This window comes from Vipera berus (genome assembly GCF_964194415.1).
Source record: "Vipera berus genome assembly, contig: HAP1_SCAFFOLD_98, whole genome shotgun sequence".
In the NCBI taxonomy this organism is placed as follows: domain Eukaryota; kingdom Metazoa; phylum Chordata; class Lepidosauria; order Squamata; family Viperidae; genus Vipera; species Vipera berus.
This window is the reverse complement of record NW_027673605.1, coordinates 1-116,326: the sequence shown is the minus strand read 5'-3', so window position 1 is coordinate 116,326 and position 116,326 is coordinate 1. Positions and strand designations below refer to the sequence as shown.

The following is a 116,326-nucleotide window of genomic DNA, read 5'->3' as shown; positions in this document are numbered from 1 at the left end:
AAAGAAGAGCAACCTGTTTGCACAGCTGGTTTGTGAGTTGAGGCTTCCCCCAAATTTCTCATCCTACCTGATCACTCATCGCAATGCCGTACCGCAACTCCATGACAAAATGTTCACAGTTGTGGCTGGTCAGGTTGTAGGGCATCTCTTTGCCCACCAGCTCTTCCGCCCGCTCGAGGGTCTTGGTTAGGGGCAGGGGGGGATGTGTGTGATCGTGTTTGTTGTTGACTCGGTATTGGTCATTCCGCACCACCACTTCCAGCCAGTCTTTCTTGACGTACGCGCGATCAGACAAGACCGCCAGTACACTGGCAGCCCCATTTGCTAGATGGTCACCTGCAGGGAGGGAGGGAGGGAGGGAGGGAGGGAGGGAGGGAGGAAGGAAGGAAGGAAGGAAGGAAGGAAGGAAGGAAGGAAGGAAGGAAGGAAGGAAGGAAGGAAGGAAGGAAGGAAGGAAGGAAAGAGAGAGGGAGGGAGGGAAGGAAGGAAGGAAGGAAGGAAGGAAGGAAGGAAGGAAGGAAGGAAGGAAGGAAGGAAGGAAGGAGAGAGGGAGGGAGGGAGGGAGGGAGAAAGGAAGGAAGGAAGGAGAGAGAGGGAGGAAGGAAAGGAAAGGAAAGGAGAAAGGGAGGGAGGGAGGGAGGGAGGGAGGAAGCAAGGAGGGAGGGAGGGAGGAAGGAAAAAGGGAAGGAGGAAGGAAAGGAAAGGAAAGGAGAAAGGGAGGGAGGGAGGGAGGGAGGGAGGAAGCAAGGAGGGAGGGAGGGAGGGAGGAAAAAGGGAGGGAGGGAGAGAGAAAAGAGAGGAGAGGAGGAAAAAAGGAAGGAAGGGAAGGAAGGTTGAATTCACACAGTGTGCTGAACTCCCCATTCACAATACACAGTTGCTGCATTCACATGGACTTGCAATGCCCCACCAGATAGACCAGTGCTGCTCAACATTGGCTGTTTTGAGAATGCTGGGAGTCCACACATCTTAAAAGAGAATATTTGTAGCTCGGGTTTGAAATTTGGGGTTAAAGGAGCTGATTCCACATTCACTGCATTATTAACCACAGAGGCGGAATATTCCTTTCATTTATTCATTCATTCATTTATTCAATGTACAGGCTGCCCATCTCTGCTGCCACTCCTCTGGGCGGCTTACAATCCGATAAAACATTATTACGAAAGGTTAAAGCAGAAAGACAACAAACAGGACAATTTAAAAATACAACAAGGTACAGAGACGCGTTGGACTGCAAGCTATCCAAACCTCATTTCATCTAGGCTAATATAGTGCGAAGTAACCAGGCTGAGTTGCAAACAAGGCCGGGCAAAATTATACGGGGGGAAGTGAATTAAACGTGAAGGAGAAACAGTCCTTCGGCTGCAAGCAGCACACTTTAATTTGGTTAGTGGATTAACCCATTTTCCCTGCTTTCACAATACGTTGAAATGGAGACTAAGCAGCCCTGGCGCCGAGCAATCTCCCTTGGTGAAAAGGAAGTCACTGGGTCTCTAACTAACCTAGTTAAAGCCTGTTGGGCCAACTCCACCCCTGAGCGCTCGGCCCCTGCGCCTCAGCGAGTGTCCCACTGAGATAATCATGGTTATTTATTGTTTGATCTGCGGTAGAGTCCCAAACACCCTCATGCTGGGCCTGTTGGTTTCCATGGAAACTCACATTCAGGGGCTAAGTGGACAACCTTGCCCTCTCCGACGTAGATACCCCAGTGTTGATAGCAAGAACGGAATATCTCTATCAGGTCTCCCGGTTTGATTTCTTCCTGTAAGAGGGAAAAATGAAACAGAGGAGTAGAACATAGAGCCAACGGGCTGGATGGGACCTTGGAGGTCTTCTAAACCAACCCCCTGCTCAAGGCTGGAGACCTTATACCACCCCAGTCAAATGGTCGTCTATTTTTTTTGAAAGCCTCCAGTGATGGAGCACCCACCATTTCCAGAGGCAAGCCTTCCACTGGTTAATTGTTCTCACTGTCAGGAAATCTCTCCTAACTTCTGGGTTGGGTCTCTCTGTGAATACCTTCCATCCGTTACTTCTTCTCCTGCCCTCTGGTGCTTTGGAGAATAGGTAGACCCCTTCTTCTCCGTGGCAACCCTTCAAGTACTAGAAGACAGCTAACATGTCCTCCCTTAGCCTTCTCTTTGCTCCATAAGGCACCAGATGCATCAAAAATGGTGGCCTTTGGACCACCTTCTAACCTTGTGGGTCAGAAACTAAGTTGAAGGTCAACCTTGAAAGGGTGATGTGTGTCTGCAACATCCTGGTCCACCTCTGGTCCAGGATCTGTTTACAAAGCTTTGTTCCATCCTTAGCTTTGCTTTCCTTCCCCCCCCCCCCATTTTCTTTGCAACTATTGTCAGCAGTATCTCCTCCCCAAAATATCCCCTTATTCGTTTTCCATGTGCATTCCCGTTCTGATGGGATTGACTCAGCAGTAAGTGCAAAAACCCACAATGCGCTTGTGAACGGAGCTCTTCAAAGCCCTGTTGAAAATCCTAGCTTGCATTCAACCCTTAACTCCCTTGGGTGTGGCCCAGAGAGACTGCCGTGATTTAATTTTTATTTTATTCATTCCATTTCTATAGCTGCCCCAACTCAATCAAGTGACTCACAATGCCAAAACTACTAAACCATAAAACGATCCAGAGAATAAACACATACAGCAGCCGAGATTGGCCACTGTACTGACACTTTGATGGGGAAAAATATTAAATACGTCTCCTGATGCTCCGTCGGGGGAAATGACAGAGAGGGGAGACCTGATATTGGGGTTCAGGCACATCAAAAGAAGTCATAGGGAAGGTGGGCAGGAATCTTCTGGGGAATTTGGACTAGAAATGGTGATTAGAAGTTGCAAAAATGCATAGGTTTTGTTTCAATGTAAGGGCAGTATTGATTTCCTGATGGAACACACTGCATTTATTAGAGGTAAGTGAATCCTGCAATCCTAGAATCTTCTAAGAAGAGGCTAGACAATCAACCCTCGTGGATCATTGACTTGGGTTTTCCTTCACAAAATGGAATTGTGGCTTGGGGTTGAATCCAGTCCCATAATTCTTTGACTCTATGGATGGAGAGTGATGTATTTTTGAAGCATGGACCATTGCATGACAATAGCAAGGCTAACTTTGGTCTCCAGTCTGGAACAGGATCTGTCTCTATCTTATGAGGTCCAAGCATGGATTCTGCGGCAAAAACATATCCAGAAGACCAGGTCTAACTTCTCCTAACTCCAAGTCACCAACTCAGATGCTGATGGTTCTGAGAAGATGGATGGCATCTCCAGTAAGTTGAGTCTGGTGGGCAAGATAATGAAATAGATGGTCCGAGAAAGGGCACGGCCCATTGGCTGGTGGGGATCTTGAGCACAATCCCTCCGCATTAACACATTTTGTTGCACTTCCCGCTGTGTCAGTATTGACTTAGCCAAGTACCTCTCAACAGGGAGCAAGCCTTTCTCTTTCTGCAGATATCACCACGGCAAAATCCTGTTATCTGCCTTTAAAATCAAATCAACGGCTTTTAAAAGGAGCATTCACAAATGCTTCTAACCCTGGGGATGTGGGGAGAGACAAGATCCTTTTCATCCACTTGGAAGGTCTCTTAAATTAGCCAAGGCAGGTTGTTTCAGCACCAGGAAGTGGAAAATAAGAAATGTTTGTTGTTTTGCCATCCAAATCTGAAAAATTCTTCCCAGCTTGGTTTAACAGAATAACAAGAGCTGGAAGTGACCTTGGAGATCTTCTGATCCAATCCCCTGCTTGAGGCAGGAGTTGTTATACCGTTTCAGACAAATGGTTGTCCAGTCTCTGCTTGAAAACCTCCAGTGATGGAGCACCCACAACTACTGGAGGAAATATCTCAGGGGCTGCCCCAAAGAAGAGGGAGTCAAGCTATTCTCCAAATCACCTGAAATCAGGACAAGAAGCAACGGATGGAAACTAGTCAAGGAGAGAAGCAACCTAGAACTAAGGAGAAACTTCCTGACAGTTAGAACAACTCACCAGTGGAACCACCTGCCTCCAGAGGTGGTGAATGCTCCAACACTGGAAGTTTTTAAGAAGAGACTGGCCAGCCATTTGTCCAAAATGGTATAGGATTTCCTGCCTGAGCAGGGGGTTGGACTAGATGACCTCCAAGGTCCCTTCCAACTTCTTCTTCTTCTTCTTCTTCTTCTTCTTCTTCTTATTATTATTATTATTATTATTATTATTATTATTATTATTATTATTATTATTATTATTATTATTATTATTATTATTATTATTATTATTATTATTATTATTATTGTCGTTCCACTGATTAATTGTTATAACTGTCAGGAAATTTCTCCTTAGTTCTACGTTCCCTTTTGCTTTGATGAATTTCCATCTGTTGCTTCTTGTCCTGCCTTCAGGCACTTTGGAGAATAGATTGACTGCCTCTTCTTTGGGGCAGCCCCTCAAATATTGGAAGGCTTCTATCATGTCACCCCTAGTCCTTCTTTTTTTTTTTTTATTCCATTTATATCCCGCCCTTCTCCGAAGACTCAGGGCGGCTTACAAGCTTAGCAGTAGACATACTTCATTAGACATACCCAATTCCAGCAACTGTTCTGCCCAGAGAGGTAAGCAACGGGAAGTGATTGAGGATACAGAATGATGGAGTTAGAAAGGGACCTTGGAGGTCTTCTATCCAACCCCCTGGTCAAGCAGGAGACCCTATACCATTTCAGACAAATGGCTGTCTAGTCACTTCTTAAAATCCTCCAGTGATGGAGCATTCACCGCTTCTGGAGGCAGGTTGTTCCACTGGTTAATTGTTCTCACTGTCAGGAAATTTCTCCTTAAGTTCCAAGGTTGCTTCTCTCCTTGATGAATTTCCATCCGTTGCTTCTTGTCCTGCCTTCAGGGGCTTTGGAGAACAATTTGACCCCCTCTTCTTTGTGGCCACCCCTGAGATATTGGAAGACTGCTATCATGTCACCCCTGGTCCTTCTTTTCATTAAACTAGACATACCCAATTCCAGCAACTGTTCTTTGTATGCTTTATCCTCCAGTCCCCTGATCATCTTTCTGGCTCTTTACATTGTTTCTACTGAAAGATCTTGAACTTCAAAAAGAAATCTTACAGATATTTAACCACGATTGCAAAAATCCTTCTGTTGCTGTTGTTGTCATTATTATTGTTTTCCTTTCATCTGATTTTGCGTTTTTGCTTTTTTTAACAGATACTTCCTTTTCGGCCATTAATGTTTGTGTTGCTCCGTAGATATTTTCCCAAGGTGTATTTCTAATGACGTTCTCTATTGATGATAGGTAATCCTCAGTTTACCACCATTGGTTTAATGAGTATTTAAAACCACAACGGCACTGAAAAAAGTGACTTATAGCCATGGTTCACACTTACAGCCGTTGCAGTACCCATTGGTCACGTGATCAAAATTCAGATGCTTTTGCAACTGATTCATATTTAGGACAGTCATGTGTTCCGGGATCACCTTTTGCGACCTTCTGACAAGCAAAATCAATGGGAAATCACTTAACAAGGGTGTTGCTAGCTTAACAACTGCAAACTGTGTCGACTGGCGGCCTTTGGAACCATCTACCGGTTGAGCTCCGGATGGCTCCCGACCTTCGCTCCTTCCGACGCAACCTAAAAACCTATTTGTTTGAACAAGCCGGCCTGGTCTGATGGGTTTAGGGGTATTTTATAGTTTTGTATTAATTTATTGAATAGGGCTATAGTATTTAATATTTTTATTTTTTGTATATTGTATTTTATTGCATTGCCCTGTACACCGCCCTGAGTCCTTCGGGAGAAGGGCGGTATATAAATTAAATTAATAAAATAAATAAATAAAATAAATAAACTGTGGCAAGAAAGCTTGTAAAGTGGGGCAAGACTGACAAGCGTCTTGATTAGCAACGAAAATTTGAGGCTATGTTGTGGTAGTAAGTTGAGAACTACCTGTATTTTTTTATTTCTGGGAACTGCTAGGTTGGCTGAAAGCTTTCTCTGAACTGTACAGGAGAATAAAACATGTTTATATATATATATATATATATATATATATATATATATATGTTTGTTTTCGTAGATTCTCGCGGGTGTCTGTATGTGTAGATCTAGAGTCTCGGGTTTCTTCCCGCGTTCCTTTCATCTTCAGAAAGTTGTGGCGACGTTTCGACGAAATCCCATCCGTCATCATCAGGCCGGAGTGTTTGCTCCTGGTAGCAGCAGGAGAAACACTCCGGCCTGATGATGACGGATGGGATTTCGTCGAAACGTCGCCACAACTTTCTGAAGATGAAAGGAACGCGGGAAGAAACCCGAGACTCTAGATCTACATATATATATATATATATATTTGATACTAAATAGCAATGTTTTGGCCCATTTGGGACATTCTCCAGCTTGGCTTCGGGCTGCAAATCAAATTCTAAATTTGCTTGCCTGATTACCGTCTTCTGAAACGCAAATGGACAGCATATTTCAAGAGGCAGGGGGGGAAAAACAGTCTCACCAATCTGGGCAATGTTTTTGGTCCTCAGCTTGCAGCAATTCGTTTAGTGACCGATCAAAGTTACAACAGCAGTGAAAAAAAGTGACTTAAGATCGTTTTTCAGAGTTACGACCTTTGAAGCAGCCCCATGGTCACGTGATCACACTTCAGACGCTTGGAGACTGACTCATACTTATGACCGTTGCTGGGTCCCAAGGTCGCGTGATCCTCTGACCAGCTAAGTCAAGGGGCACGCCAGATTCACTTCACAACTGGGTTACTCACTTATCAATTGCACTGATTCGCTTAACAACGGTGGCAAGAAAAGTCGTAAAATGGGGCAAAGGTCACTTGACAAATGCCTCGCTTAGCGACAGAAATCTTGGTCTCAACTGTGGCCGTAAGTCGAGGAGTACCTGTATGGCATTTTCTGCCCGCTTGGAAACAATTTGCCAAGAACGAACAACCTCACTGGCTCACAACAGTTTTTGACCAGTTGTTGGTTATATTTTTCAGTCGTAAGCATCTCTCCCTATAGACTTGGAGGCACAACGGTTAAATATTTCCTCCCTCTTATTAAAATGCATCAGCAAATGGATAACAGAAAGCAAAAAATTTTCCCCAATGCATGCTAGGCTGACCAGCGCATTAGATTCTTTAATTGGTACATGCATCATAAAAATTGATCCATCGATTAGCTTGTGATATTTCAGCACTCTTTGTAAATAAAAACAGCAATGTTGGTTTAATTTTAGATCTCTTTCCCAGGCTGGCATGGAAGCCTTCCTTTCTACCAAAACTGCTTGCTTAATGTGTGCTTGCTCCATTTTAGGGTGCCCTCCGAAATCTATCCAAGGAAAAAGTCCCATTACGCTCAGAGGTAATTACTTGCAAACAAGCCTCTATGAGATTGCATAGTTTAAGAGTAAAACTCATTGACTTAAATAGCAGGCCTTCATAAGTATGCAAGGGATTGCTCTGTCTTACATGTGTTCCCTGCAGGCAGTCCACAGCTTAAAACCATTCGCTTAGTGACTGATGCTGCAATGGCACTGAAAAATGGCCTACACTTGGTCCTCACATTTACGACCCTCGTAGAATCCCTTTCGGTGCTTAGCATGTATCTATGATGGTTTGCAGTTTCTGAGGGTTATGTGATCATCATTTGTGACTCAGCCAGCTAGCTTTCAACAAAGGGAAGGAAGGAAGGAAGGAAGGAAGGAAGGAAGGAAGGAAGGAAGGAAGGAAGGAAGGAAGGAAGGAAGGAAGGAAGGAAGGAAGGAAGGAAGGAAGGGGAATACACTCCACTGCCACGCAAGCCCCAAACTTACAAACCAGCATTGCCTGTTCCTTCCTGGCACAGCCTGACTCCCACCCTCCCAAGTGCTGGCTGGCCGGCCCAGAACCCCCACTCCAATTTCCTTCACTTCTGTACACACAACCTGGCTTCCCCCCCCCCCAATCATCTTTCATGGGCAAGGCTACACACCTGCTCACTCATTTCCGGTCCATAACGTAGCTCCATAACAAAATTTTCACAGTTTTGGCTGCTCAGGCTGTACGGCATCTCCTTCCCGACCAATTCCTCCGTCTGCCACAGGATCTTGGAGAGGGGTAGCGGTGGGTGAGTCTCGTCATGTTTATTATTCACTCGGTACCTGTCCTTCCGGACCACGTCTTCCAGCCAATCCTTCTTGACGCAAACTCTCTCGGATAAGATCACCAAGGGGTTGGGAGACCCATCAGCAAAATGTTCACCTGGAGAACAACAAGAAAAAACAACCCAATTTTGCACTGGCCATGCTCCAAAGCATAACATACTCCCTCTGTTACATTCAAGTGTATTCTTCGTTAACCCCAAACGATGGCGCCGTGCAGTGGCTTTGGCATAGATGTCACGGCATTCGACAACAATAGAGTATTACTGCTTAACCGAATTTCAGAGCTGGAAGGGACCTTGAAGGTCTTCTAGTCAAGCGAGAGACCCTACACCATTCCAGACAAAGGGCTGTCCAGTGAGGGAGCGCCCACAATTTCTGGTGGCAAGCCGTTCCACTGGTTAATTGTCCTCCTCACTGTCAGGAAGTTTCTCCTTAGTGCCAGGTTGCTTCTCTCCTTGTGTCTCCATCCGTCTCTTCTTGTCCAGCCTTTCAGGTGCTTTGGAGAACAGGTTGACCCCCTCTTCTCTGGGGCAGCCCCTCAACTATTGGGACTGTGTCGCCACTCATATGTCTTTTCAATAGATTAGACAGGCCCAATTCCTGCCACCGTTTTGTCCAGAGAAGTAAGGGGAAGGGGAAGCCATGCAGAACACAAAATAACAGAGTGGGAAGGGGCCTTGGCGGTCTTCTAGTCCAGCCCCCTGCTCAAGCAGGAGGATCTATACCAGGGGTAGGCAACCTTGGCTCTTTTATGACTCGTGGACTTCAACACCCAGAATTCCTGAGCCAGCCATGCTGAGGGAAAAGGGAGAGGTTTCCAAGCTGAGGCATGCGGGCTCAGGAATTCTGGGAGTTGAAGTCCACGAGTCATAAAAGAGCCAAGGTTGCCTACCCCTGATCTATACCATCTCAGGCAGGTCTCTTCTTAAAAATCTCCAGTGATGGAGGGCCCACAACTTCTGGAGGCAAGCCCTTCCACTGGCTAATTGTTCTTACTAACGGGGGAGTAAAGAACCATCAATGCATCCTCTTCCCCACCGCCCAGGCAGGGATTAGAATACTTACATTCAGTTACCAGATGGACTACTTGCTGTTCCCCTACATATAGGGCCCAATGTTGGCAAGAAGAACGGAATATCTCAATAACGTCTCCTGGTTTTAATTCCTCCTGGAAGACACAAAAGGTCCCAACTCAGTGGCCTATCACTACTCAGTCTGTCCTCTTCCTACAAGTCGACCAAGCCCGGCTTTGGTGAGATCAATCCAATGGCAATCCTTGACTTGCTACTCTCATTGGGACCAGACCAGACCCAAAGATGCTTTTCCAAAAGGCAACTGGAGTTTGTTTTTCCATGGCAGTTTTTCCTTAAGGAAAAACAAAGTCCGGGCTTAATGGACATCATACACATGCTCAGAGGAGTGAAATTGTGCTTTACTCTGTTCTCATCTGGCCAAATTCGTCTTCAGCATCAGCCTTGTAGCTCGGTGTCTCTTCTTCCAGCTGTTTGATGCCTACCTTCTCTGCATGCCAAACATTACTGCACATATGGGGTGCACCTTTCCCAACAAAGCTCGTTTCTTTGCAAAGACCGTTTTTAAAGAGACAAGGCGCCTTCCAAAAAATATAGGCCGAATTGGATCTTTTCTATGGTGCTGTAGCACCACCTGCTGGTTATTGGATTTACTGCAGGAGTGTGGGGGGGGGAAATCCCAAAGAGGGGAGGGAGTGGGGGGGGGGAAAGCTGTGGCTGAAATTTGGAGCCTGCCCTTCTAGCAAAAAAATTCCTCTCAATAATCCTGACAGGTAGACTATGCTGGGAGAGAGGGTTTGATCCCATGCCGTCACAATCACTCAGTGGCAAACTGGAAAGACACATAGAAGCGTCTCTTAAACCCAAGAATTGTAACAGAAGTTTTGAAGGTCTACAGACATAGAATAGAATAGAGCTGGAAGGGACCTTGGAGGTCATCTAGTCCAGCCCCACCCCCTACCCAACCCCGCTCAAGCAGGAGAACCTGAGACAAGTGACTGTCCAGTCTCTTCTGAAACTTTTCACTGTAACAGTAAATAATTTTTTTAAAAAAGCACAAAAGTTAATATATCACTAACTAAATCTATCATTACGTGGAGCACTCTTAGCTAACTGGTTTAAATACACGTTCACATGGACTTGAGGCAGAGGTCATCCTGACACAAGCTCAGCTTCCAGAGAGGATTGTCCTTGCGTACAGAAACCACACAGCTAACCACACAGTAGAACAGATAAGATAAGATAGATAAGATCATCTTTATTGTCTTTTTTATTTTACTGTGGGCACAACGGCACACATCAAAAATGAAATTTAGTTGCCCGCTCTCAAAGTGAAACACATACATGACACACACCTAAAACATACCACATACAACATATATGTATAGACCCACACCCCTACACATAAAGGTAAAGGTTCCCCCGCACATGCGTGCTAGTCGTTTCCGACTCTCAGGGCCGGTGCTCATCTCCGTTTCAAAGCCGAAGAGCCAGCACTTGTCCGAGGATGTCTCCGTGGTCATGTGGCCGGTATGACTAGACGCCAAAGGCACACGGAACGCTGTTACCTTCCCACCGTAGCGGTCCCTATTTTTCTACTTGCATTTTTACGTGCTTTCGAACTGCTAGGTTGGCAGAAGCTGGGACGAGTAACAGGCGCTCACTCTGCTACGCGGCGCTCGGGATTTGACCTGCCAAACAGCCGACCTTCTGATCGACAAGCTACACATACATAACAATAAAATATTAAAGACTGTCCATCTTGAATATATAAGGGAAGGCGGAAGCTTGAGAGTTCACAAGGTTAATGCTGTATGGAATGAAACTATGGCTTTATCTGGATGTTCTGCTACTGGATACCACGAAGCCCCCTCCTCCCAGAAGGGAACAAGGAAAACAGGTCGTGAAGAGGATGAGTAGCGTCCCGGATAATCTTACGGACCCTGTTCAAACAACGCTTCTGTGCTATGTCCTGGATGGGAGGGAGGGAACTGCCAATGATCTTTTCGGCCGTCCTCACCACTCTCTGCACCGCCTTCCTGTCTGAAGCAGGGATGCGGTGCCTGGTGCCCATTAATTTAATGATGTGTGCAGATAGTCCTCTTACAACTGTTGCAACTTTCAGCCATTTGACCACTTGAAGTTACGACGGCATTGAAAAGAAGGGACTTACGACATGTGTCAGGGTCACCTGGCTGCCACCTTCCTAGCTGGCTTCTGACGTGCAAAGTCAAGATGGGTTCACCGCGTGGCTGCCGGATTCATTGGACCGCGGCAGTGCTTCGCTTAGCAACCGTGGCAAAAGAGATGGTAAAATAAAGGCGCAGTTCACTTCACCGCCACCTTGCTTAGTGACAGAAATCCTGGTCCACATTGGCCAACTGTAAATTGAGGACGGCCTGTACTTCAACCAATATTTCTGTTCAAATGCCAGCCGCTAGCAATGCAGTAACCTCTGCTCAGCAGCTGGAAGGAAAAGGGGAATCGACCTGGCCCTTTTCTTAAAGTTTCCCTCTTTTAGAAGGGACGCAGTGGCTCAGTGGGTTAGGACGCTGAGCTTGTCGATCAAAAGGTCGGCAGTTTGGCAGGTCGAATCCCGAGTGCCGTGTAGCAGAGTGAGCGCCTGTTACTCGTCCCAGCTTCTGCCAACCTAGCAGTTCGAAAGCACGTAAAAACGCAAGTAGAAAAATAGGGACCGCTACGGTGGGAAGGTAACAGCGTTCCGTGCGCCTTTGGCGTCTAGTCATGCCGGCCACATGACCACGGAGACGTCCTCGGACAAGCGCTGGCTCTTCTTCGGCTTTGAAACGGAGATGAGCACCGGCCCCTAGAGTCGGAAACGACTAGCACGCATGTGCGGGGGAAACCTTTACGTTTTACCTTCCCTCTTTTGCCCCCCCCACACCCCCACTTCTCCCTGCCTTGTTCCCAGCCCCCATTTACCGGTTCGGCTGGATTTTTAACCTTGATTAAAAGGGCTGAGTGATTTTGCTCCTCCTCATTCATCTTGGCTAGGGTGTCCTTGTGTCTTCTCAGTGCCGACTTCCTATGAGCATATCTAGAAGAGAAAAAACATATATATAGAGAGAGAGGATAATTCCTGTTTCTTTGGCGAACTCTTCCCTGAAGCCCTTTAGCGCTACTGGGGTGGATCTGTGTTAGCCCCTTCTTGCTTCATTCCAGTTGCTTAGCATTTTTGGACAAAAATCTTTAAAGAGGAGGAGGAGGAGGGAGAGAGAAAAGGAAGGAGAAAGAGGAGAAGGAGAGGAGGAGGAGGAGGAGGAGGAAGGAGAAAAGGAAGAAAAGGAGAAGAAGAAGGAAGAGGAGGAGGAGGAGGAGGGGGAGGAAGGAGAAGAAGACATAAGGAGTTCTACTCCTGCCTTAGGCACGACAGCCAACTGTTCACTACCTTGAGATATTTAGATATTTATACAAATAATAAAAGCAGGATAAAAAAATAAGATGATGATGATGATGATGATGATGATGATGATGATGATGATGATGATGATGATTGGGGTGGGAATGCCCATGGAAACGGTGTGGCATAATGCTGGAGTGCCCAGGTAAAGATACCTCCCCTCTTATTTGGCACAATCCTCTCCCCACTCATCTGCAGCATCCCTGGCCTTTCCCCCACCCACCCACCCACCCCATTCAACCCCAAAGGGAGTCATTACAAAGAAAGACCTTCCAGGTTTTTCACAGCTACAATTCCCCCCACCCCACAGCAGCCAACCCCCCCCCCCCAAAGAGAAATCCAAAAGGACTTCTCCATCAACCTCTGCCTCTAAAGCAGAAAACCAGAAGCCTCATTCTCAGGGGAAGAAACCATTTGAGAAATGGGGGGGACCGTGAAAACCTGCTTCTCCCTCAACACTGGAGGACTCACAATTCAAGCAGGCAACCCAAACGTCCGAAGACTGGAAACTCTCAATGTGGACCAAAAGCCAAGTTTGTAGTTTAATCTCCACCACAGTGTTACCTCAGCCATGAAATCACTAAAAGGCTGTGGTTAAACCATTGTTTGCTCAGCCCCAGGTGCAGCGAGCAAGGACTAGCACTGGCCTACCCTATAGGGGTGTTGTTTTTAGCAGACCTGGATAAAGCTGTTCACAGCAGGCTCTTTCGGAGTCAGCCTTGCTATCCCGGTAGAATTTCCAAGCGGCACTGCCCAAAATTAGGGCAAATTAAATCCATTTATAGGATGTCTTATCACATTTTAACACAAAGCTTTAAAAGGTTTTGTTTGTTCCTTTTTTAAAAAAAAAAAAAGGAAATAGCAAATGAAGGGAAGTGTGAATTATGGCGTTTGTTTGCGAAAGCAATTTTTGCCAGCAAATTAAAAAGGCTCCCGTCAAGATCCCCTGATTTGCAAAACCATTTAAATTTAATCAGTTGGCACAAAATGATTAATCACCCCAATTAATATGCATTTTCCTCCCCAGATTAGTTTTCTCTCTCCTGGCTTCCCACTGCCTCTTTCTTCCACCGAAATTTAGATAAGGAAACCTCTTGGGGTCGAGACTGCTCTTTTTGCCTGGGCAAAGCTATAAAAGTTCATGAATAGAGATAGCAAGGCATCCCTTTCCTTCTCCCCCTGGCCTTATGTTCCCAGGAGAAAGAATTCCTGCTTGGGTGGAAGAATTAGGAACTTGGAAACTCTCTGCTCATCCTCCTGGCCCATCATTCTGGGCCACAGACAGTTTGGGACTGTTTCTTGGTAACTTTCAGATGGGTGGACTGCAATTCCCAGAATCCCCCAAGCCAGCATCCTTTAAGAACTGGAGAGGGAGGGAGGGAGGGAGGGAGGGAGGGAGGAAGGAAGGAAGGAAGGAGAAAAAAGGGACAGTGGGAGGAAGGGAATGAGGAAGGGAGGGAGGGAGGGAGGGAGGAAGGAAGGGAGGAGAGATGGGAGGGAGGGAACGAGGGAGGGGAGGGAGAGAGGGAGAGAGGAAGGAAGGAAGGAGAGATGGTAGGGAGGTAATGAGGGAGGGAGGGAGGAAAGAAGGGAGGGAGGGAGGGAGGGGAGGGAGGGAGGGAACGAGGAAGGGAGGGAGGAAGGAAGGAAGGGAGGGATGGGAGGGAGGGATGGGAGGGAGGGAGAGAGGGAGGAAGGAAGGAAGGAAGGGAGGGAGGGAGGGAGGGAGGGAGGAAGGAAGGGAGGAGAGATGGGAGGGAGGGAACGAGGGAGGGGAGGGAGAGAGGGAGAGAGGAAGGAAGGAAGGAGAGATGGTAGGGAGGTAATGAGGGAGGGAGGGAGGAAAGAAGGGAGGGAGGGAGGGAGGGGAGGGAGGGAGGGAACGAGGAAGGGAGGGAGGAAGGAAGGAAGGGAGGGATGGGAGGGAGGGATGGGAGGGAGGGAGAGAGGGAGGAAGGAAGGAAGGGAGGGAGGGAGGGAGGGAGGGAGGGAGGGAGGAAGGAAGGGAGCCACTGAAATTTGGCCATGTTGTCACTGAATCTCCAAAGCGACCAATTGGGGCTGGGGGTTTCTGACTTTTTTTTCTCATCAGAAGCCCAAATGAAGAGAGAGCAACTGGCCAAGAAGACCCCCAGGTGCACCCCACCTTGCTCTCCTGGCTGGCCCAGGTCTGATTCACCCCAACACCCAGCCTGGCTCAAGCAGAGTGGAAGGCAAAGCGGGGGGCACCCATCCGGCCAGCTTCCCTCCCACCCACTGCTGGTACCTGCAATGGGCGCTCACTTTTTTTCCTGTGGCGAATGAATTCACCTCCCATTTCCTGGCTGGTGCTTAGAGTGACATAATAGGACAGGTGCCACCTCACCTGTTACCAAGTAACCAAGAAAGACTCTGATGTCTGAGCAAGTGGATGGGTTGGCTAAGACGGGGGTGTGGGTTGAGGGGGTTTCTCAAGCCGCTCTCCCTGGCCCAAAGTTTCTCAAACTTTACATCTGTTGGAGACTTTTTTAAAAAATAAATAAATAAACCAGGTGGCTAATTTTATTATGTTATTATTCTGCAGATTATTCGGAGGTCCCTCGACGCAGCTCCCGAATACCAGGTACAGTTGCAAAATATAATTTCCTCCTTCCTGTTTTCCTTGCCACCCAACCTCCCCAACTAGAGCTGGTCCTCTACATACGACCACAGGCTTTAAGGTGGGTGGACTGCAATTGCCAGATTTCCACCCCCACCCACCCCGCCGCCACCCCCAGCCAGCATGCTTTAAGATGGGCCAGAATTTCCACTGCTGAGCAAGACGGTCGTTAAAGGAGTCACATTTGATGACCTTTTTGCCAGAGCTAAGCAAATCGCTGCAGTTGCTAAATGAATCACACAGTCATTAAGGAAGCTTGGCTTCCTCTACTGACTGATTGTTGCAAGCCAGCTGGGAGGGTCACAAATGGTGATCACATAAGCTCAGGATGTTTTACTTGGTTAATTTATTACGGAATTTATTTGCCCTCCCATCTCGTATCTTAAAAACTCTGGGCAGTTATCAACGTGGCGCAACCATTATAAACATAATTATATAAATATAATTGCCAGACCGTGGGGATGCTGCAGGGGTTAGAACCGCATTGATGTGTCGTAAGTCACTGTTTTCAGTTGTAACTCTGAACAGTCGCTAAATGAATGGTTGAAGGTCAAAGACTGCCTGCAGTAGATTGTGTGATTGTGACCAACAAGCACAGATTTCCCAAGGGCAGTTTTGATGATGGGGAGAGAGAAAGAGAAAGCCTCAAGGACTGGCAAGGAATCGCAGACAAACATTTTGGGAGACGCTGCCCTGGTGAATCAAGAGAACTGCTTTCTGATCGACATACAAACCAAGGGAAACACATTTGTGTAAAAATTCAGAATACAGCTGGAAGGGACCTTGGAGGTCTTCTAGTCCAACCCCCTGGTCAAGCAGGAGAGCCTATACCAATTCAGACAAATGGCTGTCCAGTTTCTTCTTAAAAACGTCCAGTGATGAAGCATTCATAACTTCTGCTGCAAGTTGCTCCACTGATTAATTGTTCTGAGTGTCAGGAAATTCCTCCTTAGTTCCAGGCTGCTTCTCTCCTTGGTTAGTTTCCACCCGTTGCTTCTTGTCCTGCCTTTTGGTCCTTTGGAAAATAGTTTGACCCCCTCTTCTTTGGGGCAGCCCCTGAAATACTGGAAGACCGCTATCATGTCACCCCTAGTCCTTCTCTTGGTTAGATTAAGGTAAAGGTAAAGGTTCCCCCGCACATGCGTGCTAGTCGTCTCCGACTCTAGGGGCCGGTGCTCATCTCCGTTTCAAAGCCGAAGAGCCAGTGCTTGTCCGAGGACGTCTCCGTGGTCATGTGGCCGGCATGACTGGACGCCAAAGGCGCACGGAGCGCTGTTACCTTCCCACCGGAGTGGTCCCTATTTTTCTACTTGCATTTTTACGTGCTTTCGAACTGCTAGGTTGGCAGAAGCTGGGACGAGTAACAGGCGCTCACTCTGTTACGCGACACTCGGGATTCGACCCGCCAAACTGCCGACCATTTGATCGACAAGCTCAGCGTCCCAACCCACTGAGCCACCGCGTCCCTTGTTAGATTAGAAGTACCCAATTCCTGCAACCAGTCTTTGTATGTTTTAGTCTCCAGCTCTCTAAACATCTTAGTGGCAATTCTCCGCATTTTTTTTTTCCCAGAGTGCTGTTTTTCTTGCTGGCACGGATTTGTGCCACACTTTTTCTCTGGATGTCTGTGGCCTCTGTAACAGACTTCTGCCTAGATGGTGATTTGTTCCCCAAATTAATCTCTTGCTAGCAATAAAGCCCAGTAAATAATGTCTTATTTATGGATTCATCTTTGCAGCCAGACACTTGAAAACAGCCTTGTCCTTTCCGTTCTCAAACAAAACCCTCCAGGCATCTTACAAAGTTAATTTTTAAAAATGAAAGGGAGCTACAAAGAGTGATAATGAACACACAAGCCCCATAATAACTTGGAGCGCACTGTATGAATCATATATCTGAACAAGATAATGTTTTATTTTAAAAAAAATAGTGACAAGCTGTAAGAGAGTGGAGAGGAAGCAACTTATTCCATCACGGAATTCGAATTTGGGGGCCACGACTGAGAAGATTGCCCCCCCTCAAACCACCATCTGCAATCCCCCTTTTGAGAACAGGCTCAAATACAATTTTCTCTCTTACCTACCTCGACGCCAGCTGTTGGCATATTAAAAGTTCCCATGGTTACATGGGCAAATAAAATTAAAATCACGTTTTAGTCACCTCATCTGCCATTTGTCTTCTTTTAATTCAGCAATCCAGTTTCACTGGGGTTTCAACTTTACCATAGCCAAGTTTTAAAATGTCATGATAGAGGGCAGCGTTTTTCAACCTGAGCAACTTTAAAAATGTGTAGATTTCAACTCCCAGAATTCCCCAGCCAGCTTGATTTAAGATGGGTGGACTTCAGCTCCCAGAATTCCCTGGCCAATATGCTTTCAGATGGGTGAATTTTAACTCCCAGAATTCCCCAGCTAGCTAGCCTGCAGAATTCTGGGAGTTGAAGTCTTATTTTATTTTAATTTTTTATTTTAATTCCATTTACATCCCGCCCTTCTCCGAAGACTCAGGGCGGCTTTACAAACTTAGCAGTACTTCAAAATTACACATACTTCAAAATTATCACGGTTGAGAAAGATTGACACAGAGGGAAAACGATGGAAAAAAGCACCAGGAATAAATTATCACTGAAAATTATCCATTTAAGCCAGAGAATAACAGAGACACTTACTAAGGTCTCCTGAGCTGGATTCAGGTTGCAAATAACAAAACCTCGAGAGGTTTTCCAAATCTTCCGTCGAAAAGAGAGATGGGCTCAGATATAAAATATCCAGACTGGAAAAAAGAATCTCTGCTTTCTTTATTCTGACTCCAGAGACAAGCAGCATTTTGAGGTGCAATTTGGATAGAGTCGTTCAAATGTGAAACCAGCTAATTGAAAACCTCTCCCCGCGGGTTTAAATGAGGGTTTATAATAAAGATGGTGGGATTTTGCGAGTGGGGGCACAGACCAAGACACACACTCCTCCTCAAGGGAAGGGAAATGTGGGCTTTCCTGATGTTGTTGATAAACTCCTGAGAAACCAGAGTAGGATTCCCATGCGCTGAATTTTCTTTCCCATCCGTAAATCCTTGCAGCTGGCACTGAACAAGAAATGATTTGATTCTCAATCAAACATGTTCTTGGCACAATACCCTGACCTTTTGCAAGATTTCTAGAGAATATTAGATTGGGAAATGTTGGAACAAGCTGGCAGAGAAGCAAGTATCGAAATACGCCCGCCTGGCACTTGGCTTTTAATTCCCACGACCTGCAATCAATGTTTTTTGTGTCTCAGAGGCTGGAGCAGAAAGCAGGCAGGCCAAGTCCACAGAACAAAATAAAAGGTTACGGAGGAGCCCGAGGACAAAATTAAGCCTTGTCCCGTTGTTATACAACAATGGGCTGTTGATAAAGAAAGCCATTGCAGCTGCAGAGAAGAGAAGAGACATTTACAGGTGCTCCTTGACTTATGACCAGGAAAAGACCTAGCTGCTTCAATAGGTTGCAGACAGGAAGAGACACAGCTGATTTAATAAGTTGCAGACAGGAAGAGACATAGCTGCTTCAATAAGTTGCAGACAGGAAGAGACACAGCTGATTTAATAAGTTGCAGAAAGGAAGAGACATAGATGCTTCAATAAGTTGCAGACAGGAAGAGACACAGCTGATTTAATAAGTTGCAGAAAGGAAGAGACATAGCTGCTTCAATAAGTTGCAGACAGGAAGAGACAGAGCTGATTTAATAAGTTGCAGACAGGAAGAGACACAGCTGATTTAATAAGTTGCAGACAGGAAGAGACAGCTGATTTAATAAGTTGCAGATAGGAAGAGACAGAGCTGCTTCAATAAGTTGCAGACAGGAAGAGACACAGCTGATTCAATAAGTTGCAGACAGGAAAACACACAGCTTTTTCAATAAGTTGCAGACAGAAAGAGACACAGCTGATTTAATAAGTTGCAGATAGGAAGAGACACAGCTGTTTCAATAAGTGCTAGAAGGGAGGAGGAGGAGGAGGAGGAGGACTGTGGGGTCCTTGGTGCTCTCTGAGCTGGGTGGTTTTCTTGCAGACCTTTCATGACCCAACTAGGTAACATCATCAGTGCTAGAAGGGAGGGGGAATTTGCTCATTCTAACGAGACTGTTGTTAAGTGAAGAACTTGCCCCATTGTATGACCTTGCTTGCTAACAGTTGTTAAGGGAATCACTGCAGTTATTAAGTTGGTAACACGTTTGTAAAGTGAATACGCCTTCCCCGTTGAGTTTGTTTGTCAGAAGGTCGCAAAAGGAGATCACGTGACCCCAGGACACTGCGACCGTCATAAATACGAGTCACTTGCCAAGCTTCTGAATTCAGATCACGTGACCGTGGGGCTCTGCAATAGTCATAAGCGTGAAAACAGACATAAGCCACTTTGTTCAGTGCCGCTGTAACTTCGAACGATCACTAAAGAAATGGTTACAGGTCGGGAACTACCTTCCAAAGCTGTTGTTAATGGATCAACTTTTTCATAAAACAAAAAATGAAAGATCAATCTCCAAGAGTCAGCCTATGGAGATGGTGTTGATGGCTGGGGTCATCTTGAAGACCTCTTTGGGAAGAATCCCTCACCTTTTGTCTTCTCGTGCAATGTCTAGTAGTTGCACTCTTGCAAAGTAAATGAAAGATGCAGTGGAAACGGCAGCCCTGCTGCACTGCAAATTAAACCCTGGTTCTTCGTTTTCCTTGCAAAGTGATCGAAAGTGGCTCCTTCAGACATCCCAGACTTAAGACCTGTGACTAAGAACTGCGTCAAATCCCCCAAAACCCCGCCATGAAGCCCCCGTAATAATTCACAGCTCCTTCAGAAAGCAACCAGGCTCAAAAACTCAAAGCTTTTATTTGCAAGTTTCCTCACGTCAAGTATAAAACATCTTTTAAAAGAGCAGTTTGTTTTTGGAATAAACAAATAAATAAAATCTTCCCCTCAACCATAAAAGAGGCAGATCTATTTTTTGCACGGAAATGGGATGCCTTGTTATGCTGTTGACGTGTGATTAGAGGGAAGTGGATATTTTTTTAATCCTGTATTTCTAGCTAGCAAATAAAAAGCGACTAACTCTGAAATGTTATTTGTTCAAGATTTTACCTCCCGTTGTCCTGCAGGGAACGACGGAATTGTCTGAAATGCAAAACGGAGAGGGATATATATCCATAAGTATTCTCACTTGAGCCACACTGGGGTGGAAAAACTCAAGACAAGCTTTATTTACTTACTAAATTCACGTAAAATAAATAGAATTTATTAAATTTATATTTAAATTTATTTTAAATGTGTACGTTAGTATCATGAGTAACCCTTCTCCGGGGCTAAATAGCTAATCGTGGTGGGAAAATAATTTAGCCACTAATCTCACTAGAAACATCACCCACCAGACTCTGTTTGCTACATGCGTTGGGGGGGGAAGAACGCTGCTAAAAGTTACGTACAAACAGTGGCAGTTAGATAGATTTTGCATGGCGAGAGCTTTGCCTCTTGATCAGAAATTCAAGGATATTTTTTTAAAAAATTAACTAGCAGCTTCTTCAGCCTGAAATGCATTTGTAATAACTTTGGAGGATATTCACGTCTCAAAGGATCTCTCTATACAGTACAGTTAGTCCCCGACTTACAAACAGAATTGAGCCCAAATTTTCCATGGGCAAGACGTTGGTTAAGTGAGTTTTGCCCCATTTTATGACCTTTCTTGCCAAAGTTGTTAAGCGAATCACTGCAGCTGTTGAATTAGTAACGCAGATGTCAAGTGACTTTCCCCCCCCCCCCCCGTTGACTTTGCTGGTCAGAAGGTCACAAAAAGAGATCACGCGAGCCCAGGACACTGCAGCCGTCATAAATACGAGTCAGTTGACAAACAGCTGAATTTTGATCGCGTGACCGTGGGGATGCTGCAACAGTTGTGTGAAAAATGGTCATGTCACTTTTTTCAATGGTGTTGTAACTCTGGGCACTAAACAAATTGTTGTAAATTGAGGACTATCTGTATCTACAGGGCTAAATCCAACACAGGAAGTTTTTAAGAAGAGACTGGACAGCCATTTGTCTGAAATGGTATAGGGTTTCCTGCCTGAGCAGCCTAGATGATCTCCAAGGTCCCTTCCAACTTTATTATTATTATCATCATTATTAAATCAAATTTAGCTATAATCCCGGCTCTGCCTAATTCCTTGACCTTCAATCCACTACCAACTCCACCATCTGTCTGAAGCTTAGCCAGGAATCAAGGGAGGCCAGATGCAAGCCTTAATCTGATGGAAGTTGGTTAATGTTAGCCTTTCCTGGAGGAAGGCAAAATCCATTCACCCTGGATTAAGGGAAGAGTTACTCAAACCCATCTGTGACGCAAAGAAAGCTACGGACGTTAAACTCCCGCCTGGCCGTCAAGGAGAAGATGGGATTTAGAGAAATGGCTGGAAATAACTTTGTTTTCAAACTGGAGATGGTCCAGTTGGTAGAAACTTAGCACACACACACACACACACACACACGCAGGCACACAAACACCAACGAGACGGAGAGCTGTGAGAGAATCTGCTTTTTCCTCATTGTTATTGGTTCTGCTGCTTTTTTCTCCTGACCATGGCCGTGCCGACGCCAACGAACAAGCCAGCCAGGCCCGCGATGGTCGCCCCCACAAAAAAATCCCTGACCTGCCAGACAAAAAGAAAGATGAGGTGCAAAGATTTGCCTTCCCTGCAAAGAAAAGATCATACGTGTTCCGTTAAATCCACCCCACCCGCCGTGTTCCTGATGTGCTAATATGGCGACTGGCAATTTGTCCATCCGTCGAGGAGGGAGAGAAAAGAGCTGGGATTTGGGGGAGGCGGGGGTCTGCTCTGTACGGGTCTGGGGTGCTTCAGGCATCGCTTTGTTCCCCAAAAGAGGATTTTCTTCCTATTGCAAGTCCTCCACTTACAACCAAAATCGAGCCCAAAGTTTCCACCGCTAAGGAAGAGGGTTGTTAAGAGGAGTGTTTGTTTGTGTGTGTGTGTGTGGGGGTGTTATTATTTTATTATTTTTCTTACTATTATTTTTACTTCTTTTATACGGTGTTCCTACATCCGTGTAAGCTGCCTTGAGTCGCCGTGCTCGAGTAGGCAGCCATGTAAATCTCCTAAAATAAATAAATTGAGTTTCCCCCCTGTTTTACGACTGTTCTGGCCACAGATGCTAAGTGAACCAAGTTAGCACGGTTGTTAAATGAATCTGGCTTCCCCATTGGACTTTGCTTGTCACCAAGGTCACATGACCCTGTCTTAAGTACATGCCATTTGCCGAGGGTCTGGATATTGATCATGTGACCCTGGGGATGCTGCAACAGGTTTTTAGGTGTGGAAAACAGTCACAACTTTCACTGCTGTTGTGACTTTGAGTGGTCACTAAGCGAATGGCTGCAAACAGAGGACTACTTGTGTAATAGAGGCAAACTCAGGAAAGTTAAAAAGAGGCGTTTAGACGCAAGAACTCTCCCAAGCCTTTTGAATTTGCCACCACAAAAAAAAAACCACCCAATTTTGTGCAGAAAAGCTCAAAACGAAGCTCTTACTTGATCGCTCCTGGCCACACCGTAGCGCAACTCCGTGACGAAGTGCTCACAATTTTCACTGGTGACTTTATACTCCAGTTCTTGCCCCACTTTCTCTTCCGCCAGCTGGATAATCTTTCGAACAGGCAATGGGGTGTATTTGGAATCGTGTTTGTTGTTGACCCGGTATCGGTCGTTGCCCACCACTTCCAAAAGACGTTCTTTCTTCACCAAGGCCTTGTTGGTGAGGGTGGACATGAGGCTGGCGCAGCCTGCTCCGGCAAGTTCACCTTTTGGGGGGAAAGAAAGAGTCGGACGGTCATTCGTGGAGAGCCAATATGGTCTAGTGCGGACTTGTGGACTTCAATTCCCAGAATTCCCCAGCCAGCCAAGCTGGCTGGGGAATTCTGGGAGTTGATGTCCACAGGTCTTAAAGTTGCCAAGGTTGGATAACCCTGTCCTAGATTATTAGATGTTCTCTGGACATCCTTCTGATATGTAGACTTAACGCTCTTTGCTGAGAATTCTGGGAGTTGAAGTCCATGGGTCTTAAGTTCCCAAGGTGGGACACCCTTGAGAGTGTTTAAGACAGACATGTCAAACTCGCGACGTCACGTGACGTATCGGAGCTTTTTCCCCATTGCCGGCAATGGGGTGGGCATGGTTTTGTAGTGATGCGTCCGGCCCACAGGCCAGCAGTTTGACACCCCTGGTTTAAGACATCAGGCCAGAAACTGGGAGATGGGAACTTCTAGTCTTGCCATAGTCATGAAAGCCAGCTGGCTGACTTTGGGCCAATGACCAGGAGTCTGTGAGTTCTAGTCCCACCTTAAGTATGAAAGCCAGCTGGCTGACTTTGGGCCAATGACCAGGAGTCTGTGAGTTCTAGTCCCACCTTAAGTATGAAAGCCAGCTGGCTGACTTTGGGCCAATGACCAGGAGTCTGTGAGTTCTAGTCCCACCTTAAGTATGAAAGCCAGCTGGCTGACCTTGGGCCAATGACCAGGAGTCTGTGAGTTCTAGTCCCACCTTAAGTATGAAAGCCAGCTGGCTGACTTTGGGCCAATGACCAGGAGTCTGTGAGTTCTAGTCCCACCTTAAGTATGAAAGCCAGCTGGCTGACTTTGGGCCAATGACCAGGAGTCTGTGAGTTCTAGTCCCACCTTAAGTATGAAAGCCAGCTGGCTGACTTTGGGCCAATGACCAGGAGTCTGTGAGTTCTAGTCCCACCTTAAGTATGAAAGCCAGCTGGCTGACTTTGGGCCAATGACCAGGAGTCTGTGAGTTCTAGTCCCACCTTAAGTATGAAAGCCAGCTGGCTGACTTTGGGCCAATGACCAGGACTACCTGTATCCTGTATCCATTGCTAATTTCCCAGGGTTACAATCATGGCTAAAATGCAGAGGTGCAAGCCAAGCTAGACTTTTTGCCTGGTCATTTGGTCACCCCATCCAACAGAGCCTTCCTTACTTGGTGGAGCAAGATGGACCACATAGCCATTCCCCACGTAGATTGCCCAGTGCTGGTAGGCCAAGCGGAAGATTTCTATCAAGTCCCCAAGCTCCAGATCAACCTGTGGATAAAAGAAGACAATCAGGGGCCAAGAGTTGGGATCGCGCGTCAAGTTCCAGTTAAGAAGGTTTATTTGCTCAACAAACTAACCAAGGAGAGAAGCAACCTAGAACTAAGGAGGAAATTCCTAACAGCGAGAAACAATTAACTAGTGGAACAAACAGCCTTCGGAGGTTCTAGGTGCCATTTATCAGAAAAAATATAGCGAGAGCAGGGGGCTGGACTAGATGACCTCCGAGGTCCTTTCCAACTCTGTTACTGTAACTAGTCAACAATACTAAACTGGGGTGCTGGTCAGCGGAAATCAAGACAGATTGGAGTTAAGACAATTCTTGGGGACGCCACGACTCTAGGCTCATGACGTGCTTAGCGCCGCCCTCCCCAGCTCTGCTTGCTCTTCTCCTACTTAGACCAAGTAGAACACATCAATGCAAAACATACAGAAAACCCAGCGGTTTGAAAATAAACCTTCCAGCTAAGGCCATTTGAGAAAGAAAGCAACATCTATAAGAATTAGAAAACAAAAACTCAGTCACCGGATCATCCAGGCTAAAGAAGGGGGGAGCATTCCAGAACAGCGGACAAATGTTTCTTTCATAAAAAGGGCTGCTGCTTTGGGCGCTGACGGAGATGCGTTGAAAACCCATTGTTCCTTAGCACTGCAAATTGCTGTTCCATTGCAGCAACTTTTTTCCTTTCTCTTTTACGGGTTTTGCAGATTGTTTTCCCCCATAAAACGGAGAACGTGTTCCTATCAGCAATTATTTTAACAGTCTCTTGAAGGATCCTAAGTGTTCTTGAAGGATTTTTGCACACCTTATCTGTAAGAAAAGTCTTTTCCCCTAGGCACACAACCCACCCACCCCCATGCAACCGGCTCTTGTTGTGCTTGTTATTACAGATGCTGAATCAATTCCAAGGCTTCTCCTGTGTCCTGCAGGGATCTTTTCTCGTTATTGATTAGTTTTTCCAGCAATTCATTATTTACAACCAGCTAATCCGAAGGAGCACATCATATTAGCTATACAGAATCAGATCCCCCAATTGTGGCTAAAGGTTAGTGTTTCAAAATGTTTGAGCAATCAATTATAAATCCGATGCTTGGGGCCTTTTTGTTTAATGAAGGAAAATAACGTGTAAAACTAACCTTAGGAGATACGTGCACACATGCATACAAATATTCTGCTCAGCTCCCCCAAATGTTGGGCAAACTGTGCTACAGGTAATCCTTGAGTTACGATAGCTTATTTAGTGACTGTTCAAAGTTACAATGGCACTGAAAAAAGTGACAGGGCCATTTTTCACACTGATGACCACTCCAGCCTCCCCGTGGTTGTGTGATCAAAATTCAGATGCTTAGCAACTGACTCATATTTATGATGGTCACAGTCTCCAGTGCTCATCGTTTCAAAGCTGAAGAGGCAGTGCTTGTCCGAGGACGTCTCCGTGGTCATGTGGCCGGCATGACTTAGACGCCAAAGGCGCACGGAACGCTGTTACCTTCCCACTGTAGTGGTCCCTATTTTTCTACTTGCCTTTTTACGTGCTTTCGAACTGCTAGGTTGGCAGAAGCTGGGACGAGTAACAGGCGCTCACTCTGCTACGTGGCACTCGGGATTCGACCCGCCAAACTGCTGACCTTCTGATCGACAAGCTCAATGTCCTAACCCACTGAGCCACCACGTCCCCCATAGTTATTTAGATAAGGTTATTTAGATAAGGTTATTTTCCATGTTTCAGAGTCTACCAGATAGTTACTATCTGCTTCCCTTTGGCAAACATTACATAGTGAAACTGGAAGAATGGCACAACTTTGTCTAAGTCCAATTCACACACACACACACACAAACGCACAAATACTTCCATAAATGACAGCCCAAACGGTGCCCACAAAGCAGAACTTTGGAACAGCCAAAGATTCAGATACTCAAGTACCCAATGCAACCTAAAGAAACTCATTTGTATGCTAAAGAGCTGCGCAGAGACACACAAACACAGCTTCTATTCAACCTCCAGTTCTCCCTTGCTTGCAGCATTGCTGCGCATAAACGGCCCCAAATCTGTGGAAAGAAATGGCTGCATTCACACATTGTCTTTTTGTTTGGTTTCTCAACGGTCTCCCCCATTTCCTGGGTTTCCATGACACTGAATGGCAATAAATTAACCCAAGCCGCTTGGTTTGACCAGATCTAATCAATCCACCCAAATCTTTAAATAAAACAAATCTAACTAACCAATCTAAGCAAAACCATAGCCCTATGTTTTGACCTGACTCACTTAGAATAAACTTAACCGTTCCTTCTTTCCTTCCCTACAACATAACACAATCAAATAAGGATCTTATTCCATACTTCCAACGAAGCAAATAGCAGAATTTTATTCCATATTTCCAGCAAAGCAAAACACAGGTGTTTATGACACCTGCGCAAATCCCCATGGCACATACTTATGCACGCAAGACAAAAGCCCCAGGTATTGTTTTTCCAAATATTTTCATATGATCACAGGGACTGCCTTCTGCCCAGCCTCCTTTAAAATGCCGTTTTAAATAGTTAGAATACAGAAAATAGTTATCTTTTCCATTTTTTTTTAAAAAAAAAGCAATTAAGCTACCCAATGGAATGTCCATCGTAATAATGAACAACCTTAAAGTGAGCCGGGTAAAAAGTTACTTTTTAAAAATCCTATTGATTTTTACTGGCTTTTATGAGAAACAGAAAGATTCTCTTCTGCTTAGTGGAATGTTTGGATGCAACAGCTGTAGGTAAGAAACGTGCTTGCAAACAGGCACAAACATTTGCGCAATTCTTTTTCATGAAATTTTAATTTTAGTTCCAAAGTTAAAATACGAACTTCAAAAGGAAAGGAGAACAAAGCAAAAGCAAAACTGACAAGGAAAAAAAACTGCATATAAAGGAATTTTTTTTTGAAAAAAGCATACACATAGAAGATGGTCCCCCCCGGATTGAATACTGATAAATATATTTCAAGAATTGCCCCCGCTCCCTTGCAAAACAGGTCCACAATTTATGAAATGTATGATTTTTACACAATTTCTGTTTCCTCTCGCCACCCCCTCCTTGCCTTCTGCTCACTTACCTCGTCCATGCTGGAGATCCACGGTTTGTATCTGTGCTCACTGCAGCTTTGAGTTTCTCAGCAACACAGGACACACACAAAAAACCCCCCACAAACACTGTGTCCTTTTGGAAGCTGCCTGAACAGAACTAACAATTTGGAATAGACAGGATAGAAAATGGAACTGGGAGAGCTGAGTCTGCTCCGAAAAGCATCACATGGGGAAAAATTATGCAGTCTAGCAAGGGACAGCTGGCCAATGAAGAAAAACATCTGTGTCATGGGTGTGTAGTTGTTGGGTTTTTTTTTCCTCGGTGTCAAATGTCAGCCCCTAAGCCAGCAACGTTCAGCCATTTTCCTCCAGTTAACCAGGAAAAAACAAATAAAGCTTCATGCTTCCAGTTGGCACCTGGATTAGAAGTTTAGTCTGCAAAAAGAAAGCCATCCAGTTTCGATTTTGCTTATACATATAGTCCTCAACTTACGACACAGTTGGAACTAGGATTTCCATTGCTAAGCAAAGCAATTGTTAAGGGATTCACACCCGGTTTGATGACCTTTGCCCCTGGGGTGAAATGAACCATGCAGTTGTTAAATGAATCGTGAGGCAGTGTCATGTATTTACCACGGTCGCAAAGACCCGGGGTCATGCGACCCCCTTTTGCGACCTTCTATCAAACAATGTCAATGGGGAAGCTGGATTCACTTAACAACCGCGGCAGGCAAGATGGCAAACATGGGGCAAAACTCACTTAACAGCTGTCTTGCTTAATAAGGGAAATTGTCAGCTGAGTTGTCGAGAACTAAATGTACAGTTATAGACCAGCATAATAAAATAATGTGGGTCACTTTGGTGGGGGGGAAAAAAAAGCAGAAAACAGAAACAGGATGTTGTGTAGTCTACACGGTCTTTCTGGATTCATTTATTTAATTTGATAACTCACCAGATTGGAAAGCCGTGATTTGATGGCTTTCGGAATAGGGTTCTTCTTGTGGTCCATATCACTGTGTGCTAACAAACAGCCACGACCTGAGATCAAACCAACATGTCAATACTTCTGATAAGCCAAGAAGAGTCACACCAGTTTGAACCTCTATCTCTTCCAAGCATCTCTATCCGGTCTAAAGCTTTCTCAAAATCGTTTCCAGAATCATAAAACAAAAAAGACAAAAGACCCAATCTGAAACGTATAAAAGAAATGTAAATCTTTTTTGAGGACAGAGCTTGTGAAGCGCTGTTTTCGGTCAAAGCCAACGAATCATGGTTTGATTCTTGTGGGCCATCCAGAGTTACGGAGAGTTGGGCAGCGTACGAGTTTAATACATTATAATTATTACAATTCTTTTTTTTTATTGAAAGGTTTTACAGTACATTTTATTTTCAACAAAACCCCTCCCAACCCCCTCCCCTCTTCCCAACCCTCCCCAACACCTCCCTCCCTCCCCCTCCCCCCTCCCCGACTTCCCAGAGCTAAATACAAGGTATAACAGTAAAAACAATCATAATCTACCATATGCAAACAACAATAACTATTAAATCTGTCGCACTTTAACTCTTATAAAATAACTACAAGCAATATAAATATCACATCAATACTTATTCAAATGCTAAGTGAAACTTTTTAGTCCCATATTTATTCTGGATCTAATCAATCCATTTTTTCCACTCCACAATATATCTCTGTTGCGAATGGTCTTTCAAGTATGCTGAGATCTTTGCCATTTCCGCCAGGTTGGAAACTTTTAAAGTCCATTCTTCTATAGTCGGCAGTTCTTCCTTCTTCCAATATTGCCCTACTATAATTATTATAATTCTTCAGCCAAGCAAGAGAAACCTCCAGCATTATATCTCTCTGTTAACCAAGTCTTAAGCTGCCTTTTGTATTATTATTATTATTATTATCATTATCATTATTATTATCATTATCATTATTATTATTATTATTATTATTATTATTATTATTATTATTATTATTATTATTATTATGTCTATACCTTTGGAAAGCAAAGTCTGATGCTGCAATTTATTGCTTTTTTTCAACCCTACGGCATGGCCCGTCTTGGCAGCCCCAGAGTGTGCCTTGGTGGGCACCCCCGGCTGGTCTCCCTTGGCGTTCACGTGTGGCGCCTGGAGGAGACCGCTTCGTGCTCCTCTCATCGTGGCATGGGGAGGTCTCGCCAGCTGCTTCTCGGTCACACTCGAAGTTTGGGGGCCATGTCCCCCCGAAGCTTGGGTTGGACCCACCAAGGACCTGCTGCTTTTCTGCTTGGCATTGCCTTGCTGACAAGCCACCGGCCTTTTCCCACTGTCCTCTGTCCAACACAGCTTCTTCCCAACTAAATTTGGATGCTCTGTGGACTTGCCAGCGTCCTTCTTCAAGGGGGCCTCGCTGTGAGTGGGGGGCGACCTCCCCTGGAGTCCTTTGGTGGGTGGCTTGGGATCTTTTGAGCCTTCCAGGACCAGCGGCTTATTTGCAGCCTGCTTCTTGCCTGTCGGCAGCCTAACAGGAACGGAGGCTGACGCCTCCATGGTCCCCCCCTTGGCCGGCAGGGTCTTGGGTGGGTGGGCAACCTTCTGGAAGGATCCGCTCTCACAGAACCAAACAAAGAAGTCAGACATAGCACTAGCCAGGCTGGGTCTCCTGTCCCCTGGCCTGGCAGCTGCTGAGGGTCCCCAATGGATTATGACAAGGGTCTTCTCCTGGCAACAGAGACTTATGACCCCCTGCCCCTCCCTTTGGCTTGGCATCCCTGGATTGGACCAGGGTAGTCCCCCCCCCCAGCCTTATAAAAGACGTCAGTGAGGTTAGTCTTGACCTGTGTCCTTAGTTGCTATGTGGTGGGTGGAAATTAAATCAGTGAAGTCAAGAGCTGCTATAAATAATTTAGGGTAGAATAGAATAGAATAGAATAGAATAGAATAGAATAGAATAGAATAGAATAGAATAGAATAGAATAGAATAGAATAGAATAGAATAGAATAGAATAGAATAGAATAGAATAGAATAGAATAGAATAGAATAGAATAGAATATAGAATATAGAATATGAATAGAATATGAATACAGAAATAAGAATAGAATAGAATAGAATAAGAAATAAGAATAGAATAGAATAGAATAGAATAAGAAATAAGAATAGAATAGAATAGAATAAGAAATAAGAATAGAATAGAATAGAATAGAATAGAATAAGAAATAAGAATAGAATAGAATAAGAAATAAGAATAGAATAGAATAAGAAATAAGAATAGAATAGAATAGAATAGAATAGAATAGAATAGAATAGAATAGAATAGAATAGAATAGAATAGAATAGAATAGAATAGAATAGAATATAGAATATAGAATATAGAATATGAATAGAATATGAATACAGAAATAAGAATAGAATAGAATAGAATAAGAAATAAGAATAGAATAGAATAGAATAGAATAGAATAAGAAATAAGAATAGAATAGAATAGAATAAGAAATAAGAATAGAATAGAATAGAATAGAATAGAATAGAATAAGAAATAAGAATAGAATAGAATAAGAAATAAGAATAGAATAGAATAGAATAGAATAGAATAGAATAGAATAGAATAGAATAGAATAGAATAGAATAGAATAGAATAGAATAGAATAAGAAATAAGAATAGAATAGAATAGAATAGAATAGAATAGAATAGAATAGAATAGAATAGAATAGAATAGAATAAGAAATAAGAATAGAATAGAATAAGAAATAAGAATAGAATAGAATAGAATAAGAAATAAGAATAGAATAGAATAGAATAGAATAGAATAGAATAGAATAGAATAGAATAGAATAGAATAGAATAGAATAGAATAGAATAGAATAGAATAAAGAAAATCTGGAAGGGACCTTGGAGGTCTTCAAGTGCAAACTCCTACCCAGGGCACGAGATCTAGCATTCTAGACAAATACTACAAAAAATTAAAATAATAATACAAAAGAAAATAAAAGCACCCGGAAACAACCACGCAAATAAACTTAGAAGAAACAAAAATGGATTGGCCTCCCTACACACAGGCAAACACACACACGCAAACACACAGTAAAAGGATGCCAAATTCCGGCTGCAAAGGAAGCTCAAATTCAGCAACCAAGTCCTGTTCCTTGCTGTTTTGTGTTTTGTTTCCCCCCCCCTTTGTTTCACTTAGGAAAATACACGCAGGTCCTATTTTAGAACTTTCCAGGCTGATGGAGAATCAGATGACAGCAACAAGGGACCTGCTTTGCTCCCCCCCCCAGCCATCCCCCCCACACACACACACAGTTTTTCCACTGCATCTCCCATCCAGAACAACTGAGAAAGCGGCAGGAGACAGGAAATTACACTGAATTAGTCATTTTATTGGGTACGGAGCCCCATAAATAAAAGAGAAGCAAACCTTATTCCGGAAGGGAAGCCAATCGGCAAGTCAGCTGGGATTTTGACACATCAGCTGATAAGACGTTGAAGGGAGGGAATGCGTCAAAGGCAGCCTGGCTCCTCCCTTCTCTGTCCCTGGGAAAAAGCCATTCCCCCCCCCCCCCCGCTTCTGGAAAGCAACTGGGAGTTCAGGGATGGCGTTGCTGCCCCCTGCCGGAGAAATGTGGGTCCACATCTGGTTAACAGCTGCATAGCAAATCTACATAGAACATAGAATCATAGGGTTGGAAGGGACCCTATAACATTCCAGACAAATCTAAAGGGGGGTAACAATAACAATAATAATAATAAGTTGGAAGGGACCTTGGAGGTCATCTGGTCCAACCCCCTGCTCAGGCAGGAAACCCTATACCATTTCAGGCAAATGGCTGTCTAGTCTCTTCTTAAAAACCTCCAGTGTTGGAGCATTCACCACCTCTGGAGGCAGGTTGTTCCACTGGTTAATTGTTCTGTCAGGAAATTTCTCCTCAGTTCTAGGTTGCTTCTCTCCTTAATTAGTTTCCATCCGTTGCTTCTCGTCCTGCCTTCAGGAGCTTTGGAGAAGAGCTTGACTCCCTCTTCTTTGGGGCAGCCCCTGAGATACTGGAAGGCTGCTATCATGTCCCCCCTTGTCCTTCTCTTCATTAAACTACACATACCCAATTCCAGCAACCGTTCCCTATATGGTTTAGCCTCCAGTCCCCCAATCGTCTTTGTTGCTCTTCTCTGCACTCTTTCTAGAGTCTCGACATCTTTGTCAAAGTATTCTCCAAAGCACCAGAGGGAAGGAGGAGAAACAATGGTTGGAAACTGACCAAAGAGAGAAGCAACCTGGAATTAAGGAGAAAGTTCCTAACAGTGAGGACAATTAACCAGTGGAACAGCTGGCCACCAGAAATCGTGGGCGCTCCATCACTGGAGGTTTTTAAGAAGAGATTGGACAGCCATTGGTCTCAGATGGTATAGGTTCTCCTGCCTGAGTGGGGGGCTGGACTAGAAGACCTCCAAGGTCCCTCCCAGCTTCTATTCTATTCTATTCTATTCTGTTCTATTCTATTGTATTTCTATTTCTACTTCTATTCTATTCTGATATTGTTAAAAACCACACATTAAAACTATAAAACTAAACCGATGAATAGTTTGCTAAAGACTCAGATGTCACCAGTGCTGTGCCACCGATCCCAGACGAGGGGGAAGGGAAAGCTTTCCCTGTTGAATTTCTGCCACAACTCATTCACCAATGTACACTGGATCCAAACGGGAGGGGGAGGAGGGGGGAGAATGTAGCCCGAATTTGATAAAAATAAGGAGCAGGAAACCAGATCACACCCACTAAATCAGTGTATTTCAACCTTGGCTCTTTTAAGACATGTGAAGTTGGCTGAGGAATTCTGGGAGTTGAAGTCCACCCGTCTTCAAGTTACTAAGATTAAGAAACACCACCACTTGATAACATACCTAGAAAGAGGGACTAATATATCCAGGATGGGCTGCAAAGGATGAATGCAAAGAATCTTCTCCAAAAATAATTTTGCATTGATATATTTGAGAATGCTAGTAAAGCACATGGTCTTCAGCCTATATGAGGATGTAAATTGAGACCCAACTGGAAACCATTCCCAACCTTTGCAGTTCTCAATCTGCTGATTAGAGCAGAAGTCCAAATATCTCTTCAGGAATGATGGTAATGGGTAGAAATGAAGGTGCAGGATTAGGAGAAAGGAGACCCAGGTTCTAGATCACTTGTGGAGAGCTGCACCCAATGGACATCCCTCACCCAACAGATGTAGCTAGATGTGGAGATGAGACCTTCTCTCTGGGTTGAGATGTGGAGATGTGGAGTTGAGACATCTCCTTGGGGACATCAAATCAACATTAAATTGGATGCTGCTCAGTTCAAAGGTGAAATGTTGTATCAAGAGACCTCAAGGAAAGTTCATGGACCATTCCAGCTGACCATCATACTAGGCCAAGCGTCTGCAACCCTCCTGTTGAGAAGATAGAGGTGGACCATCTGAAATGAAGATGGACCCTCAGAGCTCCAATGTAGCACCCAACCAGATCGAGTCAACACATGGTCCAAGAAAGTATGGAGAAGTTGCACCAGACATTATCTTCATTGGAAGGTAAACTTTTATTTGGAAGTTGTGCTTGAAACTGGCTGTGGAGAGGAGAGCATCAAGCTTAGGCTCTTTTGACAAACTGGTATCTCGAGGGAAAAGAAAAGGCAGAGAGAGAGAGAGAGAGACAGAGAGAGAGAGAGAGAGAGAGAGAGAGAGAGAGAGAGAGAGAGAGAGAGAGAGAGAGAGAGAGAGACAAAAAGAGAGGGAGGAGGCAGAAACATATTAGAGAAAGTGAATTCTTCAGGAGTGTTAGTTGAAGCCAAGATTCTCAGTCATCCAAGTCATAGTTGCTCCAGGCGTTCTCCTTGCTAGATCTTCAGAGTAGCAGGAGTGCCAAAGTTGCTGCCATTGCATACCAGACGGCTTTTGTGACCTGCAAATTGAAGAGATAGACTAGGATCAGCAAAGATCTTCTTTGATTCGAGGAAAGAACATATTACATAATCCCGGAAAAAGGACTGAATTTCCTACAGTTTGATCAAGTTTCCCCAACCTAGAACATATCATCATTTATCATCCTCATCGTTTTAGCCATTGTCTATCCACTGCAGGATGAAGGCCTCTTCCGCATATACCTTGGCCAACGGATCTCTGTGGAAAGTGATAAAATAAAGGTCTGGAGCCAAGCATGAGAACAGGCCAAGGTGAGGAAGGAAGGAAGGAAGGAAGGAAGGAAGGAAGGAAGGAAGGAAGGAAGGAAGGAAGGAAGGAAGGAAGGAAGGAAGGAGGAAGGAATAGTACAATAACAGTTGGAAGGGGCCTTTGAAGTCTTCTAATGCAACCACCCCACTTGAGTAGGAGACCTTATACCATCCTGGATAAAGGGTTGTCCAATCTCTTCTTGAACACCTCCAGTGATGGAGCATCCACAATCTCTGGAGGCAACTTGTTCCATTGATTGTTCTCACCCTCAGGAAATTTCTCCTTAATTCCAGGTTGGATCTCTCTTTACTGATCTTCCACCTGTTACTAATTGTCCTGACCTGTTCAGGTGGAGAATAAGTTAATCCCCTCCCCCAATGGGCGTGGGGGCTAGTTGGGGACTGCATTTCCCAGAATTCCCTGGATCCCAGAGCCAATGCAATTCTGGGAGTTCTAGTTCCAACACAACCGTAGAGCGCCAAGTGAGGTGAGCCTTGTCATCACTCAGGAGAAAGCAGCAGTGCTGGTTAATGCTCTTTGGACAATCCTCTGGAGACTGAGATTGCAAGAAATTTGTCTAAATGTCCAAAAACTGCACTCACCTGATCACAGCGGGATTCACCGTAGCGCAGGCTGTTGGCGAAATGCTCACAATTCCGGCTGGTGATTTTATATTCCACTATTTTGCCCTCCAGCTTCCTAGCCATAGAGACAATCTGATCTTGGGTCCGGACATTGTAGGTGGAGTCATGCTTGTTGCTAACACAGTAGGGATCCTTTCCGACCACAGTGGACACTGGTTCTCTCTTCACCACTGCTCTATTGGCCCAGAGGGACTTCATGCTGGCAGCTCCAGCTCCAGCATATTCACCTTCAGAAGGAAAGGGAGTTTGTGAGAGTCGGGAAAGAGAGGAGGAGGAGGAGGAGGAGGAGGAGGAGGAGGAGGAGGAGAACAATGGGGTCCTTAGTGCTCTCTCAATTTCGCTTTCTTGCAGATGTTTCATTACCTAGCTAGGTAACATCCTCAAGTTAGGAGGGGGGAGGGGTTGTGGAGAGGAGGAGGAGGAGGACTCTGGGGGCCTTGGTGCTCTCTCAGTTTGGTTTTCTTGCAGATGTTTCATTACCCGTAATCCTCAGCTCACTGCCACAACTGGGACCAGCATTTTAATTTCTAATCAGGCCGGTGGTTCACGTGGATCCCTCCTGATTTCGCAAGCACTCTTCGCCACTATGGAGAAGGGAATCATTGCCGTCCTTAAGTGAATCACACGGCCATTAAGCAAATCCAGCTTCCCCAAACTTTATCTAGCCTGTCGGAAGCTGGCTGCGAACATCCACCACAAAAAACCAGGTGCTGCAGCTGTCGTAAATACAGGCTGGCTGTCAAGTGCCTAAATGATGGATCACCTGACTGTGTGGATGCCATGACGGTCCTAAGTGCTAATTTCCTGGCTTGGTTCCTGCTCCATGGGGTTCGTAGGAACTTGGCCAGAAGCGAAGGTGAGGTCTATCCTAAACCCTTGCCCAATACTAACATTCAGTTCAGATACAAATATTCCAATGGGGTTTTGCCGGTCATTTGGCTAGCCCGCCCTGGGTTCCTTACTTGGTGGAGCCAGATGGACAACCTCGCCCAAACCCACATAGACAGCCCAGTGCTGGTATCCCTTCCGGAAAATCTCAATCAGGTCCCCAGGCACCAAGTCCACCTACAAGGAAATGAAGAGCAGGTTCCAGTGGAGAGGAAGCAGTGAGACCCATCCACCCACCCACCCTGCCAGGATCTCCACTAAACCTGCAAACAGATGCAGAACCCAAGTCTACAAGCCATCATGCATGCAACAGGGCAGGAAGCTGAAAAAAAAAAGTTGTGATGTAACCTACTGTAGAATCAAAAGCACGACAGAATAACCAGATTTGGAAGGGACCTCGGAGGTCTTCTAGTCCAACCCCTTAAGAGCATGCTAGGAGATGCCATCCACGCCTTTTTAAAATGGACAAAGATCGTTATTGCATTTCTGGGTCTTTTTTCCACCTCTTCCAATTAAACCCCCCCCACACACACACTTCGGTTCATTTTCTTTCCTTGCAAAAAAAAGATGCGGTAAAATTAGCCCGCAAAGCTGAATTGCAGAAAAAGTAATTGGATGCACCCAGTGGTGGGATTCAAATAGGTGAGCAACCGGTTCTCTGCGTGGATGCCACATCCCGAAGTCGGTTCTGGGCCTGGGCAACAAAAATTTAGTTACCGGTTCTGCCGAACTGGTGCAAACCAGCTGAATCCCACCACCGCATACACCCTCCCTGAAACTCAGCAACCAACATCCTGCCTCCAGAATACATAAGAGATTAAAAAAAAAAAACAAGAATCGGGGCAAAGTTCACCCTGAAAATTGCAATCCAGAGTCCAAAGGGTTCATAAAACACACCCCAACCCCCCCGCACATAGACTAATGCACAAAGCAATTGTAAGGTTTCCCACTTAGCCTCACAGTTGCTCCAGCGTTACTCAGGAATTTAAAAAGAGCCAAAAGAAACTCTGCGAGCTGAGGTTTCAGAGAGCAAACCGCTTTTATTTTGATCAAAATAAGAGTTGGGTGACCCCCACCTCTCTTCTTCGTGGCTGGTAGAGAGAGGAAGGCAACAACAACCAGGAAAGAGATCTTCCACCTTTTATACTTTTCCAGAACAAAAAAGATCAGGTCTTAGTACCAGGCATAAGAAGGCACAAAAAATAATAATTCCTAGATGATGACACATATACACAGCAACACAGGCTCCATCCTTAACTCCTTTCCCCCCTCCCTTTCCCGGGCTCTTATCATGTAAGCAATCCTCTGTATCCAGTGCTTTTTTTGTAAAAGAAAAAGGTGCCGGAACTCACACGTCATACAACCCACCTTGCCTACCCTACATCCAAAAAAGGGGCCGGGACTCCGTTCTGAGCGTTCTATGACAAAAAAAGCCAAGTCTGTGCCTAAAGCATGAAACATTTGCTTTTATATAACTAATTTCCCAATATAAAGCACCTACAAAGCTGCTTGCACACAAATATGTGTGTGTGTGTGTGTGTGTGTGTGTACACACACACACACACACACATATATATATATAAAACAAAGTATCACTACTAATATCAATATTACTAATATCAAGCTTAAGCACAATAAGCAATACTTTTTTCTTTCCGTCTCCATCTTAGCGTTCTGACCCTGTTCACTTACTTCGCCTCTCCAGGATTTTTGGTTGGTCATATTTATGCCAGCTGTGTATATTTTTTTTCCTTCCCGGGAATCTGGACTAAGAAAACCTCTAAGTAATGGAGAAGCTGGGAGCTTTGAAAAGGTCCCGAGCAGGATCTGTTTGGGAGGGGATCCTGCCTGAAGGCTACTTATAGTATTCGTGGAAAGTGAAAGTAAAGCTAGCACAAATGCAGACTTGTATCAAAACAGCCCCACAATAGAAGTTTTACGTGTCACTTCACTTCCACAAGAGCAGTAACAGCTTTTAGTTGTGCTTTCCCAGAAATGTCTCTCTTGACTGTAAAACTGGGGAGCGGGAGCAGGAAAACCGATTTGATTTGGTTTCTATAGCCTATCTCAGGAAACCACTCTGGGAGACTCAAAGTTCAAAAATGCATGTTACAGTTAAAATCTTTAAACCACTTAAACCAGATTAACTTCACGCTGGTCTTTGCCTTGGAGTGCGGAGGAAACAAGACTTTTTGAACTCCGGTGGAGCAAAGGAAATTCTCCTTTTTTGGGTAATCAAGCATGCGTGCAGCTCAACTTGCAAAAGTTGAACTTCATGTGCACGCACGCACAAAGCCCACCACTTGTGTATGTTGAACAGCGCGCGCACACACACACGCACACACAGACGCATGCATGTCAGTCCGCTGCTCACACGGCCTGGTGTTCCTCTCCTCCGCAAAGGCGGGGAACCACCGTCGTACAGAAAAAAGACAAGACACAAATTAAGCACATACACACACTTCGCACCATTTCAGTATACCAGTCTTTATTTTCGCAGTTGCAAAGTGGAATGCTTTATTTTGTGCTTTATAAATATAATTCAGCATCAACATCCTGGCAGCATTGGTCCACGGGGGAGTTTTTGACTGACAAAATTGTCAAGAGGTCTGAAAACAGCAAAGGGTGAAGGGCGGAAACAACAGGAGAGACAGCATCCATTTCCCCCCCTCCCCCCCCCCCACACACACATATACACACTGGGAAAACTCTTGGGTGTCTTGGACTGCAACTCCCAGAATCCTGAGCAGCCATGGCCAAAGGAATTCTGGGAATTGTTCTCAAGCACAAACATGGCTCTCCCGTTTTCCACTCAACCCTTTAAAACAAAATCTGGTCCCTGGTTTGGGTTTCACGCTGCCTTTCCTTCGTATGTATCATCTACAAAATAATCACCTGAACTAGCATATTCAAATTCTTGTGACTCCAAAGGCGCAAAACCCCAACAAAAATGTTGGCGTTTGAGAGAGATCAGAGACTTTTCTCTTCCCCAGAGAAAACAAAACTGCGCTGTGAACTTAAGAGACCTGTGTTTAGAAATGGGGCAACAATTCATTTCATAAGTGAAAAAAGAGGTAGAATGCAAAAAAACTCTGGTGAAAATAAAACCTGCTGCGATAGGAAAGGCCAGCAGAGGGCGCTCGTGAAATAGAAGCTGGGAAAGAACTCTGCAGATATTTTGCCTCCGCAGCTCTCTAATGGGCCAAAAGGCCAACATTCAGCAGCGAGAATAAGGCAAAACAGGTCAAAAAAAGGCACCTTGCAAGAATGCATGAAGCTATTCCACCTTCTGGAGAAGACTTACTGACCGGGTGAGGGTAGAATGACTCAAAGCTTGGAGCAGAATCATACTTTTTGGTTCCAGGCCTAGTCAAATGAGGTTTCCAAGCAGGAGAGGGAAGAGGTCCCAGAGGCACTCTGAGCTTTGGGTATGTTTGCAGCTAGGGAACGCCCAGCCCGCTACTGCGTTTTTATTAATGGTTGATTTGCTGGGCCGCAAAGGAGAAACAGTCAGAATTTAAAGAGCGTGGCTCAGAATGGGAAAACGGGCTTCCAACGTGTGGGGAAGAGATTCATCCTCCCCAGCTTGGGAAAAACAGGAGGGGGGAAAAAAAGGGGGGGGGGATTCTCCATACCAGTAAAATACAGAAAGAACAGCCAATAAGGCAGCGTCACTGGCTGTGCCTCAACCCAAAGCGTGTCTAGGTTTGCTGAGGGGGGCGTATAAGAAGCACATTCAAGGAACAATGCCTTGACTACGCCTGAGAAACTCCCATGATCTGCATGGCTCACCACTGACCCACGGAGATCCCAAAGAGGATCCCTTTGCGTTTCAGTGTTCCAGAGTTAGGCCAACAGAAGAACCCAAGATGAACTGGACACCAAGTGGGACAGAGAGAGAGAGAGAGAGAGAGAGAGAGAGAGAGAGAAGACACAGGCAGCAATGCGAGAGCCGTTTAACACACCGACACCTCCGTCTCTCTCCAATTTGAACTTCCTGAGACGTCTTTCTAAGGCAGTGGAGCTGCGTAGCTGGGCGCGGGTCCTCTTGGTCGAAGCAGGAGACTGTCCCGTTCTGAAAAGGCACTAAAAATAAAATAGCTCTCCTAATTTTACGGAATGATTTGGCTCTGGGCCTCAGCAGAGCCTTTGGAGGTTTTGGCCAAACTCTTTAGCAAAAAGAAGAGCTGGCTAAGTTAGGCCCTCTGGGGCTGGTACCTGGGGAGGGGGGCAGCTGTTTTATTGGGGGGTGGGGAAGAAGGGGTGGGCGACTTCTTCTTCCAGGTACGGCCGAGCCACAGGCCTCGAAAACAAAAGCCAGCAGCTGAAGCGAGAGAGTTGTCGAGTTGGTTTCGGTTTTTGTCACGGAAGGCACTAACTGGTCAGGGAAAACCCTTTTTTTTTTTTCCAGCGGCTGTTTCGTTCCCTTGTTTAAAGTGCAGATTATTTATTTCTTGAAGGGAGGGGGGGGTGAAATCGAAAACCAGAGGAGGGAGAAGGGGGGGGGGTCCATGAAAGGAAGGTGAGGAGGAAGAAAGGCAGCAGGGGTCCCGATTCAGAAGCTCAGACTGGCTGTCTACGAAGCTCTGCGAAAGTGATTCCTGGGGCGGAAAGCCAGGCTGTGGTGATTCCACCGTCACCAATGACCATTTGGGGATCCAGGCCTCACCGCGCGGCTTTGCTCACTGTGACTTCCTGTGCGGTGCTGGGACCACGGGGTCCTCTCTGGAGGGGGGCGTGTGGGCAGGCGACCTGGAGGAGGTAAGCACAGGTGGGAAAGCGCTCAGGTAAGAGAAACCTTCACGCGCCCAAGCAGAACACTAATAATAAATGTATTGATTTCCAGGTAAGCCTCGACTTACGACCGCAACGGAAAACCACCCGGAACTTCCGTTGCCAAGTGAGACTTGTTCAGTGACCTTGGCCCCGTTTCACGACCTTTTCTTGACAGAACTGTTAAGCAAGTCGCCGCAGTTCTTAAGTGGGTCATACAGCCGTTAAGAGGAATTCGCCCCATGGACTTTGCTCGACAGGTCGCAAAAGGGGGAATCACGTGACCCCGGGACACCGCCAGCGTCGTATATAGGAGCCAGCTGCCAAGTGTCATGAATTTTGACCGGGCGACCACGGGGAATGCTGCAACGGTCATTAAGTGTGAAAAACAACCATTTTTTCAGTGCCTTTGGTCGCTAAGCCAACTATTCTAAGTCAAGGACTGCCTGTATATTTATTTATGACATTTATATGCCGCTGATCTTGCTAGGCAGAGTGAGCCTGGCTGGCTTTAGCCACACCCGACATTCTTCCAGCAGAACCCCATTTCCTTAACTTTCTTCCCTTCACCGTCCATCAGCACCTCTCAAAGGCCTTTCCTCCTGAGGGGGCACAGATATTGTGCGAACCCAGCAAAAGACACAACTTCTATAAAGGAATATATTGACTGTCAAATTGTCTAACAGCAACTGGTCTTGTTTGTCTTTTTTCTCTGTCAATTACCATTTTTGCATTTCCTGAACCGGGTGCCAACGGGAGATTACAGGTAGTCCTCAACCACCATCCAAAGTTAGGACGGCGCTGAAAAAAAGTAACCACCCTTGCACCTGCAAGCACGGCAGCATCCCTGCGGCCCCACGGTCAAAATTCAAGGGCTCGGCAACTGGTGTGTATTTACAACAGAGGTGCAGGTCACACAAACGCCATTTGTGAACTTCCCGGCCGGCTTACGACAAAGCCTAGCCAATGGGGGATGCCAGATCCACTGATTTGCTTAACAACTGCAGCCAAAAAAAAAATTGTAAAATCAGTTGCAACTCAATTAATGACTGCCTCATTTAATGATGGACGGCCCCCCATATTATGGTCATAAGTTGAGGACCCCTGTATCCAGTGAAGAGGCTCACCATTTCCCCACCTGCAGGACTAAGCCAAATACGTACCTCACAGCCCGTATCTTCTGCAGCACAAACTCCGCTGTATTGTCAATGACTATGCCCAGTTCGCGATATTCGCCCGAATATCGGATGTAGCCCCAGGCTAGCAGGGAGAGAAGCAACAGCCCCACTATTAGGTTGCACAACTGGGCAACCACACTCAGTCCGATGTACTCGGTGACCCCGGAGCTCACGTAGAGCATCACGATGATGCCGAAGAGGATGGCCGGGGTCCGGAAAGTGTTGAAGATATTCTTGCTGTGGTTATGCTTGGACAGATCTTCGAAGAGATCGCTCAGCTCCTGGGTCAGCTCGTCTTCGTAACGTTGGCTAAACTCCCGGCCGCCCATCTTCTTGATGTGCCGGAAGTGCTCCACGGCCCGGGTGCTCAGCTCCCGGTGCTTTGACTCCAGCACCTCGGGGGCAACGTAAGGCTTGTCTCCGCCACAGATCTGGAGGGAGGGAGGAGCCATCAGGTGAAGCGTCCAGGCCCGGTAAAGCAGGCTGGGAGAGCCAGTTTGGTGGGTGGTTCAAGGTACCGGGCTAGAAACTGGGAGACTGTGAATTCTAGTCAAGCCTTAGGCATGAAAGCCGGCTGGGTGACTTTGGGCCAATCACCAGGAGACGGTGAGTTCTAGACCCACCTTAGGCATGAAAACCACGTGCGTGACTTTGCCCAATCACCAGGAAACAAGAGTTCTAGTTCCAGCAGGGTGACTCTGGGCCAATCTCCAGGAGACGGTGAGTCCTAGTCCCGCCTGAGGCACAAAAGCCGGCTGGGTGACTTTGGGCCAATCACCAGGAAACAAGAGTTCCAGCTGGGTGACTCTGGGCCAATCACCAGGAAACAGTGAGTTCTAGTCCCACCTTAGGCATGAAAGCCGGCTGGGTGACTTTGGGCCAATCACCAGGAGACGGTGAGTTCTAGTCCCACCTTAGGCATGAAAGCCAGCTGGGTGAGTTTGGGCCAATCACCAGGAGATGGTGAGTTCTAGTCCCACCTTAGGCATGAAAGCCAGCTGGGTGAGTTTGGGCCAATCAGCAGGAGACGGTGAGTTCTAGTCCCGCCTTAGGCATGAAAACCATCTAGGTGACTTCGGGCCAGGAGCTTTTTTCCGGCCCTGGGAAGAAGGAGGCAATGCGAAACCCCGACTGAAAATGTTTCTTGGCAACAAAAAAAACCCCCAAAACCTGCAAGGACTTCTCTACACAGTCAGCAGGAGTCAAGAACGACTCCTGGGCAGCCCATACTGGGTTCAAACAGTGGGTAAATCCCCCCCAGCCCCCTCCAGCCCCCTCACCTTTTCCATGCTGCTGTAATACAGATCTTTGGCTGAAGCGACAGCCGCCAGATTGTTGGCTTCAGCCGTGGCCTACAAAAGGGGGGAAAAACAACATCAGAAGCAAATCAGTTCAGTTTCCCCACTAAATCTGCTAAGATTTAGGAAAACAGTAAAAAAAAAAACACCAAAAAAAAAACACACACATCCTGGCACGTTATGAGAATCTCGAAGAAAATGAGGTATTAAGATGGGGGCCAGCCTCTTGGGTTGCATTCAGAAGCTTAACACTAACATTTTTCTGTACAGTTCCGTAATTTTGTTTTGCCGCTGCAGCTGGAACCAGCTCTGCAAGCTTTGGAAGCAATACAGGTGGTCCTCGACTTACAGCCACAACTGAGCCCCTATTCTAGTCTTTATTTCTCTATTCTATGCTATTCTATTCTATTCTGTTCTGTTCTGTTCTATTCTATTCTATTCTGTTCTTTATTTCTATTCTATTCTACTCTTTATTTCTATTCTGTTCTTTTTATTCTATTCTATATTTCTATTCTATTCTGCTCTTTAGAAGGCCAGATCCTGAAGTGGAAACTCCAATACTTTGGCCACCTCATGAGAAGGAAGGACCCACTGGAGAAGAGCCTCATGCTGGGAAAGGCTGAGGGCAAGAGAAGAAGGGGACGACAGAGAAGGAGGTGGCTGGATGGAGTCACTGAAGCAGGAGGCGTGAGCTTAAAGGGACTCCAGAAGATGGTGGAGTACAGGAAGGCCTGGAGGAACGTGGTCCATCGGGTCGCGAGGGGTCGGACATGACTTTGCAGCTAACAACAACAACATTCTATTCTATTCTATATTTCTAGTCTATTCTATTCTACTCTACTCTATTCTGTTCTTTATTTCTATTCTATTCTATTCTATTCCATTCCATTCTATTCTTATTTCTATTCTATTCTATTCTATTCTATTCTATTCTATTCTATTCTATTCTATTCCATTCCATTCCATTCCATTCCACTCCACTCCATTCTTATTTCTATTCTATTCTATCCCATAATTCTATTCTATCCCATTATTCTATTCTATTCTATTCTATTCTATTCTATTCTATTCTATTCTGTTCTTTATTTCTGTTCTATTCTATTCTACTCTTCAATTCTATTCTATTCTATTCTATTCTATTCTATTCTATTCTATTCTATTCTATTCTATTCTAATTTCTATTTCTATTTCTATTTCTATTCTATTCTCATCCATTCTATTATTATTCTATTCCCCATTGCTCTTCCATTTTCAGGCTAAACTCACCAGCAACATGGATTTCGGGTGTGGCAGATCCTCCCCCTGATAGATCTTAATGTAGGCCTAGAGGGAAGGACATTAACAACAATTATTACACGACATACATTTTTTTAATCTATTTTTTTAGAGGCAGGCCAAACTACAGCTAGTCTTCAGCCTACGGCTATAATTGAGCTCAAAATTCTTTTTCCGAAGGGAGACGTTGGTTAAGCGAGCTTTGCCCCCTTTTATGACTTCCCTCGCCACGGTTGTTAAGTGAATCGCTGCAGCTGTTAAATTAGTAAGCCGGTTGTTAAGTGAATCTGGCTTCCCCATGGACTTTTCCCACCCCAAATTGATTGGAAGCAGATGAAAAGTTGGTTGAAAGATGGGCGGCTGTATAAATATTTTAAATAAACGAGCTGAATAAATTGGAACGCCAGACTAAACAGTTCTTTCTTTCTCTTTCTTTCTTTCTTTCTTTCTTTCTTTCTTTCTTTCTTTCTTTCTTTCTTTCTCTCTTTCTTTCTTTCTTTCCCTTCCTCTCATTGAAAAGCAAAGAAAAAGCCCGTACTGTGATGTAACGTACCTTGAAATACTCTAACAAGCCTCGGCAGGTCACTTTTGAACCGTTGATCTCCTTTTCTAAGAGCTGACTGGGATCCAGGACGAAGGGGATCAACTGCTTCAGCTGATCCTTGAATTCGTCAGAGATGTCTGCGGGAAAAATGTGGACGCAAAAGATAAAAAAGAGGAAGAAGGCAAGAGTTTATAGCTTCTTTTTTTTTATTCCCTCTCCGCGAGTGAATTTGTTTTATGGCCTTATAAAATACAAACAGACATTGTTATGGTAGGTAATGACCGTAAGGCTGTATGGGAAATCCTTTAGGAGACAGGGCAAAAATATGCCGCCAAGGGAACGATCAGATAAGAGAGAGCGGAGCCCTCAGCTGCATAATGGGTGGAGAGAGAGGGCAAAAAAAACCCCACCCTCCCTCGTTTATCGGGGTGTAAAGGAGAGGGCAGGAGACTTGCCCTTTTTCAGATTTGCAAGATTCACGTCAGCCTGGCCAGGTAGACCTGACAGCAAAGACAAAAAGAGCCTTGGTAGAGCAGTGGGCTAATGCCTCAAGTAACACCAGCTGCCTGCAATTAGTGCGGGTTCGAGTCCCACCAGGCTCAAGGTTGACTCAGCCTTCCATCCTTCCGAGGTAGGTAAAATGAGGACCCAGATTGTTGGGGGCAATTAAGCTGACTTTGTAATAATGCCGCTGGGGGGGGGGGGAAAGCCCTAATAAGCAGGCATATACATAGAATGAAGGCTACTGCTAAGCTTGTAAGCCGCCCTGAGTCTTCGGAGAAGGGTGGGATATAAATGTAATAAAAAAAAAAATCAGATCAGCTAATTCTACTTCGCTACCTTGACATCTTACATCTGTTGGATGTAAGTTGGAAGGGACCTTGGAGGTCTTCTAGTCCACCCCTCTGCTAAAGCAAGAAACCGCGTTATCGTTCTGCACAAATGGCTGTCCAGCCTCTTCTTAAAAAAAAAACTCCAGTGATGGAGCAACCCCAACTTCTGGTGGCAAGCCGTTCCGCTGGTTAACTGTTCTCGCTGGCAGGAAGTTTCTCCTTAGTTCTAGGTTGCTTCTTCTCTCCTTGACTAGTTTCCATCCGTTGCTTCTTGTCCTGCCTTCGGGCGCTTTGGAGAAGAGCTTGACTCCCTCTTCTTTGGGGCAGCCCCTGAGACACTGGAATACTGCTTTCATGTCACCCCTAGTCCTTCTTTACATAAGACGAGAACAAAGGTCTCCCAAAGACTTTAAGACTTTGTGGACTTCAACTCCCAGAATTCTCAGCCAGCCGGCTGAAGTCCACAAGTCTTAAAGTTGCCAAGTTTGGAGACCACAAAACAGAAGCCAAACAGAGAACCACACCCGGAAATGCTTTTAATAAATTTGAGAGACCCTTTTCCAAAGAGAGTTTTTCCGGCTTTTGGATCTGCAGCACAAAGCCATGTTTTGAGAGGCAGGATCCTTTTCATATCGAGACCCAACTCCTTCAGAGATTCCAGCTCTTACCACTCAGACGGCCGTCGAAATTCGGGCTAGTGGCCACTTTGAGTCCCGGATGGGGCAGAAGGAAACAATTGACGTTGGTGAAGCAGGAATGGATGTGTTTGCGAACGTTCTGGATCTCTTCGTGCTGGTGAGATTTCACCTTGTGGGAGAAAGGAAGGAGAATTCAGAATAGGTCCACGAAACCCAGCGCCGACTAGCGCTGATGATGTTACCTAGTTTGGGTCATGAAACGTCTGCAAGAAAACGACCAAACCCAAAGAGCCTCAACAACCCCTCATTTCAGCCCTGAGCTACAAAAATTCTCTTTTATTCAAACCCAACACTGTCCTTCGTATTAATAATAGTAAAAAAAAATGCCAGGATCAGCAGGTTTAGAAAATAAAACCTTTCTCTATAAACTATAGTCAGCAATGTTTGGGGGAAATCCGTTCAGACTCCCGCACCATTTGAAAGAAGTCCATCCCAAAATGCAAAGCTAAATGTCTAGATTCTCAGGCATCCCGATCCGGGTTGTCCCAAAGGTGCTTTTTCAGGAAGCAAGCGGACTATCTTGTTTTTCTTTGAAGACATTTTGCTTCTCCTCCAAGAAGCTTCTTCAACTCTAGCAGGATGGTGGGGAGTGGAGGGATTTATATTCCCTGCAGACAGCTGGTCATTTGTGCACTTTTGGAGAGTCGTTGAGGCCACTTGGAGGTTTACCTGTGTCCTCGGGGTCACCTGAGTGGTGCAAATGGGTGTAGAGTCTTCGTAGAACTGCTGAAAGGAGTGTGTTCCACACCCATTTGCACCGGTCAGGTGACCCTGAGGACACAGGTAAACCTCCAAGTGGCCTCAATGACTCTCTAAAAGGATGCAGATGACCAGCCATCTGCAAGGAACATAAATCCTTCCAGAATCCCCCAGACAGTGTGCTTTAGGAGGGGTGGACTTCAACTCCCAGAATCCCCCAGCCAGCATGCTTTAAGAGCGGTGGACTTCAACTCCCAGAATTCCCCAGCCAGCATGCTTTAAGAGAGGTGGACTTCAACTCCCAGAATCCCCCAGCCAGCATGCTTTAAGAGGGATGGACTTCAACTCCCAGAATTCCCTAGCCAGGATGCTTTAAGAGGGGTGGACTTCAACTCCCAGAATCCCCCAGCCAGCATGCTTTAAGAGGGGTGGACTTCAACTCCCAGAATCCCCCAGCCAGCTGCAGTCCCAGTGGCTGGGAGGTTATTTTTGTTTAGGTTTTACCTCCAGACGTTTATCGAGAAAAGTCATGCCTCCCTCTAAGCCGTAGTTATACTCATATGGAAAGCTCCAATCCCGCACCAGGAACATCAGGGTCTGCATTAAGGAAGAAGGCTCAGATTAAACTTCTGCATCCCAAGACTTGCCTGCTGCCAGCTGTGCCCACTCCAGGGCACAGAAATCTCCCTTTTCTGCAGAGAAGGCAGTTTAAGTGCCAGGATTATGTGGTGAGGAAAGTTCTGGACGCCAAAACATAGGAAGAACGGTTGCAGGAATTGGGTATGTTTTCCAATATTTGAGGGGCTGCCACCAAGAAGAGGGGGTACACAGGCAGACTCTCCCCCCCAACTCCCGATCGACTGAATGCATACCTGGAACGGCTTGAGAAAGATTTCGTCCATGGCCAGACGCCCGTATTCGGTAAAGAGCTGCACAAAGAGATAAGACAGCAACACTGAGGACCAGTTACATGAAAAGATAACACACTTTACGGAGGTCCTGCCTACCTGCAGCTGCTGGAGGTCATCTTCTTGGATGTTTTGGGACAAGTTGTAAATCTGGGAAGGAAGGGAATGGTGTACAAAGTTAACTGTTTGCTTAACAACCGCAGCAAAAAAAAGCCATAAAATTGGGCACAACTTGCTTAACAAGCACATTATTTAGCAATTAAAGTTCCGACCTCAATTGTGGTTATGACTCAAAGACTACCTGTATTGTCTCAGTGCTCGTAGGGTTGTTATGCTTTCAGGTTTTTAGGCATTTTGTTTTAATTCTGCAAGCTGTCAAGAATCAGGTATGTGAGATGGGCATATATAAAATGGTTGGGTGGGTGGGTGGATGGAGATAGATAGATAGATAGATAGATAGATAGATAGATAGATAGATAGATAGATAGATAGATAGATATAGATAGACAGACAGACAGACAGATAGATGATATGGAAAGATAAAAATGATAGATAGATAGATAGATAGATAGATAGATAGATAGATAGATAGATAGATAGATAGATAGATAGATAGATAGATAGATAGATAGATAGATAGATAGATAAGACAGACAGACAGACAGATAGATGATATGGAAAGATAAAAATGATAGATAGATAGATAGATAGATAGATAGATAGATAGATAGATAGATAGATGGATGGATGGATGGATAGATGAGAGAGAGAGAGAGAGAGAGAGAGAGAGAGAGAGAGAGAGAGAGAGAGATGGATAGATGATATGGAAAGATAAAGAAAATGATATAGATAGATAGATAGATAGATAGATAGATAGATAGATAGATAGATAGATAGCAGGCAGGCAGACAGACATAAACAGATATGAAGACAGACAGAACGCAAGAGATGGATGACTAGATAAAACTAGAGAGAGAGAGAGAGAGGGAGGGAGAGGGAGGGAGGGAGAGGGAGAGTCTCTAGGGGCATCAAGATCTTCTGCTAACCCCTTGCACTCTGGTCCCTCCATGCCAGTTTTCCTAACTTGCCAATCACCTCTAGCTGCAAACGGAGGGGCTGTCTAACAAGCGAACGCACGGCAGCTCACCTGAACGGAGCTGGTCATGGTGCTGAGGGCAAAAATGGTGGCGCAGTCTTTGACGGTGGACTGGCTGTCAAAGGCCCCTTGGGTGTCCATCAGCACAACAGCGACCTGCAAGCGAGAGATTTATTTATTTATTTTGAATATTTACAATTTATGGTTGGAATTCAAACCTTGAACTTCCAAGACGAAAAGTTCAAATTCTGAATGGGTCATCCTATCTTGGGCCAATCGGTCGATCTACAAAATTAGATGAGTAAGGGGATTCCCCACCAAAGGGGGGGGTGGAAAACCCCAAATGGCTTTCTTGAGATCAAATATGTAAACCCCCCCCCAAAAAAAAACACAAGACCTTCGTTTCCCCTCATCTAGAGGAAATGATTTTTGCAGCAGACCCATGAAACAGATTTAACAGAGGAATGCTCTTTTAAAATGTTTTCTTTTCAAATTCCCTTCCCACTTTTAAAAATGATGAAGGATCTCAAAAGAGAGCTTTGGTTTAAACGGGTTACATTTATCAAGTTTAGCCACATTAAAAATTAAAGGACGTTGCAGGGGGAAAAGCGCCTGGTGTTTTGGACTGGAGGCTAAAACATAGGAAGTACGGTTGCTGGAATTGGGTCTGTCTGGTTTAATGAAACAAGAAATTAAAAGACGCTTGCTCCTGGGGAGGAAAGCCATGGCAAACCTAGACAGCACACTAAAAAACAGAGACATCACCCTGCCAACAAAAGTGCGTATAGTCAATATATGGCTGTGAAAGTTGGACCGTAAGAAAGGCCGAGCGCCAAAGAATCGAGGCCTTTGAACTGTGGTGCTGGAGAAGACTCCTGTGAGTCCCTCGGACTGCAAGGCGATCAAACCGGTCGGTCCTAGAGGAGATCCACCCCGACTGCTTTTTAGAAGGCCAGATCCTGAAGCGGAAACTCAAATCCTTTGGCCACCTAATGAGAAGGAAGGACTCACTGGAGAAGAGCCTAATGCTGGGAAAGATCGAGAATAGAAGAAGGGGACGACAGAGAAGGAGGTGGTTGGATGGAGTCACTGAAGCGGGAGGTGTGAGCTTAAAGGGACTCCAGAAGATGGTAGAGGACAGGAAGGCCTGGAGGAACGTGGTCCATGGGGTCGTGATGGGTTGGAGATGACTTCGCAGCTAACAACAACATCATCTATTTGTCTATCTATCCAACCATCCATCCATCATCTCTCCCTCTACCTATGTGTCTCTTTTTCTATCTGTCTGTCTGTCTATCCATCCATCCATGCATCCATCCATGCATCCATCCATCTTCCATCTACTTTATGTATCTATATATGTATCTATCATCTATCTTGAGCCTAAATGGACTCCAGAAGATGGTAGAGGACAGGAAGGCCTGGAGGAACGTGGTCCATGGGGTCGCGAGGCGTCGGACATGACTTCGCAGCTAACAACAACAAGTTTAATGAAAAGGAGGACTAGGGGTGACGATAGCAGTCTTCCAATATTTGAGGGGCAGCCACAGAGGAAAGGGGGGGGTCAACCTCTTCACCAAAGCACCTCAAGGCAGGACAAGAAGCAACGGATGGAAATTAATCAAGGAGAGAAGCAACCTAGAACTAGAAGCACTCAGCCAGAAGTTGTGGGTGCTCCATCACTCGAGGCTTTTAAGAAGAGACTGGACAACCTCTTGTCTGGAATTGTACGGGGTCTCCTGCTTGAGCAAGGGGTTGGACTAGAAGACCTCCAGGGTCCCTTCCAACTCTGTTCTTCTCTTCTTCCCAGGTGAGACAAAGGCTCTGCTTTCAGCCCTGAAACTCAGATCTATTTTTTTTGCAAGCTGGCCTTTCCTTTCCTTCCGTAGCCACTCCTGCTTTTACCTTCTTCCCGTTTGGCTTCTTCACGATGAAGACTTCGCTCCAGATCTGAATGCCGGTGGTCTCGGGATCGGAGCCCCCTCGCCAGGAAAAGCCCATCAAGGGCTCATCCCCCACCCCCAGCCAATCAACGCTGCTGTCTTCTTTCTGTAGGAAAAAACAAAACACCGCAGGGTCAAAAAAAGGGCCTCCGGAAAGCCTCTGAGGATCATGAGACCAAACATTGCCTTCTGACGATGGTGCTTCCGCCCAGATTTTCTCAAGGAGGGCTTCGCAGACCGAAAGGACTACAACTCCCATCTTTCCAGGTCAGCATGCGACTGACGTCTCCGGCATCCCAAGGTCCGTTGGGTCAAAAGAAGGTTTTTCTCTTCTCTGGAATAGACGTTTCTCTGGGAGGCGGAGAAAAATCTCTTTTTTTACAAAAATAAAAAAAGGAGTTTATAGACTTTTTTCAGGACCCCCACAGGATGAAAATAAGATTTTTTGGGGGTGGGGGGGTGGAAGATGGGGGTGGGGGAGGCTCAGCAGAGCTCTGGATCAATTGATCAAGCTACTTGGGAAATAATTTGGGGATGATAAATATGATTTGTCTGCACCTCTGGGAAACGCCCGGCTGCAAGAGGCAGGGTCAAAAAGAAAATTAAAAAAAAAAAAGATTTGGATCGCAGTCTCTGATCCCTGAGTTCAAACTGTTAGTCATGGGAGTAGAATAGAAGCTTTGTATAAGGAGAAAAACTCTTATGCAATCTTCCCACCATAGAATAAAATGATTGCAAAGGAACGGCAACAAGCCTTGGCTTGCTGAGTCCCATTTTCTAAGTGGAAAGCAGCTCTCCTTTGCTGAATTGCAGAAAAGAGGCAACGACATCCAGATTCAAACACAGTTTATTCCTTCTCTAGGTGTTTCCCAACCGTGGCGAACTTTAAGATGGGTGGCCTTCAACTCCCAGAATCCCCCATACAGTATACTTTAAGATGAGTGGCCTTCAACTCCCAGAATTCCCCATCCACCATGCTTTAAGATGGGTGGACTTCAACTCCCAGAATTCCCCATCCACCATGCTTTAAGATGGGTGGACTTCAACTCCCAGAATTCCCCAGCCAGCACGCTTTAAAATGGGTGGACTTCAACTCCCAGAATTCCCCATCCGGCACGCTTTAAGATGGGTGGACATCTAATTCCCAGAATTCTCCATCTGGGATGCATTAAGATGGTTGAACTTCAACTCCCAGAATTCCCCATCCGGCACGCTTTAAGATGGGTGGACTTCAACTCCCAGAATTCCCCAGCCAGCATGCTTTAAGATGGGTGGACATCTAATTCCCAGAATTCCCCATCCGCCAATGCTGCCTCAGAAATCCCGTGACTTCAAGTCCATTCCTTGTAAAGCTGCCACGGTTGGAAAACCCCGACAGTTAAAACCAAGAACAAATTGGCAATAAGTGTTTCATGCAAAAATCTAGATGATCTCAAGACACCTAAAGTCAAAGGGGAGATTAAAAAAAAAGTTCTCTGGGACAGAAATTGCTTCCTGGCTCCTTTAAGAAACTGCCTTGAATCCCAGATCCACTGAGCGCCCACAGGTACAACAACACGCAAAGTGCAACTTGGACGTCACCAAAGGGTATACAGTGATGACCGAAATATGGTACTGCTCCAATACGCGACTGGCAGCCAAGCTTACCTGTGTGTACAGGTAACGCAAAAGGAAGTCCAGCAAGAAAGACTTGCCCTTGCGGAAAGCGCCCGCCACGGACACCACCACCACGTCGAGGTCACGGATGGCATCCTGCAGGAGGACTTGACTCAAGGCCTTCTCGTCCAACTCAAAGGAATGTTCTTCTTTGTGGACCAGCACGATCTGCACAGGAAACGGCTTGGTTCCCACCATGGCATCGCCTCCTGTTCCAGTCCAGAAAGGAAAACGGATGGACAACAGCGTTTAAGGTTGGCGCATGCTTTTATTTATTTTATTCCCTGGGACCCTGGAGGTCTTCTAGTCCAACCCCATTCAAGCAGGAGGCCCTATGTAGCATTGCTTACAAATGGCTGTCCAAACTCTTCTTCAAACTCTCCAGCGATGGAACAAACCTATTTGTTCCAGAATTTGGAGAACACGTTAAGAGCTTTTTCAGGGGCGAGAAGCGAAAGCACGTTGGTCTCTTTTTTTACAATTAAGGCAAAATACAATTCAGAAAAATTGGACTAAAACAAGAGACAAAAAATGCTTTGTCCTCAGAAATTCTTCCACTGTGATATTATTTCCACGTCTAAACATTTTCCATTCCCAAACACGAATCCTTGCTTGCCAAACAAAGGAAAGACATTTCAACCTCATGATTTCCCCCCCCCCCATACCACAACTTATATAACACACACGTGGTTGTTTGCTGAAATTACATCTGGGGCTTGCTTTTGTGTCTCTATGCAACTTCTTAAAATGTAAAGAATGTTGATATTTACACTACGGGGGCCTGGCCAGTCTCAAAACATTGACAAGCCTGTTTGATAAAAACAATTTTGCAATGAACCACTGAGAGCGCATAAACAAAACACATTAAGCGTACTTTATTGATTTTCTTTTCATAATGCATTATTTCAGCTCAATCTTCTGCATTCCTGAAAAACCAATTAAGAGATATTTATATAACAAGGCCATGGAGTTAAAAAGATCGATCTATCTATCTATCTATCTATCTATCTATCTATCTATCTATCTATACCTATCTCTCTATCTTCATCTCTCTATCTCTCTAACTACTTATCTACCTACATTCCTATTATGGTAAATGCCTATGTACTTATTACAGTAAGATCTGCAAAACAGTCTACCTCCACAGGCTGTGGGTTTTCCATTTCTGGAGGTTTTTAAAGAATGGGGTAGATAATCACCTCTCATGGATACTGGAATTGGTTTTCCTCCATCACTCCAGAAAGTTGGACTAGACTGGTGTTTCTAAAAGCTGGCAACTTTAAGCTGGGTGGACTTCAATTCCCAGAATTCCCCAGCCTGCACGCTTCAATATGGGTGGACTTTAACTCCCAGAATTCTCCAGCTAGCTGAGGAATTCTGGGATTTGAAGTCCGCCCGTCTTAAAGCATCCAACTTTGAAAACCACTGCGCTAAATGAGGTTCATGTTCCCTTCCCATGCCATAGTGCAATGACACACTTTGTTGCTTTGAAGCGGAGACACAAACACTCCGTGCCGATAAACAGAATGCTTTTTCTCTGAGATGCAGCCGGGTTTAAACAGCAAAGCAACAGGAGGACAAGAGCATTGCAAAAAAAAGCAGCATTTTTTCCCCTTAAGTCTTGCTCTTCTTAGCCAACCCATCGCACGAAACCTGAAAGCAATCCTTCGCACACAAAACCTAGCGTCATTCTTGCTCTGTGGACCCACCGGGCCAAGAAAAAGACACAGGTAGTCCCCGACTTACGAGCACAATGGAGCATTTCTGTCGCTAAGCAAGACAGGGATGGTTTTGTTTTTTTGCCCCATTTTACCACCCTTTTTTTGCCAGGGGTCTTAAGGGAAATCAGGACACTTGTTAAGTTAGCCACATGGTTGTGAAGTGAACCCGGCTTCACTCATGGACTTTGCTTGTCAGAAGGCCGCAAAAGAGTGATCACGTGACCCCGCAACCGTTGTAAGTATGAGTCAGTTGCCGAGCGTCTGAATTTTGATCACCTGAACCTGGGGGATGCTGCAACGGCCGTGAGTGTGAAAAATGGTCACGAATCACATTTTTTTAGCATTAAACAGTCATTAAATGAACTGTTGTAAGTAGAGGACTACCTGTACATAGGAACCCCCGCATCAGATACCCAAGGGGTTTTCCCCCCCCCCCAAAGAAAAGCCCAGAATCTGTGTGTGGATTTCAGATTCAATCCTGTTAAAAGTCACAGACAAAGCTCCGTATTTCATCCGCAGAGACCACTCCCATCTTAAAGACAGTTGGGCTGGATGGCCCAAGCAAGCTTAAGAGTGTGAGATTTGTACGCATTGTTTGTAAAAGTGGGTGCAAGTTCCTAGCCCCCTTTTGCTGCTGCTTCTGGGCTCTCACAGGGATTCACGCCGAGAGGAAGCCAAGGAGAGCATCCATTTGAAGGCTGATTCCCATCCCAGATGCTCAAGTGTGTTCCAGGCGGTCCGTTTCCACGGCAACGGAGACGGGTTCCAGAAAAGCACAATCGCCGAGATGTTTTGCATCCTTCCAGCCGCCGTCCACCCAGTTCCTCCTCCGTGCACGAATTTGCACGGGAGCAAATTCAGCCGGCAGTTGTTTTTTTTCCTAGCACCGGGGAGGCGAATATCCGGGTGCAGTTCCAATTGTAAAGATAATAAAAGCGTTAAGATAAAAATCAATCTCATCGAAACTCATCTGTTGGGCCTTAGTTATTTTAGAAGCCACTTTTAGCCTATCAGCAAACTCTCTGTTTGAAGATACATCTGTTGGCGAGACTCTCTTCTATCTGTATTGCGTGTTTTAGATTTTAAGCAAGGACATTACTCTTTTAAATCTTTCTTTCAGATGACCTGGAGCATCCTGAGTTCAAAAGCCCAGCAGAAATGTCCCTTTTTTAATACTATTGTTATAAATTACTCAAGGCCCATACAAGTCCTTCTTTCTCCTATCTGTTCAGGAAGGCTGGGTCAGGCATTCTTGGAAATGCCAAGGACTTTTGGCAAAGAAAATTGGGACTTTTTTTAGGGGTGACTTGTCCAGAAAGATAAGATTTCAGATCTTATCAGCATCGTGGGTGGCGAGGAGAATGCAGAAGTCCAAAACATCTGGAGAACTTCAGGAGGCTGGCTGTTCTCCTAACCTTAAAAATCCTCATTGTTGGCAATTTCTTGCAAAACTCCGTAGGAAGTTATGGTTCTTCACATCAATCAACATCACTCCCCGTTAACCAGGCTGTTAAAATTTCAGAATTCTTTTATCTAAGTCCGATGCACCAGCTGCACTTACGTCAAAGAATTGAAAAGGAGCACAGGTAGTTTATCCGCTGAAAACCATTCGTTTAGAGACGGTTTGAAATTACAGCGGTGCTGGAAATAGCGCGACGCAGGACCGTCTTTCACAATTAGGGTGATCAAAATTCAAACGCTTGGCAACGAAACTCGTATTTATGACGGTTGCAGTGTCCCGAGGTCACGGGATCCCATTTTGCGACCTTCTGACAAGCAAAGTCAATGGGGAAGCCAGATTCATTTAACGACGGTGTTCCTAACTTAACGGCTGCAAGGATTCACTTTACAAATGCGGCAAGGAAGGTCGTAAAACCCACTTAACAAATATCCCGGTCAGCAACAGGAATTTGGGGCTCAGAAAGGACTAACTGTAATAAAAAACCAATAAACTAAGGGGAACACAAAAGGGCCCTTTGCACAAACAGACAGCAACAACCAAAAGGGTAGGAGAAGAACTGGAGGGGGCAAACCAAAAGAAATTTGAAGATGGTGGGATGGCACAATTCCTCTAAATAGGGCACACGAGGCTTTTAAAACCACTTCTGCAGAATTAAAATGGCTCTCCTTTCTTTCAGTTTTCCGGAAAACCAAGAGCTGGGACAGAGGCCAAATTTGGAGAAAATCCTTTTTCCCTCCCCGCTCCTCCTTAAAGAAAACCTACACTGAAATGGAAGCAAACACAGCAGGCGTAGAAGTTAGCTATTCCTTCTCCTCCAAACATATATTTTATTTTATTTTCCGCAAGGGGTGGGGTTTTTCCCTTCTCTGGGCTGTTTCTCTCCAATTTGGGGTGTTTTTTTTTTGAGGGTTGGAAATCCCGGGACGTAATTGTTTCAGGCTTGTTTTGGCCAGCAGAAAAATTGGGATGGGCCTTTTCACACTTCTTTTGAAAGACTAACTTCCGTGAAAGGAAGAAGGCAGCTCTGGGTCCTGGTGTATACACACAGATACACACTGAGCCAAAAAGCACAATCCACTCACATACCAGACTCTGCCAGCCAAGCCTCTGGATGAAGTGAGTCAGAAATCAAGGCCACTCCTCGTCTCTTTGGCATTCTGGAGCAAAGAGAGAGCACGGATCTGAAGTTTTTCTTTTAAGCAAAACCTCCATGCCACCTCTGTTTTCTCCACCAGCATCCAGTCACCGGTAGGATCTTTTAACCGAGCTTGCAAGCAAAGTAGGAAACTAAAAGAGGAATAGAATCACGATCACGCAAAGTGTTAGGACCACTTTATAAAGTCTTGGTAAGGCCACACTTGGGATCCTGCATCCAGTTTTGGTCACCACCACGTAAACAAGATGTTGAGACTCCGGAAAGAGTGCAGAGAAGAGCAACGAAGATGATTAGGGGGCTGGAGACTAAGATATATAAAGAACAGTTGCAGGATTTGGGTAGGTCCAGGTTAATGAAGAGAAAGACCAGGGGGGACATAATAGCAGTCTTCCAATATCTCAGGGGCTGCCCCAAAGAAGAGGGAGTCAATCTATTCTCCAAAGTGCCTGAAGGCAGGACAAGAAGCAACGGATGGAAATTAATCAAGGAGAGAAGCAACCTGGAACTAAGGAGAAACTTCCAGACAGTTAGAACAATTAACCTGTGGAACAACCTGCCTCCAGAAGTTGTGCATGCTCCAACACTGGAGGTTTTTAAGATGAGATTGTCTGAAATGGTATAGGGTCTCCTGCTCATGCAGTGGTTTGGACTAGAAGACGTCCATGGTCCCTTCCAATTCTGTTATTCTTCTAATTTCTGTGCCTGTAGCTCGTTATTTTTTTTTGCAACAAACTGGGCCTTACAGGTACAATGCCCTTATCCATGGAGGTTCCATCCTGAAAATCCCAGGATCCAGGAAGTTGCTTTGTACCAGGCAAACCACGGCTGTCTGGCCTTTCACCAGCGTGGTTCTAAGGCTTCGTCCACCTCAGGACAAAAAGATCCACGCTCCAGTTTGGAAGATGGAAGAGAAACATGCATATTTTTTTTTGCTTTGTTGTGACCCAGCTGTGGTCAAACTGAGAGGATCACGCAGGGAAAGCCTTGCTGATTTCTCAAGAAGGCTGAGCTGATGGGACTGCAGCTCCTTGCATGGACCCATTTGTGCTTCCTCAAAAAAAGCAAGGAGGCATTGTTTCTGATCTTGAAAGGAATATTCAAGCACTTGAAACTCACAGTCATTGGCATTTTATTCTCTTTGCACGAAAAGATCTCCAACTACAATTGGCTAAGACGTTTACTCCTTAAAATGTTTCAAAGCTAACTCAGTCAGTTTGGATCAATGGTTTTCAATGGTGGTCACTTTTAAGTTATGTGGACTTCAATACCCAGAATTCCCCAGCCAGCTTGCTGGCTGGGGAATTCTGGGAGTTGAAGTCCACGCAATTTAAAGCAGTCAGGGTTGAGAAACACTGCTCTAGATAAAACACAATTCAAATAAAGCTTTGAAATTAGGTAGCTGAAAGAAGGCTTAATTATAGATTATATACCCCATCAATGCCCAAACATCTGAGCTGGCGAGGATGATGGGAGTTAGGTCCCCCAGATCTGGATTAATCAGCCACTGCTTTCAGTTCAAACCACCCCATGCAGTGGTCAAGACAGCGGACGCTGAACGCTCTAATTATTTGCAGAAGACCAGGCAGATTTCAGAATTACAGGTAGTCCTTGCCTTACAACCGTTCTTTTAATGACCGTTCATAGTTACAATGGCACTGAAGAAAAGTAACTTAGACCATTTTTCACACGGCCATTGCAGCCTCCCCATAGTCACGTGGTCAAAATTCAAATGCTTGGCAACTGGTTCATATGATGTTGATGTTAACAGTGATCCCTTTTTGCGACCTTCTGACAAGCAAAGCCGATGGGGAAGCCAGATTCATTCAACGACGGTGTTACTAAGTGAACAACTTAACAACCGTGGCAAGAATCATAAGCTGGGCCAAAAGCCATTTAACAAGCGTCTCGCTCGGGAACAGAAATGTCGTGTTCAGTTGTGCCCATTATCCCCATTGCCAAAGGATTGCAACCGGACCCACAACTTTTAACCAAGACAGCGATGAGGAAACATGTTGAAAAACCGGTTGAGGTCTTTCCACTTAACTCTTTAAGTCGGAACAGACACTTATCCCAATCCAATAAGCCATTTTTTTAAAAAAAATGCCCTAAGTCTTACATCAAAGGAAGATGGAGAAACAGACCACTGGAGGAAAAAAATAAAAAATAAAATCGCACAGCCTCCTCTGGGATCAATTTCGTTTTTTGTGGGGGGTTTTTTTGCATGAAATGATAGGGAGCGATTTGCATCAGAATCTTTATCCAGGACATAGATAAGGTTGTTTATGGTTCGCAAACCCTGCTGGCACTTCTTCAAGTACAAGATGGGTGAGTTTGCACAACCTGCCTCTTCTCCCCCTCCCCAAGCAAAAACAGTGAGGATTAGGTGATTCGGGCGTGCAAGATCTTGTTAAGCTCCAACCATAATGAAGCATTAAATGCCACATCCCCTATAAAGCGCTCACGATTGCAATAAGAGAAAGGGGGGGGGGCAGGATTGCAATTAGAGAAAAGGGGGGACAGGATTGCAATTAGAGAAAAGGGGGGGACAGGATTGCAATTAGAGAAAAGGGGGGGCAGGATTGCAATTAGAGAAAAGGGGGGACAGGATTGCAATTAGAGAAAAGGGGGGGCAGGATTGCAGTTAGAGAAAAGGGGGGGCAGGATTGCAATTAGAGAAAAGGGGGGGGGGCGGAAAGGAATAATAATCTACATAGCTCCTCTCCTCTCTCCAAGCTGCTTCTACCTTGATCAGCTGCAAGCAGCTCAACACCCAAGAGCGCTCTCCGGATGTTTGGCGTCCCAAGCCCATCATCCCCAACCAACTTGGCTAAGGGCCAGCTATTGCACGACCTGCATTGGAAAGTGGGGGAGGGGTCCCCAGTGCTGTCCCTGGCTGGGGATTAGGGGAAGTGGGGTTGGACACCTTGCATACTGGGGGGGGGGATGGGGAAAAGAGATCTCTCCTCCCTGCCCCCCACCCCACCCCAGGGGAAGAAAGGTGCCCCGGGCATTTCCCCCTCCCCACCCCCCCAAAAAAGGAGGAAGGTGCAATGAAGAGGCTGCCTATTGCAACCAGGGGAGGGGGGGGTCCCTACCGGCCGCCTCCAGTCTGATGAGTCCCCGCTGCTAACGCCGAAGGAATGACACGGAGCCGCCTCCCGCCCGCCCTTCTTCCCGCCCCATGGCCGAGCAAGCCAAAGGCGGAGCCGGCACCACGCGGGGAGAAGAAGGCGCGGGCAGCCGGGCAAGGTAGGAGGGGGAGAAAAAAAAAAGGGCTCCTCGAGAGAGAGGCACGCCGGGAAATGTAGTCCGCCTCCAGGGCGCCCCTGCCGGAAGGAGGATCCGGGAGAACTACAACGCCCGCGAGAAGACGGGCAGGCTCTGGCGCAAAGCCTTTCGGGAGATGGAGTCCGACTTTGGCAAATGGGCATTAGCCGGGAGGAAAAACGTGCAGAGTCGGTGTGTGCCTTTCCCAATGGGAATTTGGGGGGGGGGCGCGCAGGGAGGGAGGTGGAGGGAGGCAGTGCAGCCTCTCCCCATCGTTCCCAGCCCTGGGATGATAGGTTTTGTAGTGGGACCCTTCTGCAGGATGCACAGAGAACTGCAAGGCCTGGAAATTAACATTGCACAGCTGTCTAGGCAGAGTTTTAAAACAATCAATGATAATTAATTTCTGCAATTAACCAAATTAGATCACCTTTATTGTCATTTTTTCCTGTTGGCACACATTAAAAATGAAATTTAGTTGCTTGCTCTCAAGGGTTACTTACTTACATAACACACATTTAAAACATACTATATACAACATATGTATAGACCTACACCCTTGCATATGAGTAACATAAGTATTAATCACTGTCCATCTTGAATAATTTAATTTAATTTAATTTAATTTAATAATATTTCTATACCGCCCTTCTCCCGAAGGACTCAGGGCAGTGAACAGGGCAAGAATAAAAATACAGAATTACAAAAGTTAAAAAATGATTAAATACATGCCCACAAAAAACAATCAATACATATTAAAACCCCAATAAAATGACAATAAAAAACCCCACCTACATAACGGAAGGAGGAAGCTTTAGAGTTCACAAGGTTAATACAATATATGGAACAAAGCTGTGACTGAATCTGGATGTTGGTTAGGGTTAGGGTTGGTTGGTAATATATTTCTTATATCAGGGGTCTTCAAACTTGGCCCGCTCAATTTTACAACCTATTTTGCTACAGACATGAAGTGAATCAGAGAGTTGTTAAGTAAATTGTGGCTTCCTCCATTGACTTTGCCTCTTGGAAGCTGGTAGGAAAGTCACAAATGGTGATCCTAGGATGCGGCAACCATCTTAAATACATGCCAGGGGGCCAAGCACCCGAATTTTGATCACTTGAGCCTGGGGATACTGCAAGTTGGTAAATGCAAAGTCACGACCTAAGTCCCTTTTTTCACTGCTCTAAACAAAAGATTGTAAGTGAAGGAACTACTTGTATGGATTATGTATGAAAAACATAACACTGTTTGGCTTGTTTTAGAGCTAAATTTACATTTTCTGATAGTCTGCTGATGAGTTCCTGGACACATTACAAAGGAAAGAACACGCATCCTATAAAAATGGTCTCCTTTCAAAAAACAAAACAAAACACCTTTCTAGGTCCAGCCTACAGTCCTCAGAAACCCCCCATGACTTTTCCAAGGTCATTCTTATTATTTATTTACCGCATGGGCTATATTTATAGATCCACCCATCTAACCTCAGCAAAGCCTGGAATGGTTAACCCAATGAAAACATCAGTGCAATAACAGGATGTCATTAAAAAAAAACACATCTAAAATTCAAAAGGAAAAAACTGACTGCTGAGAATAGACTAGTCAAGAACAAGCTCTCAAACCAATGACCTTATAATACCATTATCATTAAGAGGCATGTCTGCTTTTTCCTATTAAAACAATGACGTTTCAGGTGACATGCCATCCAATAAAAGGCCATGCTTTACAATGAAAACAGACTAACCCAATAGGTCATCTCTAAAATGGCATTAAAAATAGCATAAACCTTTTTTAAAAAAAACAAAACATTGACATCATCTTTCCTAAACTCTTGGGCAGCTAAAAACTCACGTTCAGTTCCCCTCTAACAACAACCAAGCTACATCGGTATGCTTAGCAACTTCCCTATTTATTTAAGTTAAAATCAGCTTGTGTATACATCTACAAATTCCTTATCCAAAAATAAGGAATTGTGGGCTGTTCCCTGACACCACTGGATGACCTCGCCAGGGCTCGTTGCCTTGGAAGAGTGAGGAAGATTCTCAGGGATGACTCACACCCTGGACTCACACCTCTTTACTCTCCTACCATCCGGTAGGAGATATAGGAATATAGCCAGCCGTACCAACAGGCTGAAAAATAGCTTTTATCCGTGGGCTGTTAGGCTTTTAAATGGGACATAATCTTATGCAGAATTGACTTGGGAGGCCGGTGTGTGGTGTAGTTGTTTCACACAGTGTGGTGGGATGGAGGGTTTGTTGTCACTGTGTGTTGGGGGGAGACAGCACGGGGGGAGGCTCAGCTAATCTCAATGTACACATGTTGTACTTTGACAATAAAGGTTTATTATTATTATTATTAAATAAAAAAAAATTTAAAAAAAATTTGACAGCCCAAAGACACGCCTCCTCCCGCCCTCTTCCCTCGCTGCGCCTGCGCGCCGAAAAGGAACGCCCAAGCCCGACCCGCCCCTTCGCGGCACGTTTTGCTCACCGCCCTCCTCCTCGCGCCTGCGCACTGCGACCTCGTCGCCTCAGGTTGCTCAGTCGGTGCTCGTCCGTTGAGCGGGCCGGTCGCGCGGTGGAGACGTTCCGTCGGCGTTGTTATTATTTTTTTTATTATTCTTCTTCCCGTCGTGTAGGCGAAGATGGCTGATCCGGCCGCCCAGTCCCCGTTCGTTTCTTCTTCTGCCGGAGGTGGCTCTTCCGAGTCGGGAGGACGAGACCTGAAGGGGGCAGGTTCCCCCCAATCTTGCGCTGGTAAGGACGGCGGCGGGGGGGGGGGGGGAAAGCGTGGGCAGTGGAAGGAACGGCCGGCGGCGCGGGCGGAGGGGGGGGGAGTGCGCGTTGACGGGAAGAGCCATAAGGTTGTCAAGCACGAGATAGGAAACTGGGGAAGAAAGACGCATTTCCTGGGATTCTTGCATTTTTTTAATGCAAGCAATGACAGCCTCGGCTAATTTGCCAAGCAATGCTCCCGTGGCGTTATTATTATTAATTTTTTTAAAATCGAGACTCGATATTTTTATTTGCTTTCCTCCCCTCCCCTCTTCCTCCCCTCCCCCCCCCCAATTAAGGTGAACCGGGGTGTAGGTTTACAGTGCAGCTTTGCATCTAGCGCAGAAAAAATTGCAGAGTCTGAATTGGCCAGCGAATTGGATGTACTACCCTTTGCGTTATTTCCCCGAGATCAGATATTTTATTTGCTGCTGCTCCCCCTCCCCTTTAAACAGTGTAGACAAAGGAGGGGGGGGAAGGGCTTCAGAGCCCCCCCCCTTTTCCCCTAGCTGATGCAGGATAAATTAAAGTAAGTCCTTCGGGAGATAGGGCGGCATATAAGTCCCAATAATAAATAAATAAAATTAACGCTTTTTACGGTTATTTGACTCTAGGAGGGCCTAAGTCTCAAGTCTCTTTCTGCCTTGCAGTTCCTTAACAGCTGCAGATGGCTTGCAAGGTTCAGCAAAAGCAGCCTGGAAAGCAATGTTGAAACGCAAGACTCTATCTGTCTCTTATCATCTCTATTTTTATTTTTTATTTTTTATTCCATTTATATCCCGCCCTTCTCCGAAGACTCAGGGCGGCTTACAAGCGTAGCAGTAGCCTTCATTCTATGTATATGCCTGCTTATTAGGGCTTTCACACACACACCCAAGCGGCATTATTACAAAGTCAGCTTATTGCCCCCAACAATCTGGGTCCTCATTTTACCTACCTCGGAAAGCTCTAGCTCTCTATCCATCTATAGATATATAGATATATACCACCAGTTAAAGTGGTGACCCTAAAAAGCTTGGAAGAATGAACCTTTTCCCAGTCTTTTCTCAAGGCTGGCTTCAATTCCCCCCCCACCTGCCCTCGGCTCCATTATGTGCACCTTGCCCTGGAGGATAAAGTCAAAAACTGGCTGTTGATGTGATGGCTGATTACAGGTGTGTGTTTTTTTCTTCTCCAACCTGGCGCCCTCCGGGTCGCTGGGGCCTGCCACTCCCCTCAGCGGGAAGCAGGGGAAAAAAAAAACTTTCCAGGTACCCAAATGAGATTCAAGTGACAATTGGATGCAATCCAAAGCCTCCTTCTCTTTTTTCTTTTGCTTTGCAGTGCAGTCTGCAGGCTTGGTAACCGTCTAAAGGAGGCGGAAGGCATACTTTTCCTAAAGGGAATTTAAAGATTAGCCCTCTTTCTTGATAGCTTGGGGAGAGCTCTTTTATGGAGGGGAAAAGTCGCTGTGGTTTTTAAACAGGAGTGAATCTGAAATCCAGATACAAATTCAGGGCTTTGAAACCTTTCCTCCAATTGTCCTTCCCTCCCCCTCCGCCCAAAACTGGAAGATTGTGGGGGAAAGGGCAAGAAGAATCGTGCAAGGAGAAAAGGTAGCAGTTGGTGGGATTTGAGGGGAGACTGCTCAAAATAAGCGTCTTTTGACTGCAGCCATTGTAATAGGGACATTAATTTGAAAGCAAGTCAATGCTTTTAAGATGACCAGCGTTTTCAGCGCGACAGCCCCCTTGCAAATTGCCCAGTCTCGACATGTAAAATATTCTTTTTTTAAAAAAAAATCCTGAGAAATTCTTTCATAGGCACAGGTTGCATCCTCTTTGGGAGAAATATTTCTGACTCCTTTATCCTTTTGAGAACAGCCACGATAGTCCAAAGCTGCGAGGATGCACTGGGTGCATTTGGAGACCCCCCCTCAAGGATTTTTTTCCCCCCTGGAAAGTGCTGGGGGAGGGGTTGACACCTAGGAAGAGGTCTCTGAAGGACCTCGGGGGAAGAGAAGGGTGTGGCAGTTCCCAGGGCCTGGGGGAAAATGGGAGATTTAGCATTCAGATCAGCTGCCCTGTTTGTCGGAAGATAGCATGGTGGACCAAAACAATTGACGGTTGGGGGAGATGGGGTGCCAGCTTGCCAACAGTCCCAGGGGCAGGCAAGGAGTCTGGGCAGATGCCACAGGCGTGGCACGACGGCACCGTGGAAAATTCTTAGCTAATGCTCCGGAGCAGGGACATGAAGCAACCTGGGGGGGGGGGTGGCTCAGCAGAGCATTGCAGCTATCCTTGGCAAAATGTCTGGTGATGTGTGTGCCGATCAGGATGGCAAACTCTCGCTGCTTCAGTGCTGCAGCACCGAGGGGTTCCCCCCCCCCCGCTGCAAGCCCCTTCCCCTATCCTCCATTTCAGGGGTCTTCCAGTCTGATCTAACACTGCAGGGAGGGGAGTGGCTTACCAAAGCGAGGAGGGGATTCTTACCGAGATGAGAGAACGTGGGTGGATGGGAAGTAAATCCTAGATATTTTTTTTATTATCATCATCATCATCATCATCATGGTCATTCTAGGCATAGGAGACGCGGATGGAGCCCGAAGGTGGGTTTTGCACCACCTTGGCATGGTCTCCCTCGCTGGGGGGCATTGGGGGAGGGAAAATACCAAATGGACAGGAGGTGGGGAACAAAATCCTCCCCTTGCAATTGCAGGAAGATGCTGCCAGCTCTGTCTTGGGTCAGTCGGGGGTCCCCAAGGGGGGGGGAGAGGGGGGCGGCAGTTAGGTAGCTTCCTGTCTGAAGCATCGCCTGTTGCCCCTTCTTCCCTCTCTCCCTTTTGCCCAAAGGTCCAGGATATTTGACGGCATCCTAAATAATTCTCATCCCAGGCAGGTGATCCAGTTGGTGGGGGGGCCCGGGGGGGGGGGAGAGAGAGAGAGAGAGAAAATGGCATTGGTTTTTCCAAGGCAAATACTTTCTGTGTGAGTCTGGGTGGCACAAAAGAAGGCAATCTATTCTCATTTAAATCTTTCTCTCCTCCGCCCTCCCCCCCCAAAAAATTCTCTTTGCTGCTGCTTTTTGGGGTGGGGGCAGGAATACATTAAAAACTGCTTGTGGGAAAGCCTCTCCTTTCCCCCCCCCTCCCTTGGCTCTGATCTTTTTCCTTTTTTTAAATTCTTTTTGGAGACTGCCAGAAGGGATGAAGGCAAGACAAAAGACCCGATTATCTAAAAGTAGGGGGCCCTGGAAGGACCCCCCCTCCTTCCTCTCCCATCGCCTGGGTGGGTGGGTGGGTTGGGCGGCTTTTCATCTCCAGGACCTGGGAAGAAAAAGCTGCCTCTTCATCATCAAAAATCTGCACTGCAGATGTCTCTCCGGGCGAGAGGAAGGCAAAGACGGGCAGTGACGCTGCTTTAAAGGGGACCAGACTGCCAAAGCCGTTTGGGGGGGTGGGGGGTGGGGTGGGAAAGCTGATCCTGGCTCACTGGTGTTGAATTCCTGAGCAGGATCCGGCCCTTGCAGAAAAAATCACATTAGTGCAATCTGGCATGCGGCTGATTGTTCCATGGGGGTGGGTGGGGGAAGAAGGGGGTTTAAGTGGCTTGCAATGTATCTCCCACCTGTCACTGCTTCTGGTATTTCCAGCGACGAGGGATGCTGGTTTGGGAGCAAGCCGGCTTCCCCCTGTGTGGTTTCTCTACAGCGCCTACGGAGTTAAGACCAAGCTGCGACTCCAAAGCGGTTCACGTGGCCCACTGTCGGATAGAATAACGGAGAGGGGAGGCACCTGGGAGGTCATCTACTCTGGCCCCTCTGCTCAAGCAGGAAACCTATAATGTCTCAGATGAACGTTTGTCCAATCTCTTCTTAAAAACCTCCGGCGTTTTACAGCTGAGCAGAAATGGTGGGCCCGGCCAGAGAAAGGTTGCGTTTCTGTGCCACCAGATAAGCCGTATCTCGGTCTGTAGCTTCGTCCTCTTGCCCTGATGAGTGAACCAGGTTACTCACCCCTGGGGCCTTCTTTCTCTTGCACGTCCAAGCCAGCTCTCTTGAATTGAATTGAATTCTCTGCCCACCGCAGGAATCCCGTCTTCGGGTGCCCACCACAAAAATCAAGTCTTTGGGGCGATGCTTAAGCTTCCCAGTCATTTAATGTAGTGGCGTTTGCCCGCTTGCATTCTCCAAGGAGCACCACCGCTGGTTTCATCCTTCGAGTCGGATCTATTTATTGTGCTTTTTTCTGCTGTAGAAGTGGGGTCTGCAGCGTTCAGTGCAGTAACACAACAACATGTCTCCCTAAAGTAACAGTATCTTGAAGATCTGAAATGCTAACATGGTTTCCAGAAGGCCCGGGGTAGTACAATGGAGTTTTTTCGTCTGGGCCCCAAAAGAGGAATGATGCTGATACCAGGCAGGGTTTTTTTTTGTTGTTTTTTTTTGAGAGAGAGAGGTGTGTGTGTGTGTGTGTGTGTCTCCACAAGTGAAATGCCACTCCATTCAATTCAAAGATCATCTTGCTTACTTTAGGCACCCCACCCCCAAGAGCTAAATGCCCTTGCAGGATGATTTAAATATAAAATACGATACTCGTGGGATTTTGCATTTGTACATTGCGTCGCCGCCGTTTTTTTGCTTCACTGTCGTTTCTTGAACAAGCCACCGCCATTTGCTTGTGACAAACAACCCCCCCCCAAACCCCTACATTTTGGTATGCAAAATGCAATGGGCTGGGTTTGCCCACGGATCACGTTTTTTAACGCTTGGTGTGATGCACGGAACCAGGTGTGCCCTCATCCTGGGTTGCTAAGACAAACAGAAGAGGGGTTTTTTTTTAATGTCTCACATTTGCTCCGTGCAAAGGGAAAGAAGGGCAGGGCGGCATACTCTGGAGTCGTTCCCCCCCCCCCAAAATTCCTGCTTTGTCGAACAGCCGGCCATATGTCTCAACTTCAAACGGTGACATAATTTAGAGGTCTCGAAGAGTGTCACAGCATCTGCTGTGCAAAAATACCAGACCAAGTCAGAAACTGGCACGGAGCAAGAAATGGTTCCTCCAGTTAGGATCGTGTGATCAGGTTTCTGGCCCTTCGGGCTGCTGAGTTGAGCATGAAAGCTGTGTCAGCAGCGATGCGTAAGATTACAGAAGCAACAAGATATGTGGAGGGCTGGATGCTCCTTTTTTTTTTTGGCGCCTTTCCACAACAGGTGGCTGGTTTTGATTTAAACCCGGGTATAAATCCGCCAGAGAGGAAGACTAACTTAAGTTTGTTCTTTTGAATCCAATGTTTCTTTTTTAATTGTGGTCTAAAGGATGTAGACTTCACTGTTCACCCTTCTTGTTTTGCAAAAATGGTTTTGCAACCCTGATCCACGCAGTTGTTTCCTTAAGCAAGCAGGCCCCTCTTTGCCCCACTTTGGACTTTTCCATTTTCCTTTAAAAAACAAACAGGCAATGTCTTTCACCCATGAAACTCATATAGGTTATATAGGTAGTCCTCGACTTACAAAAATTCATTTAGTGACTGTTCGAAGTTACAGTGGCCCTGAAAAAAAGCGACTAAGGACCATTTTTCACACGTAGGACAGTTGCAGCATCCCCAGGGTCACGTGGTCATAATTCAGACGTTTGGCAACTGACTGGTACTTACGACGGTTGCCGAGTCTCCTGACCAGCAAAGTCAACAGGGGAAGCCAGATTCGCTTAATAACCGTGCTACTAATTTAATAATTTCAGTGATTCACTTAACAGCTGTGGCAAGAAAGGTCGTAACATGGGGCAAAATTCAATTAACAAATGCCTCAGTTATGGTCATAAGTTGTATACAGTTGTATATAGTGCTAGTAAGAATCTATACACTGGGTAAATCTGTTTCTGTTATGGATTTCCACCCCTGTGGTCTACTTCGACCCACCTGGAAAACTTAAACCGTCAAGCCACTTCAAAAGCAATGAAGACTAGGTCACTTTTCAAGGAAAGGATGCAGTGTGTCTTGGTTAAGTACAGATATTCATATTAAAAGGGTGTGCTTTAATCACATTTTAAAAATCCAACTTGTTAGGAAATAATGGCCCAATTCTACCTAATCCAGTGAATTTGCATCTCTGGGGGGGGAACCCTTTGGCCCATTGGCCACCAAAATGCCAAATGGAAAGGTTTTGACCCTCACTGTGAAGTTAAACCCATTAGGATTGTAACCCAGAGAGGTTTAAAAACCTAGAATTTGTCAATATTTGGGTGATGTAGGAATTCATCTGCTGACTCAGTACGATGGGAGGGTGACATCTCTCTCCCTAAGGGCGGAATAAAGTGGGTTTACCTTGTGTAAGGGTGGAGAACCATTTGCCAAATTAGTAAATCATGACTAAAAGCTAGGAAATGGGCAAATGAAGATGTAATAATTAATATATTTCTACATGAGTTGTAGAACTTGTTCAGACATCTTGGGTTTGCTTGAAAGTCCCCTTTCAGTCTTCAGTTTCTTGACACTGTTGGGTTGTTTTTGACTTCTGAAGAATTGTTGAGTGGGAACTCAAGACTATTCCAGAATTAGAGACAGTGGAAGTACAATTTTTCCACGTTGTATTGTCAGGTTTTTTCTATGGCTCAAGGCAAACCTTTCAATAACAGGCCCCATTATCCCCAGCCAGCAGGGCTGTTATTAAGCGTTATTAATATAGGCTTTCTACTACCCTCTCGTTAAACCGGTAGAGAATCTATTTTTGTTGCGTCTCCTATGTTGGTTTGGGCCTGAAAGAGCTTGACTAGTTTCTGCTGATTATTTATTTTTTTTTAAAAAAAGAATACGAATTGGCTTGCCTCTTGCTCAAGGTGCATTCAACCTAACACATTTCAAAATGCTGCAACAGGCTGCCAGTGCCAGATAAATATGAATTATGCAACAGTTATGGTCCGTTCGGATATTTTTTTTGAAGCCATATGTTAAATATCAAATTGCTTCTGTTGAGAACAAAGCAGAAGACTTGGAAAATTAATTCACTCAAAACCGTTTTTCTGTTGTGGAAATGTGATGTTCATGGATGGATGGATGGATGGATGGATGGATGGATAGATAAATAGATAATCTTGTCGTTTTTTACCGTGTGCACAATGGCACACATTAAAAAGGAAATTTAGTTGCTTGCTCTCAAAGTGTACACATACATAATAGGCAGCTTGAGGCAAGAAATAACATGGTTTTTTGTCTGGATTGAAATGGAATTGCCAATTCATGCCTTAGTATGAGTTTTGACTGTGATTTCTTCCCCTGAATGACAGTTTTTGCTTGGCCTAACCTGGCTTAGAACATAGAATAATAGAGTTGGAAGGGACCTTGGAGGTCTTCTAGTCCAGCCCCTTACTCAAGGAGAAGACACTACGCCTTATAGACAGGCACTTGTCTGGAATGTTATAGGAATTGCTGGTAGGTCTATAATGAAGCACTAAAATTGTGCCTTTTAAAAACTCTTCATAATTATTGAAATCTTCATAAACGTTTTGGGGGGGGTAATACTTCAATCCTTAAAATTGGGGTTTAGAAATTATACTTCTATCCTTGACCATCCTCTCTTAAGTGGGGTGTTTCTGACACACTTTTTTGGGGGGCAGTGAGGACCTTTTAAGAAAATCACAAGTGTTTCCTTCCAGTTCTTTTGTCTTATCTTGTCACTTAAAAAAAGAATCTCATTTCCTGAGAATTGAGTAGCACTAAAGAGCCTTTTATCAGAAAACTAAGTTTGCCCTTGGGTCATTTTTCAGCCGTTAAAAGATGTTATACAGTGGGGATAATAATTACAAATCAAGCCTTGCTTTTATTAATCTACTTCTCAGAGATAGGAGGCCTGGATCAGTGTGGCCTAGCAACTTAGCACAGTGTTTTACAACCTTGGCACTTTTAAGATGGGTGGCCTTCAACTCCCAGAATCCCCTAGCTGGGATAAGTCCACATAAATAAATAAATAAATAAATAAATAAATAAATAAATAAATAAATAAATAAATATAAAAAATAAAAAAATATCTGAAAGCTGTCAAGGTTTGGAAACACTGTGCTAGTTGCTAGGTGAGAGAGAGAGAGAGAGAGAGAGAGAGAGAGAGAGAGAGAGAGAGAGATTTGTGGACTTGAACTCCCAGAATTCCTGAGCCAGTGTGCGTGGCTGAGGAATTCTGGGAGTTGAAGTTCACAAGTCATAAAAGGGTCCAGTTGGAAGCACTAGGGGTCAAGGGTGACTAGAGGGAACCTTTTCCTTATACCAGGGGTCTTCAAACTTGGCAACTTTTTAAGACTTGTGGACTTCAACTCCCAGGATTCCTCCTGGCTGAAGAATTCTGGGAGTTGAAGTCCACAAGTCATAAAAGGGCCAAGTTTGAAGACCCCCGGTTTGGAGGAACCTAAGTTGAAAGGCGATGCTATAAATGTCATGAGGATCAGAAGACATTAGCGGTGCGAAGAACGGGCACGGAGGCCTGGACTTTGCCAACTGACGGGTGAACGCTGCAGAGCAAATGCAGACATTCAAAGAAATTGTGCATCAGAATGAATGTATTCAAAACAAGCCATCAAAATGGTGGATTCTTGTGGGGTTTTGATACTCCAAGAGGAGCACTGCAAGGGGCTGATAATATTGTTAGCTGGATTTAGTGCAGGCATTTTGTTTTATAACAACCAGGAAGGCCGGTCCAGAATACTGGGCTTCAAACAGCCACAATGAATGCGTTAGCCTGGTTTCAATCCCGCAAGTCATTATTACAACATGCCGGCTGGAGAGATTCGGTCTTACACAAGATGCCCACATCAATGCTTTTCCCAGCTCTCTGCCTCATTTGCCCCGAGACTACAACGTTGTGCTTTTACACAAAAGACATGCTAAGGCGGACTTCCAGCTCCACACCCTCCTCAGCCCTCTCATCACGTGTGGCTCTCCGCCGTGATCCACAAGGAGCGAGGGCACCGCGGTTGGCTCAGCAAAAACGCCCATTCATGCTTGTCTTTTCGTTTGTGTGTGTGTGTGTGTTAAAGGACAATTTCTCTCCACTTGACCGAAGATCCTCAATAAACACGGGCAGGCAGTTCCAGCGGCAGGAGCGGGCTCTGCCTCTTGAGAAAGGGCACGGGCAGTCCTTGACTTACAACCGCTCACTTAGTGACTGTTCAGAGTTAGAGCTGCATTGAAAAGAGCGAGTCACGACTCTTTTTCCCCCACTCACGGCCGTGGCAGCGTTGTCCCCCCCCCATGGGGTCAGGTGATCAAAATTCAGACCCTTGGCAATTGGCTCGTATTTTATGACGGTCGCTGTGTCCTGTGATCACATGTTATGACCACCTGACCAGCAGAGGTAATGGGTGGGGGGAGCCAGATCCACTTAACGACGGTGTTGCCAACTTCACAGCTGCAGGGATTCACTTAACAGCTGTGGCAAGAAAGGTCGTAAGACGGGGCAAAGTCACTCAAGAAAAGTCTCACTCAGCAACGGAAATTTTGGGCTCCGTTGTGGCCGTAAGTCGAGGATCACCTTGTGCCATGGGAATGATCTCTATTAAGGAAACAACCTTTGGGATGGAGAAATAAACTTGATCTGATCGGAGGGACAGGTGTGATGAGGGCTGTCCCTCCTATCAAGTGAAGGCAGTCCTCAATTTTATGACCACAGTTGGGAGCAGAATCTCCCATTGCTAAGCAAGGCACTTTGTTAAGTGAGTTGTGTCCAGTTGTGCAGCCTTTTTGTCACAATTGTTGGGTTAATAAGGGAATCTAGCTTTCTCCATTGATTCTGCTTTTTGAAATCTGGCTAAGAAGGTCGTAAACGACAAAACACAGCATGCTGCAGCCGTCATATACATGTTAACAAGCTCCTGAATCTTGATCATATATGTGCTGCATTGCCAGTACAGGCAAGGAGTGGTTGCAAGCCACATCTTTTTGCTGCTGTCCTACCTTCGAACGGTTGCTAAACAAATGGTTTGTAAAGGGAGGACTCCCCTTGTGATGGAGCGGCAATGAACAGATTGCAATAGCCCAAAGCTGGCTCTGTGGGCGAGCTTGCTTAACATTTTCCACTTGCCAAACTGGGGGTGAGCTGAGCCTGAAAAACTGCATTAAAGCACGAGAAGCAGGCTTAAGCAAATAAATGCAGAGTGAGGTAACAAAGGTGCTGATCATACCTGCCCTCCTTTTTTCCTAAGTGGTAACCCAGCAGCATCCACAAAGGATGGGAAAAAAATCCAGGTTTCATTTCCATATATATATTTATTTTTATTTTATTTTAATCCCATTTATATCCCACCCTTTCTCCGAAGACTCAGGGCGGCTTACAATTTAAGCACAAACCAATGTGCTTAGCAATAGCCTTCATTCTATGTGTATGCCTGCTTATTAGGGCTTTCGCCCCCCCCCCAGCGGCATTATTACAAAGTCAGCTTAATTGCCCCCCAACAATCTGGGTCCTCATTTACCTACCTCGGAAGGATGGAAGGCTGAGTCAACCTTGAGCCTGGTGGGACTCGAACCTGCACTGATTGCAGGCAGCTGGGGTTACTTAAGGAGGCATTAGCCCACTGCTCCACCAAGGCGCTCTCTCTCTCTCTCTCTCTCTCTCTCTCTCTCTATATATATATATATATATATATATATATATATATATATATATACACACACATATACATATATATATGCACATATATATATACATACATACACACACACACACACACACACACACACACACACAATGGGGATGGTGACACTGCCTTGCAAGATGTAGCAGAGTATATAAATTGCTGCTTGGCAATTAAATTAGCACTTCATTTGCAAATCAAAAAGCAGGCTAAGTAGGTTGCTTATTTGGCTCTTGGTGGATCAAGAAAAATGTGTATTGGGGCGTTTTGATAGCTCAGCACCACTTATTCAGGAGCGCAACATATTAAACGTTTAGTAGCTGATCTGGTTATTCACGTATGCCTTTGTCATTCTGCTGCTGTTTTTCCTCACTTATTGTAAACCTTTTGGTTTCTTTGTTACACTTCAGGCCACTGATTTAGAATGGCTCATCCTAAAATGGCAAGAAATTAAGCCCAAGTTTGGCCCCGGTTTGAACCATCTTGCCTCCGGCCGCCTGCGATAATCTATAGATCATTTCTTTGAACGAAAGTTTTCCCCGTGTTTTTAAAGCTTCAGCACAGTGGCTTCACTTGGACCGCAGCCACGGAAAGAACCAGAACCCTTTGCCCTTACTCACCACCGTTGCAAGTCTTTGCAAGGGCCAATAAATCTAAATAAACATTCCTCTAACCTTGTGACCAAGTGACACCGCGTCGTCGCTCCTTTGCAGGATTGCTGAGGTTGGAGATATCCTGGCAGGCAGGGCGAATTTTACTTTCTCACTATTCATTTATTCTGTAGATGCCTCTTTTTTTTTTCTTCAATAAACGCAGCGTGTGCGTGTGTGTGTGTGCGCGTGCTCCCTGCCCTGTAAATTTGCACACCGAAGCCAGACGGGTGGGTTGCAGCACATGGCCAAGGATGTACATACAATGCACTTTTTGTGAAAAGGAGAGACCCCCTGCAGTGCTCCTGGGTGCTGGGGGTTGGGGGAGATGTCATCTAGCCTTTGGCAAAGATAGAGTCAGTCTTAAATAGGCTGGGTGTTGAAATCTTTGGGTGAAGAGGAGGGGTGAGGGTGCCTTTGGTGCTGGGCTGCACGCCAAAGCCATTGCTAAATTGGCGCGCCTTGAATTTGGGTACTTATTACTCCACTTTTTTCTTTCTTTCCAAACTGCTTGAGTTGAGCTGGGAGGTTTATTTATTTTTATTTTTATTTTAATTCCATTTATATCCCGCCCTTCTCCGAAGACTCAGGGCGGCTTACAAGCTTAGCAGTAGCCTTCATTCTATGTATATGCCTGCTTATTAGGGCTTTCACACACACCCCCAAGCGGCATTATTACAAAGTCAGCTTAATTGCCCCCAACAATTTGTCCCTAGTTTGAGGCCTCAGGTGTTGAATGATCTTAGCCAATTGTGGCCTATCGAACAAGAAACGAGCAGTGAAAACAAATGTACACTTGATTAAGGAGATTTAAGGAGAAACTTCCCGACAGCGAGGACAGTCAACCAATGGAACAACTTACCCCCGGAAACCATGGGCGCCCCATCACTGGAGATTTTCAAGAAGAGACTAGACAATCACCTGTCTGAGATGGTCTAGGAATCTCCTGCTTGAGCAGGGGGCTGGACTAGAAGACCCCCAGGGTCCCCTTCCAGCTATTCTATTCCACTCCATTCTATTGTGGTTTCTTTGGTGTCGCTTGGCTTGCCACGCAAAGCAAACCGCTATGGCTTAACCAACAACACCATGGTGAAGATGCAGTTATAGTTTTAATGCCACGTAGGAAGTTGTGACGAGCAGAAGGCAGTCACGCTCTCAGATTCTTGGTAGATGCATCCGGGTGAGTAATAATTGATGAAAATACTTGTAACTTGATGGAAAGCCTGTGTGAGAAGCCAAGTTGTTTATAGGACGATTTGAAAAGCAGGAAATTCTCAAAGGTTTTTAGCCAGCATAGTTTACAGTAGGGTTTGTTGTACAGTTTTAAGAGAAACCGAGTGGTGGGGCGGGCGGGCTGTCTTTTATCATCTTAGAGCAACGCACCCTGATAGGTGGGTATATTTGAGGATCAGAAATCTCTCTCTCTCTCCTGACCCTCCAAATTATTGTAAATGGCCAGCTGGTGATATCCCTGCAACCACAGAGGTGGACGTCGTCGTAGGGAGAAAGCAAGGGAGATCTTTCATCTGCATTGCTTACGACACCCGTGGAGAACGTCGAGTTGAAATGCAATAAAGCAAATCTTTCACCGAGGGGGTCCTTGCTGCTGTTCGAGCTTGCTTGGTTTCTTGCCGATCTCTCATGACCAAACTAGATAACATCATCCATTCCAGAAGGGAGTAGGGTTTTGCACTGAGGACGTTACCTAGTTTGGTCATGAAACATCTGCCAGAAAGCAACCCAGCTCAGAAAGCACCAAGGACCCCACAGTCCTCCTCCTCCTCTTCCTCCCCCCCTCTCCTTCCTCCTCCACTCCACAATCCCCATTCCCTTCTAGCACTGATGACGTTAGCTAGTTGGGTCACGAAACGTCTGCAAGAAAACAACCCAGCTCGGAGAGCCCCAAGGTCCCCTTATTTCAACCCTGAGCTACAAATATTCTCCTTTATCGGTAAATCCTCAAGTGCCTTCCAGATACTCTTCGATGCAGTTAGTCTGCCATGGCCAGGTTTTAGTTCGCGCTCACCTTACACACCTGTCCTTTTTCCTTCCCGAGCAGATGGGTAAAGCTGGCCAGTTGCCTTGGGGTTTCATAGGTACTTTGCATCAAGGTGAGTGAGCAGCCTGCCCCGCCGTTTTTTCCCACCCGGGCGGGCACCTGAGAACAGGTGTCTCGGCACCTTCCTGATTAACCGTATACTTGCTTGCTTCCTCTTTAGGCTCACCGCGTCTCACCCTCTGAATTTCCCTTTCAGATTCCTTTGTTTCTTCCTCTCAGCCTGTCTCTCTCTTTCCGACCTCACAAGGCAAGTCTGTCGTTTATCTTGTACACCCCTCGCCCACCCACCCACCCACCCCTCTGCTTCCGAAAGAAAAATGTTGAAAGAGGCTGTAACTGGGGACAAGAAAAGGCTTCCCTTTTCCGTCAGCCCGCAAACCTCCTTTTTTTTCAGGACTTCCGGCGCATCCTTCGGCTGTCGGTCCACGGCATTCCCTAAAATCATTTCCGGTCAAAGGCTAGATAATTGAAATTTGGAAGCAGCAGCAGCAAAGGCTTTTGAGGCGTTGGCGAAGTCACTTTGCTGAGCCTGGGGTCTTGACGGAACCAGCATTGGCAGTGAGGTTTTTTTGTTTTTCCCCAAAAAAAAGAGGAAAAAGTTAGGTCGCATCCGTCGGCGAGGCCTTTTCCGTGGATTCAAAAAAAATGGATAATTTTCTGATCGAGGTGATGCTGTTTGGCGGGGAAAAGAGAGAGAGGCGTGCCGAGGGCGGTAGAATTCAGTCTGCAAAGCTGGAGGAAAAAAACGCCAATAATCTTCTAAACGTACGAAGCTTTGGGACAGTTTCAGAAGAATCGACTTGGCTTTTTGTAGCCTCCCAAGTGACGTTCCCTCCTCTCCCTTGCCAAAGTCGTTTTTCCTCTCCTGGTTATCTTTCCAGTAGGCCCAACAAATGTGAAGAAGGCTAGATTGGCAGAGGAGGATCTGTAGCAGTGACTCTTATACAGACAGTCCTCAAGTTGTGACAGTTCAACGTTACAACGCCACTGGGGAAAAGGGCCATTGTTTTTTCCCCACACTTGAGACCGTGGCAGCATCCCCCAACGGTCACGTGATCAGAATTCAGATTCTTAGCAACCGATTCCTATTTATGACGGTCGCAATGTCCTGGGGGGGTGGGGGCGGGTCACGTGATCTCCTTTTGGGACCTTCTGACAAGCCAGATTGACTTAGCAGCCGTGCGACTAACTTAACAAAGACATTGACTCCCTTGACAAGCCGTGGCAGGGGGAAAAGTCGTCGAGCGGGGCTAGAATTCCCTTAACAAATGATTCACTTAGCAACATAAATTCTGGGCTCCGTTGCGGTCGTGACTTGAGGACTGTCCGTACGCAACCAGCTTCATTGCTCCGAGCATCCTGCATATTCCCAAACAGCTGAGCTGTGTCCTGGGGTCTGCATTTCTTCATTGGTGAGGGCAACGGGTGTCACATTTCTTGATGCTATACCCCAGAAGGATTCTTCCTAGAACTTCCAGAGTTAGGCAGCTTTTTCTGACGTCTCCCAATAAAGTGTTCCTGAAGACATTTTTTAATTGCCCAAAACCACGCCAGCTTTTCACCCTTCTCGTGAGATGGGCCCAAGAGCACTGAACTCCTTTGGGATTTAGAGATTTCTCAACCGTTGTGCCAATTTAGTTTTATTTATTTATTTATTTTTGAGGGACTGAGCAAGAATCCTCCTAGGAATTGTCTTAGGTGCCCTGGTGCCGCAAATGGCAGTCACTGGATTTTTTTTCCAGCCTCGAAGAGTCTCTCGGGGGACATTTGGAAGTGCAAACGAAGTTCCATCCGCAGTAGCAGCACGAAGTTGGGAAGACTTTATTGTGGGCTTGTGTGGAGAGCAGATAAGAGACGCCCCCCCCCCTCCTACACTGGTCAAAGCTTTGGTGTGAATCTGTCATAGTATCAGTAGACTTGAGGTGCTGAGCCGTAGAAGTAGCACACTCCGTCTTCGGCCCTGGAGAAACGCGTTGGTCAAGAAAGGTAATCTTCCACGATCCGTGTCTGAGAGAGGAAGAAGCCTCTGGCTCAGAATTCGAATTCATGCAGAAGGTCCCGTTCCTCCGAAGTCCTTGGCAAGCTCTTGCCCATGTAGACCAGGTCTAGGCAGGGTTGGGATGGGACCCAAGAAGAGTGGCGTCCCTGAAGATGCCACAGTTCCATCCTGCGCTGCAAAGATGCTCTTTTTATTAGTATGCATTTGCAGGTGTGTGTGTGTGTGTGTGTGTGTGTGTGCACACCTGCCTCAGAGAGTTCTCACCTGGAAAAGAGTGCTTCACCTTGGATCACAATCCCAAATTGGTTCTGGCCAGAAGGAGGCTACCTGAGGCTCAGTAGGAAGGAGGTGGGGGGGCTGTGGCCCTCTGAATGTTTATGAACTATAACTTCCAGCCTGGCAGAAGCTTGCCAGCATAGCATCTTGCGCCTTGCCTTCTGAGAGACCGGGTGTTTCTGTAAGAGAAGGTTTTTTTTTTAAAAAATGTCCATAATTGTAGTCCGCGCCTGTAGGAAATAGGAAGCTGCCCCCAAAGAGAATTTTTTTTGGGGGGGGGGGTTTCAGGAGCGGGAAAGCAGTTACAGCCTTTTTTCTTTCTTTCTTTTTTCCCCCTTTTGGGAAACCGTAAAACATTTTTCTTCCTGCTTTTTTCCTCCCTCCACGTCCAGTTGAGACCCAGCTTGGCTACAAAACGCGGCAATGTTCCTCTTCGTTGGTGCCGTGATTATGGCGTGCTCTGACTGTGTGGCTGCTTTTCCACGCTTGTGTTTCTTGCGTTAATTAATGCCTTCCACCTCTGCTCTTGTCTCCTTAAGCTTGCTGCTGCTGCTATTATTATTATTATTATTATTATTATTATTATTATTATTTCCCAAAAAAACACCAAACGCAAAAAAAAAGGTTTATTTTGGAAGGTTAGCAAAGGTTTGAGGGTGGTTGTAGCAATAGCAAAGAACAGGTGAATTATTGTCCCGGGACAAAATGTTGAGAAGGGGCTGGGGAGGATGGGGAGGACTCCATAGACTGACTCAGCCTCTGTCTGTAGCAGTAGCACCAAGTGTTTGTGGAGATTCTACGTCATCCCGGTCACGGTTGTCCCAGAACTGAAGAAGCTTCTTGGATGAGAAGCGAAACCTCTTCAAGGAAAAAATAGAGAAAGTCCAAAGTTGCCTTTGGATAAAGCACCTTTCGGACAGCAGCACCCAGGCTGCCGCTCTGTGATGGTTGGATTGGATTTAGTGTTTTACGAACCTGGCCAGTATTACTTTGGTTTATTTAATAAACCTCGATTAAGCACGCCATCATTTTGGATGCAACGTGAAGCCAGGCTTAGGCGCTCCAAATGGTTTCCTTCATCGGTCACTGTTTGTGAATGGCAGTGTGTCCAGGTTTATGACCCCAAAAGTGACGCTAGCTAGGAATTCTGGGAACTGTAGTCCTTTGGAGGCGGAGTGCATGTGGCAAAGCCAGTTTTAGCTTTCGTCCTTCAGAGCCCTCTCAGATTAATTCTGTTTTGAAAGCTTTAATCCAAGAGTTTTTCCACCCTCTGGTATTCCGGCATCTCTTTCCATCTCTCCTCTCTCCAATGAGTTTCTTAAGATCTTTTTAGAATAACAAGAGTTGGGAGGGACCTTCGAGGTCTTCTAGTCCAACCCCTCCTGGTCAAGGCAGGAGAGCCTATACCATTTCAGACAAATGGTGGTCCAGTCCCTTCTTAAAAACCTCCAGTGATGGAGCACCCACAGCTTCTGAAGGCAAGTTGTTCCCTCGGTTGATTGTTCTTAACTATCAGAATCTCCCAATTCACAAAATAAAGTATTTGGACCTTGAACAGGTCGAGCTACAGGCTGGTTCCCCATGAAATAGGCTCGGCCCTTTGGGAAGGCATTTGAAGATGGCTCTATTAATTCATTAGCCAGGGGTTCTCAACTTGCGTTTCACGGACTTTGGAGGGGCTGCGATGTCGCCACAGGGTCCACGAAGGCTTGAGAAAAATTATGATTTAAGTCTTGGGGATCCGTGGCCACAGAGGTGTTGAAAGGGAGTCCATTGTGGAGAAAAGGTTAAGAACCACTGGTCTAAACTCTTTCCAAAATGGGAAGTGATCTAATGCTAGCCAGCATTTCTCAGATGCAACAGCAAACGCCCTTTATTGTAACAATGGATATCCATTAATGTAATGCTTCAAAGAAGTGGACGTTCCTGTGTAGCTATCATGACTTAATAGCTACGAGTAGATTGCCCTCACTTCTCTCATTGGTTTGCAACCAAGAAGAAGGCCATAAATTCTGCAAAATGAATCATCCATGACACATCAGCGCACAGCCGATAGGCTTTTTTGTCAGAGGGGGGAAAAACACACACCATCTTCTGAGTTGGAGGTGACACCTAAGTCAACTTTCTCTAACCTGGGAGTTTAACTCAGTGACCAAATCAAAGCGAGGATATTTCTCTGGAGTTCAGAAGCCAGCAACTCTTGAGGTTGGAATTGAAAGCACGGGTGTGTTTGGCCTCCAGATTTTGGATAATCCCTTCCATTTTCCTGGCGTTTGCTGAGTCATTAAAGCCATGGATTGCAGCCGTAACATCTCTTTTATTTTTTTAAAGGCCGGTGAAAGTGGCTCCGTTTCTCCTAGGGCCTCTGACTAAGCACGGATTAATATCCAAAGGCGCCTCGGTGCCTGCAAGATCAGTTAATTCTGCTGAAGGTCGTTCCCTATCAAGATAAGACTTTGACCCATCTAGCCTTCATTTAAACTGGTGGCATCAATTAGCCAGACATTGGACTTCTTGCCTGCAGAAGAACGTGTGTCCCTGCCAATCAAGGTTTCATACAAAGCCAAGGCCAATTTTGTCTGCCGCACTTAGAACCGTATTTGCAGATCTGGGACACCTTTTGCAGCAACCCATTCATCTTCTCCCTCCTTCTCACCCATTTATCCAGCATCCCAGATCTCGGCTTTGAGAAGGGCCACAACTTCACCAGACCTTTGATAAGAATTTGAGCATTCTTCTTGCCTGAGGTTTTATTTATTTATTTATTTATTTTTAAAAAAAATCTTAACAGAGCTGAAATCTTGCAAGACTGCAGAATTGGGTGAAAATTCTGGCCTCGTGGCATCGTTAGAGCTTAATTTTCTGTTTGGGAGGACAGCTGACGTGGTGGGCTTCAGGGAACCCTTGTCAATCACCAACAAAACATCTATATTTCTGCTTGTTACATGGCGAGATATTTAAGGCAACCCCTCCCCAGGATTTGGACTCTGCTCTTCAAATCTTTTTTTTAAAAAAAAAAAGCTTGGAGGTGGTAGGGGGTTTAACTTAGGAGCGTTCATTGTCTCTCTCTCTTTCTCCGTGCAAAATGTACGGTACTTCTGGGACAGACCCCTTCATTATCACGGCAGAAAGCACGATTTTTGAAAGCACAGGAGCTGCCTCTTTTAGCTGTTTTCGGCAGCTTGACGAATTGTTGAAAGCAAAATGCGTTGGCAAATAATCGGGTTTACCTTTAGGCTGAATTGCCTTGAGCAACTGTGACGCTGCCTGGCGTTTATCCTTTGCCCAGGCTTGTTCTGAGAGTTTACAGTTTGCAGGTGTGTTTCCAGTTTTCGGCTGTCCCAACACTAAACGCTTCATGTTCAACAACCCGCCAGTTCACCAGGTCCCTTATCTTTCAGGATCGTAGCCGGAAGAAATAATACAGGTAGTCAGGCCACAGTTCAGCCCAAAATTTCTCTTGCTAAGTGAGATGGTTGTTAAGTGAATTTTTGCCGCCTTTTACGACATTTCTTGCCACAGTTATTAAGGGAATCACCGCAGTCCTTAAGGTAGTAATGTGGTTGTTAAGTGAATCTGGCTTCCCCATTGCTTGTCAGAAGGTTGCAAAAGGGGAATCACATGACCCCGGGACACGGCAACCATCATACATATGAACCAGCCACCAAGCCTCTGAGTTTTGATCACATGACCATGGGGATGCCGCAACAGCCATAAGTGTGAAAAACAGTCATAAGTCACTTTTTCCCCAGCGTCGTCGTAACTTCGAACATTCACTAATGAACTGTGGTAAGTCGAGCACTATGCCTTAGGAGTAGCACAAGCTAGATGGGGTAGACCAGGGGTCTTCACACTGGGCCCTTTGATGACTTGTGGACTTCAACTCCCAGAATTCCTCGTGCCTGGTTGAGGAATACTGGGAGTAGTCCACAAGTCATCAAAGGGCCCAGTGTGAAGACCCCTGCTTGTGGACTTCAACTCCCAGAATTCCTCAGCCAGTGTGCCTGGCTGAGGAATTCTGGGAGTTGAAGTCCACAAGTCATCAAAGGGCCAAGTTTGAAGACCGACGGGGTAGAATCAAGTGTGATCGTAAATAGCCATAGAAATAAAGACACTGCGAGGTGAGACCCAGGTCATAGCATTCGTACAACGCCTAATCTTCATGCCCCCGACCAACCTTCTACAATCTGTGGAGGCATTTATTTGCGTTTGGGGGGGGCGGCTTCTGTTCACCTGCCCAGCATGACCTGTTCGTTTGCCTTTCTCTCTCTGGCTGACTTAAGCTTCCGTGAAATCTAATGTTGGTCCCTTTTTTATGTTGACGTGGATGGCAGCTTCCCGACAAAGCTCCCGTCCGCCCGGTGATGGGCTGATGATGCATGCGCGCAGAATTTGGTAGGGTAGAATTGTGGCTTTCGTTTTCTTACGAGCATGTTGCCTGCTTGATTGTGGAATTTTGTCACGAGATCCTGTATGCGCATCTCTCTCTCCCTCTCCACTCTCTCTCTCTCTCTCTCCCCCCATTTAAGTCGGGGAGTCTTGTTTGGCAAGGTTCAGCTTGCTGGATGCAGTTCCTTTCTCCTCTGTGTCTTCTCTTCCATCAGCTGGAGTTTATTTAATGCATTCTGGGAATCAGAGGGAAGCCAGCAGCAAACCTACCCTCTCCGAAGACGAACAGGAGGCCTTGGAAGGGCCAAAACAAGGAGGCATCCAAGGGACCAATGACGGCTCAAGAATAGAGACCATTTCGGTGGGATCTCCTCGCCTAATGGAATTGCCCTTTTCTGCCGGATCCAAAATGCACAGCCGTGGCCCCGTCACGGAAGCGGCTTCTCCACGGGAGAGCGAGTTCAAAGGAGCTGGTCCGCCGGAGGATCAGACTGATCTGAACGGATGCAAGCCAAACGAAGAACGAGCTTCCAACGGCCGCTGCAAATTCGCACTGTTGGCCAACTCGGAAGATGAACCCGAGCAGGTTCCCGCTGAGAAGCTCAAGGCACATTCCAACGCGTCTTCCGGGGAGGCCGTTGAGCCCCCCGTGGAAAAAGATTCTCCCGAATCTCCCTTTGAGGTCATTGCTGACAAGCTGGAATTTGATAAGGAATTCAGAGATGTTGTGAGCAGCAGCTCCAAGGACATCGGGAGCAACTGGGTGATCCACGGCGAAAGGGAGCAGTTGACCGACATTCCAGAAGATCGCATTTGTGAGTTCCAGGCCAAGCCACGTAGCAGTGGCCGGCTTCCTTCGGGACCAGGGCTCTCTCGCCAGTCCTCGGGCACGACTGCGGCCCTGGAGGAAGTCTCCAAGTGTGTCCGTGAAATGCACAGCTTCACCAACGAGCTGCTGAACTGGGACTTGATTCCCAAGGACCTGGAAGGCAAGACAGATGACGTTATCAGCTCAGGCTTTAAGGCCTTGCCCACCGAAAAGAGCGGCGGCGTTCCAGAACCCACGGTGAGCCCTAGCGGTCGGGAAGCCAGCAAAGCTTCTGCTCCTCATCAACCCGTGACGATCAGCCTCCACCAAAAAGGCAAGCCATCTCTACAAGTAGACAAGAAACAAGCCATGGTTGGCCAAGGCGTAGCTGTGGTGAAAAGTGCCCCTCCGGAAGCCGTCCCAATGAAAGCCGAGCCTTCTTGGCCAAATCCATGCTTGCCTGAAACAGCCGATGCCGACAGCTCTGGAGAATCCGACGACACGGTCATAGAAGATGCTCCAGCCGCCCTTGCCTTCCCGAATAAGGCTGTGGTGGAGAATTGCCAGAGCTTCTCCAAAGTCACCAGCTCCTCTGAAGCAGAAATTGTGTATATAGATGAGGAGGAGGAAGAGGAGGTCTCTGATGAGCTTCTGGAAGACCAAATGGCTTTGGAAAGCCGTTGGAGATTCACCGACGAGTTCAAAGCAACCCAGGCTGAGCCTCATGCGGCTAGGCAGCGACCGTCTGCCACGTCCGGAGAACCTGGCCTCAGTGCACCTTCTAAAGCCAAGCGGGTGTCAGATGCCGGGGAGCTGGAGGTACCAAGGAAGACTGCCAAGGCCGGGGGCCTTTTGAGAAATACCCCTTTGGACAGCGTCCGAGGGGCGGTGTGCCCAGACGGGCTGGGCACGGAGAGCTTTATGGACTTCATGAAGGAGTGCTTAAATTCCAAGGGGGCTGAATCCACCGAAGAGGCTGTGGAGATGTTCTCGGAGGCAGAGCTGAAGGCCGCCCGTTCCCAGCAGCCCCCCCAAGCAAAGCCAGACTTTGAACAGGAGCGCCTCACCATCACGGTGCTCCGAGAGGCCGGGAGGAAGGCTGAGACGGAGAGACCCACGCGATTCTCGCCCCCCAGAGGGAGGCCTTCTGGACAGTACTCTGAGGTCCCGCCTGAGGCCACAGCATCTGCTCCAAAGTCGGCCTTGGAGAAGAGACCCCTGTGCCTCGAGCAGGCCGTCGACGTGACGCTGGTTCCCGCCAGCGTCGGCCTTGGGAAAACATCCGGGCCTCTTCCTCCCGAGGCGTCTGTGCTACACACCGTTACAAAATTACTGGCTGAATTCTCAGGTAACCCCACGGGGAAGGTCATGGCGTGGCTTGCATGTGGCTTCCCGCGTAACCGTGGATATTGTATTGTTGATTTCCGCTGGGATGACAGTGGCTGCTTGGCTAGGCTTGTATCTTCTTATTCGTAAAATCCGGCAATCGCTTGCTGCTCTTCATATATCGTCAGCACTCCTGCAAAGTTCCAGTCTGTTTGTCTGATTAATTTTACGATTTTTCGGAAAAGACGTTTGTCAGGAAGAAAGGGGGGGGGGGAAAGTCCTTTTGCTTTGTAAAAATATGTTCCCGTTTATCAGTTTAAAACTTCCTTGCATCACGGTCTCGTTAAGCTTTTGGCTTCTAAATTGAAATTCTTTTAAGGTAGTAGTAAGTATTAAGAGAGCATATGCCTCCAGAAATCACTTTTTAAGATTTTTGAGAAGAGGCTAGCTAGACAGTCATTTGTCTGAGATGGTGTAGGTTCTCCTACTTAAGCGGTGGGCTGGACTAGAAGACCTCCAAGGTCCCTTTCCAGCTCTATTCTATTCTAACTATATATTTTTTTCCCCTCTACTTAATTCCCAAATGAAGGCAACTCGCCAAGTATCTTTTGTTCTTTTGGAATTTCTCTCTTAAGCTGTAAATTAGTTGTATCCCAAAGTGTTTAAGAACTTGAGGCTTCTGCAGGTCGTATCCGTAAAGGCTACGTAACTATTGTGGGGGCACCTTTATATTTCCTTAGCTCTTTGTCAGGCGCAAAAAGACCAGATCTACGTGCAAAAGAATGAAAGACAGAATTAAACCGATTCATTGCTAAAAGCCTGTGTGCAGGAGTCTTCTCCAGTAACAATCAGCATCTGCTTGGAGTTAGATAAGGCTGAATGGAGTACAATGGAATACGATACTTAGTCCGCTTACGGCTATGTAGGGGATTCTAGGCTGATTCCTCTTTTGACTCCTCCTCCAGTTTCTGCCGTTCCTCCTGCAGCTCCCGAGCTATTCAATGCACAGCCGAGTGCCAGAAACTCAATTCTTGAAATCTCCTCAAAAGGACTGACTATCCGGAGTTCAAGAGGGTGATCTCTCCTGATCTCTTCCTGTTCCGGAGAGAATTTCATCAGCCAGATCCTGCCGCCTGGCTGGCAGTTTCGCCACCGTTCTTTCCCCACTCGTGAAATGCTCACAGAGACATAGGCCCTCACCAAGATCAGTCACTAAGTGAGAACTCTCTAGACAAGAAGTGCCGGTAATCCTCAAGTTAAGACCACTTGCTTGGTGACCGTTAACAGTGGACCCCAAAAGCCACTTACAACCTGATTTTGAAGTTTATGATGGCTCTACACAAACACACACACACACACACACACACACACACACAGAGTCACTTGTGACTGCAATTTTTGATGCTTTTTGCCAATTTCTGGTGTCTCGGGTTTTTTTTTCCCCCAGCAAAAAAATGCCCATTAGGTAAAACGGATTCGCTTAATGATTCGCTTAGGGACTACAATGACTTACGACCGCAATTTTGGGCCAACAGTGGCTGTAAGTGGAGGACGGCCCGCGACGTATGGTGGAATAGCACTTCACAACTGCACCCTGTAAACTATTACCGGTGAATTTGCAACTTATTTTTTTTTAATCCAGTGAATAGTTCCGATAATCAAGGAAATTCAAAGAGCTGGTTGTGAAGGTAACCCAGTCTATTAGGATTGGGGGGGGGGATTGAGTCTTTCAAGACTTGAGGGGCTCTGACAGAGAATAGAGGGGGTGATGTATTCCTGAGGGGAGGACAATAAGTAATGGGGGGAAGTTCATTTAAAAAGAGGTCCAATCAAGAGAAATTTTCTTGACAGGGAGAACAATCAGTGGAATGGGTTGCGTCCAGAGGTTGTGGGTGGGTGCTCCATCACTGGAGGCTTTTAAGAAGAGATTGGACAGCCGTTTGTCTGAAATGGAATAGGGTCTCCTGCCTGAGCAGGGGGTTGGACTAGATGACCTCCAAGGTCCCTTCCAACTCTTGTTATTCTGCTATCCCTCCCTTCCTTCCTTCCTGACTCCCTCACTCACTGGGGGGGTTTTAAGAAGAGATTGGACAGCCACCTGTCCGAGATGGTATAAGGACTCCTGCCTTGAGCAGGGGGTTGGACTAGATGACCTCCAAGGTCCCTTCCAACTCTTGTTATTCTGCTATCCCTCCCTTCCTTCCTTCCTGACTCCCTCACTCACTGGGGGGGTTTTAAGAAGAGATTGGACAGCCACCTGTCCGAGATGGTATAAGGACTCCTGCCTTGAGCAGGGGGTTGGACTAGATGACCTCCAAGGTCCCTTCCAACTCTGTTCTTGTGTTATCCTGCTCTTCTTTTTTTCCTTCCTTGCTTCCTCCCTCCCTCCCTGCCTTCCCCATCCCTGGAGGTTTTCAAGAAGAGATTGGACAGCCGTTTCTCTGAAATGGTGTAAGGCCGTGGTGGCGAACCTATGGCACGCGTCCCACAGGTGGCAAGGCAGAGCCCTCTCTGCGGGCACATGCGCCATCGCCCCAGCCCTAGGCCTTCAGCTGGCTTCTATAAAACCTTTTTGCTTTAGGCCTCCATGCAAAAAACAGAAAAAGGTTCCAATCAATCAATTTCAACTTCTCGCAGGGAAAAAAAAAAGATCTCGCAAAGTTGGAATTGATTGAACTTTTTCGTCCCACCCAGTCTGCCGTTACCACCGCAGCCACGCTCACCCAATGGGCCACGCCCACCCGGTACCTGACGATACCTAAGTGGGTTTTGGGTTGCAGTTTGGGCCCTCGGCCTCTAAAAGGTTCGCCATCGCTGCTATAAGGACTCCTGTCTTGGGCAAGGTGGGGGGGGGGGTTGGACCAGAAGACCTAAAAGTTTCCTCCCAGCCCTACAACTCTTATGTTCTATTATTATTATTATTATTATTATTATTATTATTATTATTATTATTATTATTATTATTATTATTATTATTATTATTATTATTAATTTTGGCGGTGGGGAGAGCCATCGTGGGATTTTGCATCACTGTCCAAATTGTGCGAGAAAAGAGAGTTGGAGGGGGGGGGGTTTATTATGGCTTTCTGACCCTGGAGCTAAACATAACAACAGAATCTAGCAAAACCAAAATTTTTGTTTCTGTATGTTCCCACCTAGTACCCTGAGGATCTGCCACGCTGTGTGTGTGTGTGTGTGTGTGTGTGTGTGTGTGTGTGTGTTTTAGGCGGGGCAGGGTGTAAAAGAAAAGAGAGATGTTTGATATCCAGAAAAAAAAATGTGGGCTGAATTTTGGGAGATTGCATCTTTAGCAATTCCAGTTAGAGATAGAGAGGATGCGCGCGCACACACACACACACACACACACACACACACACACACACACCTTTGTAGGTCAGGGAGCCCCGAAAGGATGTGCTTTTTATAAACTTATTCTTGGCCAGCTGCCTGTGGCCCATGTTCCCCCTCAAGGGGGAGTGGAATCCCCCCCCATCCAAACAGAGGAAGCTTTGTGTTGAGTTATAAATGCTGCTTCTGTGCTGCTCAGATGGGTTTGGATGCCTTTTTTTTCTGGGGTGGGGGTGGGGGGACATTGGCTGGGGCTAGCCCCACATGCTTTTCTGCGTGCAAAGAGTTTCTCCAGATCGGTGACGTAGACGGGAGCCCCAGCGTTCAGTAGCGCAGGATAGTTTTTGAGTGGCAACAAGGAATGGTCCTTGACTTAACAACCTTTCATTTAGTGACTGCTTGAAGTTACCAAGGCACTGCAAGACGCGACTTAACGGCCGTGTTTCGCACTCGCAGCATCCCTGCTCACGGGATCAAAATTCGCCCGCTCGGCAGAGGGGCGCGCGCGCTTACAAACGAGTCCCGGCGTCTAGGCGCAACGTTGGTTAAGCGGGCTTTGCCCCGTTTTGCGACCTTTCTTGCCCCCGTTGCTAAGCGAATCGGAGCGGTCGTTAAGTCAGTCGCACGGTCGTTAAGTGACTCTGGCTTCACCGTGGACTTTGCTCGTCGGAAGGTCGCCCAAGGGGACACCGCGACCGTCACAAGTACGAGTCAATCGCCAAGCGTCTGAATCTTGATCACGTGGCCTTTGGGATCCTGCCCCAGCCGTTAAGTGCGAAAAACAGCCATCGGCCACTTTTTATTTTTCCGCTGCTGCTGCGAATTTGGTCACTAAGCGAACTGTTGTAAGTCGAGGACTACCTGTGATGGTTATTTATTTTGACTTATTTTCCAATCTAGACGCTGCTCATCTCGCTGGGTGTCCCCTGCAGGGCCGATGCGTTCAGTTTCGCGGTGGGTCCTCCGTCTTTTCCTTGCGGCGTTTCTGATCCTCCGCTCACGGCCGGCCTCCCCTCTTCTCCCTTTCTCCACAGTGCGAGATCTGGTCTTCTGGAGGGATGTCAAGAAGTCGGGCGCCGTCTTCAGCACCACCCTGATCTTACTGCTGTCCCTGGCTGCCTTCAGCGTCATCAGCGTCGTCTCGTACCTCATCCTGGCCCTCCTGTCGGTCACCATCTGCTTCCGGGTCTACAAATCCGTCATCCAAGCTGTGCAGAAATCCGAAGAAGGCCATCCCTTCAAGTGAGCGGGCTTGGGTTGGCTTCTGCTCTTCTGCCCTCGGTTGTCCCTCTGTGAAATGGGCACATCCCTACCAAGCCAGACCAGAGCGTATTAAAAGTATATTTATGGGGCACTATAAAGAATAGCCTAGTTTGCTGTAATGCAGTGTTTCTCGACCTCAGCAACTTTTAAGGTGGGTGGACTTCATCTCCCAGAATTCCCCAGCCAGCCCTGGGGAATTCTGGGAGATGAAATCCACAAGTCTTAAAATTACCAATTTGGAGAAGCTACCGTGTTTCAGAGTAGGGCTGTCTTGAATTTGAAGTTTTTGCTATGCCTCAGAAGATAGCCACAATCTTCTGAGGCATTAGCAAAAACTTCAAATTCAAGATCTCTGCACAGGTAATCCTCTACTTAGGACCATAGTGGAGCCTGCCCATTACGGCCATAAAGCAGGTCTGGATTTTAGGACATTTTGGGGTGTGTGGTTAAATGAATCACCCTGCCCATTGAGCGATTCCTGTCTGCTCCAGGAAGTATAAAAACGGCTTTTCGGCAAAAATGTAAACAGTGGCGCCGTGATCAGAGGATGTTGCAAACAAGCCATAAATGTAGGCCAGTCGCCGAGGACCCCAAATCTGAGCATAGAGGGGGCGGCCATGGGAAGTCCAGATCTGGGTTGTAAGTTTGGGGGAGTTGTCCGTCATAGCTCCGATCGGTCGTAAGCCGAAAGCTCCCTGCCTTTCCTTAGCTGTGACACTCTGCCCTTTCCCTCCTCCTCAGGGCCTATCTTGACATGGACGTCACCCTCTCCTCCGAGACTTTCCATCACTACGTCAGCTCCAGCCTGGACCACGTCAATCGCATCCTGAAAGCCATCTTGCGTCTCTTCCTGGTGGAAGACCTGGTGGACTCACTGAAGGTCAGCGCAAGGCCTGACCCTGGCATTTGGGTCCACGGGGTGCTGAAATGCAAAACTTTGCCCTGGGGGTGGGAAGCAAGACAAGGGACTTCTGTTCCCCACTCTCTAGGGCGGGGGTCCCCAACCCCCCCGGTCCAGGCCGCGGCATGCCAGCAACCGATCCGCACAAGCAAGCAAAACCCCATCCGCGAGACGCAGGCAGCACACAAAACCACGCACCCTCCGGTCCGTGGAAAAACCTCTCTCCACGGAACCGGTCCCTGGTGCCCCAAAGATTGGGGACCTCTGCTCTATGGGGGAGAGAGACTGGCCGGCTTCCCACCCCACTTCCTAAACAGTTATGGGGCTGGTTGAGTTTGGGCTTCAGGTTGAAATGTGTAATTATTGGGTACATTAAAATTATTTTGCATTAAGCAGCCTCAAAAGGTAAGCCGCCGGTGACCCTGTAGCGCTGGCTCCTCTTTTCTCAGAGGAGAAGGGGGTGCCACCACCCCTATCTGTCAGAGGAGTGATAGCCTAGTGGTTAAAGATGCTGGTCACCCGGAAGCTTGAGAGTTTGAGACCCGGGCGCCGTGTAACGGACTGAGCTCTGGTTCCTGCCTCGACTGCCACTCACCCATTGGTTCAAAAGCAGGCAAAACGCAAGTAGATAAATAGATGCAAAGTGGGACTCAGTGGGTTAGGACGCTGAGCTTGTCGATCAGAAGGTCGGCAGTTTGGTGGGTCGAATCCCGAGTGCCGCGTAACAGTGAGCACCCGTTACTCGTCCCAGCTTCTGCCAACCTAGCAGTTCGAAAGCACGTAAAAATGCAAGTAGAAAAATAGGGACCACTACGGTGGGAAGGTAACAGCGTTCCGTGCGCCTTTGGCGTCCAGTCATGCCGGCCACATGACCACGGAGACGTCCTCGGACAAGCGCTGACTCTTCGGCTTTGAAACCGAGATGAGCACCGGCCCCTAGAGTCGGAAACGACTAGCACGCACGTGCGGGGGAACCTTTACCTTTTAAATAGGTCCGACCGGTGGGAAAGTAACAGCCTTTGAGGTACCTTTGGCATGTAGTCATGCCGGCCACATGACCACGGAAGCCTCTTCGGACAAACTCTTGCTCCCCTGGGAGATGAGCACTGTTCCCTTGACTGGACAGGGGAAAATTTTTATCTTTGCCCCCTTCTATCAGAGAGATTTCTCTGACCCAGTTTTGCTTGACGGTGCCTCCGGGTGCCACCTTCCTGCCCTCCCACTCTTGCTAACTCTGCCCTGCCCTGTTTGGTCTGCAGCTTGCGGTCGTCATGTGGCTGATGACGTACGTCGGGGCCATTTTTAATGGGATCACCCTCCTCATCCTCGGTAAGTTGCAAGCAGAGATACAGATGGAAGCATTGACGGCTCCCCAGGGACCAGGCAGGTGGCCAAGTCCCCTAGCTCCCTCCATTTGGTTGAAGCACAGTTTCCCGGTTCTTTCACCTTCATTTAGGTCAGGGGTCTTCAAACGTGGCCCTTTTATGACTTGTGGACTTCAACTCCCAGAATTCCTCAGCCAGGCACGCCTTCTGAGGAATTCTGGGAGTTGAAGTCCACAAGCAGTAACTGGGCCCTTTTATGACTTGTGGACCAGAATTCCTCAGGCAGGCATGCTGGCTGAGGAATTCTGGGAGTTGAAGTCCACGAGTCATAAAAGGGCCACCACGCTTGAAGACCCCTGATTTAGGTATTAGTTTTATATCCCAACCTTCGCAGACTGATTGGCCCCACAACCTCTCCAGCGTCAAGCTTCACCCCTTTTGATCTATAATGCCCCTCTTTTTTTTTCCTTCCTTTTTTAGGGGAATTGTTGGCTTTCAGCATGCCGGTCGTTTATGAGAAATATAAGGTGGGTAGTTTCAGTCCCAAGAATTCTGGTCAAGCCATTCGGAAATAATAATAGGATGTGTGTCTCCCAGGATGGCTGAAATAATGGGATTTTGGAGAAAGTCGGTAGCTTGACAATGTTAGGGTTAGGTCACCATGAGCTCAGAGAGCAAAATGGACATTGCCAACAAACTTGGAGTTCTTGGGTCTGGTTAGGAGGGCACTGACTTTTCTAGGCTGCCCTATCTATGTTTCCTGGTAAAATACATGGGAAAATCCCATTGGAGGAAAATTCCACTTAGGGTTAGGTCACCATGGACTCATAGAGCAAAATGGACATCGCCAACAAACTCGGAGTTCTTGGGTCTGGTTAGGAGGGCACTGACTTTTCTAGGCTGCCCTATCTATGTTTCCTGGTAAAATACATGGGAAAATCCCATTGGAGGAAAATTCCACTTAGGGTTAGGGTTAGGTCACCATGGACTCATAGAGCAAAATGGACATTGCTAACAAACTCTGAGTTCTTGGGTATGGTTAGGAGGGCGCTAACTTTTCTAGGCTGCCCTATCTATGTTTCCTGGTAAAATACATGGGAAAATCCCATTGGAGGAAAATTCCACTTAGGGTTAGGTCACCATGGACTCATAGAGCAAAATGGACATTGCCAACAAACTTGGAGTTCTTGGGTCTGGTTAGGAGGGCATTGACTTTTCTAGGCTGCCCTATCTATGTTTCCTGGTAAAATACATGGGAAAATCCCATTGGAGGAAAATTCCACTTAGGGTTAGGTCACCATGGACTCATAGAGCAAAAAGAGGGAGGTCTGACTCCTGAGCTCAGGCTGATCTATTTTAATGCCAGGTCTGTTGTGAATAAAGCTCCCCTCATCCATGACTTGATCGAGGAGGAAGGCGCAGACCTGGCATGCATCACGGAAACCTGGCTGGGCCCAGAGGGAGGGGTCCCTCTGACTGATTTATCCCCCCCAGGTTTCCGTGTGCTACATCAACCTCGAGCTCAGGGTAGGGGAGGTGGCGTGGCGATCGTTATCAGAGAGACCCTCCATCCGCGGGAGGCCACTGCCCCTCAGATAGACGGATGTGAATCCCTCCTCTTAAGGTGGGGTCCTGGTGGTCAGTTGGGCCTACTTCTGGTATACCTCTCTCCAAGCTGCACAGCAACGGTTCTACCCAAGCTACCTGACGCCATCTCAGGATTGGCGGTCAAATTTCCAAAGCTTATGGTACTGGGAGATTTTAATCTACCTTCCCTGGGCAGTGCATCAGAAGTGGCCCGAGAGTTCATGGCCTCCATGACGGCCATGGACCTTACTCAAATTACTCAGGACCCAACTCACGAGGGAGGAAACATGCCGGATCTAATTTTTGTCTCTGGGCAGTGGCTAAATGGGATGGGTGGGGTTACTCCAACATCACAACCCCTTTCATGGACAGACCACTACCTCCTGCGGTTGGGCCTCCGTCACGTCACCCCCCGATGTCAGGAAGCGGAACCGACCAGGTGGTTCCGCCCCAGGCGCCTGATGGACCCAGATAAATTCCAGATGGCGCTTGGACCGATTCCCACCTCCCTCTCCCACAACCCGGTCGAGTCCTTAGTTAATGCCTGGCAACAGGCTGCTTCGGAGGCGCTCGACCGCGTTGTCCCTTTGCGGCCTCTGACCCGGCGCAAGTCCCGACTCGCTCCTTGGTTCTCCAAGGACCTGCGGGAGATGAAGCGCCAGAGAAGGGGCCTAGAGAGCATTTGGAGAGCCAGTCGGTCCGAGTCTGACCGAACACAGTTAAGATCCTTTTCTAGATCCTATCTTGTGGCAATGAGGGTGGCAAAGCACGCCTACTTCACCACCCTCATTGCGTCCGCAGATAATCGCCCGGCCGCCCTATTTAGAGTGGTCCGCTCCCTTTTAAGTCAAGAGACGGGAGAGGACCCCCTACATGGACGGGCTGAGGAATTTAGTAAATATCTGGTGGACAAAATTGCTCAGATTCGGGCTGGTCTGGACTCTGACTGGGCAGTATCTAACGAGAGGAAAACGATGAAGTTGGCCAAGTACATTTGGGAAGAGTTCGATCCTGTGACTCCGGATGAAGTGGACAAGATCATGGGGAAACTAAGTGCCGCCACATGTTTGTTGGACCCGTGTCCCTCCTGGCTAGTCTATGCTTCTCGGGAGGTTACACGAGGCTGGCTCCTAGCAGTTATCAATGCCTCACTGAGTGAAGGGTACTTCCCTGCTGCCTTGAAAGAGGCGGTGGTAAGGCCCCTCCTCAAGAAACCGGCACTGGACCCAGCTGTTTTAAACAACTTCCGTCCTGTCTCCAACCTTCGCTTCCTTGCGAAGGTCGTTGAGAGCGTGGTGGCACGACAGCTCCCTTTGAACCTGGAGGAAGCTGAATATCTAGATCCGTACCAATCGGGTTTCAGACCGGGGCACAGCACGGAGACGGCATTGGTCGCGCTGGTGAATGATCTCTGGCGGGCCCGAGATAGAGGTTATTCTTCTGTCCTGGTCCTATTAGATCTATCAGCGGCTTTTGATACCATCGACCATGGTATCTTACTGCGTCGTCTTGAGGGGCTGGGAGTGGGAGGCACCGTTCTACGTTGGTTCTCCTCCTACCTCTCGGACCGTTCGCAGACGGTGTTGGCAGGAGGGCAGAGGTCAAGCCCTAGGCCTCTTAATTGTGGAGTGCCTCAGGGTTCGGTGCTCTCGCCCCTCCTGTTCAACATCTATATGAAGCCGCTGGGAGAGATCATCCGTAGCTTCGGGGTGAAATATCATCAATATGCTGATGATACCCAGCTATTCATCTCCACCCCGAACCAACCCAGTGATGCCCTCGATGTGATGTCCCGTTGTCTGGAAGCGGTACAGATTTGGATGGGAGAAAACAGGCTTCGACTCAACCCGGCCAAGACTGAGTGGCTGTACATACCGTCATCTCGTTTAGTCCAAGAGGTTCCATCTCTGACTATAGGAGGAGAGATGTTACCTCCCATTGATAAAGCACGCAATCTGGGCGTCCTCCTAGATTCACGACTCAGTTTTGAAGATCACATCGGAACCGTGGCTAGGGGGGCATTTGCCCAGATTCGTCTTATATACCAATTACGCCCCTTTTTGGACCGAGATGCCCTACGTACAGTCACCCACGCACTCGTTACCTCCCGTATTGATTACTGTAATGCTCTCTACATGGGGCTGCCCTTAAAGACCACCCGGAGGCTTCAGCTGGTGCAGAATGCAGCTGCGCGGGTTGTGATGGGAGCTTCCCGATACTCCCATATTACACCCCTCCTGCGGGAGCTGCATTGGCTACCAGTTGCCCTCCGGGTGAGATTTAAGGTGCTGGTACTTACCTTTAAAGCCCTACATGGCTTAGGTCCGGGATACTTGCAGGACCATCTGCTGCCGGGAACAAATTCCCATCGTCCAGTACGCTCACACAGAGAAGGCCTCCTCAGGGTACCGTCAGCTAGGCAATGTCGGCTGGCGACCCCCAGGGGGAGGGCCTTCTCTGTGGGAGCACCAACCCTATGGAATCAGCTTCCCCCTGAGCTTCGGATAGCCCAAAACCTCCAATCCTTTCGCCGCGGCCTCAAAACACACCTGTTCCACCAAGCTGACCTAGACTGACAGGCATCTTAATTAATTTATATTTAGTATTTTTAATTCATTTTTAAATTCTCTAATTTTTTATTGCACTGATGTTCTCAATTTCATTTATCTTGATTTATGCACTTATTATATGTTTTATTGTGAGCCGCCCTGAGTCCTTCAGGAGATAGGGCGGGATATAAATCCCATCAATAAATAAATAAATAAATAAAATGGACATCGCCAACAAACTCGGAGTTCTTGGGTCTGGTTAGGAGGGCGCTAACTTTTCTAGGCTGCCCTATCTATGTTTCCTGGTAAAATACATGGGAAAATCCCATTGGAGGAAAATTCCACTTAGGGTTAGGGTTAGGTCACCATGGACTCATAGAGCAAAATGGACATTGCTAACAAACTCGGAGTTCTTGGGTATGGTTAGGAGGGCGCTAACTTTTCTAGGCTGCCCTATCTATGTTTCCTGGTAAAATACATGGGAAAATCCCATTGGAGGAAAATTCCACTTAGGGTTAGGGTTAGGTCACCATGAACTCATAGAGCAAAATGGACATCGCCAACAAACTCTGAGTTCTTGGGTATGGTTAGGAGGGCGCTAACTTTTCTAGGCTGCCCTATCTATGTTTCCTGGTAAAATACATGGGAAAATCCCATTGGAAGATAATAGGACTTGGGCATTTTCCAGCTTTTTTCCCTAGTATAAAACGGGAAACCAGAAAGTGCCCACAGTTGGGAATCGCTGGTCTAAGAGGAGACGGAATCGGGTTATTCAAAGAAATGAGTGGTATAATGAAATATGGAATATGGCAATAAATGATATTAAGAACAGAAATTAAATTTTAAAAAGGGATGGTTAAAGTAAATAATTATAACAAAATATGGGAGGATTTTATAAAATCTAGTGTAGGTGGAAGGCAAAGGGAATAAACCTACTCAGGAATACATGCTGTTTTGGAGGGGATAAGGGCACAATTGAAATATATTGCATATTGTTAGTTGTTATACGAGAAGAAATGTAGGTAATAAAAATGGGTCTCCAGGTGGGGTGGTTGCGCTGTAATATTTGTATTTTTATATTGTTTTTATTTAGACTTATATGTATTACGTTTGTATTATTTGTGTTTGAATTAAGAAAGAAAAAAAAAAGAATCGCTGGTCTGAGAGGATGGGGTAACAGACCAGAGTTACGGATGGAGACGTATAAATTTGATAATGTATCTTTGTATCCTTGACTGTCTTTCCGTTGCTTTCATCCTGTCGCTTTTGGTTCTCAGACTCAGATCGACCATTATGTCGGGATCATCCGGGATCAAGTCAAATCTGCCGTCACAAAGTGAGTCGCCATTTTGGGCATTCTCCGAGGAAATGACAAGGCTTGGGCATGGCGTTGGGAGACACTTCCCCCCCCCACACACACACACTGCCTGCTCCTCAAAATTGGGCGGAAGTGGCTCAGCAATGCTTAGGGGGCCTGTCCGAGGACCACCATCCCCCTTGGCAATGTGAGAAGGCCATTGGCCAAAGTTGAGGTAGTTGGGCTTCACGGAGGGAGGGAGGGAGGAAGGAAGGAAGGAAGGAAGGAAAGAAGGGAAAGAGAAAGGAAGGGAGGGAGGGAGGGATGGAAGAAAGAAAAGAGGGAGGGAAAAGAAAAATGAGAAGGAAGGAAGGGGAAAGGGATAGATGGGAGGGAAAGAAGGTAGGTAGTTAGGTAGGTAGGTAGGTAGGTAGATAGATAGATAGATAGATAGATAGATAGATAGATAGATAGATAGATAGATAGATAGATAGATAGATAGATAGATGACAGACAGACAGATAGAGATGGATGGGATAGATAGATAGATAGATAGATAGATAGATAGATAGATAGATAGATAGATAGATAGATAGATAGATAGATAGATAGATAGATAGATAGATAATAGATAGAGATGGATGGGATAGATAGAGATGGATGGGATAGATGATAGATAGATAGATAGATAGATAGATAGATAGATAGATAGATAGATAGATAGATAGATAGATAGATAGATAGATAGATAGATAGATAGATAGATGATAGATAGATAGATAGATAGATAGATAGATAGATAGATGACAGACAGATAGAGATGGATGGGATAGATAGATAGATAGATAGATAGATAGATAGATAGATAGATAGATAGATAGATAGATAGATAGATAGATAGATAGATAGATAGATAATAGATAGATAGAGATGGATGGGATAGATAGAGATGGATGGGATAGATGATAGATAGATAGATAGATAGATAGATAGATAGATAGATAGATAGATAGATAGATAGATAGATAGATAGATAGATAGATAGATGACAGACAGACAGACAGATAGAGATGGATGGGATAGATAGATAGATAGATAGATAGATAGATAGATAGATGACAGACAGACAGATAGAGATGGATGGGATAGATAGATAGATAGATAGATAGATAGATAGATAGATAGATAGATAGATAGATAGATAGATAATAGATAGATAGAGATGGATGGGATAGATAGAGATGGATGGGATAGATGATAGATAGATAGATAGATAGATAGATAGATAGATAGATAGATAGATAGATAGATAGATAGATAGATGATAGATAGATAGATAGATAGATAGATAGATAGATAGATAGATAGATAGATAGATAGATAGATGACAGACAGACAGATAGAGATGGATGGGATAGATAGATAGATAGATAGATAGATAGATAGATAGATAGATAGATAGATAGATAGATAGATAGATAATAGATAGATAGAGATGGATGGGATAGATAGAGATGGATGGGATAGATGATAGATAGATAGATGATAGATAGATAGATAGATAGATAGATAGATAGATAGATAGATAGATAGATAGATAGATAGATAGATAGATAGATAGATGACAGACAGACAGACAGATAGAGATGGATGGGATAGATAGATAGATAGATAGATAGATAGATAGATAGATAGATAGATAGATAGATAATAGATAGATAGAGATGGATGGGATAGATAGAGATGGATGGGATAGATGATAGATAGATAGATAGATAGATAGATAGATGATAGATAGATAGATAGATAGATAGATAGATAGATAGATAGATAGATGACAGACAGATAGAGATGGATGGGATAGATAGATAGATAGATAGATAGATAGATAGATAGATAGATAGATAGATAGATAGATAGATAGATAGATAATAGATAGAGATGGATGGGATAGATAGAGATGGATGGGATAGATGATAGATAGATAGATAGATGATAGATAGATAGATAGATAGATAGATAGATAGATAGATAGATAGATAGATAGATAGATGACAGACAGACAGACAGATAGAGATGGATGGGATAGATAGATAGATAGATAGATAGATAGATAGATAATAGATAGATAGAGATGGATGGGATAGATAGAGATGGATGGGATAGATGATAGATAGATAGATAGATAGATAGATAGATAGATAGATAGATAGATAGATAGATAGATAGATAGATAGATAGATAGATGATAGATAGATAGATAGATAGATAGATAGATAGATAGATAGAAAGAAGAGATAGAAGAGATAGATAGATAGAGATAGAGATAAAGACAAATAGGTAGGTAGGTGGTTGGGTTGGAGGGAAGGAAGGAAAGGAAAGGAAGAAAATAAATAAATTTCACTTTGCTGGACAATCAAAAATTGTAGCCTCCACATTTGACAGATCTTAAATACGGAACCTCTAAAAAATAATTCAGGGATTTTTATGGATACTAAAAATGCTCCAAGGGGTATTAAGCTTCCTCCCCCCCCCCTTCTGTTTTAACTTTTATCTTTCTCCCTCCCCCCCCCCTTCCCTGGGCTGCTCAGCGGCTCTGAGGAGAAAATTCTGGGTGCCCCTCCTCTCACGTTTTAGCCTCTCCAAAGGCCAGCTAAGGCTGGTTCCCGAGCCTCCCTCCTTAGCGTGCTTCTTCCTTCCTTCCTCTCTTCCCCCAGGATCCAAGCAAAGCTGCCCGGCCCGGTGAAGAAAAAGCCCGAATGACCACCTTCGCCAGCCACGAAGACCCAGCCGGCCGTTCACTGACATCCACACCACCCAACAAAAATATCCCCCTTGTGTCATGGCTATAATCACTGTTACTCGTATCTATGAAGGAACTTGCCAAGTCAGCTTGATGTCTGCGTTCCAAGCTTACCGATTGTGTTTTATTATTATTATATTGTTGTTATTATTATTATTAATTATTATTATTATTATTATTCGTTCCCTTTCCCCTCTTCCCCAAAGCCGAAAACCCTGAGTTCAGAATGCACTGGAATAATCATGAACTGGTTATTGGTAGGGTTTTGTTGTTTTTTTTTTAACTTGAAAAGAAGGGACGGGGGGGGGGGCTTTGAAAAAAGAGCACTGTCCAAGTGGGGAGGGGGCAGTCGTTGGAGGGAAACACTCCCCCCGCCACCCAGGCCCTCCAAAGCAAGGGCTGCCTTGTCAAGAGGAGGGTCCTCAGGTTTCCCCCAAAGGTGAGAAACCCCCTCGGTTGAAAGGATCCTTCACCAACCCAAGCGTTTTCTCCTTCGCTGCCCTCCCTCCCTCGTAAAACGTGGGGTTTTCAATTTGTGGGGAGGGGGGGCATAGGATCTGCTGCACCAGGTTCGCGGCTTCCCTAACTTTCCCCAGATGAGATGCTCTCGATTATAAGGAAATTTTGGACAGCCTTTCCCCCCCCTTCCTTCACACATCCCCCCTCACCCCCAAAATAGAAATAGAGTGGTGTGTGTGTGTGTAATTCTGCATCCATCCTGACTCTTTGCTCTCCCTCTCTCTTAGCTCATCCTCCGTTTTTCTTCCTTCTCTCCCAGACACCCCCTGCCTGAATATATATATATATATATATATATATATATACACACACACACATATACACTGCTCAAAAAAATAAAAGGAACACAAGATAAGACATCCTACTATTAAATACAGTACATTGTGTTGTTTAAGTGTTCCATTTATTTATTTTTGAGCAGTATATATTGAGAATATATACATACACACACACACACACATTTGTTTTCGTAGATTTTCACAGGTACAGGTATACCCGAATACGCCAAGACACCCCCCCCCACACACACACACATATACTGCTCAAAAAAAGGGAACACAAGACATCCTACTATTAAATACAATACATTGTGTTGTTTAAGTGTTCCCTTTATTTTTTGAGCAGTATATACACACACAGAGAGACAGATTTATATACATATATATATATATATATATATATATATATATATATATATATATATATATATATATATATATATATATATATATATATATATATATATATATATATATATATATATATATATATATATATATATATATATACACACACACACACACACAGCTGCTGTAACAAATGGCTGTCCTTGGGGAAATCCAGGGGCCCCCTTCCCTTTTTCATCCCATGTTAGTCTCAAAAGATGGCAACGGGACCCCTCTTCCTTATGAGCCCCCCCCCCCTCTTCTCATACAGAGGGATTCTCGCTTCGTGCACGGGTGAAATTTTAGATTCAGGAAAGCGGGAAGAGCCGAGTTGGAGAGCAAAGAGGCTAGTCCTCCTGGAGGTGGCTTTTTAGGCAGCGGGGTGGGGGGGAGGGGAGAAAGAGAAGCAAACTTTTAATTTCTGTTGCTGCCTTCCCTTCCGGCGAAAGTGGAAACTGGGCTTAAAGTGGGAGAAATAAAGAGGTTGATCTGGCATGGCTCAGCTGCGTCTCTCGTTGAGGCTGAGCAAGTGAGGGGGGGGTTGGGGGGGGAGGGAGGAAGACCCTGGAAAGAAATGGGCAGCTGAATCGGAAGGATTGCCTTCCCACCAGAGGCTGCCTCAGTTTCCTCCCCGCAACTCACCAGTCTTAACTACAAACTGCTCCTCGAGCTGCTGTTTAAAATTGGGGAGGGGGCCGCAGGCTCGGGAAGGGAAGACCCTCGGCACATCAACCCAAAATCCTAAGCTTGGGGGGGGGGAAGTATCCCATCTGCCAACCCAACAGGCCAGCTGTGCCATAATTTCTCCACCAAGGGGCAAAGAGCCCCACGGGGTGGAGGGCAGGGTTAGTTCTTGGGGAAACCCCCCACCCCCCCAAAAAAATTGCTGAGAGCTCATGCACCTCTAACATGTTTTATGGCATCCTCTGCTCCCAAGGAGAGAGCTAAGCCTGTAGCTTCTCTTCCCCTCTTCAAAAACCACCCACCTTTTCTCTCTCTACCCCCCACCTCCAAAAAAAATACCCTTTTTAAAAGCCTTTTTTTCTGCACTGGAAGCCTTTCACTCCGTGCTTCGACATCTGTTCTCTCACTGCTGTGTTTGACTTATGGTGAACTGGCTGCCTTGCGCCCGGCAGACTTTTTTTTTCCCCTTTCCCCCCCCCCAAAAAAAAAGAATGTACGTAGATAGCAAAAACAAGAATTACCAACAACACCCTTTGCATTCGATGTGCTTTATGGGATCGTGGCGTGCCAGGAAACACGGGTCCTTCTGGGGTTTGAGGCATATGAAGGCAGGGTGGGTGTGTGTGTGTGTGTGTCTCAACTGTCCTTTGATGTGTTTAATAGAGGAGCACTTGGTGATCTAAAAACTTTGGTTCCCCCCCCCCAAAAAAAGCAACGCAACTCCAGGAAAGTGATGCTGTCTTCAAGGCAAGACTTCACTGCCTTGCAATTAAAAAATAAAGGCACTTAACCGTCTTTGGGATGGTGGTCCTTCCACCATCAGCTCAAATCCGTTGTACTTTTGTGGCTGTTGCCTTTATTTTTAATTGTCGGCTAAAGAAGACCCTGTTGGTTTTGTATTTCATATTTCTTAACTGCCTCTGTCCCTCAGAGAGCTTAGTGCAGTGGCATCAACGTAGAGACCCGAGTTCTAGTTCCGCCTTGGGCATGAAGCCAGCCAGGTGACCTTGAGCCGTCCCTGTTCTCCCAGCCCTAGGAAGGCAGCAATGGCAAACCACTTCTGGAGGTGGGGGTGGGTGGGAATCAACCCTGAGCCACAGGGTCCCTACTTAGCTTAGTTTGGGAAGATTGCAAAAAAGGAAAGAAAAAAAAAGAGGTTCTGTCATTGGCGTTGGCCAAGAACTAGCCTGGCCAAACTTGGCATTGCGTTTGTGTAACGCGAGGGTCTCCAAACTTAGCAACTTTTTCAAGACTTGTGGACTTCCAAGCCCCAGAATTCCCTAGCCAGCCATTTTGGGGAATCTTCAAGCCAACACTGGCTGAGGAATTCTGGGACTTGGAAATCCACAAGTCTTGAAAAAGTTGCCAAGTTTGCACACACACACACACGGGTCTTAGATGAGGACTATGAGGCCCTGGTTGCAGGTGCCAGGGCTAAGGCTCCATCCAAGGCTAGAAACAGCAAGGCAGCTGATCATCCACGCCATTTTGGTAGAAATTATCCTGGTGGAAGGGACGCGGTGGCTCAGTGGGTTAGGACGCTGAGCCTGTCGATCAGAAGGTCGGCAGTTTGGCGGGTCGAATCCCGAGTGCCGCGTAGCAGAGTGAGCGCCTGTTACTCGTCCCAGCTTCTGCCAACCTAGCAGTTCGAAAGCACGTAAAAATGCAAGTAGAAAAATAGGGACCGCTCCGGTGGGAAGGTAACAGCGTTCCGTGCGCCTTTGGCGTCCAGTCATGCCGGCCACATGACCACGGAGACGTCCTCGGACAAGCGCTGGCTCTTCGGCTTCGAAACGGAGATGAGCACCGGCCCCTAGAGTCGGAAACGACTAGCACGCATGTGCGGGGGAACCTTTACCTTTTATCCTGGTGGAAGGACGCTGCAGTCACCTCAGCTGGACAAGAGCTGAAGGCACAGCTACAGCCTTCTGGGACCAAAGAAAAACCCAGCGAAGCAGCAAAAATTCCTTTTTTTTTTTTGATCCAACGCATTTGCCTTCCGTAATTGCTGATTGCTCACCCTCCTCCTCAGGGATGGCTGGGATTGGAACTCGCTTCCTTGACTGCTAGCCCGTTCCCCTTGAAAATAGCCCTCTGGGGATTTACCTGCAGTCTTACCAACCTGACCTCACACTGCAAAATCGGATCCGTTCCGATTGCTTTCCAAACCCACAGCAGCAAAAGGGAAAACGTGGGAGCCCCCCAAACTTTTTTTCCCCTTTTTTTTTTAAAGAAAGGAAGCTTTGGAATTGCATTTTAAAATAGCAGAACTTTTAAAAGGATTTTTTTTCTCCATAACCTGTTTTTTTTTTACAAAACGTAGTGCTTATATATAATATATATATATTATAAAAACATTTCGTATCGATGCAAAACACCTTCCCACCCACAAGCGACAGAGAGACAGTTCCCACACAGTCACAAGGCTGCTGTCCTCAAATGTTTCTCGGTAGCAAAACTCAAAAAGAGGGCCAGCCATGAAAAATACAAACCAGACATTTAGGAAAACGGGGTGACGATGAGATGGAAGAAGAGAGAAGTCTGCCAAAAAAAATATGCCGTGTGTCTGGTTCTAGATAGCATTTTCTCCGTCCTCAAAGCAAGCCTTGGGGGCTGTTGAAAACCGGCTTTAGCCCTTCGCACGTTCTTCCAGCAGAAGCCCGCTACATCTAGTGGAGAGTGTTCTCCGTCATACCGTTTTAAAAAATTTAAATAAAATAAAGGGACCGTTCTGGAAAACAGCTGCAAAACCAGTTAGCGTCGCTTTTGCCATCTCGAAGCAATGCAGAACATCAAAGCAAGTCAGCGTTGGGTTTGGGATGGCCTGGACACAACAGCGACTGTTCGTTTTGATCGCGCTGCACCCAAGCTGTACCCCGGAGCTCTCTTTAAAAAAAAGGGGATGGAGATTACGCACAATTTTAGCTGATTGATCCAAGGCCACCCACCTGCCCCCAGGATACAGGATTGCGGGCGAGATTTTCCAGAAGGTATAATTCAGGAAAATTGGGAAGGATCTCTCTTAACGGTGATTCCTGGTTGAGCTTGTTTTATTATGCTCAGCAATCCCGTTCCTAGATCAGACAGTCATTCTAATATGCCAAATCTGCATTATTTTTTTCCCCACCAGTTTGATCTCTGTAAAGAATATTTGTAGCTCAGGTTTGAAATGAAGTGGTGCTCAATCGGCGCTGGCTGAGCTGGGTGGTTTTCTTGCAGACCTTTCATGACCCAACTAGGGAACATCATCAGTGCTAGAAGCACCATTTGCAGCAAACCCCACTCCTCTCTAGCGCTGATGACGTTACCTAGTTTGGGCATGAAACGTCTGCAAGAAAACCGCCCAGCTCAGAGAGCACCAAGGGCCCTTCAATTTGATCCCTACCCACTTCTTTCCGAAACTATTTCCTGAAAGACCCTCGCTGGCCCATTCAAGAGTCAAACAGCCTAGGGGGGGGTCCTCTGAAACCCCACCCCTCTCATTCCTTCTCGGCCAGCAGGCGTTCCTCTCCCGTTGTTTAGCCGGGATTTCTATCCGCCGTTCCACATTGTCCCATCTTTCCTTGGAAAGACCCGCCTACTCGCTGCAGAAGGCAAAACCCAGTGCTCAAATGGAAGTCCTCCATGGCCTACTAACCCTTTACTACAGAGGAACAGACCTGGAGCCCACAAGGATGGAAGTGCTCATATTTATACTAGACGAGCGAAACTCTTTAAATCTAGCAGACTGACAACTCTTGATTTTTCTGGACCGCCCTTAATGGGGATGTTGGAAGAGTTTTCCTCGTTGCTTTTCTGTATCCAAAAAAAAAACCATCGCAGCTTAAAACCGTCGTCCTGTTTCCTTTTGTGCCGTACTGTTGGTTTTTTAAAAAAAATAATAGGGAAAAATTCAATTCTTCATGGAAGAAACCATGTGAACGATGCCGTTTCTCCACCTGGCATGGTACAGTCCCCTAAACACAGAATCCCTTGATTTATCTTGCGATATATCCGCTCTTCTACACGGGCTTTAAGTGCAGCCCCAAAGAGAAAACTGTGAACCCAGCCCGAATCCTCCCCAAGACTTCCTTAAGTGATGCCACCGGGTTCTGGGTGCGTCCGTCATTATTCAGTTTTGGGGTGCAGGAGAAACATGATTTATCATTTCGTTGGGATAATCTCTGTGGGAGGCTTTGAAATCAAAGGGTTAGGCTTTTTTTGCGCAGCCCGAAAGCTTGCCTCTTAGAATAAGCCCCGTCCAGCCACAAGGCCTTGTGCTCATCCCTAAAGCCACAATGCTGGCCAACAACTTACACCGTGCCTTTCTCTCTCTTGTTCCCCCTCTTGATTTCAAATGCTTGCATGAAGACATTCCTGAGGCAGGAAGCAAAAACTTGTGGGTTTGTGGCATGCACAACTTCCCTTTTTTTTCTTAAAAAAATAATAATAAAATGAAATGAAAAATCTAAAGGCAGGCGCCTGTGCACCAGGTCCCACACCAGCTAGATTCCAGGTTATTAGGATTAGGCCCAGCCTTACTTGGAGAGCTGCTTTCTGACCCTGAGCGACGACGAGGCGAAGTGGGTTGACCACAGAAGTTGCCACCGCCACAGCCTGCAGATCGGCCACGGACTGGCCCGTACCTCTGAATACCGCCACACAGGGCTTTTTTTCTCATAGAACGCTCAGAACGGAGTTCCGGCACCTTTTTTGGATGGAACCTTGTAGGGTAGGCAAGGCGGGTTTGTATGACGTGTGTGAGTTCTGGCACCTTTTTCTTTTACAAAAAAAAGCACTGCCGCCACACAAGAGTTAAAAAAATAAAACCGCATCCACCAAGCCTCTTAAGTGCCTTGTCACAGGATAAGAAACGCCACACGTGAAGATTTAGCAGCTCACCAGCCTGGTGTTTTTCCTAACAATGACAGTTTCAGGATAAGTCTACCGTTCCTTTTCCATTCCTTGCTTGAAGGAATACGCTTTTTTTTCCCCCGTTTGGTTTGCTCTGTGGCGCCTCAATGTACCATAACCTCCCCCCCTCGCAGCCCCCCAAGTTTTCTGAGTCAAAATCTCTGCAGCTCAGAGGTCTGGGTGAGGAAGGGGGGGGGGAGGAAAGCTGTTGCTGCTGGAACACAACATGCAATTAAACAAATGCTCTGGACAAGGAAGGAAAAGAATTACGTCCGGGGCCTCTGCAGCGTCGTCGTGCAGGTCTCCGAAAAACATTTGAACCCTCTCTGCTGTCCGTGGCAGACGCAAGGAAACGAGAAACTGTCCCGTTCACCGTTTTCCCGACTGTTCAGAGGCGGGGCTAAACCGCGCAAAAGACAGTTTGTGATCCGGCGCCGTCTTCCCGACCTCTTCCACCTTTGGCTTAACCTCCTGAGTTTCGGAGTTGCTAGCGGGTGCCTCTGGACCCGGCGGCTCCTTGCCGCCGGAAACCCGTTCGTTTTCACCGTAAGCTTCAAGGATTGTCTGTTTCTCCAGCTCGGTGTACTCGAGAGAGAAGCGATGCACCTGGAGGATGTGGCGTTTGATCGTGCTGACTTTGAGGGTGGCCAGCGTGCCCCCACACACCATGCAGATCAAGCCATGTTTCTGCTCGTCGTAGTCCATCAGGTACTGCACCCTCCAGCGGGGCTGGTAGTTTCGGCGCTGACTCCGCCGAGACAGGGTCCCGACTGGCGTGGAGGCAGCCCGCGGAGACGGCTGGGGCAGGGCCAACCTCTCTGCTCCAGGGGTATCTTCTTCCCTCTTAGGAACGGCCCAATCCTCTGGAGAGGCAGGTGGCTTGTAAATACGCCGTGATTCGGCTGGAAAACGAGAACAAAAGAGGGTGGTGAGCTTGTCAGGGATAACGGTGTTTCTATGAGCCCTAGTGGCGCAGTGGTTAGAATGCAGTACTGAGGGCTAATTTTGCACCTAGCCAGCAGTTCGATCCTGACCGGCTCAAGGTTGGTTCAGACTTCCGTCCTTCCGAAGTCAGTAAAAATGAGGAGCTGGATTGTTGGGGGCAACAGGATGACTCTGTAAACTGCTTAGAGAGGGCGCAAAAGCACTGTGAAGCAGAATTCCCCAGCCAGCATGCTTTAGGAGGGGTAGAATTCACCTCCCAGAATCCCCCAGCCAACATGCTTTAGGAGGGGTGGATTTGAACTCCCAGAATCCCCCAGCCAGCATGCTTTAAGATTGGTGGGCTTCAACTCCCAGAATCCCCCAGTCAGCATGCTTTAGGAGGGGTAGAATTCAGCTCCCAGAATCCCCCAGCCAGCATGCTTTAGGAGGGGTGGATTTGAACTCCCAGAATCCCCCAGCCAGCATGCTTTAGGAGGGGTGGACTTGAACTCCCAGAATCCCCTAGCCAGCCCTAACCCTAACCCATGCTGACTGGGGAATCCTGGGAAGTCTGCCGATTTTAAAGTTATCAAGGTTAAGGAACACTAGCTTAAGACAGTCGCATGCCTCGCTTTTAAAAAAATAATAATAATCCGTACACCAGCCAGGGAAGTTCCAGCCTCAAGACACCCGTGTGCAGTGTCCCTCACCTTGGTCCACCTCGGCATCTGTCTCTGGCTGCGAGTCGTCGGCCTCCGCCAGGCGGGCCACTTTCTGATTCCACTCCTGGACGATGAGAGCCTTGACCTGGTGGCTAAGTTGTGTGGAGTCGGGATGCTTTTGTTGAATGTGCCTCTTGATGGTGCTCATCTTGAGTGTGGCCAGGGTGCTCCCGCAGACCATGCACACCAGCCCGTGGCGCACCCCGTTGTAGTCCATTAAGTACTCTACCCTCCAGTGTTCCTGGAAGTAGCGACGGTGGTCCCGGCCACGTGCCGGAACGCGAGGGCTGCTCTCTTCCGAGTCCCAGGGGCCAGCCTCGTCCATCCCCTCCTCTGCTGTGGGGTGGTCTGGAGAAGGCGAAGAGTCCCGCTCTTTCGTGTTCAGATCCTGTTGCACAGACAGGCCGGTTTCTGGATGGGTTACGAGAAGAAGAGAAAATAATGAATTGAATTCAACCCAACATGGTGGACACGTGTGCAAATGCAAACTAGATACGATAGAGAGGTTAAAATGTACGGATTTTATAAGGAACAAACTAAGTTTTGATAAAACATTGTTGACTTCGGATGAAAAATTAATTAAGAAAATTTTTATTTTTTTTTATTGAAAGTGAACACGTTAAAGAAACAATGATAAGATGGGCAAAAAAAATTGGTTATAATATGGAATTAGAAAAATGGCAAGATTTATGGGAATGAAACTATAAATTGACAATGTCAACTTCCTGTAAAGAAAACTTACATAAAATGTTCTATAGGTGGCACTTGCCAAAGGCAAAATTAGCAAAAATGTTTAAGAATATGTCAGATAGATGTTGGAAATGTAAACATAAGTCAGGCACGTATCATCATGTTTGGTGGACATGTGATAAAAGACTTATTGGAAAAAGAGGCAATACCTGCCTAGAAAAGATGTTGGGAGAACATGTTGGTTTTAAACCTGAACTTTTTTTATTAGGTAGAATGAACTGAATTCCTGTTCACTGCCAAGGTCTGCCTTCCCTGATTAAAACCATTTTATAGATGGATGGACAGATCGATATAGAGATAAGATAGATAGACAGACAGAGATACGATATGATAGATGATAGATAGATAGATAGATAGATAGATAGATAGATAGATAGATAGATATAGAGATAGATAGACAGATTCGATATAATAGATGATAGAAAGGAGATAGATAGATAGATAGATAGATAGATAGATAGATAGATAGATAGATAGATAGATAGATAGATAGATAGATGATAGATAGATAGATGATAGATAGATAGATGATAGATAGATAGATAGATAGATAGATAGATAGATAGATAGATAGATAGATAGATAGATAGATAGAGATAGACAGATACGATATAATAGATGATAGAAAGGAGATAGATAGATAGATGATAGATAGATAGATAGATAGATAGATAGATAGATAGATAGATAGATAGATAGATGATAGATAGATGATAGATAGATAGATGATAGATAGATAGATAGATAGATAGACAGACAGACAGACAGACAGATAGATAGATAGATAGATAGATAGGCAGGCAGGCAGGCAGGCAGATGAATGAGATATTGTATGCATGTATTTGCCTTGAAGTCAAGTTTTTTTGTCCTACCTTCAGGTGCTTTGGAAAACAAGCTGACCCCTCTCCCCTCTTCTTTGGGGCAGCCCCTGAAATACTAGAAGACTGCTATCATGTCCCCCTTCGTCCCGAGTGGATCCTCCCCAGTCCCCATTTCTGTCTCACCTCCGTTTCTCCCCTCGGCTCCCAGCACCAGCTCCCGAGAGTTCCAGGCCTCCAGGATGGCGCCCTTTTCAGCAGGGCTGAAGGCCAGAGAAGTGGGGTGCGCATCCATCACGTGGCGCTTGATGTCATCCAGGTTCAAACTGGGCAGAGAGGAACCGCACATCATACAGAAAAGGCGGTTGCCCTGGGGGTCGTAATCCATCAGGAACTCCGACTGGAACCAGCTTTGCAAGGATTGCTTCAAATATTGCTCCAGGCTCTGGGACTCGCCCTCCGGGGAAGACTTTAGGGTCAGGCTGGAGGGCCCGCGTCCCCCACGAGAGGGAAGGGGAGTCGGGCCACGGCGTCTCCGGCGGCCTCCGTCCAGCAAAAGCTCTCCTGCGTGGAAGCAAGACGGGTAAATCTTTTCCATTCTCCAGCAGGCCAGGATAGCAGACTAGACTGGGATGGAAAATATTCAGGGGACCCCCCCTCCCCACAGCTTCCCAGCCCGGCTGATCACCCCACATTTAACAGGGATACAGGCAGTCCTCGACTTATGACAATTTCTGTAGGTAAGCGACTCAGTCGTTAAGCCAGTTGTTTCTGTAGCGTTGTAACTTCCAACAGTCACTAAATGAATTGTCGTACGTCAAGGACTGCTTGCAAGCATAGAAGAAATCCAGTCACACTACAGGGGCGGTGATGAAACCTAATTTTAACCTTGTTTAATTTGCTTTTCACTGTTTTAAAAAATGTAGGATAGGATAGGATAGGATAGGATAGGATAGGATAGGATAGGATAGGATAGGATAGGATAGGATAGGGATAGATAGATAGATAGATAGATAGATAGATAGATAGATAGATAGATAGATAGATATGGATGGAATGGATGAGAGAGAGATGAATGGATGGATAGAATAAATGGGATATATATATATATATATATATATATATATATATATATATATATATATATATATATATATATATATATATATATATATATATATATATATATAAGGGACGCGGTGGCTCAGTGGGTTAGGACGCTGAGCTTGTCGATCAGACGGTCGGCAGTTTGGCGGGTCGAATCCCGAGTGCCGCGTAACAGAGTGAGCGCCTGTTACTCGTCCCAGCTTCTGCCAAGCTAGCAGTTCGAAAGCACATAAAAATGCAAGTAGAAAAATAGGGACCACTATGGTGGGAAGGTAACAGCGCTCCGTGCGCCTTTGGCGTCTAGTCATGCCGGCCACATGACCACGGAGACGTCCTCAGACAAGCGCTGGCTCTTCGGCTTTGAAACGGAGATGAGCACCGGCCCCTAGAGTCGGAAACGACTAGCACGCATGTGCGGGGGAACCTTTACCTGACTTGAGGTGACTGCCTGGACATATACATGCAGCTTCCCTGGCAAGACTTTGAGAGTGGGTTGCCATTGTGTCCTTCCCAGGGCAGAGAGAGACTGACTGGGCCAAGGTCACCCAGCCAACTTTCTGTTTAAGGTGGATCTAGAAGTCACCCTCTCCTGGTTTCTAGCCTGGTGCCTTAAGTGCTACCCCAAACTGTACCTCTGCATGAATACTAGAAGTTAAGTAGAAATTAGATAAGCGATTAGAAACTAAAGATCAGAAATCAGATAGAAGTTGGATAAAAAAATGAGAAACCAGATCAAGAGATATTTGACACGAGTTCCTTCACCCATCTAACGCCACTTTCTGCATTAAACTCCAGCGAGGGGCTTCCGGTCAAGAAAGGCCAAAACAGACCCCACCCACCGGAATCTGGGACCCTGCCCCAAATGAGAGCCACCCTACCGTGATCCCCAGGGGGCGCCCCGGCTCCTTTGGCGGACCCGCAGGCCCCTTCCGCCTCCATCTCCAAGCCCAGGTGAGCATCCCAGCTGTTCATGATGACCGCTTTCTCCTGGGCGCTCCAGGTGAGGGAGTAGGTGTGCTTTTGCCGAATGTGCCTCTTGATGGTGCTGAGCTTGAGCGTGGCCAGGGAGCTCCCACACACCATGCAGATCATGCTGTGCCGCGCCGGGTTGAAATCCATCAGGTATTCCGCCCGCCAATGTTCGTGGTAATACCGCCGATGGTCCCGCCCAGGAATCCGGCTTTTGCCCGGCCTGGAAGCTCGCGCTTCGCAATGGTCTGAGTATTTGCGCCCTCCGGCCAAAAGGGACACAACAGGATCCTTTTTGGTAATCCCTCGCAGCAAGCCGTTCCCGGCGGGATGCAGGAGACGTCCGGACTCGCCGCTGTGCTGGGAATCGGAGGCGCCTTCCGGGCACGTGGAATCTCCTGGCGGGATACAAAGGCTCAATTACACTCATGCAATGCCGGGTAGCCCTCGGCTTTACGGCCCCAATGTTCTGCGGCTAAGCAAGGCGTTCGTTAAGCGAGTTGCGCCCGATTTGATGGGCCTTTTGGGCCACAGTTAAGCCAACCGCTGCTGCCGCCGCCGTTACCTGGATCACACAATCGTTTTTGCAAATCTAGCTACCCCGTGGAGTTCGGTCGTCGGAAGCAGGCTGGAAAAGTCGCCAAGGTTGATCAGAGGACCATCACAGATGGGCGTAAAGACCTACCAAAATCGGCCAAGTTTTGGTCACCTGCTTCACCAGGTTTTGGTTACCGAGGGGGAGGCTGCAATGGTTGTTAAGGAGGAGAAGCAGTCCTAAGAAGCAGTCCTTTTCACTGCCATTGTAACTTCGGTCACTAAACGAAAGGGGATAAGTCGAGGACTAGTTGCACAAGAGGCAAGCAGAAGAGGAGAATCTGGGCACCAAAAATCTGATTTGTGGAGGTCCAAGGATCCAGGACTGTTAGTCTTAACACCATTGGAAGGGACCGTGGAGGTCATCTAGTCCAATCCCCTGCTTGAGCAGGAGTCCAGACTTTTCTTAAAAACCTCCAGGGAAAGAAGAAAGAAAGAAAGAAAGAAAGAAAGAAAGAAAGAAAGAAAGAAAGAAAGAAAGAAAGAAAGAAAGAAAGAAAGAAAGAAAGAAAGAAAGAAAGAAAGAAAGAAAGAAAGAAAGAAAGAAAGAAAGAAAGAAAGAAAGAGGAAGGAAGGAAGGAAGGAAGGAAAGAAGGAAGGAATATGGGGGAGGGGAAGGAGGGAGGGAGGAAGGGCAGAATTACAGAATAACAGAGTCGAAAGGGACCTGTGAGGTCCTCTAGTCCAACCCCCAGCTTGAGCAGGAGACCCTATCGGATTCCAGACAAGTGGCTGTCTAGTCTTTTCTTAAAAACATCGGGGGGGGGGGTGTTACTTACAACACTTCATTTAGTGACTATTTGAAGTTACAACGGCACTGGAAAAAAAACGACTTAGGGCCCTTTTTCCACACTTAGGATCGTTGCAGCATCCCGGGGTCACACGATCCCCTTTTGCGAGCTTCTGACAAGTAACGTCAATGGGGAAGCCAGATTCGCTTCTGGACCTTGTTACTAAAACCCGCAGTGACTCACCTGACAGCTGGGGCGAGGAAGGACGTGAAAATGGGGCAAAACTCACTTAACAGCCGTCTCGCTTAGCAACAGAAATTCCGGGCTCAATTGTGCTCGTAACTTGAGGACTCTCTGTAACCATCCATTCTTTGCAGCAAATTCGGACCAGGCCAAAGTGGGGGGGGGGGGGCTTTGCCAGGACAAGCAGTTCCCCCCCCCAAAGTTTCCCTCCCCTCACAATGCTTGTTGGCCCCAAGACTGTTTCCAAGACCGAGCTGTAGCCCACAGTGTGTGTGTGTGTGTGTGTGTGTTTGGTGTGTGTGTCTCCCGTGGACATCTTCAGAATGAGTGGGTTTGCTTTTGGTGTGTTGTGTTTATGTCTCTCTCTCTCCCAGTGGACATCTTTAGAGTGTGTTTGTATGTCTCTCCCAGTGGACATCTTCAAAACGAGCGGGTTCGTCTTTGTGGTGTGTGTGTTGTGTTTTGTGTATGTGTGTCACTCTCCCAGTGGGCATCTTCAGAATGAGTGGGTTCGTCTTTGTTGTGTGTTGTGTATGTGTGTCTCTCTCTCTCTCCCCCAGTGGACACGAATGAGTGAATGTCTTTGTGTGTCTTTGTGCTGTTTGTGTGTTTCTCTCCCAGTGGACAGCTTCAGAGTGAGCGACTGAATGTGTCTCTGTGTTTGTGTGTCTCAGTGAACATCTCTCTCCAAAACCAGGACCAGCCACTGAAGGAGTCCCACTCAGGGAGACCCCCACCCCGGCTGAGGGACCCCCTCGCCCCACAGTGCCAAGGACAGAATTGATCCTCAACCCCAAAGACCGGGGGGGGGGGGAGCCTCCTGCCCTCCAAACATCCTGCCCCAGATTGGCCAAACCCCGCAATTTGACAGCAACCCAAGCGAAAGACTGGCACAACTCCCAAAGTTTGTGCGAATGCAAAATCCAGAACTTGGCCGAGCGGGTCAGAAAAGCAGAGGGGGGCTCCGTCCCATTCCGAGGGTCCGAGGAGGAGTAAGGGGTCCATGCATCCGACCCTGCCCCCACCCCCCACCCCCATCCAAGCTGGAGAAGGACTGGCAAGGTGAAGCAGCCTTGGGGAAAGAGACACAACTCAGCTTGCTGCTGTTGTTGTTGTTGTTGTTGTGTCTTCTTGCCGCCTTTCTCTCTCCCCCCTCATCCCCTTCCTGGGAAGCCCCCCCCCCTTCCGTCCTGGCCCTCCCCTCTCCCTTCTCCTCCCCTTCCCCTCCCCATTGCAACAAGCCACTCCATCCTTCCCCCAAAGCTTGGGAGGCCCACCAGCTGCCCCCCTTCCCCCTTTGCAATGTTTTTTGAATTAGGGGGGGGGGTTAAGAGTGGAAGAAGATGGGGGGGGGGAAAGAGGATATGGGGCAACGGCGTGGGGGGGGGGCGCTTTCTATGCAACCAGGGCCAGCAGGTGGTGTGGATAGAGAAACTGGGGCGGGAAGGGGGGGGAGGTGGAGAGGAGATGGGAGGGAGGGAAGGAGGGGGGGGTCTCCGTTTTGCAAGGGTCCCTTTTGTTCTCACCTGAATCCAAGGATTCCTGTTTGATGGAAAGGTGGGGGGGCTCCATGCCTGCTCCTCCGCTCGCGCTCTCTCTCTCTCTCTCTCTTTCTTCTTTTTCAGACATCCATCGCCGCCCCCCTCCCCTTCCTCCCCTTTTGCACCGATCGATCCCCCTCCTTCCCTCGCTTCTCGCTTGCAACTGCGTGCAATTCCCAATTTTCAAAAAAAAAAAAAATCCTCTCCACCTCCCCCCCCCGCACACACACGCACGCACGCACACACACAAAAAGGCAGATAAATAAAATGCAATAATTCTGCAATCGATCCGGCCGAGGGGTTTGCAATCGGCTCCACCCGCCGCGCTTTGCAAAGCGGGACCCCCCCACCCGCCTGCGGCCGAGCGGAGGCAGCGAGCAAGGCTCCGGCTAGCCAGGGTGGGGAAAGCTTTTTTTTTTTTTCCTTCCCCCCCCCTGGGGCCCCTGGGGCTCCTTTTCAAGGCTCCTGGGTAAATTTAAAGGGGACGCATCCTATTTCTGCCACGGGGGTGGGGGAGGGGGGAGGGAGGGAGAAGGGCAAGGCGGGGAAATCAAGGCAAAGAGAA

At 46.5% G+C, this 116,326-nt stretch overlaps 5 protein-coding genes across 12 annotated transcripts; 1 reads left to right on the top strand and 4 right to left on the bottom strand.

The window, feature by feature from the left end:
* Window positions 1-20,074: 20,074 nt before the first annotated feature.
* LOC308679271 (phospholipase A and acyltransferase 3-like) lies at window positions 20,075-31,906 on the bottom strand. Of its 2 annotated transcripts, XM_081346876.1 has the most exons (5): window positions 31,826-31,906; window positions 28,371-28,456; window positions 24,247-24,349; window positions 22,798-23,066; window positions 20,075-21,901 (listed from the first exon to the last, which is right to left on the bottom strand). In XM_081346876.1, exons 2-5 carry the CDS (start codon window positions 28,425-28,427, stop codon window positions 21,800-21,802), a joined length of 531 nt encoding a protein of 176 aa, XP_081203002.1. In that variant the 5' UTR covers window positions 28,428-28,456; window positions 31,826-31,906; the 3' UTR covers window positions 20,075-21,799. The 2 variants fall into 2 exon arrangements, with proteins under 2 accessions (XP_081203002.1, XP_081203003.1); XM_081346877.1 differs by lacking the exons at window positions 28,371-28,456; window positions 31,826-31,906 and adding an exon at window positions 27,448-27,650.
* A 1,112-nt stretch (window positions 31,907-33,018) lies between these two features.
* On the bottom strand, window positions 33,019-37,912 carry LOC308679272 (phospholipase A and acyltransferase 3-like). The gene is made up of 4 exons (XM_081346878.1): window positions 37,835-37,912; window positions 36,217-36,319; window positions 35,213-35,481; window positions 33,019-34,341 (listed from the first exon to the last, which is right to left on the bottom strand). Exons 1-4 carry the CDS (start codon window positions 37,862-37,864, stop codon window positions 34,285-34,287), a joined length of 459 nt encoding a protein of 152 aa, XP_081203004.1. The 5' UTR covers window positions 37,865-37,912; the 3' UTR covers window positions 33,019-34,284.
* Window positions 37,913-38,591: 679 nt separating this feature from the next.
* On the bottom strand, window positions 38,592-60,538 carry ATL3 (atlastin GTPase 3). 7 transcript variants are annotated; one of them, XM_081346870.1, is made up of 13 exons: window positions 60,478-60,520; window positions 53,918-53,969; window positions 53,035-53,252; window positions 51,350-51,493; window positions 49,496-49,600; window positions 48,313-48,498; window positions 47,945-48,037; window positions 46,712-46,850; window positions 45,220-45,347; window positions 44,658-44,714; window positions 43,374-43,445; window positions 42,079-42,524; window positions 38,592-40,894 (listed from the first exon to the last, which is right to left on the bottom strand). In XM_081346870.1, exons 3-13 carry the CDS (start codon window positions 53,239-53,241, stop codon window positions 40,825-40,827), a joined length of 1,647 nt encoding a protein of 548 aa, XP_081202996.1. In that variant the 5' UTR covers window positions 53,242-53,252; window positions 53,918-53,969; window positions 60,478-60,520; the 3' UTR covers window positions 38,592-40,824. The 7 variants fall into 7 exon arrangements, with proteins under 7 accessions (XP_081202996.1, XP_081202997.1, XP_081203000.1 ...); XM_081346871.1 differs by lacking the exon at window positions 60,478-60,520 and adding an exon at window positions 57,313-57,366; XM_081346874.1 differs by lacking the exons at window positions 53,918-53,969; window positions 60,478-60,520 and adding an exon at window positions 54,243-54,264 and having other exon boundaries at window positions 48,313-48,369; window positions 48,448-48,498.
* Window positions 60,539-83,376: 22,838 nt separating this feature from the next.
* On the top strand, window positions 83,377-100,757 carry LOC308679273 (reticulon-3-like). Its single transcript, XM_081346879.1, has 7 exons — window positions 83,377-85,550; window positions 89,911-90,118; window positions 90,881-91,019; window positions 92,300-92,369; window positions 92,846-92,892; window positions 97,779-97,837; window positions 100,516-100,757. Exons 1-7 carry the CDS (start codon window positions 83,624-83,626, stop codon window positions 100,559-100,561), a joined length of 2,496 nt encoding a protein of 831 aa, XP_081203005.1. The 5' UTR covers window positions 83,377-83,623; the 3' UTR covers window positions 100,562-100,757.
* Window positions 100,758-107,581: 6,824 nt separating this feature from the next.
* LOC308679270 (zinc finger translocation-associated protein-like) lies at window positions 107,582-116,103 on the bottom strand. Its single transcript, XM_081346875.1, has 5 exons — window positions 115,747-116,103; window positions 112,562-113,050; window positions 110,763-111,140; window positions 108,997-109,419; window positions 107,582-108,264 (listed from the first exon to the last, which is right to left on the bottom strand). The coding sequence occupies exons 1-5, from the start codon at window positions 115,847-115,849 to the stop codon at window positions 107,732-107,734; spliced, it is 1,926 nt and encodes a 641-aa protein (XP_081203001.1). The 5' UTR covers window positions 115,850-116,103; the 3' UTR covers window positions 107,582-107,731.
* Window positions 116,104-116,326: the final 223 nt, after the last annotated feature.

What these genes read in the sequence shown, in the direction of transcription:
- LOC308679271 (XM_081346876.1), bottom strand. Translation starts at nt 28,427, where the DNA reads ATGGACCACAAGAAGAACCCTATTCCGAAAGCCATCAAATCACGGCTT. An exon ending in AATCACGGCTTTCCAATCTG is followed by an intron (nt 24,350 to 28,370) that starts GTGAGTTATCAA and finishes TTTTATCCACAG; the next exon opens with GTTGATCTGGAGCTTGGGGA. An exon ending in GGTCCATCTTGCTCCACCAA is followed by an intron (nt 23,067 to 24,246) that starts GTAAGGAAGGCT and finishes TCCCCCCAAAAG; the next exon opens with GTGAACTTGCCGGAGCAGGC.
- LOC308679272 (XM_081346878.1), bottom strand. Translation starts at nt 37,864, where the DNA reads ATGACCAACCAAAAATCCTGGAGAGGCGAA. An exon ending in AAAAATCCTGGAGAGGCGAA is followed by an intron (nt 36,320 to 37,834) that starts GTAAGTGAACAG and finishes ATTTCCTTGTAG; the next exon opens with GTGGACTTGGTGCCTGGGGA. An exon ending in GTGAATCCCGCTGTGATCAG is followed by an intron (nt 34,342 to 35,212) that starts GTGAGTGCAGTT and finishes TTCAATTTGCAG; the next exon opens with GTCACAAAAGCCGTCTGGTA.
- ATL3 (XM_081346868.1), bottom strand. An exon ending in TGCGTTACCTGTACACACAG is followed by an intron (nt 51,494 to 53,034) that starts GTAAGCTTGGCT and finishes TTTTTCCTACAG; the next exon opens with AAAGAAGACAGCAGCGTTGA. An exon ending in TTCTCGATAAACGTCTGGAG is followed by an intron (nt 46,851 to 47,944) that starts GTAAAACCTAAA and finishes TTCTCCCACAAG; the next exon opens with GTGAAATCTCACCAGCACGA.
- LOC308679273 (XM_081346879.1), top strand. Translation starts at nt 83,624, where the DNA reads ATGCATTCTGGGAATCAGAGGGAAGCCAGCAGCAAACCTACCCTCTCC. An exon ending in ATTACTGGCTGAATTCTCAG is followed by an intron (nt 85,551 to 89,910) that starts GTAACCCCACGG and finishes CTTTCTCCACAG; the next exon opens with TGCGAGATCTGGTCTTCTGG. An exon ending in GTCAAATCTGCCGTCACAAA is followed by an intron (nt 97,838 to 100,515) that starts GTGAGTCGCCAT and finishes CTCTTCCCCCAG; the next exon opens with GATCCAAGCAAAGCTGCCCG.
- LOC308679270 (XM_081346875.1), bottom strand. Translation starts at nt 115,849, where the DNA reads ATGTCTGAAAAAGAAGAAAGAGAGAGAGAGAGAGAGAGCGCGAGCGGA. An exon ending in AGCCGAGGGGAGAAACGGAG is followed by an intron (nt 109,420 to 110,762) that starts GTGAGACAGAAA and finishes TAACCCATCCAG; the next exon opens with AAACCGGCCTGTCTGTGCAA. An exon ending in AGATGCCGAGGTGGACCAAG is followed by an intron (nt 108,265 to 108,996) that starts GTGAGGGACACT and finishes CTCGTTTTCCAG; the next exon opens with CCGAATCACGGCGTATTTAC.